This window comes from Dufourea novaeangliae, unplaced genomic scaffold, assembly GCF_001272555.1.
Source record: "Dufourea novaeangliae isolate 0120121106 unplaced genomic scaffold, ASM127255v1 scaffold7, whole genome shotgun sequence".
Taxonomy (NCBI): domain Eukaryota; kingdom Metazoa; phylum Arthropoda; class Insecta; order Hymenoptera; family Halictidae; genus Dufourea; species Dufourea novaeangliae.
Genome location: NW_015373896.1, coordinates 3,228,914 through 3,373,092, shown reverse-complemented (window position 1 = coordinate 3,373,092; position 144,179 = coordinate 3,228,914). Strand labels below are relative to the sequence as shown.

At 45.1% G+C, this 144,179-nt stretch overlaps 1 protein-coding gene across 1 annotated transcript; it reads left to right on the top strand.

Annotated features, from left to right (window-relative positions):
• The first annotated feature begins 37,280 nt into the window (after nucleotides 1-37,280).
• On the top strand, nucleotides 37,281-137,513 carry LOC107193309. Its single transcript, XM_015582712.1, has 8 exons — nucleotides 37,281-37,313; nucleotides 96,798-97,083; nucleotides 125,209-125,311; nucleotides 127,300-127,322; nucleotides 134,460-134,462; nucleotides 134,850-135,005; nucleotides 135,581-135,935; nucleotides 137,120-137,513. The coding sequence occupies exons 1-8, from the start codon at nucleotides 37,281-37,283 to the stop codon at nucleotides 137,511-137,513; spliced, it is 1,353 nt and encodes a 450-aa protein (XP_015438198.1).
• The last annotated feature ends 6,666 nt before the right edge of the window (nucleotides 137,514-144,179 follow it).

Sequence of the window (144,179 nt, the reverse complement as noted above, 5' to 3'; positions counted from 1 at the left end):
GTGCCCGCCGCGAATCGAGTAACCTACGCCCGGTTCCAACCGACAGCAGCCTTACCCCCCCTCAATACCCCCCTCGGGGACTTTTATTTGATAAGAAAAACGAGAAGCGGGTCTGTCTGTCGCGGGGTACACACCGTGCACACGGCCGGTAAAACGTCGAGTCTCTTCCCCGGTCGTTTTAGAATTTCTTCTCTCTTTCGTTCTTTCCTCTTCTGCTGCCTTTCTTCGTTCTTTATTTTTTTTTTGTTTTTTCTCCGTAGCTCGTCTACCCCGTCTCGGACGATCCAATGCGCGATCAACGAATCCGATACTGGCAGTTACGCCGGACGCCCATTGTTCCACTCTACCGGGAGCGTGGATTTCAGGAAAACGATCGCCCGGACAATAACGGTCGAACGATCCGTTCTGGAAATCAGAATCGTTCGACCGGGAAGAATAGATTCGTGTACGCCATGCAATTTTTATACCCTTTTTGCGGTCTTTTGATTTTTTTTTATGTCTCATTGGTACATTAGTGGTACAGCAATGGTGTAAGTCAATGTTCCATAAATTTTAGTCCATATCATAGGAAGATAGCTCAAACTTCTCATGGATATACTCATACGAGTATATAAATTCTAACACCCTAAACATCTCAGAAGCATATTTACTGACTTACACCATTACTGCAACCAACGGTTCATATTTACATTTATTTCTGGCCAACCTAACACCGTCATCGAATACGTAACTGTTCTCTTTATTTTCACCCCAGTTCCTTGAACCTTCTATTCAATCTGTCTCTGTCTATCTGACTACTTTTCTCTTCCTTTCAAAGATCTCCAGCTTCGTCCAAAAGGCAAGTTTGTACTTCAATTCACATGGAGAAATGGCCGGTGCGTGTCTTAACCGATGCTCCGTGCATTATAAAACCGAATCGCCGATCCGCTCGGACCATTCACACGTTTCGTCCTCCTGTTCCCTTCATTCGCACTATCTCTCTAATTTACTTACAGCGAGATGAACGCCGGACTTTTACCCGATTCCCTGTGCGCACACACGACGACGACGACTTTCGTGCCAGCCGGCTACTGTTTGCCTTCCGTTTGTGTGTTTTCTGCCGTTTTTCCCCTTAATGGTAACGGTACACAGTCTACCGGGAAACTATCCGAGTGGCTCTCAGACTTTTCGTGGACGATCTACCGAACTCGATCTCTGGAAACTGTTTGGGGGAGTCATGTGTGGTTGTCGTCTAAACAGTTCAGGTCGAAACTTTTGTTCCATAACCGATGCTTTATTCGCGGATAATTTAGTTTTCTCTTTAGAGGTGTGAAATGTATTAGAAGTAGGAAAACCGTTCAAAAGGCAATATTCTGTGCTTTGTGTTGAGGAACCCAGCTGTATTATTAGATTCCAAAATAATCCACTTGTTAAAATAATCTGCATAATATCTGATATCGAATCTGCTTAGAGCAAGATTATGGTAGCAATTTCTGTCACATTTTTTCACCACGAAACTGCGATCCAGCGATGCAACGCGGATCAGCGTTTACGAACCGTTCGAAGTTTCCTCGGTTCAATTTCCCGAAACCTTTCATGAATCATCCGTTTAGCCGCTTTCCACAGTCACTTCATCAGCCGGTTCCTTAAATCCGACGGGAATCCTTTCGGAGGCTGAAAAGGTTCAGCCAGCTAATACCTCCGGGTGGAAGTTGTACATTTCTATGCAAAGCACTTTAAGCAGTCCGTGTTTGTTCCGACGATTAAGATTCCCGGCTGTCCGCAGGGATTATGTCCCATAAGTGTGCACGGGCGTCGACTCTGTTTTACTGGAAACCATAAACGGACTTGGCCGTACAGGTGCAAAGCCGAGGAAGCGGTTTTTATTTAACCCCTTTCAATGTACCACCGAACCGCTTGGCGATTTCAGGCTTCTTCGTTCGAGCATGTTTGATGACTTGGTTCCTTGACACTGATCCCGGTATTGAATCGTATAGGAAAACGAAAATTGAGATATCCTGTAACGGAATGAATGAATATGTATGTGGATTATCTATTGAACCGCAGAGATTTTCTATAGATACACCACCTGATACCTTGTAGCGTAAGTTGCTGTAGTTTTTTTTGTGGGACACGAAATCGTGATTGAAATTGAAATGATATAGTTTAGTTAGCGAAGATATAGCTTATTTTTATTAAATTTCAGTATTTCGGTATTCAATATACTTACATTAACTATTATTGAGTATAGGCATACAGTGATCACTTTATTAGAGCCACCTGCATAAATTGACGACTTCACGATTTCAATTATAGGGTATTTTTTATAATTATATAAGCCAAATTTGATTTTTTTATATATTTTTAGTGGATAATTGTTCATTTAGTAAAAACCTTGATACTGTGTTTTCATTTCTGCAGAAGTACAAAGCAACATATTTTTCATACGAAATTAGGAATGATTTAATTAGAGTAGTATCATACGGAGTGTTCAGTATCTTAATTACTAACTTATCTTCCACTTGTAGCAACCTGTCTACCGTAGCTCAAGCAACAAAAAACATCAAAATATGTTCGTTACAACCTCTCGAACAACACTAAAACCCCTCAAATTATCAAGAACCGTTTCCTCGAATCGCTCACCTGGGACTCAGTTATCAGAACATCCATAAGCCGCCCGGGCCACCTGTCAATTTTACGTCGGGCAAAAACCATGGGAGTCATAAACGTTCCCACCTGTTCCTGAACTTCTACGTTATTCCCCGGCAATTAACGAGATTTCGCGGATGGTCCAACGAAGAAAGATCAAGAAAAGAAATCCTTCAAATTCTCAATTCTGTTCTTAGTGCACCGATTGATAAAGGGGCCTTTAAAATGATTATAGTACACTTTTTATGGTCCATCATTTTTCGAAGTTTTTAAAATAACCTTCACTTTTTTTATCATTTTCACTTTTGTTTACTATTGTACTATAATCATATCAAAGGTCCTTTTGAATGATATTGTATGACAAAAACAAATTTCGACCGGTCTACTAAGAACAGAATAATTCAAAGTGATCACGTTAGGCAATTCACCCTGTGCATAGTTCGATGGCAAAAGAAATGGGACCAAGAAAGGAAACACCACCTAAATCAGTAGGGTTCCAATCAACACCACTCCGTCATTAGCCCCTGCAACCAATAGCACAGCAGGACGTGGCAGGGCGTGTCTTCACGCGCCGCCCAATCGTCCACGTGAATCCTCGTGACACAATTCGAACCTCATATTTCAAGTATCCCTCATCCCATCAAATATCATGGAAAAATGATAATTCTCCTAGATCATGCCAACCCAGAATATCCTGTCCCATAAAAATTCAATCGAAAAATCAGGTTCGACCACGAAATTCAGCATATTCTCACAAAACATTGCACGGTCGGAAGAAGAAACAGTAAGAAAGATCAAGAAATTGAGAACGAGAGAGGAAGGAAGGAAGGAAGAACAGGAAGGGAAAGGGGTAGAATCGGGCGGCGTGACGCGACGTCGTGGGGCCCCGGTAAATTACCGGCGTACGCTGAAGAATCCGAGCGCGGCCGAGGGTAATTCTACGGACGGGGCTAGGTGGTATCGGTGGGTCGCATCTCCATGACAAATACTGGCAGGACCTCGCGCGGACGCAGATCCTATCTGCATTTTATCCCCGCAGATAAATGGGCCCGCGTATAATGCCGCCTCTATCTCTCTTTCTCTTTCTCTTAGTGGTTACGTATATATGTATATATATACATGTGTACACGTAGATAGAGGGCCACCGCGCCGCGGGCCCCGATATCGTTCCTCTCCGCGCGGCGCGGCGAAGACGCAAGAAACGTAACCCGCCGCGGCTGGACACTTTTACGAGAGTGCGCTCGCGCGTTTCCACGCTTCTTCGACCTTCTTCCGCGGAAACGACGCCGTTCCCTTGACCGTTTTCCCTCGAAACATTTGCAATAGGGGGACAGCTTCTTTCTGCATTGTGAACACGAGCAGATCGATTCCAGAGTTTCACTCGCTTGTCAGCTTATTGCTGACGAAGTTTTTTTTTAGTGATTGCTGGCTCGTTGGAGGGACGGTTTTGGTTGAAGAATGATTGGAAGTATATAGAAAAGGGCCACCATAGTGGCGTTTCGTCCAAAATAAAATTCACTACACCATCGCGCAGTACTCCATAAATATTCTATTCAGTCCATAAATACAAAGATTATACATTCTCCAGTATCTTCAGATGCATCCCAGCAAATTATCCCGACAATCTCTTCATGTATCGAAGCAGACACGACGACGCCGCGGTAATAACCCTTGTGGACTTTCCATACGCCTAGTAATTTCGTGCTACACGACATAGTCGCGTGGATAAAATGGTGGTAAACGCGTAATGACGACTTTCGGTGTTACGTAGCCGCAGAGAGAGGCGCCTGTGTGTACCAGTCCCCCTCACGCACCGATACCGATCGCACGCAACTGCCTGTGGTGTCCACGTGTAGAAATCCCCCACGGTAAGATTCTACAGTGCACGCGGCTCGTTTCCCCGTGAAATTGGCCTTTAAGGAATAGACGATGAAACCGTAATCCCCCGTTGAACGAGCAACTAAACGTTTTATCCGTCGCCGGGTCGTGTCGGTTCGCGAGTTCGCGTTTCCGCGAAACGGTCGTCGATTTTACATCTCCGTCGTAATAAAACTAGGTAATTACCCTGCCGTATACCATCGTGTCGTCTATTCCCCTCTCATGCCGTTCGAACGTGTACGGGATATATCGTTTCTTTACAGGCAGTAAATAGGCGAATCCCGGTGCGCGCGGTTCATTAGCGAGCTCCCAAGTAGGTAGTGGCGCGCGCGCTGCTCCCATCGATAATTACACCGAAAATCGTGGCCGCGTAATTAAGACATTCGTAACGGGCGGGTGCAACACACGCGTACACACACAGACCTCCCCGATCGAGTAATTTAAACTCGTTCCTACGGTGAACCGGCCCGCGGCAGTTAAGCCTCCTCGATACGATCGAAAACGGTACCGGGGTGCTCCCTCCGGTTCGAACGTCCGCCAATCCGTTGCGGCCGCGGGCTAATTAATTCCGCCTCCTCCCGAGGACCACGGTAGCCCACCCCGTTATCTCGCTGGATTAACGCGAAACGCGGCCCTTATCGGACAGGAATTAGACGTTTCCACGGAAATTATGTGTATAATAGTCTTTGGCTTGCGTTTATGCACTCGAGGTTTGCACCTCGCTTGACCGTCAGTATTATTGAGTGTGGAGAGGTATTTGTTTGATTTTATGTTTGTGGGATTCTGTGGTGATGTGCGATCGTTGAGTTAGGAATATTTTACTTGATTACCTAAGGAAAAGAATGAAAGTACTTGTTACATTAATTTATTACACTGCCAAATGACCATTATTATGCGTCACATCATCGGTCCCCAATCACACAGCGCAAAACAAACTCCGTTTTCACCTCCACGGCAAACCGCCAGCGTAATTTCTAGCGCCTCACGGTCTATACCCTCGCATTACAGGGTCCCAGGACCTCGGACATTCGCGCGTACACCCCTCCTGGATCGCGAAGGATGCGGTTCTACGGGGATGAAGAAGAAAAAATCGGAAAAGAATCACGCAGCACGGGAACGCATACGCAAGGAATTTCGCGTTATCGTCGAAGATGAGGTACGTGCTGATTACCGCGCCTGCTTACACCTTCCTGCCCGCTACACGTTCCAATCCTCCCCGCCGCCACCTCCCGCGAAATTACAAGACCGAGCGCGGCAGCGGCTAGACGAGGAGAAACGGGACAAGGGGGAATCGTGACGACGGCGGTCGGGGTAGAATCGAAGGTGAAATTACGCCGGCAAACTACGCGCGGCGAGGCGTGCTTAGAGTTTTACTGATTGCGAGACATAAAGCGTAATTGCGCGAGCCGGAACGAAGAAGATACGCCTGGCGCAAAGTGGCCTCGCCGAAGTTTACCCGACGGATCCATTCGAATGCTAAGCACCGACTGGATCCCGAATCCGGTTTACGGTATCCGTGGAAAGCACATTATGACATTCCCCGGCGTGGCTTCTGATTTTCTAGGCTCGTCCATAGAAACGCATGGACCCAGAGGAAAATGATTCCTGTTGGTGGGTGTACGGAAACATTCTGGCCGCTTTATGATCTGCGGGTAACACGTAATTTAGCTTCGTCGAGGTGTGAATTTTACGGCCTTGTTGGCGATATGCAACGTTCTTCGGTTTTGTTTATCGATACTTTTGTCAGGATAGAGTCCACACTCCTGTGAGACATGGTACTCTTACAAGGGAAGGCACGGAAGTGTCCTCATGCGATTTTTATGAAACTTCGTATGTCTGTTAAGCAGTCAAAAATAAGGGATACGTATTTTTTTATGTCGGCTGAGACACGACTTTAAGGGATGAAACCGCTCCTTGAAGTTTCGATCCGAAATTTTTTTGTTATAAACAAATTATATTTTGAACAATTTGTTAGCTTCATATTATTCTACATAAAAAACCGCGAACCTCATCCATTAGAAGTTTTTATGTATCTCCACTGGTTTTCGAGATAGTACTTTCTCTTAAGTCTTAATGAGTCTTGTAGAAGTATCACCTTAATGACATACATTTATAATTCTTAACGGCCTACGAAAACATTAGATTTCACAAAATATAACGAATCACTTACTGGCAGATCTACCACAAACATCGGATAAAAAATTATCGACACGCGTGTCGATCCCTGCTTCACGGCTGGCTTGATTAGCGCCTCCCGGATCCATTAAGATCGATTATCTCGATACATACAAATCCACACTCTATTTGGATGAGGTTGCAAAATCATAGGCGGTTCTCACCAATCCATCCAAGTAACTCCGTTACTGCGTGTAGTACCGTATGATCGACGGGCTAGCTTATCCGTAAGAGTCTGGACCGACCGTTGGCTCGGAACGCCGTGAGTCGTCGTGTCGGGAAGACAAATCGTGAGTCCGGTAATTTCCGTCGATCAAGGTCAGCCCTGGCCGATGTAATATACGATCAGAGCCCGACGATCGGCCCGGATTCTTACCGGGAACCGATTTGAATGAAACACAGGACGCCGCGCGTACTGATCGAGAGAGAAGAGGGCAGCTGGCCCGCGCTGCGGCCGAAGGGCCCCGGTCCCAATTAGGGTCTAGACGCGCCGAAGCAAAAGCCTCTTCTCTCTCTTTCTCCCCATCCGTTTCGACCTCGCGCGACGCGCACCTGAATCGTCGCGGAGAGGAAGCCAGGGGCCCCGGAGAGACAAGGGAGGCTTTTAGTCAAAGGGGCCCCATCGTGGGTCCTCCTTACGCGGGCTTCACACTTTATTTATCTACATCTCTGTTGCTCGCCGCCGCCGTCGCCTCTTACGCGACGCCCTTTCGTTGCATCCGCGCCAGAGGCCCCCCTCTAGCAACCTACTTACGTATATGGCGCACCGGGGTGCAAATTATGCATGTCGCAAGTAGCCTTTGCTCGACCCGCGGCCCGATTCCTTCTTATTGCCACGGAATATTTTAAGCCCCGCCGTGGTGTCGGGTCTCGACTCTCCTCGGCCCATGGAAATATATGGAGATGCTGGGAGATTATTGAGGTGGGAGGGTGGGAAGGAACGGTTTCGTAGATGTAGCGGGAAAAAAGGAACCGTGGTTGTTTCGCTGTTAATTGCTGTTGCGGTGGATTCTGGGCCGTGATCGATGGCCGATAAGACGGTAACGAAGGCAATTTTTAATGTTATTAAATTTAACGCTCAACATCCACGATTCATCGACGTACAAAAAATCTATCTAACCGTACCATTGACATTTAATGTCACCATAAACCAACAATCTACCCAAACACAGACCACCACGAATGTCCCTACTTGTCTGCCCTTCTAATTGTCCCGATAAAAACGAACGTGAATCCCCCGATACATTACGAGCCCCGTGCAGAAACTCGATCCATTCCCTCGAAGCTTTTTAACCCTCTTCGCGCGAGCAGCTGCGAGGGAAATGTATGCGGCCCCGACGGACATTAACGTGCGGCATCGGCATAAATTTGTACGGGACCGATACACACCGCGCCGCCGCCCGCGCCCTCCTCCATTTCCAATCCCGTTTCTCTTCTACTTCTGGCCCACGGGTACACGCGAGAGACTCTGCACGCAGACGCATAAGTCTTCCGTGTCTGGCCGATCGCGAGGACACCGTGTGCGTGTGTAAGGATCGCGGGCTAACATTTTCCACGACGACCGTCGCCGCCGATTGGCGACGCGACGACGACCGTTCACTCGTGATCCGAGGCACCCTTCCGCCCTCGGTGAGATGTACAGGTTTGTTTCTCGGGTTGTACGGCACACGTTCCGTTTCAACGTAAACGGCGTGTGTACCCGCGGACGCATAAATACCGCGTAGGCGACGCGTTAGCGACTTCGCTGTTAGGAACCGAACCTTGTAATCGTCTGAATAAATTTCGAGCGACTGGTAATTGGTCTCCTCCGATGCGATCTTGTTGTCTGTTATTCGGTGTATTTACTGATTCCTCTATTCATTTATCTGTGGATTTATGTTTCTGGGATTGGAGGTTTTAAGTTGTTAGGGGACCTACGTATTCTAATTTGACAACTGGAATAGTTATTTAATCCTCATCCGTCAATCATTTTCACAACTTAATTTGTTCCTTGGTGTCAAATTGACATATCGGTGGAAAATGTAAACAAGAGATAAATAGTTAAATTTTCCAATTTTGTAAAGTAAAAGCTGCGGAACCTCGGTTAAATTTAGACATAACAGAATAACATTATTTCTTAATGCTTCCGGCGTGACAGCGTTAACCGAATAGCGATTACACAGTACTGTTATTTAGACTGTAGAGTTTTGGCCTTTTTTCAAGGAATAGGACTTTCCTCCAACTTTGACTCCAAGCTCTCCATTTATCGCAAACTGTTCAACAGTCATCCCTGAACAACTCTTCCTCCATCTTAATTCCATTACCCAAGATTCTACCAAACTTCATCTCCCCGTCATCGATCCCTAAAGAATCGATTATCGAAGTATCCCCGGACCACGCGTCAATTGTCCATTGTAAAATCCAGCTGATCGCCACAGACCTGAACCGTCGAGCTGTTCAACGAAAGGGGAGACACATCCGGGCGGCGATGAGGCTTTATGAAAGGGGCCGAAATCCCCGCGAAGATGCTTATCAGCGTCGAGTCAGTATTGCAATAAGACAACTCCCAGGAACGTGTAACATCCCCGACAGTCCTATGTATCTTGGGTAGTGTATATACTCGGCTCCGGCAGCGCGGCTACGCCGCCGCCTGAACGTCAGAGACGGAGATTTAGAGGCCGCGACGGCGGACAATGCACGACACCTGCAGCACAACCTCGAAAAAGAAAGAACGTGGATCGCAAGGGAGGAAGACGGTCGAACGAGGGGGGCGACGAAGGTGGCGCGAGGAAGATCGAGAAAGAAGCCTGCGGTGGCTAGGGCGAACGATGGAAGAAGGAAGAGAAGAGTGGAGTGGGGGACCAGGTTCATCTCGACTCCGAGGCAATAGCTACGGCTCGCCTATGTGTACCGCGGTGAACGGAAACTGGTACCGGTAGCGCAGCGGGGTGAACTTAAGAGACGTCTTAAAAGGTCCTTAACATACGTATGTACCCGGGTAGAAACGCGAGTTGCCGTCGTTCCGGTGAAAGACCACGTGTGCATGAAAAACGTTTATTCAACAAAGGGACACAAATCAAAAGGCCGTGGCGTGGGCCGTGGATGGTCTCCACATTGTTGCAAAGTGCCGACAACGATCCCAGCTGGAAATATAGAACCGAGCTCGGAACCCGGCCGGAGCCTCGTCATGGTTATCCCTCCGGTTCGAATCGAAACCGGGGAACGAATCGTAAATGGACTCGCTCGGGATTATTGAAATGAATTGTGGATGCGGAGTTACAGCGGCAATTGGGTGGAAGCGTGCGTTTGTCTTTGCCTCATTCTCTGTTGTGATACAGAGGGATTATGGGGATAGGATATTTTCGTGAAAGAGGATCGAGGACATTATACTTTGGTTGACTGACTGATTTTCATTAATATTCAAGTCATGTATGTTACAGTAGCTAAACACTAAAGGGGATGTTGAGATCTTGTTCTCGCAAACATTCTCTTGTGAATTTTACATATAATATTATACTGTCTTAATATAGGTAATCTTCTTTAACAAGTCAGTTAGATGTGACAAATTTTGCGTGTTTCGTGGACATTCCTTCTTACAACTGATCCTCCACAGTACACTAGACCCTAACCATCATCACGCATCCCTCGACAGCGGATTTCACCAGGTTCCAAGTGGATTGAGTGCTCCAAGGATTGTCAGCAAATAATAAAGGACGTCGTCCATTACCTAAGGGACCGGAGTTACCCGCAATTTACTTCAATTGTCGTAACAAACGTACCGGTTCGCGTGGTCGGGTACGATCCCAGGAAACGGCGGTCATGCGATCCTTTAATTCGCCGCCTTCGACGAATCGACGTGGCAGTCGTGGGACGGTCGTTCGGTGGAAAATCAATTATCCAGTCGGTGGTCGACGATCCTCGGTCGCGATCTTCTTGTTTGCCGGGACCGCTGCTCCCGAAAGAGTTTTCGGTAGTTCGGGACCCCCGCTGACGGAGCACGCGGCGAACCGATGGACCAGCCCTCTGGACCAAGAAAAGGGGAGGAGGGAGCGAGAACAACCGATACGAAGACAGAAGACGTAAGGATGAGGGGAGATGGTAGGCAAGGATCTTGCAGACCGGCAGAGTTTTTTATCGAGATATTAATTGGACAGCCAATTATATCTTACGCGGCGAGGCATAAATTCATAACCTTTAAGCTCGCAGTTAAAACGAACCAATTACCCGGGAGCGGGAGTCGATCCCTGGCCCGGAAATCTGCCCACGGAATATCCCCTCGAAATTGCTCGCAAGAACTCAATGGCCTGCCGGGTACGATTTCTTCGTCGCCGACGAAAATGATCATGGGCCCTCGGGTTCCGTTTCAGCTCGCGAGAACCAGTATGCTTAATATCGTCCAGTCATTAAGGGCACCGGCAAATGAAGGACGAATAGCTAGTGCAATTAGCGTTACGACGCATGGGGGACCGGGTAACGACCAGCCGAAATAATTATTCAATTACGAACGGCACTAATGAAATGTTCGATTAATTTATGATCGTTGACAGTTGTATTTTGTTGGCAGCACGAAATGCCAGAGAGTGGTTAAGGATATCGTGGTAGGAATGGACTATGAAGACGATCTTTGGGGGATGATTACAAGCTATCGTTCGAGGAGATTTCGTCGTTGCTGTCGTCGCTGAATCTTGGCTCTTTTATCCGTTGAGTGATCGGTCCTTCGGGCTTCTCCGACGCCAGGGTATACGTGCCCCGCGGTGTCTTTTTGATCCTTCCTAGAGCGACGCCTGTCTTCAGGACTTCCATCACCGTATAAGCCGCACGCGATGATGTGATCCTCATGTTCTTCAGCACGTATTGCACGATACTGTCGAATGTTGCGCCCTCCTCTAACACGTTCATCGTTTCCGACATCCTGTTCCCAGAGACCTGTGGGAGTAGTTCAGTTTCTATTTTCACAGACTTCTTCCTACAATTGCCTAATCGTTGTTTATAATTAATGTTGATTTTTAAAGAAAGCAAGGTATGAGGTAAATTTGTACACATCAACGTCTTTGCACACATCCAGTTCAAAACCACGATCCTTATTCTATACATATTACCATTATCCAGTTTAGCATATTCCACCATCCACTCTGATCGAAAGAACCTACCAAAACTTCTGATCGGCTAGTTCTTACTTCAATTACTCGCAGTATTTCGAGTACCTCGAGTACTTTCGAGTTCCACTAGTTCGACTAGTTTGACACCTAGATTACTTCGACTACTTTGTACTTGGACTACCTTCCACTTCGACTACTTTCGAATTCGACAACTATTTATTCATCACATACAACGTGTCGACACATACGCCACGAATGGAAAGCATGGCCCGTCAGCAGGGACGAATCACGGCCAGCCCGGTCTAATTGGATTACACAGTCGTGCCCGTAGAAACGCTCGTGATGGAGAAAGAAGTGTAAGACCTTGCTCGCGGGAAGACGCCGCGGCGGCGTGGCGGACGAAGCGAACACAGCGGTATCGCTTTTATAGCTCGTATATTAATCCCGTAATTGAGATATGGTTCCTGTCACGCAGCTGCACACGCGATACCCATCAGCGGGGGGAACTCGACCATTATCTAAAGCGAGCCCTGCCTTTTTGCGCGGCGAACAAAAAAAAATGTTGCGAGCGAAGGGTCACCGAGTACAATCCCGAAAGTGAACGCGCTAGACGAGTATATGTATAACCCTTTTGGAAGAGATACACGCGGATCGATAGCAGCTGACAGTAAGGACGATCACCGAGATGCTTCTGAAATCCACTCGAAATTGTTGTACGAGGAATTGCCATCCGAACGAGAACAGAAACTGCACCGCCCTCGATACGCAGGCTTGCTGCAATACTAATTACTTTTTTTGCGGACTCCTTTTTCGTTTTTGCGTTGGACCCACGGCCAAGGAGACTTCTTGCTGCTTGTACGTCGTATTAGGGGAGGATGCCAGGCATAAAAAGGTTAATGGGGTTTCGTTTTATGGTAAGATGGCACGTTTCGATCGTATAATTTCGAATAATCGTTGGCTTACAATCTTCGGCGCTGGTAATCGATAGGGGATTAACATTATTGATAGTAGGGTGAATTAATGGTAACGATATGTTGAATCGAGGAAACTCGTTACGATTCTTACGAAGAGATTCTTGAGTCGTTGTTATCAGTACATGTAAGAAAGAGGAAGAGACCCCCATTTACAAGATAAAACACAGTCATTTACGGGTTTCTCCACATATATTGAGAATAATCCTCTTCAGTATTATTGTAGAAACCTTTACCTTTATCTGAATCGATGACGATAACAGAAAAACTGAGCAAGAGGGTATAATTATCTGATATTATATGAAAAATACGATATCGGGCTCGATCGAAGATATTTCACTTGCGAGTACTTTAACCCTCTCGATTCTATGACCAAGGTCATCTGCGACCAGTCGATAAACAAGGTTACAAAATATCATCCTACTTCACCAAGAAATCTTATTATGAGTCACGATTGACTGCCGACTTTAACTGTCAGCACTTCGAAAGTCAACCATCGAACTAACCATTGAATTAACCATTAATCGATGCCCAATCTTCTTCTCCCAATTCTTACAATATTATCGTAATCATTCGATACCACCATTCGATACCACCATCCGACTAAAACCCAATGAAGAAGAACCAGTTACAAATGGAAGTACTGACATAACCGTTTCCCCATTTCACGAAGAAAAGGGGACAGGACCGGTGAACCGACGCCAAGATCACAATGAACAAACGGTCACGATACCACAAACGACGAACATTCCCCAAGGGTTGCAAGGGCCGGTTCACGGCCGACGACGTAGAAGAGTTTTTCGTCGGCCGGCATGGAAGCAGGTGATTCCACGGCCTAATTGAAGGGCGCTGAGTGCGCTTCGGTAACGTGTAATTATCGGGTAGAACGAGCTCGAGAATGTGGCGGCTCGAGCGAGAATAGAGACATTATTCCGCTGGTGTCTTACCACCTTCTTCTTCCCCCTTCCGTTTCATCGGGGCGAATAGGAGGGCGGAGATACCGGATCGCTTGCTCCACTTTGCCCGTTCCCTTTCTAGTTTCTTTCTTCGACAGCAACTCACGGTTCACTATGCCCGGCTTTACGCCTGAACGATTCATCGGGAACGAGACAGTTGCTTCTAGTTTTCGAACGTTACCCTGTGGACTTGTGAAGTAAATGAGGAATTTCATTTTGGAAGTTCAACGTATTCGGTGAACTGGATTTTTCGAGTGACTCTCCATCCACGACGCGTGATCCATTGATGGTGCGCTGTACAATGTAGTGTAAACTTTATAGTATATACTGTACGATAGCCATGCAAGAATACTTAATTAATAATTAAATTGAATAATTAAAATTCGTCGATATTCGTGGTGTCTACTAGGGAAAGTAGAAATTGTCGATTTTACAAAATCAGTTCACGAAGGAATTACACTACTGGCCAAACATATGAACCTAGGTCTGTTGAAGAAAGCTGAGAATATTATTCTGCAAAGATTTAATGAAAATAATGTTCTACAACTGGTTGGAAATTTTCTATTCAGAATCCCACCGTAGTATTAAGAGCCTCGCCTCCAAAATCTACTGTAGTTCGAAAATCATCGTTTTGGTGGGATCGGAAGGGCCTGAAATCGAAACGAGTCGGTTCCTCGGTGATCCCAGTTAATACACGACCGAAGGTGTTTATCGGGGCAGCGACGATTAAAAGCGCCTAGTGATTCGCGAAGGCGCGGAATGGCTCGAGATACGGCCGGAGATAAGATCGGCGATCGTGGGCGAGAGCAACTTCTCGACAAAGAGACTATGGTAACCGTGAGGGAGGGGAAGGAACGTGTCTTTATTCCCAGCCGCGGTTTGTTTCGCCGAAACGGACGAATTCATTTTTGCGCCGACAGGAACATTCCTCGTTCCTGGAAGAAATGCTCTCGAGGGCGCAAAAAACCGCCTCGTGTTTCTCGACCGATCGTTTCACGCGTTATTACTCCTCCGATATAGTGTCCTTACCAACGGTTCGAAATTACGGGAAGACGAAAGGTTTTGTCGAATGAGCATCCAGCACGGTTGAACGGTGATCGTTAATTGTCTCGCATTGTTTCGACGATTGTTTAGCTTAAAACTCATGGAGGAATTCATTTTTTTTTTTTTTTTTTGGCTTTGTTTTGCGGACGGAGACATTCTCCTCTTTCGTGGAAGACCGTCGGGGCCACGAAACCTGCTTCGTTTCTCGGAGATGATCACACGACACAGAACGTCTCTACAAATGTGTATAGTATACAGTGGTTTCGGACGGTTAGACTTCTGCTGTGCCCTTTCTACATTCCACGTTGGAAGAATCCTCCTCCCCCACTCTCTAAGAGACATCAGGCAACGAAGACAAGGAGCGTGACCAATTAACTCATCACTGACACTAATTGCTCCAACACGATATTGCGTAGTCGTTCCGTGTAACCCGACTTCTATATTCAGACGTGTATACTGGCGCCACATGTTCGTTTAAAAGTGAAATGCCTGGCAGACACTAACCTCGTATCCTCGATAAGTATTAATCATATTTTATGATCTCAAACGAAATAATTGTACGTGCAATAACATACAAAGTAATACAATGAAGGTCGTTAATATCCCATTAGACAGTATTGTACGATTTTTATGGTAATTAGGATTGAGTGAAACACAACAATCGTCGATACACCTTCATATTTCTCTATAATTATTCCACTTTATAATATACATTGCGTGGCATAACTATAAAGCCACCCTAATATTTTTAATCCTTCCTAGGGAATATAATCTATCCTTTTCTGGAGAAACATTATTTCTCAACATAATTTCAGATATGGTACATTTGGTTCGTTTTAATTTTAACTACAATATATAAGCATAGAAAAATTTAAGGTGGTTTTATAATTATGCCACACGGTGTATTAATGGTTCACAAGCTTACATATTTTTCATACTATACAACCCTATGGAAGACAGTACGCCTGTTCGCAATAAATTACTCGATACGACCGCGAAAAGAAGCCATTGCTCATTTTGTTCTTTCAAAAACGATAATTATATCATAAATGACACGTCTACTATCCATACAAAATTCATTTACTACCCAAGATGACCGAATACTTCATCGACCATACGAACTTCTACCGTCACACAATTCTAACACGTCCCATTTATTAACTTTCCCGCAATAACAGTCCCTCCGAAGTACCATTTCGAACTACCACGGAAGAACGATCTACCCCCTCTTTCTATTCCCCAACGTCCAACAACTCACAGCGAACAATCGTACGCCATACGGCAGCCGAGAGATAGATCAAGCCACGCGTTCTCCGCAGCGCTAACAAATCGGTATTACATTCGTTATGTCAAACCCCCGTGGCACGTGGTCGGGCATCGAAAGCCGCAAGCATAAACGTGAAAGTAACCCGTTCGTTGCACGCTCAGGATCGGTGAACAGGCCCCCGTTCACTATACATATACATATGTATAAACGTATACGCGTTGAACACCCGTGGCGGATAGGCCGGCGGGGCCTGTTGATCCGTTACGAGCACGGAATAGTCGCGGTCAACCATATAGTCACGGGAACTATTACCGTAACGCCGCCTGTTCTTCGTGCCACGGTGAGGAACGCGCCTCCTCGAGATAGAGCCATTACGTCCCGATGGAAGAAAGTTTTCCACCTGCGCCTTCCACATAACCCGTCCAGGTAAAACACCTGTGCAGCTGAATGTCAGGGATCCGTCAGACAATAAGGGGGATGTTCATCGTTACAATTTGGGATCTTATTGGCGGGAGTGGAGTGAATTCGAGAGCGTCGAAACGTCTTGTGATGTTATGAAAGTGATGATACGTCGTGAGTAGATTACGGGTTTTTATGCGTTCATAGCATCCCTTAAATTGGAATATGCAAAAAGAATTTTAATAAATATTAGTACTATTGCTAAAGTAGTAAAGCCTCTAGTATAGAATCAAAATTCAAGTGGTCTGAATTCGCGAACGTTTCGATTCGTTCGAAGCGTGTGAAGTCACGAAACCTGAACTGACTAAATCTGATCTTCTGTGGCAATAAACGCACCATTTTCGAAGCACATTCGATTTTTCTTGCTACCATATTTCAGTGAAGAAAAAAAAACGTTTAGAAGTGCGAATGAACAGGAAGATTCGTTAATTATCGACGAATATTCGTGTTTCAGAAAGCGACACCGACCCGATGAAGGCATTCCGTAAATTATCAGCTTCGCGTTTATCGGTTCCCGAATCTTCGAACCTGGTACTTTGTTGCTACGTTGACGAGCCGTATCTCAGACACGGGAATTCGCAAAGTACACGCCGAAATCCCGTTCACCTGCTTGTGCGTTGACGTTTATTGGTTCAGGTCCGATGTGTCTCGAGTGTTTTGAAAGGGTGTTGGACCCACTTGCCGCGCTCAAATCCCCCTGACACTCGTACTTTATAGGTGTAATTACGAGCCTTAAAACTTAAGCCGCGCGTATCGTGACAGCGAAATTGCGCCGGTCGGATGATACGATAAGAGGTCCTCGGCCCCATAAATTACCGGTAAGATAAGGACCTTTCTCTTCGAAGCTTTTTCTTTGGTAGAAAAATTCTGATCACCGAAACCGTCGAACTCCATTCGTTTTCGAACATAGACCTGTACTCTCCACGTTAGGTACTCCTGACAGGGAAGTTGTGGGGTGACAGGGACATTTTTGTTTTGAACAAAATATAAAACAAACTGAAAGGTCAATCTACTTCTAATTGATAATATTGGTAAGGTCAGCTATCTGGCTATAAATGTACGTGGTATTGTTAAACCTTTCTCTATATTTTTGAATATTTATTTCTAGTATCCAACGTACTTGAATTTTACATCTACTTCTTCTAGATTGCCAATTTGTTAAGAACAAATCATTTCGAATATTGAAATAATTTTATTCGACCAGATACAAACGTGAAGAATAAGTAAGGAGAACGCCAGGATTAATAGACGAAAATAGTCCTGAAATTAAAGAACAAAAAAGCAAAGGTAACACACAGCTGATCACCTAAGATGACCATTGTCATCTCCAGGCCCAAAGTGATCGAATTTAGTAAGTCACCCTGCATCCTCGATCTATGTTTTACCATTTCCATAATTTTCGAGATCCCAATCGGTTCTAATCCAGCTCCCCGTGAAAACACACGCTTCGCCAGAAACAGTTACATTCGAGAGCTCCTCGAGCCGATTACACCGGCATTTACGATTAGCCACGTTTCCATCGCAGTTGCAACATCGCCGTTGCCAATACCCTATCGTGCCATTTCGGATTATCATTACCCATCTAATGACTGCTTTCCCCGTGGCCCGTTTCGATACCGTGGAATTACGTCCCCGCTCCTTTGGCCTCTATGATTCAGCGGGCCGGTCGGGTCGCCATCCTCGAGCGAGGTCGCCGTTAATGCTACGATTCACGGCCGCCGACGTGTCCTCCTGTTTGAGGTCATCGCGTCACGACAGCCGGAGTAATCGGAATAGAGTCATTAGGCGAACGATCCACGGGCAACGAATGTAGGTAACCGTGCGTGCGGTTGCGGTTAACATGCCCGCACGGTACAGAGAGAAAAATGTTCGATCGATGTATCGAATGGTGAACACGATATCACGGTAATTGCTCCATTAAGTCGTCCTCGAGTGTTACAGTTTTGTATTTTGTAAGACGTGGCGCGAGGAAAGCACTTTGTCTTGCGACTTCTCTGGACGACTGCAAGTGTTACCAAAATTACTTTGCTGTAAAGGTAAATATTAAATACTAGGAAAGTAGTATTGCAGTTTGTTTCGAAGAAAATATATAATATTCATGTTTGCTGAATCGATTTTTAAATCGTCAACACGGAACACGGTTTTTGTTGGAGTATAGTAAGTGTGAATTAATGGTAGGATCGTCGACTATTTTAAGAATAGATCACGAAAACACGTTATAGAGCCTTTTTTCTGAGTCGAACGATGGATGTCCTCGATGACAAGATCTTTACAAAAAAAGGGAACACGACTCGAAAATTATCGTGACACTGATTCCAGCGGGAATAAAAAAAAAGGACGTGTACATTTGCATTGGAGGCTCGTTACTATCATGGATTCGTGTAAAAATATTGTAATATGAATTTTTAACGTAAATCTTATTCAATAAGTTTCTTTCTAACCGAAATGTCAACACAATCGTAAACAATCTCAATGTCTTAAAAAGTCTCAACATCTGTAAGAAATAATTTCAGTAAAAACGTGTACTGAAATCAAGACATACGACCCTAAATAAAATTCCATATTTTTACTATTGTAACTCGTTTCCACACCCAACCAAGCGGAAAATGTTTCAAAATGTTTCTTCTTTTCGAAAAGATAACTAAATACTAGAAAAAGTCGATTCGATACATTTATTACACTGTTCGAACAACTGGAAGGTTATCAGAATAGTAAATGATCCCACCAGAAAATGTAGTCGAGTTATTCATTGCAGTCGCGATTTCGTGCAAGTAACGAATTGGAAGTGCAACGTTCAGCGACAGTACACGCGACATGTCTGCCTCTTTTCGCTTCGGCTCGGTGCATTCAAAAGCGGCAGCCAGTTTGCCCCTGTCATTCCATGTTTCGCTCTATTCGCCATTTAATTGCTGTGTCTGTGAAATTAAATGACAGTCATTACGAATTGAAAGCGAACGTATTACAGTCGGCGGAACAAGCACGACAAAAAAAAAAAAGAAAGGAAAACGCGACGATAATGGGGCACGCGCACGCACGGAAAACCGTCGAAACGTTTCTTGCATTTCCGAATCTCGTTTCTGTCCATGACAACAGGAAGAACGTAATGAACAAAATTGCGATAATAATCGAGGTGACTTCGAAACTCTGCGGGTATTCAAGAAAGGAATATGTATATAACGCGGAGAATGCGTGAATCATTTGAAAATGAAACCGCAACTATTCTCTGCGGTCTTTTTATAGGAGAGAACGCTTCCACGAGATATTGTTCTCAGGGTGGTATTTTACAGGATTCGATAGCATTGCCATACATTTTACTATATTGTCATTATCACATAATGACAGCTGTCGGGAGATATGGGTGTAAGCCATTTGGACGAATCGTTCCATCGTTTCGCAAGCGTTAACCCTGCTGTTCCCCTCAGGTCTATATAACCTGAAATTAAGATTATCCATACTTCAACGGGTATTACGTTTTCAAATATTTGTTTTTAGAGCTGCATGTATTTAAATTTCTTTGTATTTAAATTTTAAGTAATTTCAAAGTTTAAAGTCGTTTATTAATTCGAAAATATTCTTTATTCGAAATTATATGAAACGCGAAGAATAAGTGAGGAGAACAGCAGAGTTAAAACTATATTGATTAGGACTAAAACATGTCACTCGACTTCTATAGCTGCAGGGTGGGCCAAAATTCATGATATAAATGGGGTCAAGGAGATAGTACGGCTCAAAATAAGACGAAAATCCAAAAGTAACGAAATTACGTTCGAGGTTTTATTTTCGAGGTAATCAAATTTGAAAATCTTGATACGCGTGCAGTTGCATAGGACTTGGCTAGCGCGTCTGTTCGTTGCACTCCGTTTCTACTTACTACAACGACCGAACACGCGTTTCAGATAAATGTTGAAAGTCACTTTTCTCGAAATCGAAGTCTCAAATGAAAAAATCTTATTGTATATATTCGATTTATTTTTGTCGTAGGCACCTTGTACATGTTACGTGAACATCCAAATAATCTTTTCAATTAATAATTTCTGCTCTGTATCACCAAATACTGAATAATCCTCGTTTTACTGTACAGTTTTACTGTTACCATTATAAGAGAGAGGCCTTGAAATTTAAATCGTGACACAACTGCCTTAACCAGCTGAACGAACTTTCTCCTAATCACTTCTCTTCTTATCAGGTCTCCAAGGTCCCGATCCCACAATATCGAAAATACATAGTCCCGTTTCTGGCCTTAAGAACAAGGATTTCTTATCGCACGATTTCACCTTGCACGATGTAATTAATTTCTAAAAAAAAGAAAAAACCACCACGCAGATAACCAAGCGTTCCAACATTACTTGTGTCGCGCGGGCACGCTTCAACGAAAGTATAGGTAATACCACCCAGATACTTCGCGCACTCGTAGCCAATCCAATCAGCCAGGCTGCCCTCGAACGCGACCCGAAGCAAATCCGAATCTAACGCCGGTTACAGAGCATCTGTTCGCATGTCCATAAATTCCCGACGCTATCGGCAATCAAACGTACCGGACGAGCCATTCCCCGGGACACCAATAAAATCGCTAGGGATCGTTTACGATCTCGCCAGTTCGTTGCCGCGGCATCTAGGTACAATAACGAGCACCGTAATCGCAGATACGACTCGTAGAGAGGTAACGGACGCCGGATACTAGCGATCATGACCGTTCTCTTTCTCTCTCTCTCTTTCTCCATGTCCCCTCCACCTTCAGGTAAAAATCCATGAATTCCACGGACGCATAAACGCCGTAATTAATTTCATCGTTCGCCGTTCCTGTACCGCCCCACATGGTCGATCCGAAAATCGTCGGAGCGGCGTATCGTCGTGACAAAGGAAAGAACGATGTCGGAGTGTCACACAGGGGATCAAGGAGACTGGTTCTCGATCGGAGCACGTTTTAACGACGTTGACTGAATCGGAGCGACGATCAGTCTCATTACCAGCGGTCTCGGCCTTCCGTACGTCATTTTTCGTTTCTTTATGTTCGTACCGCCGCGAGGATGAAGAGGTAATCATAATTATACTAGGAATCGGGGATTTTTCGCGCTGCGAAACCGGTCGGACGTCAATGGCGCGGAAATATAGATAGGCTATATACGGAAGGAGAACGTCGTTGGTAGCGCTGCTATCACAGCTGACAAATAATCCTGACCGTCGCAACGCTCGTCTGTATGAGATACTCGTTGGAATGGTAGATAACGAGCCCTGCGATATCCGTTTAGACGCTTGTTTCACGGTTTTTTTTTTGCGAATTACGTGGGCTGAAGGTGGAAAACGCGATGAAATGAATAGTTTTGTACGGTTGGTAATGCTTTTGTTGAAATTTCAATCGAACCTAAACGGATAAAAACCACGCGAGAAAATTAACAAAGAAATAGTGGAAGCGATTAGCCAGACTCTATACCTGTGAAATCATAGGAGAATGATATTAAACAATTTACTATCATATGTATAGATCAGTGATGGGCAACCGCGGGCACTGGGTTACCCATCACTGGATAGATAGATAGATGGGTGGATGGATGGATAGATAGATGAATAAATACCGATTCTTAGTTTCGTACACCACGAATTCGAAGAACACAATTTTTAGGAACCAAACCTAAAAAAATTGTACAATTTTTAGGATCCTAACATTATGCAGTGATTACCTATATGTGCAATCATACTTATTACTCATAACAACTGCATCTACTTCTTACTACTTATGACATCCAGAGTCTATTCGTTAAACCTCCCTCCGTAGCATTTCCCATAAACGCATAGAATCCACGTAAGCTTCGTCCTCGCCGGTGAGATTGACGCGAGGGGTACACCGTAGAGGAGCAAAATGAGTATCGAAAAGTATCGAGGCAGAAGAAAGGATCCATGTAGTGTACGAACGCGTAACCAAGAGCACCGCGAGAGAGGAAGGTAGGGGAGGCCACCCTGGTCGGGTATATTACCATAAACACTCCATGGTCGTGCATGCACGTTAGCGCAACGCTAGCAAATACACATGTAAATCCCGTGTTTCAGCTCTTATTCTGCCTCCACCGCCGCGGTCGCGCGTTCCCTCCACCTTCTGGCTTCACCTTCCCTTCGATCCACCTCGACCGCCTCTACACACTGCCCTGCTGCCTCGTCCTCGATCGAAGAGCCCTCACCTCGTGGTGCTCGTGCCGGTGCACGAACGAATCGGCAAAAAGAAGCCCTTCTGTGCCTGTGTACGTTTGTGTGTGTATCGCGGTCGCGTGACTTTCGTGCTCGCCGAAGCGGGTCTTCCCTCTCTGTTGTTCCCAGCCGTAGCCTTATGTGGGCCAGTGCCGTATTACGACCTAGGGCCACTTTTCGATACGATGCAGGGCCATCGACGTAGCCAGGTTATCAGTCGGGGTGGGGAAAAAATATTAACACATTGACTGCCACAGTGAAAAAGGTCGTACGTAGCCAGACACACTTTATTTTGTTTTTAGAGTCATAAATCATTGAATTATATTGCAATATTAAATATTACCTACAAATTTTGTAACTCTGGGAAGGGAGGGGGGAAATCCAACTTTTTCTATCCAGAGGGGAGGTAAGTCTTCCCCCTGCCCACCCCTAGCGACGTCAATGTGCGGGGTAAGCATACCGGGGTTTGGGTCAGCTGGTGTATTTCCGGGAAAAACACTTTTTCTATAATAGATTGCCCGTTTCATACTTTAATGACCGGTAGCCTTATTAATAGGCTTTTAAATTTTAGTGCTTATCACTTTGACTGCCCACGTCACCCAAGTATGGATGACACGTACATTGCAAAATGGCTGGACTAATTTAAATACCGTTAGACAATTTTTCTGGAAAATTATTATCGCAGTATAATTCGAACAGGACCTCTATTAAATAAACGCGTATATTTCCGACGATTTATGGCTTGAAGAACGATGTAAGGTGTGTCTGACTGCATACGGCCATTCGCACTGTGCCGGTCAAGGTGTTATAGATAAGTAGCCTATAAATTTACCCTTGGACCAGGGTTAAAAAAGGAATTATTTGAAGTCGAAAATATCGATGTTAAATCGACCTATTATTTTGTATTTCTTATTTATTTTTGGAGGTAAATTCTTGAATGTCTCAACCGAAAACGTTGAGATCTACTTTACTATCAGTGATATTATGGATCCCTGTTGAGAATAGTTAAATATTAACCCGCGACCGAATTTGACGTAGGTACCTTTAAAATGAACGCTGGATCTACTAAACCTATTAAATAGCAACCGATAGGTAATACGTTAATAAATCGATAAGAAAATTCGTGATTAACAGAAACCGTCGTAGAATATATCTTACGAAAATAGAGAAAGAAACATGAAATAGATTCGCGATCCTATCCCCTTTCTCAGTTCCCTGCCTCGCGCAGGTGTCGCTAACTTCACCGCGGTCCTGAATCTGCGAACCATAGCACCTGGATACCATATTTTCAGCAACCAAATTCACCACTTCAAAATGAAATTCAAATGTCACAGAATATAAAATATTGTTCAAGTAAATATCGATGTATCTCGATGAGAGAAAGGGATTCGTAAGTGGGTTACGAACGCGCGGGAAACGTTACGAAATCGCGGACGGCTCCTGTTTGCTGGCATTCCGTGTTGTTATCCATTGGATTCAAAACAGACGCCTCAAACTGCCCATATATTTTCCCTCTCGGGAAAGCATTGTCAGCCGCGAAACGGGAATACAAAAGCGCACGATGAAAGATAGCCGGGCGTTTGCGGGACCCGCGAGAACAGGTAAAAGGCCGCACCATTACGCGCACCAAACGTTTTCGAATACACAAGTTCTCCTTTAAAAGGCGCATTTGTATCAGTGTTTATAGATATAAGAAACGACGAAAAAAAATTCGTTAATTACTTTCGAACGAGTATCAAATCATTCGACGAATTATCAGCGAAATTGGAAAATCATATCAAATTACAAGACACAATCATGAGGCTTGCCATACCTCCAATAGAAATGTTGGCTGTAACATTAAGGTAAATAATCTACACTTTTTTTTCGCCGCGTTGAAATCCGCTCGTGTGTATTTCCTCGTATGTTTCTGTGTACTACCGAAACTACGAGAAATGCCCACGCGACAAAACTCGCTCGTCTGCATCGGGCCTAAGTCGATTCACGTTAAAGAAGCGTAGTTACGTTACTGCGCGCGCCGCGGTAGGTTTCCTAGATCTGGAACAAACGATCGAGCAGAGAATCGAGGCGAGCCGTTCCTTCTCGAAGCCTATCTGTTCTCTTCTTGCAGCCGCGATATCTGTTTCACGGAATTCCTAAGACCAACGGAGTGCCGATCGTATCGTCGTGAACGCCAGAGACAAAAGCAACGCGGTAAGGCCGCTAGATCGGACGCAATTAGGGGCCCCCCCACGCGTACACACTCGTTCGCCGATTTGTCCGTCCGATGGTTAATGCCTGGTAATTAACAGTGGCCGCAACGAGAGCAATTTATCGCCTCGTTGATGGGGACCGGTTCCTATGTCCGTACCTCGTGACACGAATTGGTCTGCGTGCTGATCGATTGTTTGCCGATGCGTGACAACGTCGGACAGCTGTCGAATACTTTTCTGATGTCTGGACCACAGAGACAGAGTGTATTAAGTCACGTTTTTTAAACTTTAGAGGAGAGCAAATCTGAGGTGCGAAAACCTAACTTTGAAACTGTTCGGTAAGAATTGAACGAGAAACAATAACTACCTTTGAATTATTGAATGGATTTAAGACAAGTCCTTATATGGGAAAACGATAAACTTTGCTTTAATCCCCTATGCGATGAAGTGTACACTGTTTTAAAAATATGGACTTAATATTATTTTTATGTACCTATATAAAGAAATAATTTTTTAAAGAGTGTAATATTTGATGCAGGAAATATGTAAAATGTCATTTTTGTTTAAAAGTGGACTGGTCCAGATTCTTTAGCCTTTTTCCAGTGCTCGAAATCCCATAGCGTGTAAGTAGCTTCTTTAACCGGTTATTAAAACCACCTCTGTGTTCTGCGAACTTTTTTCCCAGCTGGGATACGTTATCGACGCTCGGAGCAAAACAAAGGCGCGAGGCGTGGAGCGCGCACAGATTTTCACCTCGGTGGCCCCGAGATCTTATCTCGGTGGCCGCCTCTTATCCACCGTTGGATCCTCTCTGTACGTTTCATAGATGGGCGCGATCGTGACGCGCCAATTAAAGGGAAACGGCCACCCCTGTACTGGTGAACGTCGAGCCACGCGTCCTCCGCGTACGGGAAAAAGCGTCCGAGCGATAAAGTATCGGGGAACATTACCCGAGCCGTCGATGACTTATTGCCGGGCGATGGGTAACGTGTAGTTACGCGAGGTTGTAATCATTCGTACGCATGTTATAATTACCGTTGCACGGCCGATTAATCACGTACGAACAGGCCACAGCTGGGCCCGTGTTACTTTGTTCCAAGCATCTCGATATCGTGAACTTCGCGACGCGATCGATGATTTTCGTCCAAAAAGACGACCACGTGTCTCGTCTAGAGCTACAGCGTGTGTAAGTACATTCGTCTCTCACTGTAATAACGGTAACGCTCCGCAACGATGGTTACTGCCTCGTAAATATTCCAGGCGTCTCGATCGTACATTTTTTCGATCCGTGAACCACGACGCGGTTTAATCGTGACCCTGTCGCGTGTTTATCTTAAGTGCTATTTAACGGGCGAATTGTGATCACAAATGGACACGGCTGAGCGTAACTGAAGCGAACGTTAACATACATTCGAAGGTGATATCGTTTAAATGTGCGTGCACTATAGGATGTTACACTGTAATGTAATTGGGGAACGAAATTGCGGCTGTTTTGCTGATCGTTAAATCTTGTGATATGTGTCGGTTATGAGATGAGTTAGATGTGTAAAGAAACACAACTCGGATCTGTTTAGGTTGGACATATACAGAGATCTATTCACACGTACACCAGATCAAAGTAGGACTCGCAGATTTGAATCCCTAGGTCTGGGGTGCCTCAGTCTTAGCTTAGATTTCAAGTCTTTAGACCCTAGTTGGACGTAATCTAAATCTGTAGATTCTGGTTTAACACGATTCGAGTCTATTTACCCCGATTGAGTATACAGGCATTGATTCAGTGTTAGTATTACGTGTTACATCGGTAGCTTCTACCATATACTAAAGATAATATACCCACCTATAACAGCCCATAATGACTCAAACTGCTATACGAAGGAGGACAGCATCAAGCAAACCCTACAATCCGGAACTATCTTCTCCATATACCTCTTCATTAGCCTCACTTTGACGATGTGATTGCCACCGTTTTACAAAATTAACACACGCACACACACACGCCTCGATCCTGCAAAATGATATCCTTTTGACGATCACGACGTTTCAAGTCGCACGAAAGCCTTTCAGGAACTCGTCGGGATACCAGAACGATTCCGTGCTCGTAACCATCCTCGTTGATTACCTTCCACAACCATCAGCATTTACCAACACCCTCGACATTCCGTTCGTCCGCGGAACATGCCCCTTTCGGATAAGGAAAACGCGGGGTCCGCCTTTTATAACGTGTCGCAATTCCCACCCGTTGGGCGTCGGAACGAAGTTTCGCCACCGGTTACGAAACCCGTTACAATTGTTATTAACGCTTCCCACGCGAAAACCTTGCGCGTGATATCTTGCCGCCGTGTCGGGTTTCGGGGAGGGGAGAGGGGCGCCATGGATTACCTTGGTTAAGTAATACAGTTATTGGACACCACGTCCCTCTGATTCACCTGCGTGGCAAGGTGAAGTTCACGAAGGTAGCGGCTCCGCGACCGATAGGACTTATCGAACGATCGTGTCCCGTTCTTGTGACTCTCTGGGATCCTGCGATCTTGCAACACCCACGTGATCGGTTGCTCGGTGACTCCTAGGCGGTTCGAAAACGGCCGAGAAGATTGAAAATCTTCTAATGGACCCGAGAGATAACACACGGTGCAATAAGTGGATGCTAAATTCATGGTTATTTATAGATTCTTACCGGTCGGCCGCGATCATGTATGAATCGAGATGGGATCGTTTCACCGGAAAGTTGGGTGTGGACGTTAATAGACGCTGTTTGAAACGTTTTAAGCTGATAGTATGGAAGAAGGTAATGTAATGCCTGAATTTTGGTATGTTGTATCAGACGTTTCTTGTATACAGGTTCTGTCAGAAGTTTAATGCAAAGTATGTTGAAGTATTGGTCTAATCTTGGAAGTATAGACAACTGGTCCCCAGGCTTGACTAACATTTATGACAACAAGAAGACATGTTTATCACGGTTGATAACTTCGTTCGATGTTGTCTGGATGAAATGTATTTTATTATACCGCTTACGTTAATGTGTGCCGACTGGTTTTCTAAAGTTCCTTATTTCCAAATCAATACTCCAGCGTGCCGTTTTTCCGTGGAAGTTGTTTAGGTGTTTTAAATTTGTCGTTCTCAGAGCGATACATGTTCGGGGCCCGATTTTTAATAGCAACACACCCACGTGAATTGCTCGACGGACAATCACGCCCGAAGCCAATCAAAATTCAAATCGAAAGTGTTTAAACCGCGACAACCTGGATGTAGTATATTTTTATCGCCGGCCCATGTCGTAAATCGTTTATACATATTAATTCAGGCTCGACGACAAAATTTACAACGGCCACGCGAATGTTATGTAACGAGAGCTGTCGGAGCGCCGACTTTCCCTTCGGTTAATGTGATATTATTTCTGGACGCTTGAACCAAAATCGGGTTGAAATCAGAGTTGGGCGCAATTTCATTCGAGTAGTTAATAGTGAAAAGCAGCAGTATCTAATAAATAATAAATAATTGTTTGCCAAGTGTCTACTCATTCAAGATGAAATACCGTCACGGATCCAGTTCCCAATTATTTAAGAGTAACTTGTCAGAGTTTTTTGGACGTATAAATAGAAAAATGAACCATTCGCCGAAGAATTTTGGGTCTGGTTAATTTGAAACCCAAAAAAGTTGTTATTCGAGTGAATCTATGTTTTATCTTTAATTTAACAAAAATAGTAATAATTAAACTCTAATGTAAAATTTAATACCTCCAGTTCTCAATGTCCAATCTCGATTTTCTTCATGGCAGTCCACATTGCCTCGCGTCCGCGAACCACGTATCGATTAACCGTAAAAACCGCGATCCACCATCGCGCTCGGAGCCACAATCGAGCCATGCATCCTACCGTGATCCAAGAATTACGCTCAAAGGACAAAACGAAAAGGTCCGTCGATTCCATTGAATTCCCTCTCCGTCTGCGTTCGCCTCCCTGGAATCCTGAATCGAAGCCTGCTCGGCGCAACTTCCATACATGTACGCGCCGATATTAAAATCGAGAGAGGCGCGCGCACGCGAAGCCCCTCCTCTGCTTGCGCGCACACCTGCGACTGAAATCCCGAGGTTTCCCCCGTCGAATATAAAGAATTTCGTCGGCGTGTGGATCCGCGGGCACAGCCGATCTCGACAGCGTCGACGAACACAATGGGGAAGGGAGACTAGAGGGATTTCTCAATCGTTCCTGGCACGTAATCGATTACCGTGGTGGTGTCCTTTTCACGAACTCCCGTAACATTATCGGTAGTATCGCGCAGGGCACAGCTCGGTAAGTAGGTGCGCCCAGGCATCTAGACCGGGCTAATTGAATGGCGAATCGATGGAAAGCACATCGCGTGTGTGGGATTCGCGTATAATTAACCGATGATCGCGGGCGAGATCTGATCGCGCTACCAACGCCAGGTTGGATTACTTAACGGGACATAAGGCATAGGAATCGGTTGGTTGTACTCGGGGTAAAACCGGCTGACTTTCCGTATCTGGAGAACGTTTCAGGCACCGTTCAGAGGATTAAAGTGTTTCATATGGGTTTCACGCCTCGTCGATTTCTCATTATCGTCTATGGCCGACAAGGAATCGGTAGAGAAGACAATGGGCCCCAATTGGTGATAATCACCCGCGCTTGGGAGTTGTGTACTTCGCAAACTGGCTCCGTTGATGAGAATTATTATAGATCGTGTTTCTAATTGCATGATGGATCGAGTACAAATTGCTCGTTTATGGGGAATAAATCGGTAGGATCGTTTCGAACTTACGACGCTGGCGTTCCTTCTCGGTGAGGGAGGATTGTTGGTTAGATTTTTTTTCAAAATCTAATGTTTGTAAATATTTACATAATATCATAATGAAATAATGAAGGCAGTATTTCTGACCGATTTCCCAAATTTCAGGAGGCGCCTATGGGGTTAATAACTCGGAAACGAATCCCCCAACAGTCGTTCTCAATTTTCTTCTTATATTGGCACTAAGAATCCACCAACAATCTCGAAATTCCCCACATTTTTATCAACACCCTGTTAAATATACCCTGCAGGCTTCACCGCTGAACTTCGCAATTGCTTCAGCCCCGATCATACCGATCGCTTCCCGTCACCCGAGCCGCGCACATTGCGATACGAAACGAACCACATGGCGCCGTTACGGGGGCCACCCTCTCCACCTCTCGTGCGCAGCGTGTTGCAACGACGTGAACACCACCCTCGCGCAGGGCTGCGGAACTCGGGACGTTACTTCGAGAGCCATGTGCAGCCCGTACCGCTGCGTAAGCAGACATACACATACAGGGTGGGGCAATAACTATGTCCACTTTGAATATTGCCGTTATTTGTAATAATATGGAAAAATGTTACATACAAAACTTACACGGTATAGAAGAGGGTATATTGTGACACAAACATTTTCTGCGTGGGTGAAGGCATATAAGAGATTTCGAGGTCATCTCTATTTTTTTTAACGGAATGCTATGTGTTTTTTATCGCGATGTGATAGCCGGTGTTGAGACGACTTCAGCGAGCTATCATTGAAGGTCAAATGTGGTAGTAAAATAAACTATCCTACATTACAGAAGATGCTCGAAGTTTGCGTCAATGCAAAGTTGCAAACTTCGTATCGTTGCATCACGTTTATGTCTTATCGTTTCTGAACTTATTTTAGCACATGCTGCGAGTATGACCCCCTTTATACCGTATAAGTTTCGCACATAACATTTTTTCATTTTATTACAAATAACAATATTCAAAGTGGACATAGTTATTGCCCCACCCTGTATACTAAGGACTCACCTGCGCCGCGTGCAGAACACATCGTGCACAACGGACCGTGTGCGTGGATCGCGCGCATTCCCGGCGGAGGTGCACACGCGTTGTGCAGTCGCGCACCAACCTCCTCCTCCTCTTCCGCGTCGACTCCAGGGCTCGTCTCTCCTCCATCGGGGCCGGTGTACGCGCGCGCCCGCGTACATAAGCAAACCTGTTGTTACCGCTCCTCCCCGCCATTATCTCTCTCCACGCATCGGCGCCGATTTTTATAGGCGAGGTGATTCACGAGGCAAGTTCATCAAGTCTTTCTCCTCCCTTACCTTCCGTGGGCACACAGCGCGCGCGCCCGCGCTTTCACGGCGGATTACGGTGGACGACCAGAGGTCTCCTATTTGTAGCCTCGTTTCCACAACGGATCGGGGATCGGATCACGGAGCGCGCCGGAAGTGAATGTTCGATTGGTCGAAGGAGAACGTGTGGTGACTGACGAAAGTCGAGCGTTCTTGAGTGGAATTTGTGGAACGGTTTTCATGATTTTTTGTGTTGGGGATGATTTTGGGATTTTTGGTTGATGTGAGGGTTTTATGATGATTGTACCCAGGTTAGACATAACGGTTTTAGTGTTGGGTGAAATAGGTAATATGTACTGGTTGATAAAACGTCTTATGATTTTTTTAAACGCATAAAGTGACTTTCCAGTTTCACACTTTGAATGTATTGCGGATTATTCGTTCAGAATCCATTCAGTTTATCGGAGGTCCAGAGGGGCTCTACTTTATTCACTGGTTATTTTAGATGAAATGCAGGTGAAAAGAATCTTTTCAGAGCGTGTTATCTAGCTTTACCCTAACAGAGTACAGAAATTGCGAAGTAGCTAGTAAATATCTAATATCATTCGAGCAGGATAAGCGTTTACGATTGTCGACACACATTCCTCCATTAAGTTCTTCTATCCGCGTAATTCTCGTTTTCGGTTCCTATTCACTTCCAACGATCGATTTGATTCCAGTCTCTCGAGCGATTTTCCTTCTGCACTTCTCTTATCCTCTATCATATACATCGACTGCGTACTTCCTCTATCAACTTTTCGTGCAGCTCCTTTTTCTCCGTATCTCCTGCGTCGATTTCACCTGTCTTCCACCTTTCATTATTGCTCGATTCTTTCCGTTCCTCTTTTCGTTTCTTTTGGTGGGGTATAACTGAATGGTTATTCGTCCACAGGGACTGGAAACTGTTAATAGCGGACGTTTCATTTATTACACGCGTGTTTTATGAACAACGCACGGCGTCGGTTAGTGAGTTCGTTTTAAACCGATTATGTAGGAATCCAAGGACATACGTGGACGGATCCACGCATAAATTCGCCCTGCGGTAATTTAATTGCCCGCGCGATAGAAAACAGGGTAGTTAAACAGGGCCTAACGAGATCCGTAATTTTATACGCGCGTTATTGCGCTATAAAGTCTTAGATAAGTATAATTACGCGTACGGTGATTAATAACAAGCTCGTGAATAATTAGTTAAACGCCGGTTACGCTGATTTATGCGACGGGGTGGTTTATATGTTGTTAAATTATTCATCTTGACGTGACCTTACCCGCGACGACAGCGTAATACCATTGGAAAAATTGCACGATATTTCTCATCGGTACCGTGATATCCAAGCGGCTCGTTTCCCGCGAGACTTTGCGACACTTTCGTTGCACAATCGTCGGGCAGCATTGACTCACGCGGAAAAAAAGGAATGCATTAATAATTAGCCAGTCGATTGAAATCGTTAGTCCATTTAATTGCATTCGATGAATTCTTCTTAGAGACTTTCTGTGTTAAACAGACCGAATACTTTTTTTTGCTATGGATTCCTTGCATTACTTGCATAAATTGCATATAAAAAAAGGTACCATTTATAAAATATACCATTTCATCATTTCTGATTTAATTTAGATATTTATCCTTTAGCTTTTTTTTTTTTACAGTCACTGACTCGACTCTTTTCATAAGGCATAGGTATCCATTTATTTTTTAATTGATTATCGCACAATCACCATCAGTCGACGGTCATCGAATGTCCTTATCGTCACTACCTCGAGACAGAGATGGTCCAGCCTCGCCAAGCAAGAATTAAATCGAACCATTCCCATCCAGACAACTGTAAGAAAAAAATCACACTCTGCCTATTCACTTCTCGGCAGTGTCATAGATCAAATCATCGATCTATAAAGTGGTTTCAGTGCCGCAAGGGTTGAATAGACCCGTCAATGGAATCAATATCACCGACTGAAAGGACACTGACACCGCTGGAATCGAAATCGAAACGAACCCAAGAGCAGAGTGGATCGAAGCCGAGGACACGGCGCCTGGAGCGACACAGAGAGAAAAGGGAGGGAGTCGTGTGGGAGGAGGGTCGAGATACGATATCGTTATCGTTACAGTTAAATCTAATACGGATGAAATTCCGAGGCAGCCCGCGGTACAAATGGGAGGCGAGCCGCGGGTACACGTCCGCAGCTTCCTGCTCCGGCGTTTCGATCAACGGCGACGATCAGCTGTTACGCGATGCCCACCCACACATACGGTCGCGTATACAGGGTGTCCCACCTAATGTGAACACCGTTCAATATCTCACTTGTTCTTTAAAATACAAACCAAATACGAGGGAAAAGTATTATTTGATTAAAACGAGCAAATTACTATGACAAGTAATATTTACTCAAGGTCATATTTTACGAAATTTTCATGTACAATATTTTTTTGTAATTATATATATTTATATATATGCTATTCGTGTCAGTGTCGCGTAATAGTTGAGATCAGGATCAATCGAGTGACCTATAACGGTGTAATCTTCATATGACTTGGAGTACGAAAAATCCACAAACGTATGATAGTAGATTTAAATAATAAAGTAGCTAGAATAGAGGGATTAGTGCAAAAATGTATTATAGTTGATGGACATCGGTTTGAGAATTCGTTAAAATAAATTGTCTGCAAATCAGAAGTGAGATACTAAAAGTATTTATATTGCTCACGTCAGATGGGACACCCTGTATATATCTGAACGGTCCCATATACACACCTGAACGCTTCGAAGCGCGTGCACGAGGAATCCGCTCCCGTACCAGACCTGGCCGGTTGCGCCGCGTGAGACGTAATCGTGGACACTTTCTTTGTGCCGCGATTATTACGACGACGCGACGTGTTCCATGGCTCCGTCCCGCTGATAACGATCACGTTTGTACTTTTCGACGACGTTTAAGGGCTGGAATCGCGTGTAATCGATTGTACCGCGTGGACGTCGTAACGGTAAGAACCACCGGGAACGATGCGAGTATGAAATGGACGGTTAGCCTTTGAGGCTCGGCGATCCTACTTATCGCGGCGTTGAAATCACTGGACGCGTACGGTAGTGTAGAGGAACTATTAGGTCGTTGGATTTCTTGTTTGCTTGATTATTCTGGTTGTGAGTTGAAAATTGTTTGATAAAGGTCACGGGTTTTAATTTGTTGATGTGCGGTCTGTAGAGGATGCAATCGTTTCGATAAGGAAAGTGGTGGAATGGTCGTCAAAGGGGATAGAAATTTGGTTGTCGATTTCCATTAGTATACGTTTATGTGTTTTGCATTCATCCAGGCGTGTAGAATTTGCTCGATGTTCGGTATCTGACAAAAAAATTAATTGTTTTAGATGCAAGGATGCAATATTGCATCGGGTCAGTTCGTTTATTCGAACATTAATTTTAATCGACCACGTAAAAGAAATCATGTTTTTCTCTCTCGTTAGTTACAATCGGAATGCTGATACATTTTTGCGTTGACAATATATTGAAACACAGAGAGCCTAATAAGAAGACTGATAAAAACACGAATCTACATAAACATTCACAGGTTAGTTATAACATTACCGTCGCTTTATAGGCAAATTTTGACTGTTACGACAAAATATCAGCAGTCCGAAGGTTTACACGACCTGTAAAAAAAAACGAAAACAAGATTTTGCGAAAAATTCCCGAGCAGAGATTGCACAGAACCACCATCTGGGAATGAATAACAGTCACTTAGGAACAGGGAAGTTACGGCAAACAGGAAAGTGGGTCTGAAAACTAAACAGAGACATCAAAATATAGACGTATTTATTTCACTGTTTGATCGCACGGCTTGGATAGGCGGCACCGTCGTAAAGAAGATTCCGCCTCTAATATGACAATATGTATGCCGGACGAACGCCATAATAGAGTTCACCTAAATCACTGACGGGCATGATATCGTCGGTACAGAAACGAGAACTGGGATTATGAAGACAATGACCTCGAGTGAGGGCAAGTCAGGTACGGCGACGGCACGATACTTCATAAAGACGTCTAATACATACGAGAAACTCGTTTTTATTCCCGCTACGGGGAAAAAACAACTCATCCGGGAAGCGATCTATGGACCAACGAGAAAGGGTGGGGACACGGGGATGGTAATCGTCTGCTAGACGAAGAATAAATTACCGCGTTACACAACTTCCGCCGCCATCGAATCGAAAACGTTCTCGCTTACCGACCACTGCTATCCAATTTAACAGATCTCGAAAAATCACCTCCTGGTGGAGGGTCACCCCTATGTCCCGCGGGGAATCAAGAAGAATCCGAATAAACGAAAACCCGCATCACCTCTCCCTTACAACCTCGCTCTATGGAAATCGAAATCGGTCGGAGGAAATTCATGGAACTAACTTCGAGACCCAACTGACTGCACTTTCAGTATAAAAGCTTTCATTTTTTATGAGAAAGAAATAAGTCTATATGACCCAAGGTGAAGATTATATTTTGATAGGTATTATGATTTGAAATATTTCATTTTAGTATCGAACGTATTTAAATTTCACGTCTACTTTCTACATATCTTCAGTTTCTTAAGAACAAATTATTTTGAAATTTAGAATAATTTTATCCTACGGGATACAAACGTGAAGAATAATTGAGTAACAACAGTAGGGTTAAAAATCATCTCAACATCAATAATACATCGAACTCGGACACGAAGGTTTAAGGATGGTCCTTACTCTACGATAACAACTCAAAACTCACCCACAAAAGCGAACAGAAAGGAAGGTCCAGGGCTCTCAGTCCGTTCGCATAATTCCGTGCGCGGTGCGAGATAGGCGAGCGGAAAAAGACTAAGGGCGCCGCGAGCGCTCCGGTAGCGTGCACGCTCCGTAACCCAAAAGAGAGGGTGGGTGACCAGCAAGTGAGGGAGGGGAGTTGGGGGTTCATGTACTGGGCGTACTCGAAGATGGCCGATCTCTTCGCGGCGCGGAATCAATATTGTTGGATTGGGCCGATAACGCCTCGTAAATATAATAAAGCCCTCGGTAACCCTCTTTCCTCTGTTGTCCAAGGGGGACCGTGGTCCGCGGTGCCTAACAGAGATAATGGTCGAAGCCCTGGGCACCCGGTAGGCCAGTTGGAGGGGTTCGATGGAAGGGCCTGAAACCTCCCCTCCCCTCCAACCATCCACTCCCTTCTTCCTTCTCCCAGCGACACGATTGTATCTCTCTTGCTCTATACCACCGGTTCTCTCCCTCTCCTACGGTCGCAGCACGTCGCGGCGAGGCCCGAGAGCCGCCGTCGCAACCGGAGTCAGTGAGATTCAGCCCGAGCCGGCGAACGGGTGGCTCTCCGGCGCGTCCTTTTTCCATCCGCCTCGCGTGTGTGTTCCACCGTGTACTCCGACGCCGTTCTACGAACTCTTCCGAGGACAACCTTCTGTGCGCGTGTGTGTGGTCCCGTGGCTCCGCCATCGACCGCGGATCGACCGCGATAAAAACGGAGCAGACCCCTGATTCGAGTGGGTATAACCGACCGGGACCATCGAGTGTGTGACATCGTGACGAATGGAGATCGTACCGTAGGTATTCCGCGCAGGGATCGATTGTGCTCGGCTTGTATGATACACAGTGGGTGAAATTGGAGATACAATTCCGTTGTGCGGGAAAAGCTTCTTCGTTCGGGGGAGAGGAAGGATACTGCGGCGCGGCCGAATCGACACGCCTGGAGATTTCAACGACCGGTAGGAGGATGTCGCGGACCCCGGACCACCCTGACTGTCGTTGTCACCGTGCACCGGTGACGACGATCCTCGCGACGATCTTGCGGTGAAGGTCTCGCGTGTGTGTTTACTTGTTTTCACCGGGGATTTTGTGGTGTGTACGTGAATGGGACGATTGTCGATTCTCGTGTCGCCCGGGGGACAAGTTGAATACAGGGAATGAGGATCGGAAACAGACGCGTTTTTGTCGGTTGATGGATTTCCCCTCGTTGATGGTGTGTGATTCGGTGAAGAAGAGAGGTTTGTGGCCCGTGTTGGATAAAGGGACAGTTTTTACGGTGGATATAGTGTTATGAGGGATGAGAAGTACTTTCGTAGCAAGGACGAAAGAGGAATTCGAAGAGCTCGAGGAAAGGTTTGCGACGTGAGCTCAGGTGGGATCTGGTAAACGATGATACCGCGGATGACAGCGAGTACGCCGATGTCAGGTGAACCGGGGAACGTGTGATTACCCGCGCGAACCACGGGGGAAAACAGGCCAGATTGTCGGGGGAGTGCGATCCGACCGAGATAGTAACGCCGCGTGTGCATGTTGCTACGCTTCGCACGACACCCGTGGGAAGCTGTACGTATCACGGATTTATGCACGCCGGAAATCACAGCATGGAGGACATTGTGAGTACATCATAACGCTTTTTTTTTTCTTCTGTCCGTGCGCTTCGGGCGGAAAAAATTACTGTTAACCCTTTGTGGAGAGAGTGGTATCAATAACTATTAGGTTCTTTTAGTGTCAGTTGTACGTAAAATACGTATCTTCTTTTGTTTCTGGTGTTTGTGTCTTCGATAGACAACGTGTGCAAAAAAGTAATTTAAGCCTCGTCGGGTAAAAAAATTGTGGTGATTTTGACCACTGTGTAAAAAAGAAGCCGTATCTAAATGAAGGACATAGTATCCGTATACTAATATAGGGACCCATTAGGCCAGAATGTATTACATTCATTTGGATACAGTGGCTAATTTGTTAAATATTTGCTGGTAACATGGTTACGTGGTGCAATCGTTAGAGGCACTATGATTGTCAGCCACGGGGATGTTTGATTATAGACGGTTCAACCTGTGGTGCAATCGTTAGAGGCACTATGATTGTCAGCCACGGGGATGTTTGATTATAGACGGTTCAGAGTAAATCGACTTTCTTCAGGTGCTCGAGCACTATAATCATCGAGAGTATTTAAACTGTCGGATATTTATGCAAATCTACCATTCGATATAGGAATTTAAAAACGGGAGAATCAGACAGAAATTTATTTCCCCTAATAATCCTCAGAAGTCACACCCCATTTCTTCAGAATTTCAATGGTGTTAATGATTACAAATGTGAGAAATAATTTTCTAACTGTGAAAATTTCTTGTACTGAAATGGTGAATTTCAAGTTGAAGGAAGTTGTGTCTCAGATTCGATAGTCTCATAATTTCGAAATAACAATTTAAGAGTCTGTGCGTTAAAGGGGTAAATTACGCGTAAAATAAAGCTCAATAAATAAAAAAGAAGCGCCACAGCCGATATAATCTGCTGAATCAGCTCCAATACTCTAGAAACACACAATTTCACCGCGCCAGAGAAAGGGTTAAGCGGAGCATTAGCGACGATCGCCTGGACACCGTCCAGAACGGACTCGACTGCCTCGTTTGCGCGAATACAAACGAAAACGAGCGAAGAAATATGGCCACCGTGCTAACTAACCCCCGAGTCAGAAAACGAGTCCGCGAGTCGAGCGAGAAATCTGCGTCATGGGAACCCAGTAAATTACCAGGGAAAAGAAGAAGACGAAGGAGAGGAGAGCATCATCCCTCTCTAGCGCCGCGGGTACCTGCCAGAAGCACTCTGGATGGATGAGCGTCGACGCGCGTGACAGCCGGCGTATTAAGGCAGCGACAGACAAATTTCCGAATCGCGCGCGCCGGGCAAAAAACGCCGCGCGTCGTCCAGCTCTCTCGCGGAGACGAAATTCTTCGGGCGAGGAACGGAATCGCCTCGAACGCGCCGCTCGGTGGCTCGTTACGCCCCGGTCGATTAGTCTCTTTCGTGGGGAAGGGAAGGGGAGGCTATACGCGCCGCGTACGTAGCCCGCGAGGACGAGCAAATTCATTAAAACCGGTTCATTTAATACGCTCGCGCATTACCGCACGGAGAAATTCAACGGATGGGGATGAGGGACCTGCTCGTTCCGCGATCTGTTACGGTTTTCTTGATGAACGGGGATGAGGCCCTCGAGAGAGGATATTCGGCTGATTTCGAGAACAATTAAGTGAGGATGCTTGTAGAAGTCTTTCTGGATATCAGGACCGATGGAACGTTCGTTTCGGTAATTGGGAAGTGTATTATGTGGGAAATACAGTGATTGCTCGATGAATGCAACATTTCCCTCTGAAATCAATCGAAACAGAGAAAACAGAAGGTAAGCAGAGGCTTGACTTCGGATGAACGATAAATTTATGAGGGGCTGAATACATTTCCGCCTTGCCATGAATGCTGTGCACTCATCGAGATATTACTGTAATGGGAAATAATTGGGGACGTCGTGAATCTGAGGTGAAGTTTATTTTTTTTTTCAACTCTGTGACGCGTAGACGAATAAACCTCTTCAAGATTCTTTTATTAAGTGTTGCACTCAATACCATAACCCGGAATCCAACAATTCCAACAACCGAGAGAGGGCAGCTGAAAACCGCGACACGCCACGAATACCAAAGAATCTGAATGGTCGTTCGTATCTTCATTCAGGTTCACCAGCAAACTCGAACCACCCCGGACAAAGGATCTCCGATCCCCAACACCTTGGTCAATTAGTCCAGGCGGAGCGTGCTGCGATAGGTCCTCTCGCGTCTTTCTGTGTGTGCTAACGTCGGGCGTGTTCGCGCTCCTCGCTCGGTCCTCTTATTAGTTCGCCATTGGTCGCCGCTCGCGCCTTGTACGCCGGGACAATGAGCCCGGGGATTGCATATTGTTGTTTATATTTACGCGGCGCGGCATAAATCTTCGTTTAACTTGCATTCACGAGGGACTCTGCTCTCGGTTCTTGGTCGCGTAGTCGCGAGCCAGCTCCTTCGTCTGGGATAAAGCGCGGGTCTTCATTAAACCTAAACCCTCTTTGCGTGCCGGTCGACCATTAAGGGCCCCGTGGACCCGGCCCTACCACTAATTTGTACTGTAAATGAGATCTCGTGGATCGTTACCTCCGTGAAACAAACGCCGGCTCGAGGCGGCTTCGGGGAAGAGGAACCATATTCCCTTGGGAATATTCCGTCTGCGTTCCTCCCCCGTTCCGCTCGTTATTCTTCCATTCGGGGAGATTTCGTACGCGTCGCTGCAATTAGGATCCGGTCGTCAGATGCTACGGGGAGTATGGGGTGCATTAGACTGATCGATTCTTGGACCTTAATGTGTTTGCACGGGAGGTTACGCGATCCTTTGGAAGTTTCGTGATATTCACGCTTGTATTTCACGTGGTATTATTGATTAATAGCAGCATTTGCAGGAATAATAGGTCGTTGTGTTGATAATAGGAGTATTAGATTGATGGGGAATTAATGGCGGCTGAGGCCCATATTTTGGTAGCCTCACGCGTGATCTTCTAACACGAGGGAGTCCATCATGATCAACCTATATTTTGCGAAGTCTAATCTTAATCGTAATATAAACTGCTAGAAAGAACAAAAGAACTTTGTATTTTCAACGAACTGAATAAAAAATCTATATCCATTAGTACACACTTAGAATTATAGGATTCTATGTGAAAAAAGGACCTGAAACTGTTACACTATTCGCTTGCATAAACAGGGGTGTGATGTTACGAGCGTCGAAATTACGTTCCCTGCAATTAAAGGTACAGAAAGGTCCAGTAGCTTCACATTATATTTTCTATCTGAATATCGAAGATTTATCTTATCCCAGTTACCAACATCTCCCAGTACACCATTTCCAGCAAAGATGTAATTTTACCAACAGCAACCGATCGCCACCTTTCGAAGCCTTTTCACCTGTCAGAGTGTAAAAATCCTCTTGACCCCCGCCACGAAACGCGCAATAATCACAGTAATCTTCGTACCGTCGAAATCCCTAGAGAAAGTCCGACATGCAGCCGATAAACTGCCCCGAAGAACGCTTTCATCGGGAGGCCCAGAGGCTGTGAAAGCGAGAGAGCACTCGCTAGGTTCCAGCGAAAACGAAAATTCCCAAGCCCGATCGGTTTTGGTCGCGCAGCGTGCGCGAACTGGGCGTCGCAGCTGAGAGTTAACGCCGGGGCGACCGATAAATTTCCCGACGACGCGCGAAATCATTCCCTCCCTCCCCGACGGCCGGGTGAAATACGAGCCGAGATATTCGTAATTTTCGCGACGGCAATTTACTGATAGCCGTGTTCCCCTGAAAGCTAGTCCGTGGACAGGCGAAATATTGCGCACGCCTCTGCGTCTGCCCGCCGCGATATAAATGCTCTCGGCGGAGGATAGGGTATCCGGTGATCGCTCGCGGACCGTGGCATAAGCAGATAGGTAGGTCGATGGAAATTGCTTTCGAAACGATCTCTGAAGTCTCTGAGTGTAATCATCACGCTGGTTCGCCGGTCTATCGTGGAAAACCAGCGAAAATCCGAAGAGAAAGAAAGAGTACACCACGAGTTTACGTTCCAGTGAGGGTAATGTCTCAATTCAGGGAAACAGTACACCGAGCATTAGGCGACAGGGGAACCAGGTCGTTTGGAAGATCGTTCTGCCTTGTATGTATCTGGTCCCGTCGTGTTATTATCCGCGGCATTTGCAAGTTTGTCGTTCGAACGTGTGCGGTTGGTTGATAGTCGGGATTTCTGGTCTGTCATTAGCTGATCGACGATGATAGAGGTGGGAGGATCTTCGAGGATGGAGGTGTCTAGCTTGTGAGATGGGGAGTTTGCGACTGGTTGTAATGGAGCTTCGATTGCCTCTATAAGGTTCTCAATATGGTGAACCGGTTGTATTTTGGTAGCTAAATAGGACGTTGACAAGGATTCGGTGTGTACATTTAAGATTTTAGTAGAAGTCGATGTTTGCCGACAGTTGACAAGCTCTGGACTTAGCCTCGTTTGGATTAGGCTTGAAGCCTTAGGAGCTCCTAATCCAATGCTGTCCGAGTTGGCTCTTGGGAGGGGTCCCTCGCGCGCTTGTTTCCCCTTCGAAACTCTCTTTCGCGCCGTGTGCCTTCGTAAACAAAGAAGCTTAGGATGTTGTCGCTGTTACTCCACACTAACAGTGGCCAGTGGTGGAGGATGGCTGTTAGCTCTAAAGTGCAAAGTTGGACAGCACTTCCTTAATCCCTAGCACAGAAGTGGCCAAAGACATTATCCTGGTAGCTATACGATCTTGAATCTCTACAAGGGAAATTAAGTTAAAATAAAATCGATAGAATTTCGATGAGCTGACAGTATAATAGAAATGTCAAATAGGGGAAGGTTGCTAAATTTGAACCACCTTATTCGATCTCTTCTATTCACGTAAAATAACTATAGTATTATTACATTACAAAATATTCTATTTCCTTAATAACATGCGCGAAATTTCCCAATAAAAATTTGAATTACAACCTTAGTATACGCGTAAGATTATCAAAGCGACTTTTCCTAAAATTTTCTATATTTATTGGTCCACCGAACTCAAACACCAAATTGGAAATACCCTCTGCAACAATGTCAATGACATATTCAAATCGAATATACTTATTTCCGTCGATCCACCATCGAGTACTCACGCGTCCCACGGTAGCTCCAGACGTATCAAAGCCACGCGCCGATAGTCGCGGATTCTCCTCGCGTATTCACCTCACGCTCGCTGCATAATCGTCGGTCCCTTTTGTTCGCGGAACCGTCGCCGTGTAACGGAGCCAGCGATTATCCACGGCTGCTCGTATTCACGGAAAGGGGGGTGGATCTAACCGCGAATTCGTAAATCTCGTGTGGCGGCGGCGACGACAGAAATCCGCTCCGAATTCTGATCCGAATCGGGGCCGATTCTCTCCTCTGCTTCGTCCTTTCTGCCAGCGATGTGCGCATTATTTTTTTTTATTTTTTTTTCACGACCCGGGTGTGTCTCCGAGTCGCATTCGGAATTCACACAGGGGAGGAGCGTCGACGGAGGACCGACACCGGATAAATCTTGCCCGCGATCCGCCTCCGGGAACGTCGTTATCTTGCGTGCACGCGCATACTCGTTGCATCGAAACGGTGGACTGTCGTGTATCTTGTTGCACCTGGTCGAGGGGGTGGGGGGTGAACGAGTTGGGAATGGGACACATGCGGATCGAATACTATTGATAGTGTTGACTATGTTTTGCGTGTTAGGCAATGCTACAAATGCACAAACATTCACAGTTTAGTAATAAGTTATCCATCAGTTTGTTTAGTAACGTGATTAGTAGTTCGATGTTGAAGTATCTTGTCGAGATTTTGTTTATAAAGATGGTGCCATGTGTTGGGGGAAACATTCGGAGTAAGATCGGTATTTCTTTCGGAATGATTACAGATTTCATTGAAATTATCTACTCGTACACCACGTGTACGGAGTAAGTAGCGAGTAAAACAAAGTTTCAACAGCGAACTATCCGAAGCTTTCGAGAGTGTATTTTGCGACCAATTCGAAGTTTCACGACGTGCTATATCAACGGTCCGCGGGGCAAGATTCGCTTTTATAGCAGCCAGAAACGTTCATAAATATGAAACGAGAGAGTCGGCCGCTGGTCGCGCTAGAAACCAGCGGGAGTTGACGCGCAACGGCCGCTACGGGGGTTACTCGGAACGCTTAGAACCAGAACAACGTTCATAAATAATTTATCCGCTTAGAAAGAATAAGTAGGATAACTGTATGCACCATATACTCCCTTCCACGTTCGCCAGTCTCCTCGTTCCATGCTCGTGTTGCCGCAAGAACTACATTTCTGAATGAAATTTCACCGAGAAAGTGAAACACATGTTCTTGGATGTCAACAAATATTAAATATTATTAACGCCTTTATTAAACAACATATATACATACATAATTGCGTGTGGAAGTGTTAAGCTAGAAAGTTTATTATGCTACGTTCTACCGAGTGACTTTGGTCAGATTATTGTCGAAAATTCATTGTTATTAACAATATTCATAATTTTTCCTAAATTCGAGCAGTTTGGAGGTAGCATTAACTTACTTTCGGTACATCTTTCCGCCCTTATGGCTGATAAAAAATCGCGTACAATAACGTGACAGCACTAACGAATATTACTAACAGACCGTCTCCAAAACACCACACCAAACTTCATTTTCCCACCCTTGAAGCCTACCGTTTACTATATCATCGAGCACCCCACGGGCAGTAAATCTACGTACAAACGATAATCGAATCGATGCACTCTGTTAATTACGGCTGTCGTAAAGAGTGTAATTACTCGAGTTCCGGCATGTCCGAAATTGCATTGACCCCTCGACGCCTGGTATTATTCGTAGCTCTCCTCTCCACCACCCCTCCGAACGGGGTCGATTACGCCAACTGGATTTAATTATCGGCAGGAACTCGGCCGGGCCCGTCGATTAACCGCGACACAAATTACATGAGGTTCACAAGCGATTGAAAATAAATAGGAAAGGGGCCCCCCGCGCTGGGCCCATATTAAGGAACGACCGGAAGAAAAATGCGGTGCGATCACGCGACGCCATCTGCCCCGGCAGCGTGGCGAACTTTATCATCGTGGATCACGGAACGGGGCGAGGCTTGGTCCTCGTTGGTTCACGTTACGGTATCACCCCCAATCGCCCACGAAATTTTCTACGCATCTGACGGCCGGTTCCGCGCGTGTCCTCTCTGGAGGACTCGTTCGCAGTGAACCTTTCCGTGTTTTTCCCAGCACACACCGCTGCAACACGCTGCTCTGAAAACAGCTGCGTGGATTCTCAGAGGGTGGGTCAACCGACGGGCAACAACGTTTTTATAATGGAACCCTCGAATTACGCCAGATGAATGGTATAAATAAACTGAACGATATTATTATGATCATCCGGGTTAGGACTGCTTTCGTTGCGCGTGAAATGTTATTTATCCCGAATTTTGTGTGTCTTCAGTGTGGCCTTTTTAGGATTCTCGAGGAATTGTATACTTGAACTCTGTTATTTTTGTGTGTTGGATTTATGACAGTGATGATTTTATAACGGGTGAGGTAGGAAAATCGTTTTCATATGTATCAGTTTGAGTATGTTAGGAAGAATCTCTTCTGTAGTTTATTTCTTTGCCATTGATGTAGAACGCAGTGAGAAATTAAATCGTTCAAAATACTTTAAAACGTTGCCTCTACTAGTAAATTTAGTAGTCTTTATAAAATACACATAAGACGGATGAAGTGGGTTTGATTTCCATCTGGTTTAATACTTCAATTTAAATAAAATAAAATTATATTTTTAGAAAAAATCTCACCGGAACCCTTTGTGCATATACCACTACACCCCTTCCTTTGTACAATAATCGCAATCCTCGTCATCCGACAAAACAGTGTACATATTCCAACTGTCATCAACATTTTCCACGCAAATTTCTTGCCAAGCAAAACAAAACACTTCTAAGTACACAAGGACACTAGTGTAAAATTCCCTGTAAAACCTAGTGTTATCCACGCCACGACCTCAAAAGCATCGTTCTTTGGATGATCTCCCCATGTAAATCCATGAATCCCAAGAGACACCCAATTCCACGACACACGACTTCGTCGCCGGACAGCATTATACATACGTAATATACAATGAAAAGTGAGTCACCGTTCGAGCGGAGGCGGCGAGTCTGTTGCGGCACACTCTCGGGTTTCCTCCGTCGGGGGCTCCCGCTAATTGGCAGTTATTTCCTATCCGACGTCTACCGGCGTCGCCGTGTACGCAGCGGCGCGCGATCCCCATGCATATGCATACGGAGGAGCTTCTCTGGAAATTCTTGGACCGTTGGCGGCAACGGATTCGCCGCGGATAGCGTGGCCCCCGCGACCCTTGGCAACGGCTTATGTATACATATACCCAGGTGTCGTGCGCCGATCCACCCTCAACGGGAAACCCGCGGATCTATTTACATATCGCGACGACGACCTCTTCGAACACCTGAAAATTCGATAACGTGGACACGAACTGTCTTTGCAGCTACCTTTGCCACTGTGATTCTGAGAGATTAAGCTCCGTGGACGTGGAAGTCGAGAAAATGGTCAGTTACTGAGTTCAGCGAATTAAATTGTTCGTATGGACACGAAGGATGAATTGTATCAACACTAAACCTACCACGACCGGTCAAAATGACCGGTTTTGGCGTACTAATTCCTACCGCTCTGGAGGGTTCGGTAGATTTAGTGTTAACGTCGCTTTAATATCGTGCATTATTCCATTTAAGTGCACTTTTATAGTGCATGAAATATTGCACTATAAATATTCAATTATCGTACCAGAATTTACACATAAATTGATCCCGCAGACGGTTTTATAGAAATTAATGGTAGTTGGGTCCGTTTATTGCACACAACTCATAGAATCAAGTGCTTTCTTATTACGATGTCTGGACACACAGTTCTTCTGTAAAGTTCAGGTGTGTACCCATTTTGGTACACACAATAGTTGATGTGTTAACAATATTTCAGTTAAAAAATAAAGTAATAAAAGTAACCTTCAATATATAATTCCTACGAAGCATCACTACGATTCTTCACACAGACCAAGTGTTCTAATACAGTGGACTCTCACTATATTGCCATGATCGGGACTGTCAGGGAGTAAAATGGCAATGAGTTCAGAGCCCCCTCCATGCTAAGTTTTATCTTCATAACCTTCAAAAGCTGTATCGTGCTGGTGCGCCGTCGTACGTAACGTGTGGCCAATTTGTGGCAATATGTTTAGTGGCAATACAGTTAGAGTCCACTGTGTGTACTTCTAAGCAGTATTGTACAGTCATATGTATTTACACCCATAAATTTCACTACCAATCATAGCTAATAATACCAACGTCTTCCAGAACGAAAGAAATATTCGAGCGTATCTGTAAATCAGAGAACGCGTACTACGTTTCCAAACCGTGAAATCCCGCGGCCAGGTTCCGCGCGTCGACAAGACTCCGTGGTCCAGCGAATTTACGATCGTGTCGCGATCATAACCGGTGATATATCGGTAACACGACTTGTTTCGTCGGAAGGTACCGGGCGAATCGTGCAATTTTTACTGTTCGCGTATTAACAAAAAACCAGAGGAAGGGTGAGGACATCGGTTACAAGAGCCACCAGCGGATCCATGCATATTTATGCGTGATGCTGCGTCGGTTCCCTTTCTTTCTCTCGATGGCTTATAACTAGACTGCAGATTTTATGCATTTATGGAATATATCCGACCATCGAAAACTCAGTATGGTAAAAAGTTTCAAACAATTTATTCACGTTTTCTTTTTATTTCGAACCTACTTGCACCCTTAACGAGATTAATAATTTTTTCTTTATCTGCAGTTTACAGAAATTAAGCCACATAATTTTATATTTGCATAAACATTCGCAGGCTACTACCTCCATATACAGGGTACTCGGTTGTAAACAAAACATGCAAAGTCGTGGGAAACTATCCACTGCGTGATAAAATTATTCAGACGACAAGTGAATGGTTTCAAGGGGGACATAATCTGGTGTAATATTTTTTTGTTATAAAAAAGTATCACCTATTTATGCAGAAAAATTATTAATTTAGCAGATATTTTCATCTCGATATGTGTCACAAAGTGATTGTCATTTCAGGACAGGTGCAGGCATGTGTACTTATCACTTTGCAATATTGATATTAAAGTATCTTATGATTCCAATTTTAAAAAAAACGAATGTCACCTTCATATGACCGCTACTCGGCCATCTACATAAAAAACATTAATTACACCAGATTATGCCACCCTTGAAACCATTCACTTCTTATCTGAATCATATTTTCATACAGTAAATAATTTTCCAGTATGTTTTGTTTATAACCAGACACTGCGTATACACGCAAGGAGATTCGCGGTGTGCAAGAAACGCTATTAGCCAGCCCATGGGAAATTTATGTTGCTCGCTGGGGTGATCGAGGACGAAGAGAATATCGCGAGTTCGCAGGTTTAATCGGGTCATTATCAGCGGTTTATCATTGTCGAGGCGTACGGCGACACCTGAGGCACAGGGAGGCTCGTAGGCGTTGTCGATCACGCCTGGTAGTTGCACGTTATATTACCGGATTCCCTCGTTAAATCATTTCAATGACTTCTCAATTAACACGGTTGACGCCTAGCGAGAAACTGGTCGAGTACAAGGGACGGGGGCGGTCGCGAGGGATCCAAGACGACGGATGGACGTTACACCGAGGGTTTAATGGAGACCTCAAGCGCTGCTGGTATTTTATTTGCGGGTTCGGAGTAATTGCATTTGCCTTCGAGAGTAATGGGTGTATTAGGTGTGTAGGAACGCGTAATAACTATTGTGTTAGGACGGCGGGAAACTAGTCGCTGTTCGAACGCCGTGAGGTTGCCACTGTACTAACTTTCTTCATAGCGCAGATGACAGGTAGATTTTGCAGAATTACTAGAATTACGATATTGTACAGATCTGTTAATCTAATTTGAAATTTTATATTTGAATTACGTATGCTATTTTTTAATGCTTAACTATGAAATTTATAGAGAAACTGTGTGTGTCTGTATATGTACACAGAAAAGCACTACAATTTGAGATGTACATACAATAAACGGAGGCAGCTACCAGTCATTTCTGTAGTGGGATGTGCGGGATCAGTTTGTGGGTAAATTCTGGTAGGGTATTTCAATATTTATAGTGCAATATTTGAGCAAATCCTTATCTAATAGTTCAAGTGTTAAATGAAAAAAGCCAAGGAAGTTATAATTAGACCATGAATATTTATACAACTTTCCATTTCCAAACACTATTTCAGAACAGTCAGAACGAAAGATAACTTTCTTCCGTCGATTAAATTATTTTATATAAATCAAAGATAAAGGAAGAAGTTTCCTAGACTTGATTAAATTCAAACTGCCATCCAAACCTCTAATGTCATCAATCCCGTTCTATCAATCACATGTCAGCACCATACATTTTGCACTACAAAACCAGTAGAGTACACAGAAGCGTTATCTTCACGCCAACACACAGACTCCCTCGAGATAAAGACAGGCTACACAAGGGTGCTCATTACAACACCGCGATTCGGGCAATAATTCGCGTCGGGTACGGAGGTTATTACCTGAAAGAGCGCGGGCCGAGCCAGCTAATTACGCGCCTCTTGCACCCTGGGCCGGTACACGAGCGGTTTCCGCTATTTTCGCGGCTAAACGAGGCGAAACCAGGTACAATGGGCTCCATTATCCGCGACATAACCGCGTGTACACGAAAAGAAGCACTTAGGTAGCCCCCCTCCCGGGGGTCTGATACCGACTGCGTTATGGGATGTAATCGTTGTTAGATAAATCCCAGCCGGCCCGTTTCTTAATTAGCGAATCGCGGGCATTCGTTCGCGCGAATGGAAAGAGGAGACGAAGGTAGATGGTGGCTCTTGGCCGCGAGATCCGCACGGGAACGAGGAAGAAACGCCGCAGCCGCGTGTACCGTCTTCATGAATTATGTATAGCGCGGGGTATACAGGCGGGGTGTAGCGGAGGACGCCTAGAAACATTTACCGGGTACTCGAACGACTGTACGTACACGGCTCTCTCTGGTGTGCGCCTGCATTTATAGAAGTACGCAAATTGGTTGCAACCGGTGCGCCGCGGTGGCGCGAACGCCTCTTCTACCAGGCCCCAGAGAAAAGGTAGGCATGCGAGAGTCATGGAACGCTTTCAGTGGTGATAGCCCTCCTTACCCCCTCTGACTGTATAATCTCGCGCGGGGATAATTATAATTGTTAATCGTCACGTGGAACGTGGAAACCGGTGATCCCCGAGGTGTTGCGATCCTCTCCGGCTATTTATGACGACCATTAGCCGGTGCGGTAGGGTTTAATCAGGTCGAGGACGGTGTGTGTCGTTCCTTTTGCCGCGGGGATACTTTGCGACGGTGCTTTCGAGGAAATTACTGTGGTTTCCCTTGCATTCATTCCCCCCTACCCCCCCTCATCTCCCCCCTATACGAGGTTGCGAGCATGAGCTGGATAGGGAGGGGTGAGTGGAGGAGAATGGAATGCGATATATTGTCCGGACAATTGAGGAAGTATTATCGTGTGTCGTACCTGGAGAATTTGGGATAAGATAGTTTGCATGTTCGGAATGTTGGATTTTGATGGTAGAGATTGCAGAAATTCGGGATTTAAGGGTACTAGTTAGAGGAATTCGGGATGAAGGAATTCAATACGAGGGAATTCGGGTCGTGGGATTTCTGGACGTAAGAATTCCGGTTGCTGGATTTCTAGAAGTAGAAATTCGGGTCGCAGCGTTTCCAGGGGTATTCGGTTAGTTCGATTTCTAGAGGTAGGACTTCGGGTCGTAGGATTTCCGGATGAAGAAATCCGAAAGTAAATGATTTCTAGAAGCGAATGAATTCAGGAAGTAAGAATACTAACAGAAGGGAATTTCTTCTCGGTAAAGGAATTCTGAACGTAGGTATTCAACGAACGTAGGAATTCTGTACTCACCAAGGAATTCCAATCGAAGGTACGAACCAAAAAATGTATTATTTATAAATTCGGTTCATCGAATCATGCTCGTATAATTGCTTTCAGATCAGGGCATTGACTGAACGTGATTCGAATAGATGTCCCTCTAAAAAGTCTCCAGAAACCGATTGCTTAACCAGATATAATCCTTTGTACGTGACTAAGGTAGTTCCAGTCCCGTGGGATAGCTAATTACCGATATCTCTTGCAACATTGTATCGTATCTGCGCGAGCATTTGCACAAACCCGTCATTAAGAGCCTCGCCTCTGACGCGCGTTGATCGTACGAACTTCCCGGGTAACGTTATTACCTCCTGTCCTCTTTTTTTTTTCTACTACGAAAAAGGTTCTTGACTTTTTCCATTTTGTGTATCTTCCTTCTAGACGATCAATTAAGGAGACTGGTTGATAAACGTTGTTTCCACGTATCATTGTGAAAAAGGCGCAGTCATGCGCGAAGCCGCTAGAATGACTTCATGAATTTATGTAAACGCGGTTCGTTATGCGCGCCGGTATATGCTTATCGGGCTGTGATAATAGAGTCATAAATGAGACCAGGAGACCATTTACGAGACCTGTTACGCGCGTTGCATAACGAGAAGAAAGTGTGTGAAAATTCTTACGCTCGCGATATCGATCTATTATGCACCGGTATGGGAATACTCAATTAGGCGTGCCATAAGTACCTGAAATCTCGATGAAACAAGCGGAAAGGTAGTCAACTCTAAGATGTACTCATACATAGATATAGCGTTCTATTGAATCGTTGACCTCTAATTTGCTCGTACTGGGAAAGTCATCTGTTCCGAATTCTTGTGTACTAAATTACTACGTTTGGGAATTCGTCGATTTTGAAAGTCTACATTCTAAATTTCTACGCTCCGAATTTCTATCTTCGGACCTTTTATATTCCAAATTTCAACCTTCTGAGCTTCTACATTCCAAAATTCAACCTTCTTGGCTTCTACATTCCAAATTTTTAGCTTCTGAGCTCCTACATTCCAAATATCTACACTTGGAATTATTACATCTCGACATTCTACGTATCATATTTCTACATTCGCCAAGTCCTACGTTCGGAATCTCGTCCGTTCACATCCGTGTTTCAATCTCCTGTCCAATCTCAAATCCATGCATCTCAATTTTTCCACCATCTCGAATTCCAACGTCGCGAATTCCCGCGACTCGAATTTCTACATTAGCTACTTCCTATTTCTCACCTATGCGAACCAGAGCGGCACAAGCACACACATATCCCCATTCAATTCAGTACACCAAGAATTGATTAGTCGACCCGGGGCGGAGCCGTTTCAATTCGCAAAGTGGAACAAACGAACAATAAAACTGCTTCGACCCGTTGCGACACAAGTTTCTCCCCGTGAAATGACGACGATCAGCGTAAATTTCCTTAATCAGATCCCCGTCGGGACAGAAACGCATTGTTACCACGGAGGGGGCCTTTCGAGGCCGGGATACCGGCTTCTCTCCGCTTGATATGCATCATCTACCAAGTCCACCACACGTGCAAGTTATTCCGATCGTAAAACGATGCGATCGCGGAAACTCCGTCTACCTACTGTACACGCAGAAATGCGTGAAATGGAAACGCCATTGTTGGGATCCGCGTAACGATTCCAGCCTTTTCGTTCTCGCTAAAAATCATAATTTCCCACATTATGGACGGGCGAACGGGGAGAGTGGGAGAGAGGGCGTCCGCGTGGATTCGTCGTGGATCTCTCTCCGGGGCTTTCTCAGGCGATCTTTCGACAAAGCGCGTGGGCGTGTGTCTTCTTCTCCGATCGCTCGTTTGCGTTCTGCACGCCTCGCCATAGGTGTTCCGGACCGAGTATAAAGGAACTGAATTTTCTTTTCAGCCCGATCCATGCCTGGTCTCTCCCAAGCTCTTATATAACACCGGGAGATTATGTCTCAGTATTTTTCGATTTGAAATAAAAGCATACGCGATGTAGATATCACTGAACATTTATTAGTTCTTAGAATATGTTACCAAAAATTTTTTTCGTTATGTGGTATTACCTTGGAACAGAGATGGGCACAATTTTATTCGAATAATCCTGACCTTGAAACAGATCATGAGAGTAAATAATTATTTACGAAATCTTTGCTCGTTCAAGAAGAAATATCATATTATTATAAAAAATGACGAAATATTTTGTTCATCTTTTATTCGTTATACGAATCCTCCCGATGAAAGTCTTTCGTTGCTCGATAGCCCATTTCACCGTGGAAGACGATTCTCATTAATCAAAGTGCACGATGAAATATGGGAGTCAACGGCGGAATAAGACGCGTCGCGTGCAAATCAACAGCTCTAATGCCGGAGCAACGTGCGTGAGCGTTGCGTATCAATCGCTGGCGCGTGTGTGATACGCGATCACGCGTCGAGGCGTAGAATTATTAGCTACGCCGCGTATGAAATTAAGACGTGTAGGCCGTGGGTTGTCGGTGCCTCGGCGTTACGTGCGCCGACTACGCTCGAAGGTGTAACTCGCGCGAACACGTACGAGCCCGTATTAGGGCCGGTACACGTGTATCACCGGCGTTTTTCGCGATCGGTACGCGCACGTCCGCGGAGTCACGTTAGGCGGTTGCCATATAAACCGAAACTGACTCGTTGCCTCGATCCTGCTCCATTCGTTGGCGCATAGAACGAGAGGAATTCCGTCGAACCACGGCCTTGATATGGTTTTTATTGGAATTTAATTAAACTGTCGTTGTAACGAGCTCTGATTATGACGAACGAGACGTTTAGGGTAATGTTGATTAGAGTAGTTTTAGAAGCGTGGAATCAGGATCTCCAGATCGTTCATGAAGTGTCAGGAAATTTGTATTACTGTGTTCAGGTCATGGTTTGCGATGACGTTGCTTACAGTAGCTTAGAGTCCATGAATGTAGGGAGATCGAGAGGACACATGTGGGTTTGTGGTTAGTGGCCAGTTTGCCTGCGAAGCTATAAGTCTCTGATGGAAGTATTCAGAATGTGCTAACAGGGACTGGAGGTAATCGATGTCAGTCACTCACTAGGTTCAAAATAGCCTACCTTTAGGTGTATTTATGTCACTTGGGCCGCGGAGATGTTAGCTACCCTGAGGTGACAACAGTTAGGTTTGGCCCATAGCCAACAGGTTAGGGTATAGCTTAAGGCCAATTGATTCTTCTCTGTCTTACGTCGCTTTCCAAGCATAAAACTAGAGTACTTCCTAGTACACTAACATACCTCGGATTCCAATGAAAAGAATAACAGAAACTCCTATAACCTCTTTTACCATCCGCTCTATGTTCAACTCGCTTATAAATCCTCGCGGAGCTACGATGAAGCCCGAGTCGAGATTCTAACATCAACAGGTTACCAAACACTCGTAACCCGAAGAATGCGCGAGAGGATAATGAGGTGAATATTAGCGGCGAGTATTATCCTGGAAGGCGAAATCATCCTCAGGCCGGTGGAGAACGACCGTCCGGACGATTTCCTTCGGAGCGATTAGCGGCTGGAGCAAGGAGCCACTTCCTTATGTCCCAGACCTAGCGTTTAGACGCTCGGCTTGCAACTTAAATCGAGTTAGGCGTTATAGTTAAGTCCCAACCAACGGCTATTGCCCGAGGCGGAACGTGTTTCGCTTTCCTCTTTCCCCCTGATCGATGCCGCGCAAGAGACTCGACTCAACACGGCACGGTGTATTTATACATCATCTTGCGCGCTAAAGCGTTTCAAGGAGAAGCGGCTCGAGGGTAGACCGTGTTCGAGTTTTTCAACGGTCTTCGGAAACGTTTTACTCTTGCCACGTTTCATGGAGTAAGCCGCGAAATTGGCGGGTTCAGGTCAGTTGCAAACTCGCGGTATATCATGAGCTTAAAATGAAAATCCATTAAGTACATTTCCCTTTCGTATTTACACCATATTTTACAAAATCCATTTTTACAAAAATGAATGTAATATTTTTATGTATATATATTGTCTAGTATGGGTCACGTATAACCCGGTCGTCGGCTTTCACGTTCGTCATGCGAGGGGTTATTTCTAGACAGAGGAACGAGGCAATAATCAGCGCTGTGCAAACGGACACACACGCCAGACTAGAGTCAAGGCTGTGTCAAGTTCAAGGATAAATAATGGCGTCTGTATCGAACAGATTGAGATCGATATGGATGCATCGTTGCGTTTTAAGAGACGACGCCGAGGGGTCCCACGTTTGTTGGGCCGCGTTTATGGTGACGTTAAACAGCGACGGCATCGTCGCGAGGGTAATAAACTCTATTAATGAGTTTCGTTAATGGCACTTGGCGCTTTGAGTCGTTGCGAAACGCGCCGTACTTTGTTAGCCGCACTTAGCGGGAATCGCGGAGAATGGGAAGACGTTCGTCGTTTTGCAATTCATTCTGAAACTCTCAGACCTGTTCACATTACTCGGAAACACAGCAAGTTTTATCTTGATACCGCGTCTGCATTATGAACTTTCGTTTACAATTCAGTCATCTAAAATTACACTATATTAAAAATTTTTAATAAAATCCAATCTTGCCCCTATTTCATTAAAAACCTGAAAGGGTCCTCAGTAGGATAAAGAAATTTCTATTTGATTCCACTTTCTGCGAATTATCATTTGTGTATAGTCACGCCAAATATATTTCAGTCACCTGAAATTACACTATATTAAAAATTTTTAATAAAATCCAATTTAAAACCTAAAAGGGTCCTCAGTAGAATAAAGAATTTTCTATTCGGTTCCACTTTCTGCAAATTATCATCTATGTATAGTCACACTAATTATAGTCGTGACATAAACATATACACAGAGGAAAAAGAAACTTTCGTGAAGCCTAATTAAATTAAAAGTTCCTCGATACCACCGTTCAGAAATGAATTCAACATCGAAAGGTGTGATGCCCATATACGGCAGACCGCGCGGCAGTTAATATGTTAAACAAGCCAGATTACGGCTACACGCATTCCTTAAGCAATCTCATTACATTTCACCTTCCTCCCTTTCTCTCTCTCTCCATTGACGATCTAATTATTCCCTCGTCCCAGTCGTAAATCGTTCGCCGCGCGCGCTTGTTTAATCGTGATTTATTCCACTTGCGTTTCGCGACGATAATTCGAGGCTCGATCCCATCGGAAATGGGTACGTGGATCTGCGCGTTCACCGTGGACAATTACTCTCACGCGCACGTCCAACGAACCACCATCGAACGGTGTTATTTGCTGGAAAACTGGGATCGAAGCGAACCCACGGAAACGATCGGCCACGAATTACGTACAACGTCGAGCAAACTCAACTTCCCAGTAGGGGAAACAGCAGCGTAGGTCTCCTACCACTTTGTAAATTTATTTCAAGTACTGAAATAAATGTTAAACCGAATGTTAATTTTGCAGAAATTTCAGTAGTAATTCTCGAGACCTAGTGCTAGGAGTTCCTTCCTTCCCCTGCGCTGTTTTTTTTCCCTTTTAGGAAGCAAAGTTTCCTGGAAAGTTTACACAGGCTCTACGGTGGATCTTGGCGATTTGAGACGAGATCTCTTGATCGCGCGTAACCGCTTTCCATTACGGCAGATTACAGTTTTTCACGCGCGTTTATCTGCCTCAACCCTCAGGGGAAAATGTGAAATCGGTGGCCAGGTGATACGCGTCAGCTGGTACACGTTACTGACGTGTATATACATTGTCGATTACGGTTATTCGCGATCCTCGGCGACGACTCATTTGCGTTTTATATAATGGGCAGAAGAAATCTCTGAAGATTGTGGTGCCTTTGGACAAGATGATCTCTTTGGAAGGTACACATTGAGTGTAATTGCTGAATGAATAGAATTTCTTTGGCTGATGAAAATGAAATTTAATGGTATAAGTTGGAACGTACGAAAAATATAGTTGCTTCAGGAAATTATTAAATTACTTACAAGATATCAGTTTAAATGTAAAGAATTTCGTATAAAACAGTACATTTTTCCATTAAAAGAAATTACAATTTTATGAAAGGAAATATTCTAACAGCAACAGGAAGTGTATTTCAGATAGTTTCGTTCAGAAATCTAGAATCATTCTTCTAATCAATTGAAATCTAAAGTTTCGAAAGATTACCCACTAACCATCGACTCTCTACATAGCATACTCTCCACCCAAAGTTCTTCAGGGCTTAAAATCCATCTGCCCATTACCTTCCTACAAAGTTTCATAAAAATCTGTACATAACCCATCGCCCAGCGTTCCCTCGTCAGCCCAGAACCGACAAAGTCGTGACTTCGGAACAGCCTAAAAATCATCAGTGAAGCAACCCCTGTGTATACGAAATCATAATTACACCCGAAAGATTCCGAGAGAGCAGGGCTTCCAGGCAAATTTTCAAGCGGAAAATAAAACGAGAAACGCAGAAAACATGGCGAAATATTGGGAGACCGGAGGCGATCACGAAGATCACGCGAGCACGCGGCGTGTTAGGGAACGACCAAGCCCTCGGACAAGTGGACAGCGCGCGATGGTATAATTCGCGGGCTGAATTATTGAGACATCGAGGAACCCATTGATTCTCGATGAAGACGTCCGCCAGTTAACGAGAGAAGACGAGCAGAGCCCCAGCCCTGTTCGAACCGCAGAGGGCCAGGCCCAAGGTCCGACAAAAGCGTTCTCGTCGAGGCGCACACGAAACGCAACACGGAGCCCAGAATCGGGCCCCCGAATGGTTCAAAAAATAAATTGCTCGGTGCGCCTGAGCGCTCGCACATCCTTCTCGATGGTTCCTCTCTCGTGCTACCCGGAGCGAAATCGTGCGGATCGGTAGGCAAATTAGGAGACCTCGGGCCCCCCGAAGGCGCGACCGCTTCTAATGGAGACGTTCGTGGGACTGAAAGAGGCAGTGTTATGGACCGACGTCAGAAAGAGAAAGAAAGGGAGAGATGTATAGTGGATGGGGAGTAAGGAGGTGGCCGCTTTGGGCGAAAGGACCATGGTCGTTTTCCCAAGCGAGGTGGAAGAAGAGGATGAAAGGAACCGCTCCTGGCTGGACCCTCTCAGCAACGAATAAAAAGGGGATACGGAGCCGATTCGTAGGTAATTCGTTTCTCCTTCTCGAACCTGTATTTAGCCTCTACGGCCGGAGAACCGAACTCCTCTCGGTCTTGTAGCCTCTTTCGATTCTCGGAGTCTCTTTCTTCGTCGTGTGTAGACGCGAATAGGAGGAGCTTTCTACGAGCTCGTGCGATAATCGATCGGGGAACAGCTTGGAAGAATAATTTTTAGGATTTATTGGAAGAAGCTGGAAATGTTTGTTTGGGGAAATTTTTTGCCCGGATGCTCGGAAAGGGGTTGATGAATCTGGGTGGAGAAGTTTCGATCGATATTCGTGATAAGTAGACTACGGAAGTTTGTGCAAATTTGCAGTTTCGGATACTTAGATCTGAAAATTGAAATGATACAGAATTTGGAATTTTGTATCAGAGTAGTGTTAAACTTTATTAACACCTTTATTTTATTGCATTTTCCAAGTTATGGGATGCTGTATTAACTAACGAGTTAATAAATTGCAAAACTCGATCAAATCAGTAAGCCTTAAATTATGTAATCGATTTAATTTTTATGGAACCAAAGTTCTGGAGCATAAATCCGTCCACAGTTGCATACATATATACTTTTTCGTTCCTGAGGCTTCTTTTCAGTAGTACTCGGCCCATAAATTCTCCCCGCGAAAGAGATTCTCGGCATCCAGCCGGCCGAATCCGATTATTTAACTTCCAATTCACAGCCACTTGCGGACAGACCAAGACCATAAATGTAACGACCCATCGTGTCACGCAGAAACACGGTAGACACATTTCATACGCGGCCGCCGTTCCGTTTCGGTGTTTACACAAACGCGATCCCTCGAACCCTTTTTTGGCTCTGGTCCCCCGTGGCCGAGGAACATGTGGACGGACGGCGAACAGTCGGTTGAAATATCGTGAGCAGCTGTCTTGTTATAAACAGTACACTTTAACACTGACGACTTTCACTGCGCACAGCTCGAGGACAGATACGAAGACGAAGGAGAGGAATTAACCCCCTACCATTCCCACATTAAAATTACACTCTTGTGTGTTATATAAATTACTATCTTGTTAACGAGATGTGACGAATCAACGTGTCAGTTTTACATTACTCATGTCTCAAACTCGATACTATTATGTTGTACTTTATCCTGTTCTCGTTCGTAACCTCCCCCGACCCAGTGCATATTTTCAATGTAAAATAATTTTAATATTTCTTTCGAAGCTGTTTCACATTTTTCCTCCATTGTATTTTTTCTGCAAATAAGATCTAGAGGACAAACAAAATAGCTTTATAACAAACGCTAGAATTAAAATATAATACATTGCAATCTGCATTGGGTCTGAGGAGGTCAACATTTAGTGTCGTCGGTACGTGATTTCATTTCACATGGAAATTCTCGATATAAAAAATAATCTCGTTCCCATTTGGTGTAATTAACATCATCGACTAAAAAGCAAAACAAATGAAAACGGAGACTTCACCTGCTGGTACACGTTCTTCCAGGCTCGTTTCCCCGAAAAAAGGGGCCACAGTCCACTTTACCGCGTTCATAAACAAGAAAATCGGCCGTATAGTGTCGCGTCGAACGATCAAGGCGCGTGAGTCTCGTCGGGGTGTAAAACGTCTCGAAATTCCGGCTGGACAATTTTCGCGCAGCGGAACACGCCCGATCTGCCTCGAGGACAAGCGTACCTCGCGCGAGGAACACCGCTTAAAAGCGGCTATAAAAGGGCCGAACGGTGCGCGGGACAAGCGACGTGCGACTCCACTTAAAGCCTCTTAAAAAAGGAAACAGATCCTGTCGAGAACGAATGAAAGAGAGAGAAAGATCGATCTTTCCGTGCCTAATTAGCGTTATCAACGCTCGCCAACAGCCAGACGACTATCTTTCTGTCTCTCTTCCTCTATCTTCGACCAGAAACCAAGAACACGACAAGCATCCGGTGCACTCGAAAGGACACTCGAGAGGGAGGGAGATAAAGAACGTTCCTGGTTCCTGTTGATCCGCTTAACGAGAACTCTATCTCGTCTGGCCCCTCGAGCAGGTTGGTTCGTAGAGTTTCGGGAATCCAGGGCAGATAATGGAGCCCGTAAAACCGTCGTAATGCTGCGAGCAAAGCCTGGAAATGGCCGCCTCTTTTTCCCGCGAGCACCGTAAATGTAAGATTGTTTCCACGGTGTGGTTCGCGCAGAAATCACCTGGCTGAAAGTGACTTCTAAGGCGTGGATGATCGGTTAGGTCGTTTTAGGTGTTTACGAAAATGGCGAACAGAAGACCACTGCATTGGTGCAATGAGAGTTGTCTTGATCCCTGCGTTCGTTCGAGTGAACTTGGTGTTGATGAGGGCACTGTAATAGGGCAGAAGAAAGAAAGGGGGATCGGATGAATTTTGCGGTTGTGATGGACGTGAGAAGAGAATTTTAGTGAATTTCAGTCGAGAAGAAAAAAAATAAAGGATGTAAGAAGAAAATTTTAGTGAATTTTGCGAAGGTAATGGACGTAAGGAAAGAATTTTAGTGAACTTTTTGGGAGAAACGTTTACGTAGACGGATGATTCATGGGTGATTCCATTTGATTGTCACATTGTTCTTGTCGAATGGAGCTTCTGATTTGGTAAATCGATTCTTTCAGATATTTGGTTGCTAAGTCTGGATTAATAAGCCAAGATGGCTGGAATGAAACGCATTGGAAATGCAACGTTTGAAATATAAATACAATATAGTTAATACTGCACAACAGAATAAACAAGAAAAATATGGGAGGTCCCAGTACCTCTTAATTGTACCCCAAACAACTTTCGCAAAATGGTAACAACCGCGAGGCTCGCGTGTTCTCTGTCCACTAGTCGGAGCAAGACGATCCTCGCAAGAGGTCCAGGCACGGAAACGGCGAGTGGGGGGGTAGGAAGGGCATAGGGAGGAGAAAAATCGGCGATAATCGAGGTGAGAAGAAGATCCCAAGGGGCCGAGGAGCCGAGATCGGTTCGCACGATCTCTCGCCGGCTCGCTCGGTCCGACGGTGGAGAGAAAGGGGGGAGGCGCAGGCACCCCGCAATAAATATCCCATTAGGAACGCTGTGTTATGGGTAATATTATGTTAATTGCCCGTACGCCCGCCACCATTACGCATGTTCGCCGAGGTTAGCTTTAAGCCGCGGCGTTGCTCTTTGCCAGACGCGCCCGCGCGCGCACAGAAACGCTCGATTCGAGATTCTAGAGGAGAATTCCGCGGCGAAATTATGGTAATTAACGTCTCTTAATCCCCCCGTTGCGTTCGGGGCCCGCCGCGCGATGAATTATTCAGGCGCGCGGATTATCGACGGGAATCGCGGAGATCCGTGGATAATTTCGATCGCCAATGATTTTCGATGCCGTAATATCGTCTGGTACACGATTTTCTCGTGATTTAGAGATCCAACGACCACGCTCGACCGAGAATTTTATCAACGTGTCGCGCGAACTCGTTCGATCCCGTTCCTTCCGTCTGCTCGATTTTAAATTCGCATTATTTTTCGCGAACTCTCCCTGCCCCCCCCCACCCCCCTGCTGTGTGACGTGTCAGGATTGCCGTAAACGGAAACTTACTCGGCGACTGTTCGCGCCCGAGAGACCATACGACGGCTTAATAAAGATATTCTTGGTGGCGGGAGGCTCCTGTAAGCGAGAGGACTTTCACGGTGGGTTATGAATCGTGGAATTTAAGGAGCGAGCTTTGGTGGCTGGTGCGAGATACAGGTAGAGTGGATTTATTAATCAAGGTCGTTTTATCTTTGTGCCCGCTGCGACAAGTGCAATTCTTAAAGCCTCGTTACGTGAGATGTACGTTGCGTGAAATCGCTTTTTGTGGATGAACATTTTGTGATGGTGACTTTTCTTAATTTTTTTTTGGAGATGCGACTCTGTTCTTGTAGGAGGTCGAATTATGTATCGAGGAAAAGGTGATTTGGTTGCCCTTTCATAGTAAAATTAAGCAAAAAAAAATTGAAAATGTTTACGTAACTATGAATTGTAATACATAATTTGTTCGCGATAAACGAGTTAATTCAAGAATTTGAAAGTTGTGGGGTGTGTTATCTGAACGATACACCTTATCTAATTTAAGAACACAGAAGTACGAAACTAGAATTTTCTATTAGTTGCCTTTCATATTTCAATACAAATGGCGTCGTTAGAACCCTCAGTTAAATATCTCTATCCCAAATAATTTCGACGGAATGTTCTCCCTCTCTCGTCGTAATTTTAAATTCGTTAAAAAGAACTACTCTAAAATACATTAAAAATACCAGTTGTACAAAGCACCATCACCATCCAGCTTGAACACTTCTGCCTCCTAAACCCAAAAAGTGCAATCGCATTCGTAAAACCTGCAGAGAAGAGAAGCGATCTTCGCGCCAAAGACTTTCCCACTGCAGATCGATTTTATCTCAGCATTCCCAATACCAAAACTACCAGACGATTCCAGTATACAAGAAGATTTAACCGACCTCCGTGTCTCGAGCATGAGGACCTCCAATGCGACTCGATCCGATCATCAAAATTCCCTCTCGAGGTGAAACTTCCGTGAATCTCGAAGGAACCGTGGAATTCTTGCATACGTATATACATTAAAACGCAAGCATCCTGTGTGACCAAAAGACACAAGAGAGGATGAATTTGAAGCGAAAAGAGGAGGAGAAGAATTGGCGAAGAGGCGAAGGAGAGAGGTTTCGGAAGAATCGGAGACACACACCGAACGTCGATGGGCCGTGGCGATAGATCGGCGGGCACGGGGGTTACTACCTGGCCGTGGTCCACGGGGGATTCCTAATTCCCATGCAAATCAGCCAATTTATTTGGCAGGCTGGCCTCGAACGATTAGGCTAATGCGAGCGGCGACCGGCCCCACCGCGAGACCGTCCAACGCTCGTAAAACCGTGTTCTCCGTCTCCGCCTGAGACTTTAATTCGCGGCTTCTTCTGGCACCGGATTGGCCCACGGTGGTCCCCGTTTGATTAACAACGGCTGTGCCCTCTCCTCCGAATCTCCTGAATCTTCGATTTCTCTCGATCGTTCCCCCTCGACCGATTGGGGTAATTATGCGAGACGCGGCGACAATGCTCATTGTTACGCTCGGTCACGATTGACTCGCGTTAATTGCCTGCGTATTTAAATAATTACGTCGTTAGTCTGCTGCTGGTAGCAGACGATCTTCACTATGGAGATAATAATCATTCATTTTGGAAAATTATTATTTTTACTAATTATTTACGTAGGGTACTTCGAAACATGTGGAACCTACTTTATGATTTCATAATTTATGTATTTCATATATTTATATATATCAAAAAGAAACTACTGGGTGTGCCAGTAAGTATGTAATTCGCTATGATACCAATATGGCGTCGACATCATTTAAAATCCAGAATATCTTTCCAATCTTTCGTTTAATTTTTAGTAAACTGAAACCGAAGATTCACCACTTCTAATTATAAAATTCAGTTGTAGATCAGGTGTTTCACAGATCCACGAGGCAAAGACGCGTCTTGGCTTGGTTCGTCGTGCCGATTTTTCGTGTCGAATCGTTGCGTGTGCCATTGGCAGCCGTTGCCTCGAGATTAGAAGTTACGGTACGCGATTGAAATTTATGGCCCGACGATTTTACCGAAGGAAATCTCGCAATCGGCAGCCCTCGCGCGCAAGCCGATCGACGCCCACGCAGGGGCCAGCCGCGCGATCTACCGGCATTCCCGAGGGCCCCACGAGTCAGGAAACGTTCGCTGGAACAATGGACGGGCACCGGTGATATTCTTAAATCAGAACCCGCCGATTAACGATACCCCTCGCGGGCCCGTTATAGAAAAACAACCGGACGGTTCCGCACGCGGATTCTTTGATCGCAACGCGTTCGTGATTCGTCGAGAAATATGTGCCTCGTCCTCCTCCCCCGAACTCGAGGCTCTTGAATCGATGCACTCTTGGATCACTCCTCTTGTCCGGTGTGATTAATGAAACGATTTCCGTTGGATCGTATACAGGGTGCCTCGTAACACGTGTACATAAGGTGGTTTCGGAGATCAATGGGGACGGGTGGAGTGAAAACGTTTGTGTTATCCGATCTTGTTTGGCAATTGTAGGTGCTTTCGTGTTGGAAGAATTGATATTTGATGTGGTGTTAGTGCAGTGTCTTTATAGAAACCATTCAGCAATTTTTAGAATAATTGACAATTGTAAATTCGAAAGGGTAAGAATCTTAATAATGTGATTTAAAAACACATTTCGAAGTGAGTGAAAGAAAAGATGTTTTTGACGTGTGTGAAAAAGAATAGTTTTCGTACTGTGGCTCTAATAATTTGATCACCCAGTGTGCAGTTGAGTCAATCACCTATTTAAAAAACAAATTGTAAGCACGCCAAACCAGCTAACTTATCGCCAGCAATGGTAAATCTACACACAGCAATGGTAAAAAACAAGGTCCCAATTCTCAAAAGTCCCGATGCTGAATAATGCATAAATTCTAAAAAACGACAAACCCGGAATAACATATTCGCCATATATCGTCATTTTAATGCCCATCGAAGGGGTCAGTCGTCACCTCTTATTCGACCGAAATCTCGCCCGTAGTTTTTACGACATCGATATAAATCATCGACGGAAGTTCTATCGTGCTCGCCGAGAGTTCGAAAGGCTCGTCGAATCGTATTCAGTTCGCCGTTTCTACGTGGTGGCTAGGTACGCCCGGCTGTTTCCACGTAGTCGGTGACGTTGGGTCCCGAGGTCGTCCCTGCGATGCCTCGCGACCCAAGATCGAATGTGCGATCGAGTGTGTAAGTGCGAGAGCAGGCCACCAGCAGAGCTGGGACCACCTCGACCGCCGGTGCAGCCGGCGCGCAGCCTCCCCCTCTCCCTTTCTCTCGGGCCCAATCCCTTTTCCCTCTTCCCTTTCGTTCTTCATCCTCCTCTGTTCCTCCCTCGTTTGGTCTCCTTTGTCTCTCTTCCTCGAACCCCACGGACGTTCCTCTTCTCTCTCCCGAGGCACGGAGAGACAGGCCGACTGAGGGACGCACGATCAAAAAGAGAAGCTGAGACCTGGGCCCCGACCGCCGCGGAAAGAATGCGTGGGCCGGACATAATGATTCGGACTTTGTCGGCCGGTGGCGAGCCACAGTCGCCCTGGTCGGGCTAGATTAAATGGTGAGGGTATAAATATTCATGGGGACCAACCCCCGATTTCCAGGGAGACGAATCTCTGTGACTGGTAGACACCGTTTCGACTGAATGATCCTGTCTTCCGCGATTCTAGGTCTGTGGTTTGAAGTGTCTTGAGATATCTTGGATCGGGTTATGCTGGTTCCCGAACTAGTATCGTAGATTGAGAATATTTGCAAAGGAATCGGAAGAATTTGTGAGATTTTTCAATACAGATTCTTATTTTGTTCCGGGATCTTGTCCTCTTGCAGCCTCAGTTTTCTTAAGGTTTTCTAGGTGAGATCCTCCCCTGGTAAAAGGTATGAACCGTTCTCGAAGAATATTATTCAAGATCATGAAAGAAGGATCGTGCTGGTTTCACTGTCGAGGATATTCTACCGTAGAATCATTACTCTTGCGCACGTCTACAAGGATTATTCGCGTTGTTAGAGGAAGCGGCGCAATCTCTCCCATCGCGGCTGCACAATTTCATCGGGAAGGAAGAGGAACCGTTAATGACGTGAAAACGGTTTCCCTAATGAACCGCGTAGAGCTCGCGATTTACGCACGCGTTTCCATCGCTAACGAGGAGCATAACTCTCCGATGTAGGACACACGGGGGCAGATCGTTTTTTTCAGATATTCCGAGGAATAAGAATTTTCGCGGGGTAGCTAGAAAGGTAGGCAGCCTGGGGAACCTGGCGGCGGGAGCACGGTGTCGCTCAAAGTGATCGCGGAACAAGGGGAACCCCCTCTTGAGTCTCCTAAGAGGAAGTCTTGTACGGGTCTAATCACGGAACGGCCGATGGTTTCCGCGTATCCGATCATCTCGAGGCGATACTCCGGACAGGGGGCTGATTAAAACGGTGAAATATCGTCACGATCTCGCAGGTGCGCATGCGCTCGTTACGTAACGCAGGCACCGGGAATGATGACCACGACAAGATTGTAATTACTCGGGCTAATGAGGCTGGAACGCGATCGGTGATCGCTCGTAATTCGGCGTGGATGCCCCTGACAACTGGGAGCTGTTGAACCGTTACCTTTTAGGTGATAGAAGAGCCTACGGTGCCTGAAGGCATGTAACTGTACGGAAAGAAGTTATGATCGGAATCATTCTGGGCGTGGAAAATTCAAAGAAATTTCATCGACTCGGATTCGCGTAACTGGAAGCAAATGTACCTAAGGATAGTAAATGACATTTAGGCCAATTAAGGACTGAGAGACTTAAATCGGATTTAAAGTCCTGATAGTGGATTTGGGTCGAGCTGAAACTAATTAGGGTTTAGGTGAACGTTACTGACAAACTTGGATCAGTGTTACTAGGGCCTTGCATAAAGAGGATAATGCTGAGTTAATATTTTAAATAAAGCACAGAGGAAACATTCACGCTGTATCACCCCCTCGTTAATAAAGACGGAGGATCTCAAGTATCGAGATCACGATAAAATTGATCAACTAATAACGAGTGTTTCGCAAGCTGCGAAGAGAACGACCCCTCCGACTTCGCCTGACGCCATTGACCTCACGGATCTGAGATGCGAATCAGCGATATTAGAACCGCTAATTAAAACGTAAGAATCGCATGAACGAACGATTATCTCTGCTCGTCAATGTCTGAAGTTTATTACACCTCCGTATCCTCTATGGTCATAATTGACTATTACCAATGTGGATGAAGAATCATTTCTAATGATCACGTATTCCATATATTTTTTTGAATTTCTAATATTATCTATCTGAAAGAAGACTTCTGCTCATCATTACCATATTGCTCGACGAGTATACCCTCGCCTTGTGATTTTCTTGACGTCTCCAGTCTCCAAAATTACTTTATTCCTAGTAATTCCCCAGAAACAATAGGAACTGTGTACCTTCACTCTAAAAGCTAAAATATTACTTCAATTCATTCATGAACTAACTATAAAAACCACGTAATTTATTAATAGTGATTACTAGTCGTCTTTTGACTACCACAATAGAACCAGACACAAGAATCACTCGTAATCTCCCCGAACCCATAAAAATAATCTCTCCCAAGCTAAAGAACATCAAGAACAAGCGTCGATGGTTTAACGTCGTCGCGTAAATCTTGTAAACCTCTAAAACGTCTCGATAGACATCTTAAGTCCTCCTTGGAACCCGAAGCGTCGTCCAAACACCAGGTACACGCGTGTTTCGGGGGCTTAAAAACGTCGTTTCGGAGCGAAATCGTCGGAAATCAACATTGACAGGTCTAAAAACGCGCGACGGTTCCGTTTCTATTTCGGAGGCCAAGAGCATCCAACGTATTTTTACGGCCTGAACGACGGAGGCAGCGTCGCAGTATTAGCGACAGATGCGTACCCCCGAAGAGCCAATTTAACGGTTGCCACAAAAGCGGATCGAGCGGAGTTGGGGAGGATGCGTGCAGCGACTCCGAGGTCGTCGCGCGAAGAGAGCAAAAGGAAGGCTGTGAGAAGAGAGGAGAAAGAGAGAGACTGCGTTAAATCTCACCCTCTTCTGGCACCCTTGCCCCTGTACGCCGCGTTTCTGACGTGCGTATCGCGCTCACAAAAGGAACCGACCTGATCCCGAGTGACCCAGAAGGTAGGGAGAGAATATGTCGTTCAGGGTGTCCCCTTCGAGAACGTTTTTTTTTTCATGGTTTCACCTTTGCACACGGTTCGGGGAAAACTGTAACGCTCCTTAGACAATTGTGGCGCGGTTAAAAAGCACGTTTTAGGGATACAGTTGACTTCTTTTTGAATGGCTAGGGGCAAATTGTTGGTGAGTGCGATAAAATGATTTTTTGAACGGAATTTGGGGTGCGTTCGCAATAGTGTGACGTGGGAATTTTTATTTCTTTGGGAGTTTACTGAATAATGTAGTTTCTGGGTGAAACGGTAGTGTATTAAATTCGGTGGTTGTAGAAGACTTTTTGGGTTGAATTCTCGGTTTTTTTAGTGTGTGATGATGAGGAATGAGGGTGTTATTGGACAGTATTTTTGTATTTTTATAACTATGGTTTAGACTTTGTGTGAGAAATTAGTTGTAGATTTCTAGAAGAAGATCCGGTTATTAAGAACAATAGGTATTACTTTTGAACATAATTTGAAAGTGAAAACATCTGGACTGAAATTAAATATGTTTAATTACGGTTAAGATGAAGCAACAAATCACTCGAGCAATATATTATATTCGAATCAATATCGAGGGTCAAGAGGGTTTAAAGAGTGTTAATCTTCATTTTAATTCTTTCGTTGTCTACATCGTCATATCGACTATTCTAAATTGCAATGTGTGATAATCACAGCGAACACCTCATCCATACAAATTGATCCCGACCGAAGATTTCATTAATCTTTAGTCAATTCCGTCACCGTGCAGACAGCAACACCGTCAGTCATAATTAAACACATTCACGTTAATCACCGTATTCCTTAAAATTACTGCTCAACATGGATAACCTGTCGAATTCAAGGACATGTATCATTTCGTTCTGCACACGAGCCCAGCCGAACGCTCATTAATCTTGAATGAATTCCTTGACGGTGAAACACGTCCAGGGGAACAAGTAACATCCACGAGTCACTAACGCGTCAATTACTGTTTGTCCGGGTAATGGCTTGACATCAGTCGACATTTATTGAATTAAAGAAAAAGTCGCCTCGTCCCTCGAAATTCTCTCCTTAACTAAAGACAAAATAGAGACTATCCAAATCTTGTACAAGATATCTAAAAATTAAACAGAAGCAATTCGATCACAGGGAACCCTAAATTAAAACCCAGAATACAGACTTTCTTTCAATTCACCAAAGAATAAATCTTTCTTTCCGATTCACCGTCGATATCCATTTATCCACCATCAAATTATGAACAACCCTCCTAACAAAACATCTAAATTTTAGACAGAAACTATAGGATCGAAAATCGTTCGATCACGAAGAAACCAGTTTTTCCCACGCAGGGAGCCCCACGGAGGCTCAGGTTCCCATCGGTTGTCCGTCAAGCATCCATCTCATCTCGAAAACGCTCTAAACACGACGGCGTTGCACGTGCACACGCACGTCCACGGGGTGAAGGACCAGAATTCGTTCTCGCGGGTTGACCTATCCCCCCGTCCCGACCGACTCTCAGCACCTTTGTAACGTCGACGCGTCGTCGGAGCGCAGGAACGTCGGTGGATATGTCCCCGCCGGGGATCGCCGACAGGGAGATCGCACAATGGCATTGCTCGCGTGCAGATACACTCTCCAGCGCGTCCATTCCCGGTCCTCTTCCCTCGAGAATAGATACGTTTCGCTTGGGCTTGACGTGCGCGTGTACACGCCTTCTAGGGATCGCGTCTGATGGAGAAAACGCTCGGTGGACCTGTCGGCAGACAGGAAGAGGCTTGGAGGATGTCCGTTGTCGAGCAGTAATCGCGTAGGGTAGGAGAAATTTGACGTGGAGGATGATATAACGACGTGTCTGGATGCCACAATGATGTCGTTGATTAACTGGGTTGGGACCAAATGCAGTAAATCGTTGATGAGTGTTCGCAGGCTCTCCTGGATTGGCAAGGAGAGGGCCCCAGGTGTAACGCTGAGTTTTCGATGAGATTCAGTAGAGTGGTAGGGTTTGGAATTCTAAGGGAATTATATTTCTTTCAACCGTATGTGACCATTGATTTATAAAATATTTAATGTTCAGTGCCGAGGAGCTGTTAAATACTTATCGAGGATTTACTGTGTTTCGTATATAAGGTTACGGATTTATTGAAATGAAACAGAGGTTTCTTCAGTTTTCAAAACATATTTAATTTTTGTATTATATTGAAGTGGTGATGATCGTACACTGTGAATGCGTAAAATCTGCAGTCTAATGATATCTTTTGGTATACATTAGTTTTGTGTAACACAAATTTTTAAGAGCCCAACCATCATGTTATACAGTGTTCACCCGCGCCTATATTTCACCAAACTGTCAATCACTTCGATCTTGAACACCTCCCCCAACCAATTCATCCTCGGACAGTACTCCACCCGATCTCCCGTTCACGCTAACCAGGATTGTCGTACCATAAACCGATGGTCGCCCCTGTTAATCAGAAAAACGGATTCCGTCTAGCGATCTAATGGTCCTAAGAAGACCACGAGTTCCCAAAACGTCAAGGGAAAGAGGGGAGAGCGTGTGTTCCACAGGGAGGCATGCGGATCACGCGATTCCTCGTGGTCGCCGCTGGCGGCCCGAGTCCCGTTGATCAAAGCCGGCATCCTTTGACGCCGTCCAATCCGCGGGTACGTACGAATTTAAAGGATTTCGTGAAACTCTCGTCCGTCCACAAGATAGACAGAGAACGAAAGGTAGAGAGAGAGAGAGAGCAAGAGAGCTGGAGCAGTATATGCTTCTTTCTCGGAGCACAGCTTGAGGCAGGATGAAGACGTCCGTAGCTTCGTGGCAGCTCAAGGTCTGCAACTTCTCCCTTCTCCTGGGAACGTTCTCTCCTTCCTTCTCGCAACGGCTACGATCGCCTCTTTCTCCCTCTGGATTTCAGCCTCCACTCTGGGCCCTCTCGTTGTCTCTGACCGTCGTCCCCCTCGTCCCACCCCTCCCCGTGTCCCTCTTCTGTCGGTCCGTGCCGCCCTCGGCGGTTCGGCGTTCGCGGGACTGAGAGACGCGAGGCAAGAACGTGGCCGTCGAGGGAAAGGGTGAAAAGGATGGGGGATCGTCTGAAGGGGGGGAGGGTAGAGAGAAAAAGAGAGAGAAAGTGTTCAACGGCGGTAAACAGGGTGGTGGGAGGGTAGGGAGGGCAGGAACCCAACCGACTGAAATAATAGGTTGCGCCTGCGCGCTCATTAACCTTTATACCCTGGCCAGCTACGAGCCACCACCGACCTTCTTCCTCTCTTCCTTTGCGATACGTACGTCGTGTATACGATACCCGTGTCGGTAGACGGTACGTGTGTTTGCTTTTGCCGTGATCGGGGCACACATGAGCCGCCGATTTTCTCCGTTCGACTCTACCTTCTCTCTCAGCACCTATCGTCGGAACAGCCGTGACTGCGCGTCTTGTGTCGGAATCAGGGAGCTACCCGGGACGAAGGAGAGGAGGACTCACCTTGAACACGGGATTATGACGCTGGACGCGCTGCGGGAGTCGAGAGGGTTTTCTGAGGAATCCTCGGAGGCGAATTCTAAATTGAGCTGTTGCCGAGCATGGGTCGATTGGGTCGCGCTCCGAGGGCTCGTGGCTGATTGGGTGTCTGTTAATGGTGAATTGGGTTATTAGTCGCGCTAACTCGGCCTCGAGGATTCGGTCTCGGGGTGGGGTGTGATGTTGCGTAATTGATGGCTCGGGGAGAGGGACCTTGAACTAGTAGTTTGACGAGCGGAAACTTGCAGTAGGTCATTGCAGAAGTGAATTCTCTCCGCGAAGTGGAGGCTTGAAGTAAGGTTCCAGGGTAGACCCTGAGATGGGAAACTTCGTTGTTTGGATAAACAAATTTGGAGTAATGAATAAAATATTGGAAAGAGTCAGTTCCAATTTTTTGAGTGAAATAATAAGTAGACTTGGGCAAAGTAGATTTAGGCAAACAATTGTTTGGCTTGAATAATCGAAGACGTAAGATTACAAAAAATTGGCAGCACCTGTTGCGACCTCGTTCGAGGCACCTGATCGATGATGGATGAACCTACTAGGTGAAAGTGTCCGTCCTTCGGATCAATTAGTTGCCGAAGGCCGATTCCAATTTCACTCTCTTTTTGAAACTAAACCGGATCACGATCGGTGTATGAGCAATTTTCTGCCAGATGAGACGTTTAGTCTTGAAATTAATACTTCCTCTTTTTGTGAAAAATAATCTTCTGTCTCAACTTTCTGGCAACCTGCACATTGAAAATAAGATCTTGCTGCATCCGTATTAACCATTTTCCTTAAAATATCGAATCAGCCCCGTGTCGACGATTTTACAATCGATTCGACAAATATTCAGGTTTCACTAAATAATCTGTACATCCATCCACGCCACAACATAAACTACATCCACTGATACCTAATTTCACAGCAAACTAATGTTCAAAAACATTCAACTCTGTCATCGTCAACCATTAGATTGAATTATAAATGACTTCCGCCATGGACACTAAAAAATTACGAAATAATAATTAAACTGTATATCAATTATCAACTTTAATCATAACGAAGACCGTATCACTTAATATCAATATTAATTGTGAAATGTATTGCGTCGACATAAGTCCAAAAAAAAAAAAAAAAGAAAAATAGAAGTCATTTATAACTGAACCTAATATAATAAGAAACACCAACTAAGTGGGTCCTAACACCTTGCCCCAATTCCTCTTTTCGCACAAACACCCGTTCGCAACGATCAGATGGCGAAGATAATCCCAGAATCGGCTCGAATTCACAGCCATAAATTTACACCAGTCAGTGCAGCTCATTGTCGGTGGGCTGCTTTGTTCCAAATTTAAAGCACGCCCTCGACGCCTCGATCCCCATTAATTCCATCCACGGTTGATCTGGATTTCTCGTATCGGACGGAATCCGTTTGATCGTGCTCTCTCCCTCTCCGTTTCGGGGACTCGTGAGGCCCCTAGCCGCGACTAATTCGATCGCGTAGGCACCGCGACGGAAGAGGGTTTCTCGAGCCAAGAAGACGCCAAAAGGTGTGGGGCGCGTGTTCGTGGCCACGGTGGTGGAGATTACATGGTATAGTCGCGCTGAAGAAGCGTTTTTCATCGTCGTCGACGAATGACGTGTTTACGGATTAAAACGTCCCTGTCCAGAGGGCCCGGTCGAGCCGTCGGGCCCTCTCTCTTTTCGGGGATTATGAGAGTTTTTGGATGTTATAGGGTCGGTCCACGTAAAGGGGCACCTTATGTCTGTCGTCGTACAGCTGACAAACGTCCGATCCGTTCGGATCAGCGCTCTCGAATACGACGTTTCGGCGGAACCTTTTCCCATAATCGACGGAGAACTGAACCGTTGCGCCGTATATCGAACCTAAAGCTGTCAACGGGCCCCGAGATCAGACGGAAAGCTCCGTCGTTTCGGTGACAGGATTTTCGCCACTAATGAGAGCCAGGCAGAAGAAATGTCGTGTGGAGTTTTAGCCTATGTATCGTCAAAAGGCTATGAAAACCGGCGACAGGGGAAGTCGATGCAAGTGGCAAATCTTGTTGGCCACGGTCGTTCGTGTGATTTTTTTAAGACCACGGATAGCGTCTTGTACGACACGGGAAATGGAATTACGGATTGGGAAAAGTGGACACGGTGGTGGTAAAGGTGCTTTGGAATTCTGCGAGCCTCTGGAGAGTAACCACGAAGGGGGAAACCGAACGGCGAACATTTATCTATAAGATCGGCGGCGGTAAATGTCTTTTCGAATATCTCGCGGACGCAGAAACGACGCTGTCGGAATGCTCGCTCGCGAAATTTATGCGACTTCACGGTCCGCCTTTCTCATTCCGCAGATTTTCCTCGCCGCGGTTCCGAAGATTCATGGCCGAGCCTCGCGTCCGAGAGGATGACTGTTACCAATTACCGCGGTGGATAAGTCGTGAGAGAAACAAACGTGGTTTCTCGGAACAATGTTCGTTTCGAAATGAAGAAGTACACGCCAATTAGCCCTTTGTTTCTTATCGAGATACTGAAAGGGAATTGAAAATTGATACATCAAAGAAACCTTTGTGAACCTTCATCCGTTCCGTTGTGCCAATTTGACACATTATTCTCCTGAGAAGTGATGTTATTCTATCGTGTGTAGGTAAATATAGCTGAGGCTCCCGTGACTTTTATTTTATAGAATTTGCAAATATAATAATTTTCCTGTTCGTTATACAGTGTGTAACAAAAATGTTGGAGGACCCAGAAGACTTGTGGGGTGATTTGAAACAAGTATTTCCTTAGCAAAAATGTTATCCGAAGCTTCGTTAACGAGATATTAACAACGTTACCATTTTCGAATATTCAACAGCCTCAGGAATAAAATATTCAAATATCACTACATACTATATTACTATAGATTACTAATATAAAAGTTTCGATAAAATATCAATTAACAGTTTTCCCACCGTTGATTTAGATAATGAATTACCGCAACCAAATCAACTAATTCCTGTTCAAACAATCTCTCCCTTCGCACTCTCACCAACACCTCTCACTTACCCCCAAATCTCCATCGTCGAAACCGCCAGCCCAATAGGCACAGCCCCAAAAAAGAACCCCGACAATCTCCCCCACGGATCGATTCCGATCGTCAAACCGCGATCCAACCAAAAGAATCAATCAAGATCTACCTACCGACGAATTCCACAGTTGCTCGATCGTTTTATCGCTATCGCGTATCGTTCGATGCTTATCATCCAATATATCCGATGAGGTATTGGACGACCAGGCGCAAGAGACACACAGACGCACACCAGAATTCGTGGTTGGGTCGCGTTCCACGGTGGCGAAATTCGTAAGTATTTGATCGATTCCGTCTATCCAGTGAACCGACGAGACAAAGAAGGCGCGTGTGCACGGCAGGAAGCTGATCTCGCCGCCGCCAGTCCGTTTGGTGCGGGCCCCCGGGCCCGTTGCTCGCCTCCACCTGACAGACCCGCGCACAGATTTATCACCGTGCCTACCCGAACCAGATATCATCTCGCCTCCGCGCCGTCCCCGTGTCCCGTCATACGTAATCCCGCCGCTCCGACAGCTCATCTATTTATGTGGCATTTCTTTTCCCCTGCCCGCCTCCCCGTGTTGCTTGCCTCGATCCACCTTCGCCCGTTGCGCTGGTCCCGTCTCGTCCCTCTTTCTACCGCCTCGGCCACCCCCCGCTAGGCACAGAAACCCTTTCTCGTCCCATGGATAGGACATGTCCACCCATGAGTCTTCATCGAGAAAGTGTCGGCGAAACAGCCCCGGAGAAAATTCGATTGTCCGCTTTTCTGTCTTTTTGATATCGCTCGATGGGGACAGAGGAATTCCTTGTTGCCTGTCTTCGAATCGTACCGTGCTTGGGAGTGGCTGTCGCGTGGTAGTTTGTCGAGGTGATTCAGGTATTTTAATGAAACTGGATGTCTAGCATCTGTATGGTCGTCAGATTTTGTTATTATGTGTAGGTATTTTAATGAAACTGGTTGGCTGATGTATGGCACCGTCACGTTTCGTTATTATTTATAGGGTAGTATCGAGGGATATTTCTCGGGAGATTTTGATAAGAATCGTTCGCTTCTCTTTGTACGATGGGGGTTTTCGGTGTGGGAACGGTTTAGGAAATTGACCGTTGGTAGTTGTGTGGCTGGTTTTGAGTAATAGATGGCCTGGGTGTCTTGAGAGTCGCCATCAGTTTCCCAACGACATCGTACGACAGTCTGTATCTATATAGATCCTATTTAGCCCTACCAGCGGGGACAATCTCTAGTGCCAGAATACATAATGTCGATTGTGTAGTAATAGAAAATCATCGTGTTCGAAATATGTGAGGATCTCGACCTAAGTGGTAGCTTTATGGGATTCACTTACCTCTTGCTCGATTTATGTCGAGGTAACATAGCTATGCTAGAACTTTTTAGAAAAACAAACTTTCTTGAATTGAATAGAATTGTAATAGTCCTTCTCTCGATACGATGACGAACATTACGGAATAATTTTCGAATACACTATTCCACGAAAAACAACGCGAAATCTTGAAGAATACAAAGTATCACCCCGATGAAAGTACGTATCGCGCCATAGTGGATCGACGCATTCCCTATTTGTTTCGCGCATGTTCTCTCGATCGAAATAATCGCGGTTCACTTTCACCGACTAACAGCGTAACGACGAAATATACCCACGTTTCCGTTAAACACCGTCATCTTTTAGGCGTCGCTGTACGGATAGGGACAGTTATTAAGTCGAAGCGTTTCTCCGAGTCGCTGCTTGTTGCCTGGTCTAATCTTGATCGAGGCACGAAAGTACCCGGGGAAACGGAAGAATTATTACACACGGGAGGCCACTCGAACCCGAGCAGCCACCGTATCTCCGAAAGATCAGTTCGAATATGAAATATCGTGGCGTCTACGCGCGCCAGCATCGTCGAAGATGGCGGCCCAGTCGATGTTCGTAACGTTCCAGAAACAGGTAGCGTCGACTTTGACGGCCGAACAACACGTTTGTCTCGTTTGGAATCGATTTTACAACGATGACTGACAATAAAAAAAAATACCGTGAAATTACACGCAAAGACACTCGTTGATACGTCGTAATATGCTCGCGACTCGATATTAACGGAATGCAAAACGTGTTTCCCTGGGCCAGTAAAGATTAAGGACGCCATTGTGCGATGGAATGACAGTGTTCTTGATGGTCGGTCTCTTTAACGGCGTCTTTTTGATGATTTTTCTTAATGTACCGTGTAACGACGACCGTGTGTCATGGTCGATGGCTTACAAACGATTCGACGTGCACCCATTCGCTGAGAATCTCGAATTACACGGATGATCTGACAAATCAGGTGAGATCGACTTCTAACTGACAAGGGGAGGACAATAACTCGCGGGTCGTCTAGTGTAATTAAATTTTCAGGACAAGTAGCCTACTTCCTCATTAGAAATCACGCTCTAATAGGGTTAGATACTCGGCTTTTGAGTTATTTGTTTTTTGCGTTGCTTGTTTCTAATTATGTTTTCCGATTATTCGTAGGAGTTGTAACGTCGGGGAACGTAATGATTTCTAACGCGATGGTTAGATTTCAAGTACGTCCTTTCCAAAGATTTTTCGATGTACATAAACCATAAACGTGGTCTCGACGCTACATTTACAAACGAACCGTCAGCATAATTTTCACTTACACAGAAATCTTCAAACGCAAATATGTACCTCAAAAACATTTGAGCATCTGACCCTATACGAGGGTGATTTTTGAAGAGGAAGGAATCTGTTACATGTCCTAAAAATTTCATTAAAATCCGTCTACTAGAAGTTGGAGTCCTCTCTTTATAAAGGAAATTAAATTACCTCCTAATTAGTCTCCGACGAGAAAGACAGTTGTATCGACGTCAAGCTTGAAAAAATCTCCGACGGGCGTGCAGAACTGGAAACAGGAGGCGGTACCGGAAACAGGGGAAACCAAGAGATCCCGTATCCTTTATTGGAGAGAAACGAAGTATGAAAAATATGCGTCTCGATCTGCATATCCGTTTCTAGCAGTCGCTATCTCGACCGTTTCCGTGATGTCGACCGATTTCCTGTACGAATGGAGGCTTGTCTCTCGCGTTGGCGAAACGAAGCAATACTTTTGAACAAATGGAAATAACTGGAGGGGAGAAGAATCATCGCGGACGAGTTTCTGCTTCATGAACGTCCCTTTCGTGATAAATCGCTTAATCTGCTGGGGGATCTTCGACGTTAGCGACCGCTACGCTGTCTCTCTCGTTTAGCATCAGAGGATGCCGACCGTCTGTCAGATTTCTGACGATGAATCGCGAGCCCGTTCGATGGCGCGCGATGATCGCAACAGGCCGAATACCGTCGATTCGCCGATAATAGTTGTAACGTTACGGCTAAATTCACTGCGTGTCACTTTGGGCTGCCATTAAAAAGGGGTTTCAGATTGAGATTGGTTTTACAGTTCGTACGAAGAATGTTAAGCACGTTATCTCGTGTGTTATTTTTGTAATAAATTAAGATTGATGTCTTTACGTTGGAATAGGAACTCGTACAAATACAAAATGAATAATGTACATACGTGAAGTAAGTAGAATAATAATCTAATCAGTGGATCAGTTACAAGAATCCATTCAACATATTTGAAACAGTCAATGAAATAAGTCTAATTATCTCTGCTATAGTCTATGAGACTTCGACTCAATCACGTTCGGGGGTCCGTCACTTTTATACAGTTTTTTTGATCGAATCTTTAATTTCGTGTGTTTAAAAATATTGTAAGGTTTATGAAATATTTGAGAAAATTATCACTAAGACGTCTGTTTCTCCTTCCTCGTCATTATTTCGAAGGTACAGCTAGCTCGAGGACAGTATCGGGGTTAATGTGACTGAACATCAAAATATTCTCGCGACGGTAGGCGTCGTTTAATTAAGATTTCCAAGGTCCAGTTCTTCCAGGTTTAATTACAAACTCGGCAAACGTTTTCTGTCGCGTATTGTAACACGAACAGAGGGTATAGAAATAACTACTCGGCGTACACGGAGCCGCTTACGGGTCGGAATCAAAGGGACCATTATCTCGTTCTTGCCTACTTTCGCGGCGTTGGCTGCGGCGATGCACGGTGTCGTTGCGCGCGGCTCCGAGCACTTGCATTTTCAATGGTCGCTTTAAACGCGAAGGACAGGTCGCATTAAGTGCCCGGTACCGTAATCAACGTCAGGGAACGCGAGTCGACAAACGATAATACTCGCTCGAGCGGATCGAATCGACCGAAACGCCCGGCTATTCGCGAACATCTTACTTTCCAGGCGATACACTCACAATAAGAGAAACGCGGCGACAGATTTAATTCACAGTACACGTTCTGCGTCTACCAGGAACACTTTGTATATACACTTTGCTTCGACTTCTAGATTCAGACCTAGACGCAGGTAATTAAACATTTAATCATTTCTGTTTGCTAAGTGTTTGTGACATTTAACTCTGTGCATATACCTAGATGTTTCTCTGATCAGTAGACTGCGGATTTTATGCATTATAGCCTATAGGGCTGTGTGAAATACAATAAAAAGGAAAACTTTCATCGGATCCAACGAGTTTTCTATTTTATTCTGAACCCAATGAGATACTTAAGAGGGAAAATAAATGTCTACAATTGCTCCTGTCTTTATAAATTACTTTAGAAACTTTTATCTTGCATAAAAATCCGCAGTCTACTGATCAAGAATATGACAATATGAAATTTATCAATCTCTACATTCTCACAGTATACCAGCGAACATAATGTGAATCTCCTTAGACCGAGCTCCAAACCTCGCAACCCACCACTCAATCGCAATCCCCCGCAACAAAGTTTAAATATTCCATTACATCGTATTAGTAACACCTCGAAAAACGTCACCTCGATGCCACCAGCCCACGCGAATCCAAAATCCACCCCCGTCATCCCCAACTACCATCGAACCGCAACATTGTGAACACCCATGAAACGACACCGACGCGCTGTTCGATGAACCGTTCACCGATAACAGAATGGACCCCGCTCGGTACGCCGCCTGCCGGAATCGCAAGCGTGCACTTTTATAAACTCGTTATTGCGTCCTGGTATCGCGTCGCGATCGACGCGTTAAAGCCCCGCTGAAAGAGACACGACACGGTGGCCAGGACGGCGGCTTGATACGCACGGGAGGTGCGCAAGCATTAAAGAATCCGGTTCTTCGATCCGTTCGACGATGATTCTACGCGTCCATGACGACGACGGCGTCGCTGCCCGGCTTAATAATGTCCCCAACACGGAATCGTAACTTCGTGGGGATCAAGGGAGCCCGTGTGTGTCGTCGTGTCCGACGATGAGTATCCCCGCGAAAGAACCAAACGTGCGAAATTGTTATTTCGACGAGAGGCTCGAAGCCGAGGCGAGATTACACGCTGTCACACACCGTTCCTCGTCCGAGGCCTTTCGGCTGCTCCAGCCCCGTCTCTCCATCCAGCTCGTTCTTTCGTTCTCTTTCCTCCGGCTTTCACCAGCGGCCGTTTAAGGGGCAGACGAAAACTCGGATCGGTGGCCCAGGGATACACCTGACGTCTTATTCGCGCGATTATCATCGCTCGTCGATTTGCGTTTCGTTGGCCCCCGATCACGCTGCTTACCGCTTAATGCTCCCGTCTCGCGCGTTCAACCGATCGCCCGCGGTGTGTATACCGGTCTCACCCTCGTACGTCTCTTGGGTGAATTATACAGGGCGTAAGAAAAATGGAAGAAACGCGTGGAGTTATTTGAAACAAGTTTTTCCTTAGTGAAAATGTTATCCGAGGCTTTGTTAACCAGATATGAACGAAAAACCCGAGACCAATCGGAGCGTGAGTCCGGCGGTAGCGTTGGATTCGCGCTGCAATTGGTAGCCGACGTTACCGGATTAGGAACTTTTTATGTTGGGGAGATTAATTTGAATAATGAGGCTTTTGAAGTGTCTTGAGTGAAAACAGTACAAAATTAAGTGTACACCCTAGAAAGGTGAGGTTCGTGTAATACTTTTGTAACCTCTTACTATTAGAAGATCAAGGTAGTAATACGTACGACGGGTTTAAGACAATAATCGAGAGGAGTCTGCATTAATCATTCGATCCAAGATCGTACTTCTAATGATCTAATTGTAATTTCGATCGAACAAATTGTTCAAGTTCATATTTTTCAAGAACATCCACCCACAAAATTCCCAAAGCAAAATATGTTCACTTCCGTTACGAACGCAAAACTGCATATCCCATTACTGACAACCTACCACATCGCTGGCGTATCGTTATTACGCGTTACATAATGTAGCATATCGCCGTACAGCAACAAATTACGATCGAGGCGACACGAACGATATCGAGACAAGAAACACGGTAGCGATCCCGCCGACGACAGCCGTTATCGTCGCGTCATCGATACGCTATTATCGTTGGACCGTCGCGTACCGATCTCACGACCGACGCCATAATGGTCCCAGTGTACACATACCGAGATATACCTGGGACAGATCATACATCAACGTCGCGAAAACTCCGCGTTATTGTTTCGGTAGCGATAATTTCATCCGGCCGAATTCTTGATTAAGACGGCGGCGGGAGGCGCAACGTGGGGGAACCAGTGGGTACCATATTTCACCGATCAGTTTCTCTCTGCACGAGGCGGGCACCCGCAAACAACGCCGACCACGTCGCGCAGAGAGACCCCAAGCCGTTGAAAAATGACCGTCTCGGTTCGCTAGTCAAACGCCGTCAAGGAGACTCGACAACTGCACGACTGGTCAACGGTTGCATGGTACTTGGTTTGATAGAGTGTAACAATTTTATAGCGAAACAATTGTACCGTTCGGTGTTAAATGGCGACAGTCCAGGAATGAATCTACGTTGACCCCTTCCTCGTACGGTTCTTATGGGAATTAGTTTCCTAACGTTTCGCAAGCATTGCAGCTAGCTTCATCGAGGGTCGAATAACACACTGATACAGAATTAATTAAAATTTTATTTGTTGGTGTTTAGATTCCATTGTGATGAACACAATTATTTCTATTTGTGTGCAAAGGGTTAGGAATTACCGGCATAGAAAAATGACTGTAACTCATTGGAGAAATTGTTATCCGGCCGGCAGACTCGCGCTCCGATTGGTCTCAGGTTTTTCGTTAATATCTCGTTAACAAAGCCTCGGATAACATTTTTTCCAAGGAAAAACTTGTTCCAAATCACCTAACGAGTGACCCATTTCAGTGAACTACAAAACTTTTATTACACCCTGTATATAATTTATATGAACTTTCGTTATTTTTTCAAAGTGAAATAATCCCAAGTGCTATGAGACACGCCGTACTCAATAAAAATATCGTCGAAGGGGTCATGGGTATTGTGCTCCAATAAAATCATTACAATCATTTCACGAAGGTACAAGACAGTAGCTTTCAGCTTGGTCAGTGACGTCGATCGGAAGTAGACACCGTTTTCTGGTGGTCACGGGTGTCCACGGTATCTCGGATCGCTTGTCTTTCTTGCGAGCGCACGGCGGTTTCTGCGATGACGACGATGATATCGGCCGGGCCCGCCGATCCACATGAATACCGAAGAATCAATCACCGTGGCCGATCGGTGGCCCAGATAGAGAGCCGCTGCACGATCTAGATTCCCATCGGTGGGCCACGCCATTCAAAAATAACAATAATACTTCGATCCATTATTACCCCGCCCCCAGGACCGAAACGGGAATACAGATGTCTTTTCGCCGAATGCTTTCGCGGTAATTGATCCATCTCTCCGGCCGTCTGTCGGACGATTTATCGGGGGGTCGACGGTCGGACCCGTGGATCCTCGCGAGTCGATTAATAATCGAATTGCGTAACGCAGTGACCGTTTCCGATAAATACCTCTGTGTAGATTTAAATGTTCGTTTGAACTGTGTGGTTCGGGGTGTCGTTTGAAATTGCGTTCCCCAACCGAAAACGTGTAGGAAAGTGAGATGATATTGACTTTAATTTTATGTTATTATTTTTGGTTCTATTTGTAGGAGATGTTAAGAATATTTACATCGATATTTCACGGATTAATGAATTTTATGAGTGCATATAAACCAGAAGGCAATGTAAGTGAAGGAATTGGTTAATTTATAAATTCGTATATTTTCAAAAAGTTTGTAATGTTTATCGATTCGATATAAATAGGTATACATTTATCGTTGGTGGTTGTATAGTGTTAAAAAAAATGCATAAATTCAATACGTGAACAGTCGAGAAGTCAACTTTGTTTCTTCTGTTTACCATCACTCCCGTCTAAATCGCCACGTCAGAGGAAGATTAATGTAACAATTTTATCGGTCTTACGGCTTTATTATCTCGCGGAATTTCAAGCAAGATTGGCGTTTCTTATCCCAAGTAGTCGAACCGAGAACGTGTTCCGATCCGTTCGATTAGACAACCTGTCGAAACCTTCAGATCCGTCCGACGTTCACCGATACCAGCAGCGTCGGGGTGTGTAGCAACGTCGACGGAAATTTATTCTGCTAATGAACCCCAAGTAGAACACCCGGTACAAAATGTACGAGGATATCCGAAAAGGTGGCGCGCGCACGTGGACCGGTTCGAAACCGCATTCCCCTCCCTCTTGACAGAAGTGCCGAATCATTTCGATGCTGTTCCACTGTCAACGTTGGAACACTGAATCCTTATCGACGGGGGAGAGCCGACCGTGCGGTGAAACCGCACCTGAACGATACCCTCGATATACCTTACGGTCAATTAAGCGGTCATTGTGAGTCCAGTGAATGTACTGATTCTTTGCGTTACGAACGGGTAATTGGGGAAAATTGTTGGAACCACGAGCTCCAGGGAAGGATGACGAACTCGTGATCAAAGGAATGTTATTTTTAGATGATTGTATGGGATAGGACAGGTGAGAAGAGTATTATGATTTCAGCGGAACGTGGTCTTTCGAAGTTTTAGTATTGTGTTCTGTAATAGTGCTTCCTGTGTTCGGAAGATGGAGTAGGATCTTGATCGTTTGGAGTTTCTTGAATACTTTGGTTGACATTTCTGGAGCTTCGAGTACTAAGTTTGGAATGTTATTGTTGAGGATACAAGGGTTTTTGTTCGAGGTTATTTAATTCTGCCTTGCAGTTTCGGGAATTACTGATTTGTCGATAGTTTTATAGAAAGGAAAGGAATTCTGCGCTTATCGGGACTGTACATTTACTCTAAAAGTTAAATATTACTAATAAAGTAGTATTTCACGGAGACTCGAAGAAAACGAATAATATTCATGTTTTGCTGAATCGATTTTAAAATCGTCAACACGAATCTGGCTCGATGTTATAAGGCAAAGGGGTTAATAGTAATTTTGGTATACGTTGTTTTATTAGTTAGAGAACCGGGTGTGCGCAATTATGTCTTCTAAATTTTAAGAAGTATGATCTTTAAGAAACTGGCACTTCGATTGTAATGTCTGATTCTGAAATTTCAGTAAATAACAAGACATTCAATTGGATTCCTATGAAAATATAGTAAACAGTCTAAAGATTCAAAACCAGAAACCTAGCTTATATTACGTCTGGATCTAGGTCTCAATAGACCAAATAAGAGTTGAAGAGTTCAATTCACTTTCATTGAGATAAATGCAATATCAGGAATCTTTAGTATCAGAGACGAAAGAACGCGGATACCAAGGGAGTTCGATTGAATTTTTCACCGAAACGAATTTAACAGCCCAGAGATCCAAAGCTTCGAGAAACTCCAAGGTACACGTTCCTTCCGCAATTAAGGGAGATTTACGGTAACCCTTTGAACCCATGGCGAAGCTTCCTGAAACGTGGAAAACGCAGTCGGCAACGGCTCCCTGACGTTTCGATTCAGGGCCATCTTTGGTGTCGCTGGCGCATTAGTTTTCCTGTCCCCGCGTGGATACCTATGGACGTTTCTCCCGGGACATCGGGACATTACTTTGATAGTTGGGTGGTGGTTCTTATTTCACGTTTATACGGCCGTCGCACGGTGGCGATCCGCGCGGGTCCCACCACGTGTGAATAAACCCAGCCCGCCGGTGCCGTATGGTAATCGGTACCCGGATTCCTCACCACGGGTCGCTGGATCATTGCGTTTCCTAGCAATAAATTGTCGAGCTGAAGCGCCGCGTGATACGTACAAGCTTCCACTCGACGGCGCGCTTTGTATCATCTAATCTATGGACACACCGTTAAAAATCCAAACGGTTGAACGTACATCGGATTCCGTCGAAAATTTCCCATGAACCATCTAATCGCTTCCGCGAGGTTCCCGAGTCTTCCGATTCGGATCAACGGACACCATTTCACGTGAGAAATAATCAGGACCAACTAGAATCTGTAACCAGTGAACTGACCTAATTCGACTCTATGAGCTTTGATTAATGACTCAGTTATAGGGAAACCTCGTTGCAAGCACATAGACCGGGTCTGCGGACGAGCTTGTAACGAAGCAAGGTCGAGAAAACAGTGTAACAGGTGTGTAATGTTATGTAATGTTATAACTGATGGTTGGGGCTGATAAAAAAATATGAAATTCAGACTGTACTATCTAGATCCTTGATTTTAATTCGTTTTGGTTGAACGATGATTCGAGTCGAAAGCGACGAAACACACGGAGTTAGTGAAAAGGGGAGGGGGCAATTGAACAGGAAACAGCGCGTTGGACCGGTGCTTAAACGCGAGCTTTAGCACTCGGAACCCGGCAATCTCAGATTTTCTCGTCGGCCCCGAGCAAATGATACGGTCCGCTCGTGCAATCAGCCACCGACCTTACGCGCCCGTCCGGTTCGTTCCAGTCGTTCATGAACGTCCGCGTCTCGTCGCCTGGTTCCCTCGTCATCCGCGGGGGCCCCCGGTCCATGAGGTGTAATCACAGGTGGGGTCGTCGGGCATTACAAACACCGCGGCGTCACGCGAACCGGACGAATTAGCGGTGATCACATCAGAATAAGCACGATGATACATTTGGTGAAAGCTGGCATGAGATGCGTGTGTGCGGGGCACTCTGGGTGTTGAAAGGCGGAAGAAGGGGTCAGATAATTCGAACATCTGGAAAACTATTCTCAAGACAGCAAAATGATAAAAGTGTCCAACACCAATTACAGAAAATTGGGTCGAGTAAGTGATCTGTACCGTAACCGTAAGTCTGCGGCGGAAGCACAGGATGAATCGGTAGGGGTTGAAGTGGTGATCGGTTGAACAGCGGAAACAAGGACGATTGAAGACTGCCATGGGGAAGGCGAAACACGTAGTCGTAGTGTCTAGAGCAGAAACAGTGACGAGAGAAACCGCAGTTTCGGGGTCTCCAGGTTTAGCAGCGGACGTATAATATACCGCACGCGGAAGAAAGAGAAAGGGGGATGGCGATCGTGGGCCAGGAGGGGAGAAAGAGGCTGCTGTCGGACAGAGGAGTGGAGAAGAGATCTCTTTCCCCGTGGTTGGGGAGGAGTGGGTGGGGGCAAGGTGGATCGCGGATTGAGTCATTATGCCTGCTCGGAGGAGACCACAGGCCTTGATGCCGGGGAACGGGGCCCTGCCATCGGCTCGTGAAAGGAAACCGACCGGATGATTCAACGTATATACAGATGGACAAAGTAGTCGCGGAGTCTCCACTATACGCTCTGCACTCATCTCCTTTCCTCGTGCCCCTATTCTTCTTCGTCTACTTCGGTCGTCAGGCTCTTCCTATTTCTCTTGGCCCCCGGCCTGTGTTCTTGTCCTGTTTCCCGTGTGGCCGGTCATAGTCAGTCGAGAGGGCGGAACTGGTTGCACTATGTTCATCAAGTGTAATTCCACCGGTCCCTTATACGTGAATATTCGAGATTACGTTTGATACGTTGCCTTGGGGGTAGCTATGGCGGTGTCTTTGCTCTGCTTCCTTGATTCCTCTGGGAATCCGTGTCCGGAACTTTTTCTGTTTTACTAGCTTCTATGCTGTACTATGGTAACCCTTTTGATAGGACCATATTTGCCATGAAACGTACCAAATAATCTCTCAATCAAAAAACATATTAACCCTCGGACACCACAATAGTGCGAATTTGCACCATTTTTTTATTATAAATTTTTATAGTCGAAACATTATTTCCCACTTTTGCAATTATTTCCATTGAATTTCTGCGAAAAATTTTATCCTAACAGATATGTTCAATTCGTTTTTATGCTCTTCAAGTTCTTAATCATACAAAAATTCAAAATCAATATTCGTACTAGTGTGATGTTTATGTATGCTGAGGTGGGTGTTGTTTCAGAGGGTTAAACTACTTCAACTGGTTGAGAACTGTTTAATGTACACGATAATATTACTTCCAGACGGGCGACTATAGTCAACCATAGTATCGAAAGGGTTACTATCACAAGAATGTTACAGGAATATCGACATTATAGAAACCGTCTTGTTGCCAGGCTGCCTTTACATTACACACTCGTGTCTCATGAAATGGAGTCCATTTTCAAGATCGTAACCCACATGTTCACTTCAGTGAAACATTATCTGTTCCAACATCGGTAAATTTATTGTTACTCATTAGACAAGCACAGGAAGATTTATCGCAGAATATAACGCTTCACTATTCTTATCGAGGCTAGAATTAACAGTACATTGTAATTACACCATCGCAAAATGCGGGTCCATCTTCTTGCGACCAACCCACCTCGTATAAACTCTCTCTCGAGATACCTATCTACCATGAACGAACAGATATATTATCCGTTAAACAAACACTAGGACACGAATCACATAATAAAATATTTCATTTTCACTTTAAGCGTAGGTTTAATAACAGCTTGACGACTTCGTCCCTCATTTCGCGTACTTACATTTGCATATTAATTACACCGCGCGTACTTGTCCTTCGTGCGTTTACCTAACGGACCGATTAATCATAATCGATTATTCCGAACAAAAATGTACACCTCATGGCTCCCGATTATGTTTAGTTCGACTACAACGTATAAAGATGAAGATCATAGGGGAGGAGCGCACACAGATGGTGGTGGATCATCACGTTAGACTGAACCAATGTGCACGAGTGTGCGCTTCTGCGAAATTGATCGTTTCCCGTTTTTTCGTGGACGTTGATAAAACGAGCGGACTTGTTACAGAGAAAATTTATTAACGGGTTTGGTGAGTTTTCGACGCGTCGGGCGCCGACCCAGGGACGGGATCCAGGGAGGGGCGGTTGGTTTTTCAACGCGAGGCGGGCAATCCGTATATTATTTTTTTCTTCTACCTTTTTTTTTCATTCGTGCAATTAACGTTCTTTCACGGAACACGCCGGTGTTTGTTAATGAAGAGTTGCGCGATCGTTATAAAAATCGATCGATACCCATTTTTTCCCCCGAACCACGATAAAATCTCCGACCCATTCTTCCTCCAGCTCCTTTTTTTCATTCCTCTCCTTCACGATGGAACAATAAAAGCAGACCGTGGGACTCATTACGCGGAATATTCATTAACAGCCGCTCTACTCCCGGTATTCTCATCTCTCGGTACGGTTACGTAATTAAAGCAGATGTTATTTATGCCCAACAGCGGGCTTTTGTTATCACGGCGAACGGATAATTGACTTCGGTGTAACAGTGGCTACGGCTTCGACGAGGCAGTTAAAACCCTACGGATTTGGGTTAATAAATTCTAGTAATCTTCCTTTGGGTAATGGGTTCCGGTGACAGGATCAAATTTACGATATTAATAATTTGATCGGCCTTTAAAGGTGCCCTTTGAGAGAATGTGTTGTGCCTTTAACGATGGCGATCGCCACTGATTCGTGTTCGTTGAAACGGTATTTGCACCGTATTACGTGGCCTAATTATCGAGAGAATGTCTTGGTCAGACAAAAGTCATTCCACCTGTTGACTCTTGTAGTGGAGAAATACCTTTGACTACTTGAAATTGTAGAAAATGTGCTAAATACAGTAAATCCTCGGTGAGTGTTTGAAGGCTCCGTGGCACTGAAAATTAAATAAACCAATGACCATTTGCAGCTGAAATAAATATATTGTTCTATAATATCCACGGTCAATTATCAATAAATTCCTCTGATACCCTATATCGGAGTCAAGAGGATCGTAAACGACTGAGCGTCAAAGGGATATGGCACCGTTCCGAAGTACCACGAGAATTTATGTAATAAGCGGTTCGTGCGCTTTTAAGAGGAACCCAAGCACAATGCGCACAATATTATGACATCGAGACCGGGACCATCGACAACTTCTGCACCGTCGTCGCCATTATGAGGCTAAGCCGCCACTGGATTTTATCTCCTCGGACCCTCGTGGTTTGGGTGTAAGCCAAACGAGCTGACAACTCGACCCGACCCGCCTGCACCCGCTAGAGGGGAAGGAGAATCGAACCGGTGTATGCCAGGCGACAAATACAAACGAACGGAGAAAGCAGCCAGCAACAGGTATATAAACGGAGTGGGGGGGGGGGGCCGAAAAATCCTTGCCCGAAGCCACGCGATCGATTACTTGGGCCCCACGGCGCGGACCGTTCCAGGATTCTTTTGACAAGTCACTTTGCTCGGGCCCCGTGGGCAACCTTCTTTCGCGGAATCGGCCCCACCATCGCTCCCGGCTGATACCGATCTTGCTAACATATTGTCGAGACCACGGGGACCTCGCCGCGGTGAAATGCATATTTTCTGCTGGATCGCGTGTCGCCCCGTTCGTCCCGGTCGTTTATTTTCCTTTCCCTCTTTTCTTTGTCTCTCCCTGGCCAATGGACACGCGGGGGTAGAGGGAGGGGTGAGCACGTGGAAATGTCCTGTGGCGTTACGGAATTTATTTAAGTGCCGTTCACCCTTGTCTTCAGTGATCTTTTCTTAGGCGAAGGGAACGTAACGTTAACGCGTACCGTAAAGTTGAGCTCGCGAAGACTTTCGTAACGGTTTTCGGCCTTCGGAATGTAATGTGACTTGTGAATGAATTGCGTTGGTCCAGTTACAGGGAACGTTTTGTGACAGATTATGTGACAGATTTTTTCGGATATTCAGTTTATATTGTAAGTATTGTTAGATAATATTTTGTATCGAAAAGCTAGGTTTAATGTATAATGAAAATTCTGGTTTGGGGTGAAGTAATCCGGTATATCACTGTTTTTCATCGGCAATTCGAGGGTTTAAGGGATGTTAGAACAGTAGTGCAGTGGAATAACGTTCCGCGTGCCATTTCTCAGATCCCTACAGTAAATATTAGGTGAAGTATCGCTTATCAAATTTAAAATTGTTCTCCAAGTAAATGAGAAACACATTGTCTCTTGACAATATCGATCACCGATTTCCTATACTCTGTGGGATTTTAACCCCCTCTGCACTCGTGATTTCCTAATTCCCCATACATTTTGTTCGTTCAGAGTTGACAATCGAATGCAAAGGGTTAAGTATATACTGTACTGTCATTGAGTATACACTCAACCCTCCTATAACATGGTTACTTCGTCCCATATTGCATCGAAACAGTATCAGGCGAAACTTCTTATGTATACAAAATGAATTTCCTGTTCATGCCAATCAAAACAGTGTGATGGAAGCAATTATACTATACCAAAAGCACAAACATAATAAACTATTCTACAACGAACCAAACATTGTAGTGTTATAAAACTCAGGGTACAAAAATAGTGCAACAGCTATTTCCGTGAAACCAAGATTCAAATGCTACGAACTAAAGGAATACTCTATAAATCGAAGCGAGCGCGATAACGCCCGGAGGACGTGTTTCCTGCGTAAAAAAACTCGCGCGACATAAATAACAACGTACAGTTACAAGAATCGCGAAGCAGACCGGCCGGGAATGCCCGTGAAAGCACCAAGACCTCTTCAAATTACACCGCAAATTACGATCCCCCGCTGTTCGCTATGCGAGACCCCACGCGTGCCTTGATGTATGTAGCGCCACGCAACTCCCTCGCATTAAGGAGAGCTGATGAAGTCCTTCGTATACGCGTTTCAGGCCGGCCGTTTTTTTTTATTCGCCTCCACCCTCCCCACCAACCAGCCCGCCATCGTTCGCCGCGTTTCTCACCGTTACGACCAGCAGAGCAATCTTCGCCCGCGGAGAAATTCTTTAACGCAGCCGATTCGTTTCCGACGTGTTCAAGCGTGAAGCTGCTTAATCGAAAACAAATGCTCGGCCGAGGCTCTTTACGACTTGAAATCGTGGGGGCCGCGTAAGAAACGCTCTTTTGACCCTTCACCGGCTCTCGTTCTAATCCTTCCGTCATTATCACACTATCCGACTGCACGGACTGGTTACAAAGCGTGGAATTTGTAATTGGAACGCGGAATATAGAGGGTATTAAAGAAAAATGGGTCCGAGACTTTTAGGGGCGTATAGTACTCGCTGAGATAAGTAAAGAATGTAAACGGTATAGGTTATATAGGCAATTTTGTTCGATGTAAAATCAAACCCTATATTTATGAACACCCGCTGACTTTCCATTCACGTCGACAATATATTATATGTACTATCAGAACAATTTTTTCTTTTAAAAAAATTCAATACAATCCATCCTATAGAACTCGTTCTCCAATATATAAAAATGGCACTTCACCTACTAAATAACAGTGAGGAAAAAAAGCAAAGATCTTCCCCAAAATAACACGTAAACCACAACGAAATTCTACGACGCCCGAAGAGACTTCGATGTCCGCACAAGACGGGTCTCGGGTCCGTTTTTCCAGCGGCCGGCAATTAAGCCGAATCGGTACTCGCGGGAACCGTAGAGACGGAAGGGAGAGATGGTAGCCATGTCAGAGTCGCGTTCGAGCCTTTCCAAGCATCGGAATTGAAGAATTTACGAGGCCGGTTGTCCGAAGCATTTGCCTTTTCACCGCGCCTCCCTTAACCGTGTCTTCCTCCGGCTTCCTCGTACAATCTCCTTCGGTCGGTCTCTACCTCGCGCGGTTTCCGCGCGCCGAATTTCGTCCGGGTCCACGTCGATCCTCTCCCTACTCGTCTCCGTCCATCCGTCCGTCTGTTCGTCCATTCGTCCCGTGGAGGGCCCCGGCGCGCTGGATTCAATGTCCATGCAAAGTAAACGGCGGCCTCTGGAACGGCTGTCAATTATCCGTTATATACGGCCCTGGCCCCTCGAACCCATTCTTAACGACCCCTTAAACCTGGCCCACGGTCCAACCCCCCTACCCCTACCCCTCTCCCCCCAATGAGGCCCAGTGCATCGGGCCGAAAACTCTTTCTGGACGTCGGTCCAAGGAGGACTTCGATCCAACCACGACACAAACGACGACCAAGACGAAATTGAAGCGAAGGGAGGGTTCCTGGGCTGCGAAACGGGGCCCAGAAACGGTTTCCGGGAATCGTTTGGTATTCCAAACGCTACCGCCAATCGCGGCACCTTCCCTCCTTCAAACCGTGGACAGATTCCTCCGGGTCGACGTCGAGAGAGCACACAGATATACACAGACGAAGGAGGGGAGAAACGGTCTCTCGCCTCTGTAGCTGCGGAACTGTGTCAGAATTGCAAATGGACAGGCGCGCGGCACCCGAACGAAAAGGACATGGGGAGTGAAGGCGCACCAGTGATCTCAGGGGCGCGAATTCCGTCCTGTAATTCTTCTAAGATGGATTCGAGGCGGCAGCGAGGAATTTAGGGTGTCTCGGGAACGATTTCGGGAAAGGTGGACTCTGGTGGGAACGATCAACGATTTCGAAAGGAGGGGAAAGACGGTCTTCCTTTGTCCTTTGGGCGAAGAGACGGTTTCCTGTCTCGTGGACGCGTTGTTCTCGGCTGGAGACAAAGAGGAGCGCGACACGGTTCGGAATTTCGATCGAGTCGCGTGATTGGTGGGAAGTGTTTGTCGTGGCGTGAGAATAAGGCTTTGGAAGTGTCATGTGTAGATATGGCTCGAACGAAGTGTGCAGTAAAGGTGACTGTGGATGCCAGAAGCTTCCTGCCAAACTGTGTAATTTCACCGTATCGTTGTTTTAAACAGGTGAACAGATCGTTTTTATGTAAGAAAATTTTTAGTATTACCAAATCTGAAGGAACAATATGTCCCTAATAGGGGTGTATCGAGAGCTTATTCGTGTCATATATTTTTAAAAAGATTTGTTGAAATTATAGTTTGCCTGGAATATGTTTACTTATTATTCGTTTTCTTTGGATTGACGTGAAATACTGTTTCGCTGGTATTAACATTTAAAGTTTAAAAGAAATGTAACATTTGCCATGAGAATAGAATTCCTTTTGTGTCTGGGAAAATATTAACGACAAAGTTAATTTTTAAGAGTGAAGTCGTAAAAAAATCGTATGGTAAGGGGTTAAATAGCAGCCAGTAGGTAATCTGTTAAAATTGATCGAATGATAGCTCCATGAAAAGTACACTTTTTTAACGTGAAACAATGCAACAAGAGTATCGGATAATCGTACGTAAACCTAACAAATCTTTTAACGACTTCAGTTCGCCGAAGCTAACCAGGAACGACTGCGTCGTCGGAGAGAATGTTGAGAGTTAACAGGTACGAGGCATCATCCCCTCGCTCGTAAACGCCAACGCCTCGTAATTATAACGATACGTTCGCTTTGGAACGTAACGAGCCAAGCGGGGAACCGTGGTATCGGCGGCGAGTCGTGGCGCGGCGGCCAGTTTAGCACTTCTCGCGGCGGCTCGTTACAACGATCGCGTAGAATCGCAAATCAATCAACATCCCGTAGACGTTTCAACGAGTTTGACGTGGGACGTGGATCGTACTCCGGTAATTTTACGAATTATCCACACAGATTTTGAATTATGCTCACTTACCTGTTGCGAGATTTACAAACGTCCGACTACTTAACGATGCCGGTTGGGCGTCTGTTGGAAATTGTGGTTAGGTGCCTTGGATGATATCGATCTTCCTTATTCTTGAGATTATAATAATTCTACGATCACTTCTGGGGAATATCAATCTGTCTGAGTGTTTGTATTAGAGGGAAAGATCGAGTTAACGATACGGTTATGGGAATACTGTAAATTTTCTGAATGATTGAAACCACCGTTGAACTGGGTTTCGCGTCGAAATGGCGTACGATGTTCGACTATTCGAGATTCCAGTGGAATTATACACGGTGTCGATTGAAGTCACGTGCGAATACTTCAAATATATTCCATAACCATTCCTAAGGAAATTATTCTACATACAAGCAGAACATAACAAAAATCGTTAAGTGATACCAATCTACCAACCACCAGTGCGTCAGACACATTTTGTTGCGCCGTGGTGCATCGAATCGTCGATGAAAATTTCCCTGGAATTTCTCGTGCAGTCCACTCGTCCTTTTTCAGCCGGTCGCGATTGAAAGGGGTCGAGGCGTGTGGAGTACGGCGGTGATCCCGTCGAAGGTGCGTCTCTGGCGCGGATAATGGCTTATTAACAAAGCGTTGCCGAGCCGCGGGAGGAAGTGACAGAGCTGGTCACGAGACGAGTGAACAAAAAAAAAAGAAAAAAACGTGGTGAACGACAAGAGGGATCGAGAGAGAGAGAGAGAGAGACAGAGAGAGATAAAGGGATTGAGTCCTGACGCCAGGAGTCCAGTCACGGGTTTCGTCGACGCCTCCGAGAGAAGGGTCCTCGCGCAACAACGGGGCTTTAATTACGCCGATATCACGGTAATTAAGCCGATCAATGCGTGCCATTGTACGGCGACCGCGGGGCCCCATCGGCTCTTAAGGCCCCGTCCGTAATCACGGCCGTGGACCCCCTTCGCTCTCGACACAAAAGCGCCCCGTCCCGTGGGACACCAGGATACGGCGTGGTTAATACCTGCCGGAGCCCCCTCGACGGATCCTTACGAGTTCTTTTTTGTCGGGAAACCACGACAATGGCCGGGCAAAAATCGACGCGTTCTCGGGGCCCCCGTGATTCGATTCGTTTAATTGAGACACGGTCGATCTGTTATTTTCGCGCGGCCGAGTGGGAATTCGTGAGAACGGCGGAGACAAGACGGTCGTAATCGAAATGTGTATGTACGTATGTGCGTAAATCGATCGCGTGAAATGGGAATTTGAGGGTTTATGTGACTGCGGATGTGGCAAGTTCATTGTACAGTGAGTGTTGAAATTAAATTGGAACGGAAAGGTGAACTTTCGAAATAACAGTCGTTGCATCTCATGGCAGTCTTCTTGTACCTAATTCACTATATAAGAAGGGCAGTATTGTTATTATTATTTATGATTAACGAAATTTAATCCTTTGGAATGTAAAACTATATTTATCAGGACCGGTCAAATGACCGGTTTTGCCGTTCTAATTCCTACCTTTTTGAAGGGTTCCGTAGGTTTAGTGTTAACATCGAGTCAGACTTAAGAAATTTAATGAACCTGAATACTGATTCATTGTCTGGTAATAATATGTGAATTTAAGAGCAAATGAATACTTGCAGTAAATATAGATATTCCTTTGTCACCGGGAAATTATTAAAGGTACAGTAATTCTAGAGACCGCAGTCGTTAAAAAAATCGTAAGACAAGGAGATTAATTTAGTAGTGAACGGTTAATTAAATATTTAACCTATATTCAGATCATAAATAATTTACAGAAGACGTAGCCAAGTTATCTTTATCCATAACAAAATCACACTTAAATTCAGAGTACGATCTTGTATCTAAAAAAGGGACAAGAAAACAGTAATTTCTTGATGAAGTTATAACTCGCGGGTCTCGAGTGACCCACCCATCGTCGTTGAACAGTTAACTGTTAACGTTTATATCGAAATGGAAGGTTACCGCGGACGAAAAATATTGTTACATGAAACGGAACGCTCTCTGATTGCCAGGTTCGTCGGACAATTACGATCGCCCATACGTTTCGAGAAGGACAAACTTCGACCATGACGGGCGGTAATCATCCTTGAAACGAGCCCATGCGTCGAATATTTCTCCAACTTACGGGAAATCGAGTGTGAAATTCGTAGCTCAAGGCGCGCCACAACCTCGTGTCGGATCGTCATTTCCTCGGAGTAATTGTAGCTCGAGCACGCAGCAATGCCAGAAAATCGTTGAAAACCGTTCCTTGCCCCTGAAGCATACTCGCTGGGAGGTTATGGCGTACGCAGACACGACAGTGTTGCATTAATCGAACCGAATCGCGCAGTAATCTTCCACACGATATCTTCTCATAATGGGGGCAAAGTTATCAATTACCGTATTAAGTCCTTGGGGCTCTATCGTCGTTTCTTGCAGTCAGGAAGTGCTCAAACATTTTGGATTGTATCCTGTATGTTCAGTATAATGGTTAATTTTTTAGAGAATTCTTCGGATTTTATGAACAGTCGCGTTAGAATTTCTAAAATAACTAGATGTTAATTCAATATTTACCTTGTTCGTCTGAGAGGTGGTTTGACTACAATCAAGAGTTTGAAATACCTAAACTTATCAATGACTTCCTCAAGTTCTGATTTTTATCTCGTATTATTTAAAATCCTAATGAACCGAAAGAATTATTCATTTCCCAGGCGAAATCGTACTTGCCAATACATCTCTCGCGTTCTGATTCTGAACTCGAAAAATATAAGGTACATTAGATATTTGTTTAATACAATATAAATAAAACTCCCGTAAGGTCATTAATTTGTTTCCATATATAAATAACAAAATACAAAGAATAGGTATTGTTTTCTGCAAACTTTTATATTTTTACTGTTAAGTGAAAAAGTAACTCAACGGGTTAGTTTACCCGAAGCAATATTCACAAAATCGACACTAGAGCCCGAAAACATCCCAGGAAATGCGTCGCTGCGCCTAGAAATCCCAATAGCCCCCTCGTGCCAACGAGAATATCTCGAAAGCTGCGTGGTCATTGTTCTCTCATACCCTGTCCCAATTACACGAAAATCTTTCAAGGCCGTGCTTCGTTGACCCGAGAACGTATTCAGTCGACGACGGGTGCCACGAGTGCTTTGTCACTGTTTATCGAGGTTTATCCAGCAAGTAAAACTTCCGAGGGGACGAGAGTAGGTACACGAAGGGAGAGGGACGGATGATTTGTTTGCGACCGCCCTCGCCGTTTTCACTGTTTGTAGTTGGGGTTAGGGAACCGAACGAAACCGACCCCGTCGCAAAGCGCCGCTTCGGAGAACGAAGTAAAGTCGGAAAAGGGTATACTTTCTGCTGGTCGCCGGTATTTGCACCAATATTTCACGAAACATGAACGGAAGAGGACCATCGGTCGCGATCTCTGTCGGTCGTCCGGGACAGATGCGTACTTCCAGTGGTGAGGAACCGTGTCGCCGTTCTGCTTCCATTAACTGTGTTTGTCCGGAACTCTGTTCGAGGTTCGAACTTTAAACAGTGTAGAAACTCAACCGTAGCATACTTTTGAAGAAACTTTCCGAAAATTCAAGAAGAAGTACGTTTTGCTTGTATACTTGTAGTTGTGTTTGGAGTTACTCTCTTTGGAAAGCAGATGCTTGTAGATTGACTTCAATATTAGCTTTGGCGAATTTGTTTAAAAAAATATGTATTGTTACCAACCATTTGCTATGACAATCGTTTACAATCGTAAAAACACCAATTTTTATAAAAATAGGATGTATCAGGTTTTAAAGAGGAGAGGAATAGGTATATTTTGTTTCCAGAAAATTTATTACTCAGCAGGGTGCATGTTTCATTCAAATAAAAATGATTTTTTCAAAAGTAAGAGTTTCCTTTATGATCTATACAAAACAGCACTTTCGTGTAATGCACCTTAACATAAGCAAAGAATAACTACAATAAAAAGACTGCAGTATAACTCCGCTATACGTAGAAGGTAGCCATTTTGGAACATTAACCCTCAAACTCTTTAACTTCATCGATGATTGAAACTTATCCTTGCATAAATGATTTTCTACCAGTAACTTCCCACCTATCTTCCTTCGTCTGCCATCGTCCTCCATTTGTACGTTAAGTGCAAATCCCAATTAAAAGTTCCATCCACTACTAAACAAAATGCGAATAAACAAGAATATTCCCGACAACCCGAACAATTAAATAAACCAAAGTGCATACTTCTAAACGACGTACGAAAGAATTCGAATTACAGTAACGGTTCCTTGATCCAACAACACTCGTTTCTCGTTTTCCCTCGCGACGAATGCCCACCGTCGACTAACAACGATTTTTCTGTTGCAGGTGACGGTGACTAGCCCGAGCACGCCAAGCACCAACACGGTTCATCCCAGCGTAAACGACATGGACTGGTTCGCCGGCGTCGCAGAGGAGGAATTGTTGTATTACACGGGGGTCGGTAACGACGTCGACTCCCTTTGGGCTGTGATAGGAAGCTTCGTACCCCCGCCACCAAGACCGCCATATTTACCGGAGGAAGGTGTCACCACCGACGGGCTCACCACCTGTGATTTGTGCTCGTGGGCGTGGAGGAACGACAGGCATTCCTTTTCCCTCGACGGCACTCTCGGTAAGTGTTTCGCTACCGTAATCACCTGGTCCCGACGTAATCATCGCCTCGATTTCAACGCCCTCCGGTCATTTAATATTCACAATATTCACCAGCAATCTCAAAAACACGCTGACGATTATTATACAGAGAAAACGGACAATCGATTCTTCCGAGGAAAGCAATCGAGATTATTTCTCAACGATATTTTCCTTTCCAAGACACGTTCCTCGAGGATGACGTTACCAGCGGTTGATTCGTTCCTCTTGTCAGCACACTTCAGTCTCTCACTCGAGTCACGGGGATGAGGAGAGACTGTTGCTCGCAGGGACATTAGGGACCCCGTGATTACTTCTGTATACATACTCGGCCGGTGTTTGTGCCCCGTTTGCTCTCGTCAAACAGCTTTCGTGGTCTAGTGGACGCTTCGAAGGTGGTATCCCTAGTGAGAAGTCGACGGAGGTCCATTGTTACGATATCTACCAAGGGGAGGAACCTGAATCTTGTAATTCCGATGACTCGTTAAATATTCTCTCACATGAGCATAGATTGTGTGTGTTTTCGAAATCTCCCCACCGAGATCACCGCCCTAATCCCCTCGCCTTCTGATGCGAATTTTTCACTGATGGTTTATTACACGATGTAACGATGTGTACAACAACTGGGCGAAAATTATGCCTATTAACGGGCCTGGCGGTGGATCCTCCTCTCTTTTTTACACACACGAAAAACAAAAAGGGTTAGCAATTTCATTACAAGAGCCTCACGGAGTCGGTGGTTAGGCAGCTGCGGATACGGTCGACGTTTGCGAACCGGATGGCCATTAGTTGGGGGCGGGAGGGGAGGGGGGGTGGCGAACCAGGCGAACCTCTCGAGAGTCCAGTCCATTAGGTCTCGATGACAGCCAATAGAATGCTAAGATATGTATCCCATGAACGAAACGACGAAAAGTCGACTATCCCGGTCGCGAACAGAACCGACGCAAAACGATCGATCAATCTACCTGGCCCCTGGAGATTTTGAAAAAAAAGGGGGTGGAGGGGAAGGGGCGGTCAACGTTCACCAGGCCAGAATGGATATCGTCGCGTGGAACATTAACGTCGTATCCGTCCGGTGCTGTTGACGACGTCATAATCGATAGGACAGGACCGGTCGAAACCCATGGAAAGAAACGAAACACGCAAGGTGTATACACGTCTTTCACCGTGGCTGGTCCTCGGGGTCGAAGGTCCTCGGCTGGCCTCGCCATGGGAGGCCCGCGAGGTTCGTGTCCGTCGTCGCTCTCTCTTTTCCACTTTGATCAACTCCGTCCCCCTTTATCCTTGTCGTTCATTCGATTCGCGCTAATTCTCGTGACGGACAAATTAAGACAGATAATGCAAGGGCTCGCCCTCACTTTTTGGGCCGAGACCTCCACACATCCGGCCCGGGGAAGGGACCACTCCTGTGGGCTTCTACTCGTTTCTTTTCACATTTAATAGAATGTTAAAGTGATGATCGTAGAGTTCGGAAGAATGTTCGGTAATGTACACAATGGACCTATTGATTCGTCGTAGATTGCAGATGATTATTCTGAATGAAATCCTTGTTAGACGAATTCGGAGGAATAAGTGGCTAATGAGGTGAAAGGTGGAGGATAGCTAACAGAATATGGAAAAGAAATTGCTAGGAACGTGACATGTGTGTTACGTTTCGTTTCTTCAACACTATTACGATCCTGCACACTTATCGACTTAATTTCGTCTCTTCAGAAATATTCTTTAGATTTACGTAAAGAGTATAACTAGAGTGAGGATCGTACCAAGGTATTGGCATAAGTTCGTTAGAATTAACAGTAGTTCTCAACTGCAGAAGGTAACTAAAATACTCAAAGTTACACTAGGGATAATCAGAAATTTATTTCATGTCACTTCCTTACATATTCAGGCACATTTTCTATTCTACTGACCTAGAATCTAATCCACATAAAAATTTTCGTGAACGTCCACGAGATTTTTATTTTCTACACGTCCACACTTTACGTGACCGTTATCTAATTCGATCTCCGATCCTCGATCTCGAAGGAACCGCAACACGAACGAAAATCGAACCGCAACGGATCGCCGCGCGCCTTGTGCTCCCATGCGTTGGAGGCCGAGCTCCACATCCGGTCGTCGGAATTCGCCCAATCAGAACGGGCGTTTCTCCCCCTGGCCGATCCAGGGTTCACACGTGCAAGTACACGAAGGGGGGCCGCGCGCACGTAAGTTTCCGCTACGCCGCAGCACGGTGCCCCACCTCCTTGGTTCCTGGGCCCGATTCTCGCCCGCCCTCCGTCCTGTTTCAGCCCCTGCGGGCCCGCATCGTCCACAGGCACGCATTATCGCCATTACCATGAATTCCAGCAGTTATTACGCCTCTGTTGAGCCGACCACGAAAATGGCGGCGGCGATCCAGACGCATTCTACCGTGGCAACGAGGGGGAGAGAGACTCGACGACCGTCCCCCTCTGCTTTTTCCTCCTGGCGCCCGCGCTCCCCACTTCGAGCCGCAATTAACGAAGAAGATAACAACTTGCACACTGTCTCTCCCCTTAACGCACTCCCCTCGATTACGATTTATTCCGCCTTCCACCAACGGTTACCACTTCGACTCTCCACAATTTATACGATAGCATGGGCGTAGCCAGGTTATCAATTGGGAGGGGGACCAAAATTTAACATAAGGTAAATTTTATAATATTGCTACGCCGGTATGTTCCGCCGCACGACATATCGTTTATTTACGAAACACAAAAGAATATTTATTAACTGTACAACATTAACGAACAACAAATATAAAACGTTCGTTCTCCCTGATTCTCTATCAGAGACTATCGGGACTCCTTCGGAGACATCTTCAGTTGCACCGCACAGCAACTTGACAGGATTGCAACAATATTATTTTTCTTCTTAAGATAAATCTCGTAATATTTTTCTCCTTAAGATAAATTTCATAATATTATTTTTCTCCTTGGAACAGGGAAAAGCATACTCTTTTCCCTCCAACAAGGAAAAAAGTACCCCCCCCCCCTCTGCTGACTACGCCTATGTACGGTAGTGTATTCGTCAATCCAGGAAGAGCCCAAGCGAGATGGGACTGCACGAAATTGAAATTTATTTCCAGCAATCGAACGATCCTCCCGCGTATGATCGATGACCGGTAATAAGATACGCGGCGGCCGTCTTCGATACTGTTATTAAAGCGATAAATCATCGTGTGTCGGAGGAAGGGGAAGGGGGGGGGACGCGTTTCGTGTGCCGATAAGATCGTTCCTTGATTCGCGGCGAAACGCCATTGTCTCTCGCCGAAACCCCCGACGCAATTACCGGCCGCGAAACGCGAGGATAAACGGTTGTGGGATACAAGAGGTCGATGGGACGACGAGAGGAGGAAAGAGGAAAGGGGGACTTGCAACGGGATGGTGTGGCTCCTTAAAGGAGGCTCCCGCGATGGTGGTAATCATCGCGTCACTTCGTATCTTCCGCGACGTAATAATTACGAGATCTCTCGCGCCTCCGAGTCTCGGCTCGAGCGTCCTTCGTCGACGATGGAGGAGGAGGCGGGAAAACGTGGAACAGAAACGGGAAGGGACAAAGAGAGAACTTAATTCGAGAGCTCTTCGAGATTTACCTTGTGGTTCTGGGCAACCAGCACTCGCCACGAATCGGCGTGATGTGTCCTGCTTCGAAAGTTACTAGAGAGGCAACCTCTTTTGTCCCGTCGCGCAGAGTGGCACCACGAACAGTAAAAACTACGCGTCGCACGTTCTCTCTCTCTCTGGGCCGACGACTTTTTACCCTGTAGTTCGCCTTTCGTTCGTACGGGGAACATTTCGAGGATCTTTTGTCGTCTTTATGGCGATATCGTGGCCGCTCGGTATTGCAACTTTTACAGAAGAAGTAGATTGGCCCTTTTGGTTCCTTTAATGGAGAAAAATGCGCGACCAGAACTCGGTTGCCGGGTCGATAATGACGAGAAGATTGTACAGTGTTCCGTTCGTGTGGTTGATGGCTGCTTACTTGTGAAAAACGTGTGTGAGAGTCAGTGGCGAATTCTGGAGCCTTCCTTGGGACGAGGGTGGGGGTTGAATTCGAGGGGCCCTTCTTGCTGTAGGAGTTACAAAAATATTTCTGAATTTTAATTAAAAAATTATTTTAATTCAGCAGTCCAGGGTTATACACTTCAGAAATTCGGAATTTCTTGCACGACTGAAATTAAGTACAATATATCGGGTGGCTCTACCTGTTTGTCTCCACGGTTGCAAGTACTTTACAAATAGAGAAAATACATGCAGGCTGGGTAGATTCAATTAGTCAACGAAAGAGACCAAGTTCCAATCGTGTAAAATGTACGAAACGTGCCCGCGTGTGTCATTTCTTCGTGGATCCCTGCTTCGTAATCAAGTTAATACGTCTCCGTTTGACGGAACAACGTAATCGTGTCGAGACCGACAGTTCCTGTAATCAAGCGCGAAGTCTTACCAGCGGGATAAGTAGTATACGGGATGCTAAGTGGACAGAATCGCCTGGCGGCGATGCATTTCCATCAGAAATCACCGTCATTTTTGCTGCCGGTGATCGACAGGGAACATCGTACCAGGCCCGAGCGACACGAAAACACTCGAAAATATACCGGGCGTTCCAGAATATTAAACGTGAACTGAAATTATCCCGCAAAGACCGTTAAAAAACGGAGGGAAACGTATTAACAGCCCCTTGCATGATTACTTTGAACGAGTCAGGTTGTTGTTACTGACTTCAATTTTCGAATGAATACAAAGAACGATGTTAAATCAATACGAAATAGAATACTAGCAATTGTAGGTCAACTATAGATCTGTATATCTACACCTGTAGGTCAATTCTTACCTGATAGTACGGCGATAAATCAGAGCGACACAAATAAGACTTTCATCGTTAAAATTAATTTTCCTAAGATTATATACTATTTAGACATTTATATACATTTCAACTGTCCGCAGAATTCTCCTAAATGTCTCAGAAGATACCATCTCGCGAACTCTTAAGCCTCCCATAGTGATCACGATTTATCGTACGATCTCTTCAACATTTCATGCAAAATTCTTCGATCCAATTAACATCGCACCCTACTTTCTCAAACATATTGTACGCATAAATACTGTCAGCCGTAAGAAATTCAAACCTGCTAAATGGAAGCCAGAACGTACCAGAAACCGATACGTAGTCGTCGCGCGTGACGCGCCATCTTAAACGCGTCGGAGCCACCACGCTAATCACGCGATGCCAGGGCTCGAGACGATCGCAGACCGCCAATTAGAACGCAGCACCGGGCCCCCGTTGATTGTAATACAACGTCGAGTTCGCTTGTCGTTCACGGCGATGATGGGACCGATGGCTTGGTCCCCCCCGCAAAATCGTCGGACGACTTCATCCCTTCTCAGCGTGCCCGGCGTTTATCGGTTCAGAAACGTTGGGGGGGGGGGAGGTGGGGCCCGGCCTCTTTGTCGTATAATCGGCCGCTCGTTAGGAATATCCTTGCGCCTCGAAAACCAGCCCCGTCCTCGCCCTGAGTCATCCTTTTAATTCGCGTTACGTGCCCGCGGCTACATATATTCGGATTGGGCCGATCTTATCTCCGCTGCGTATACGCCCGGGCCCCGACCACGTAACGAGGACCCCCGTTCCCTTCGCCCCGGCAGCTCTTCGCTCCCTCGGGCCCCTTTCACCGGGAGCCCGCGCGTTTGCTCGAGTTCCTCCCTGTTCTTCGTAAAGTCACCGTGTCGCCGCGGTCCTTGGGCCCCTGGATCGCGTTCGCGCCTCGGGAATTCCGAAGGGTTATGCTGCGTGGCCACTTGGTAACAAGTATCGAGGATGGATACGATGTCAGCTTGAAAGCAATTATCGTGGGAGGTTGTACGATGTGGACTCGAGAGCGGTTATCGGGGGTGGATACGATGTACACTTGGTAGTAGGCTGCTCAGAGATCCATTTTAGAAAGTAGCAGGTATCGTTGCTTTCAGATCCATGGTCGTTGTTTAGGGTAGAAATGTCAAGTGAAGTGGTAGCATTAAGTATTTCGAGAAGAGAAGATTTGATCTTACTAACCTACTCTTTGTTCTTGTTATTTTAATGAATAGAATCGACCCTCTGCACCTTAGAGTCTAGGTTGTTCCATGTTTCTAGAAGCTCTTTTGCTTAAAAACTCGTAAAAATAGAACGAAGGGTATCAAGAATATTGATTACCACAATACTAAAGTGAGGATATCGAAGGGCAACTATCCCTCAAATACCACGTACTCTGCATTTTCCCATAAACAAATACTACACTTATCAGAGCCAGTAGATCACTCATCGATGCACGCTTAATGACAGCCATAAATCATAGCAGAGTCCCCGAAAAGGTTCTCGCCGATAATTGAACCCCCGAATCTAATCGAACCGGCCGATCTTCCATCGTGGTCGTTTTTCTCCGCAGGTGGAGCGAACCGATGTCGCGTGTTTCCTTCGAAAAACGAGCAAGCAGGTTCGCGCCCCGCAAAGTGCGTGGCATCGAGGGGGGTGGAAGAGGGAGGGGGGATGCAAACGAGAGCGAGCGGGTTTCGTGCGACCGAAAAATTTTGTTCAGTCGGGGGGACCCCTCGCGGGGGCCCTCCGGTCTTTTATATGCTCCACCAAGCCGCGCGTACTTTTAATCTTAGAGCCGATCTCGCCCACGTAGATTTATTGGCGGCTGTTCTGGCGCGCTGCAGGGCTACCGTGCACTCGTGTTGCGCACCCTCTGATTGCGTGTGCCCCGATTCGTTACGTGTTCTCGTATTTATCGGCCCCCTGCTCTACGGCTAATCCACGCCGAGGGATTGTTTTTCGGGGCGCGGAATCCGAATAAATTCCGTTGGCACGGTGTTACGAAGCTGTGTTTTCTGGTGGGAATTCAATTAATAAGATCGGTGGCAAATGGAAAAGACATTCGAGAAGTCTCTGCAGGTTGAGAATTTGGGATCACTTATTAGGGACCAAGAAGCCAGAATTTGGTTAATTGAATAATTAGAATGGATAGTTCTGTTTGCTGGTAATTAGGGAAAAATTAAATTACTGGAATGATGGAATTTTAAGCTACATTCTAGTCTTCTTTCAGTTGAAATTTAGTATAGACTGTAATTAATTCCAAACTCTTAATTGGTATTACCCGGCAATTCACACGGTACACTGAGGTCGATAAGCCAAGGATCGGTAATATTAAAAGATTTTTAATCTTGTTCGAAGGTAGTTGACCTACTACCGGGATTATGTTAATTAAATTTAACAGCTACAGAGGTGATCGTTTCTTACGAGGGATCCTACCTATTACGTACTAAAACAGTTAAGATTTGAACATTCGCACCTCTTATTTCTTCCCGAGGCCCGTGTAGTCATTTCAATTTACATCTATAATTCCGAGAAGAAGCCTGTACAAGACTCGAACCACAAGCACCATATAAGACTGGATATTAATTAAATTCCAAATGTGGCCCACCGATGATTTACCTCCGAAAACTGTACGAAGAAGTGAGAGACAGTCTGTCTGCGTAGGAAGGAATTGCGACACTGTTTACACAGTGAAATAAAATGAAGATTCTAACAGGCACGGGAATCGTCGGACGATTAATTAGCCGACTAGGCGAGCTCGCGTTAATAATATGCGAATAAACGAGCCACGGATATACCGCGTGAATCATTAATCCACGCGTATGTATACCAGTATAATGACGCGTTTAACGTTGGATATGAAACACCAACTAGTTCGGTAAACGTCACCGTTGCTCGATCTATCAGGTCGCGAGCAAAACGATATCGCGAAAGGTATCGGTGGCTCGAGAGTCTAACGATGATTGGATTGGAATTAATTACTATCTCGCCGGCGGGTTATCGCGTTGACAGTGCCCGCGAAACGAATTACCCAGAGCATAAATTATGCGTGGTGTACTTTATAACAAACTGTGTAAATCATCGCCGAGGTGTTGCTATAAATTACACCGCGAGATAATTGGTGCCCGGTGATTAGAAAACTACGATCTCGTGGGACAAACAATTCTGCAGGCTCTATTCCATTTACTTACCAATCACGTTTATATTTTGCTCAAGCACTCTCTATATATTTTTTAAATATTTACTGTGAAAAAGTAAAATTTACAGAAATTTGTCGACATAAGCATAGAGTTCGATCGATCAAAGAAAAGTATTGCTAGATTATTTGTAAGCAACCGGGGAAGGCATCTGTTGCAACGAAATACTTTGTTCGGATAACAAAAATAATAGAACTTTCGAACATGAGAATATTCGGATGATGGATGTTCGGATACTGTTCGGCTCTGCTTTACTCAGTTCAACATTTCCTCTTGTCACCTCGATTTGAATTAATTCCACCGCTCGAAACTGCTGTTCTCTATCAGGGGATTCCGTTCCCAAAGCGCAGGTGTATAGTACCTACTCCCCATCGCCGAGCGAACCCATTCCCGATAATAGGGTACCTACGCGGCAAGACACTTAAAGTTCTCACGGGCCCTGCGCACTTAACAAGCCGTTCGTCCCGTTTCAAAGTTAGACGAGAGTCGTATTGATACACCGACCTACGCGATTCCCCAGCGGTATTTCAGGTAATTAAGATTACAAGCCGCGTCGATTATTCGGAGACAGGCTGTCGCGTGTTTCCCCCCAAGTGGTCCAAGAGATTGAGTAGTGTGGGGGGGGAGAGATGTGGGCCCAGCGAGCAACACGGCCATCCCCGTGGCGCGCCGGCTTATCTTCGCCACTTACCGAACTATGCCCAAACTTAGGCCGCTTATCTCAGTAACACGGGCCCGGTCCACCGTGTTCCGGAAACATCCGCGTTCCACACTCTCTCACATCGCTTTGCCCATCGTCCCCTCCTCCCATTTTTCGCCGGCCACACTGACACACCGCCGCCACATCGCGCCGGTCGTTTAGGAATTCTTGTCCCCTCAGGGGGAAGCGAGAGCTTGCACGAGGCCCGACTGGTCGAAATAGCCTCCCGTTATTTATCCACCGTTTTTTCCCTTATCTTGTTTCACGCGACGGGGCGTGCTCGCGCGGCGAAGAAAAAGAGTTGTTAACAGCGGCGCCCGTATATCGCTACATTAGAACCGATAGAAATACCATCGGTGTGTGTCCGTGGCAAATCGACCGTACAACACACGCCGCTGTTGGTTGCTGACTCAGCGGAGAGTTCAGGTTCGTCGAAGCGTACGCAGCCACCGAATCATCCTGCCCGTTTCTCGTGTAACGTCTAGTTAGCTAAAAGCCACCGGCCACGACACGCCATTTCTTCCATCCTACGGCCTTGGTTGACCACCCAGGCAACCTTTTCTCTCTGGCGACTCGTTTCCCTGAAATTCTCTGGCCGAGACTTTACGAGAAAGGGAAGGAGAATAATCGGATAACACACTCCGGGCACGACTGATTGAGCTATTCAGTCCGTTCGAGGATCCTTTTCTCCGCGGAACTGATACTGTAAATGGCCGATGTTACTGCCTCTACGGCTGGCGGACGGGAGCTGAATAAGTGAAGACATAAGCTCGCCCGAGAAAGGCTGCATCGCGTGGACCGGGGGGATATCGTAGGCTAGACGAGTTTTAAGTAGCGGTGCCCCATTAGTCGCTGATGGAGCCTCTCGTTTATTAGGAGTCCACGTCGAAGCAATATGGGGATTTGCAGAAGGAAAGGTTTTTAATGCCTCTATAAGTGGATCAGACGATTTAATCCTCTGTACCCGACGATCGTACATACACCACCTCTCATATACATGGACACTTGGTCTATATCACAAGAATCTGATGTTTCGTAAGAATTATATGTCTCAGGTCACATTTATTACTTTGCACGTAGCATAAGTCTCTTGTCCATTGAATTTTAATATCCCCGTAAACAATATTTATTCAAGACTTTCAGCAATTTTGTAAAGCCTCCAATCATTTACTGCAATTTTCGATAAGTGTCCTATTACTTATAAGCCGGAGTGTACATACCACGCGTTGAAATCACCCGAACGATCCCGCTTACCGGGCATTGAAATCACCTTAGCGACCGCGTGCTCATCAAACTCGTCGAACCATCAGCTTTATCCCCACAACTTATTCCTCTCCACCTACCTTAATTAACCCTTTGCACTATGAATTCCTAATTTTCCATACATTTTCTCCCTTCAGAGAGGAGTTAAAACATACATTCATCACGAATTCTTAATAACAAAGAATCAACACAAGAACGATTTTCTTCCCAGAATTGTTCATTCTATACCTCGTGAAGGATTTCAAAGTCGGACCCGTCAAAGTCACGTTCACGTTTCTGCCCGTCGCAAGACCTCGGGACGTCTCGAAAGAGCATAGACACCGAGGGGGCAATAGAGCCATCAAACCATAATTGCTCCTTGAACCGTTTGAATCGCTACAACCGGCCGAGCACCAACGGGCCGAACTACAATGCCCGCTTTGTTTTCGTTCTGGCCCCTTTTCGACTATTGCTGATTACACCGGGGCCCTTGAACCGTTCTCGAACCTGTACATCAAACGTGGAGAACCTTGGCTCTCTACCTCTCCGACAAGGATAAGGAGGCACCTATCCACTCGATTCTATTCTTACACTTTTCGCCTGCTCTACGGTGGTACGAGAACCTGACGTTGACGTGCACCAAGTGCCTTCCCGCGGAGTCTCTCGGTCGGTTGGCGTGCGGTTGACGTAGAGTATGAATGATTCCGTTAACAGGACATGCGGCTCGGACAGCTCACCGGGGTATTTCTCGGGAAACGATGAAGGGTGCTTCGAGCGATGGCTGGCTTTCCTTGAGAATTCGGGAACAGATTTCAGGTTCATCGAGGAGTACTTTAATCAGAGGTAAAAGTAACTGATAGAAGTAGGTATTCCAGGCAAGTTCGGAGACGTTGAAAACAGGCCACTTCGTCGCTACGTATACTCCCGCTTATAAGTGTTTAGGACATTTATCGAATATGTAGTGAATGTTTCGAAGCATTGCGTACTTGCTGAAACTCTGAAATAAATATTAGTCAGGGGATATTGAAACTTGATGCTTGTGCTATTGTAAAGTAATGAAAGTTACCCAGAATATACAGGGTGGACCACGAAACGTGATCGGCTTAGATTGTTCGATCGAAAATAATGTTTGGATTCTTAACCATCAGTGCAAACGTTATAAATAAGATAAAGCAATCGCTTTTTAACCATATTGGACATCGTTTTAATTAAGGCAAATGATTTTCGATCAAACAGCCAGCAGTAGAATAATCTAAGCTGATCAGATTTCGTGATCCACCCTATATAAATTTTATGGAACATCACATTTTCTTCGTACAGGCCAGGTGTCTCAATACTTATTAGCGGTAGTGTACATCAAGATCCACATCGTGTTGGTCGAGACTAGATTTCGTATTCGTTTATCGATCGATACGATCACGAAACATTCGATAACCGATCGAGTGAAAATGTGACAAGGTTACAGTCGGGGCCGGTAACATGGAATCGCGAAGATCCCGTCCCGATAAATACGCCACTTTTGCAGAGGAGATATGATTTTATTCTGTGGATCACGGATCGTTTTTAACGATCCTTCAGGGGTTCTTAACCTCTTCGTTACCCTCGGTGCTCGGTTGAAAAGCCTGTTCCTGATAGCGCTACACGATCGCGCCGCGGCCGTTAATGCACGCTTCCCAACAAATAGGGCTCTGACGCATCGCTCTAATGCGGGTAATTTATCGTGGTTATACAACTTATTGTACGGTATCGCGTTAGAAAGGCTTTCTTGGCGGACAAAGTACGCTCGGACTGTGGACGACGGCCACAGTTACACGTCCCCTTCAAAGAGGCCAGCAGCGTAATCTTGAAACGAGCGTAATCATTTTTAGGAGGGAATCAGCATGATTCCACTATTCTTCGAAACTGCTATTATTAAACGTTCTCCCGTGGCAAGTACTTTTCAGTCGGTTTTAATGGAATCGTCGGAGGAGAAGGAATGAAATCTTCGTTGCTACAATACAGAATATATTCAATTCTCAGGGGATTGTCCATTCTTCGACTTTAATCGTAAATTACTAAGCCATCTTGTGACTCACTAGACTGTGGATGTTTATGCAGATTCAAACTTTTGTAGATAAGTTTTTGGAAAATTAGTATAAGCAGAGAATGACTTTCTTCATTAGTGGTTCTATTACGTTGCAAATAAATTCATAGATTTACTTAAATATTATGAAAGTCTCTGTTTTATTCAGTTCTATACATTCACTTCTATAAATGCATAAAAGCCTCAGTGTAGTCATTACTAACTATTCGTAAAAGTACTGAAAGAAAACACGTAATGTTTTCAAAAAATATTATTTTTATTGGAATAGAAATCTACGTTATTAAGAATTATTTGAAAAATTTGAAAAATTAATACAGTAATTATTCAGTACAACCAACGCATATCTTAACAACATGGACGTCAACATACCGATTTCAGAGAATACTGAATTCGAGGTTGTAATTTTTATGATAATTCAGTAATCTAGACCAAAAAGACACTAATGCTTTCGTCTCTAACGTGTTCATAGAGGACACGCACAGAGGCAGCCGATCGTTTGGCTGTTAATTCGGCTGTCTTCCTGGCCACACCGTCGTAGACAGATTGACAGAGAACACATGAAAGCAGTGAAAGTTCCGATCGGATGACGGCTAAATCGATCGATCGATCGAACATTTCCCCCCTCCGATGATGGATTTGTTCTCGGCCCGAGTTCCTTTATTCGCCTCCCTTGCTTGCTTCGTGCCGGACGCATCGCGGCGTATACATCTTACACATATTTTCAATCACGATCTCTACGCGATCCGCCGTTGTGTACGGCTTTATCTCGATTATAGTTTCGAGATGGCAATTGAGGCGGGCCGTAAAAGCAATATAATTCCATTCGCCGTCCGTTCGGATGGTATAATGACCTAGCCACGATACAGTATAATGACACGATACCCGTGCGCCATTAACGCCGACATTGATTGTAGATTAATATGACGTAACGTAATGTCCAATTACTTAGTTCCTGTGCAGTGGAATGAGGGGGGCAGGAGGAACACGTTTGAATTTTTCCGTTTTTGCCGGTTCTTCATCATGGTTTTATACTTGTATCTACTTATTGGAATTGTATTTATCAGATTATTGTGATAAGAAAGAAATACCTCTGCTCGTCTGTTAACGGTACCTGGCCTATAAACGCTACACACAAAAGATACTTTTACATCTGTAGGATCGTAAGTTTGAACGATTATATTACTTGGAGAAGATTGAAAATATGGTGATCGAGGAATGTCTGAGGTACAATAGAAGGATGTAATTCAAGAAGTATTTTTTACTTTTCGAAGCCCACGATTATTTCCAATATTTTTGACGAGGACATCGGAAGACGTAGGATTTTATTAAATCTTGTGCTCATCTTGAAGAAAATCTTTTGACAAATCTAATTAACCCTCATCCGTTCCTTCTGTCAATTTGACACAGTTTTCTCCTAAGAAATTATGTTATTCCATCATGTTGTATTAATTTTTACCACTGGGTGAATTTGACATCGAGGGACAAATTAATTTAACAAAATAAGTGACGGATGAGGGTTAACGTTAATAATCGAATTCCAATGAATTTCGAATGAAAATTGTACATCTTCCCATCAAGCCACAAACAAAACAAAAACACTATAATTCTCCTACTGCCAATTGTCCATGTTCCTCCCTCACAAGACAGTCATCGATTACCACCGAACCGACCAAAGAAACACGAGACTCCCGCTCATCCCCGAATCGATTTCGTTCTTCGATTGACTCGTTACGATCGTTACCTAAATTAGTAAGGTGGTTTTGTTCGATGTTACGTCGTCTAATCGTTTTTTCTCGTTCGAGGGGGTTGCGCGATCGACACGGGGTAGTGATTTACGCGCCATTATCACGGCCTGCCGCGGCTGGATCCGTTCTCAGGGACAAGAGAACCGACGGGAGGGGCACGATTAGCGGTGAAAGTTCCCCCGAGTGTGAATTACGACGTGTCCGTGACGAGGGAAGCACGCGTGCGCCTCCGTTGCGTATAACCGGGTGTGGACTTGATCATATGGTGAAACGGTGACTTCTAATTTCTCGAAATGCCTACCGTGGACCGGCTTGCATTGTCGGAAATATTATCGAAGGGACAGGCGACCCCCTCCCCCTTCCACTGGTATAACGACGCCGTAAAGACGCGAGTTAATGGCCGCAGTACTGGCAGTCGAGGACGGAGAACGTATTTTGGTAATTAACTTCGTCGCGTTCACATCGCCGAAGTGGTCCGAGGTTCGTTTCTTTTTTTTTTTTTTTGTGAATTTCCTGTTTATTGCTCGTTTTCCCATTCGCTCCCGTCCGATCCTTCCGTGTGGCTCTTTTTCTCTGTCTCTCTCCATAACTTAAAGTCCGCTTTAGTGGCTCGATATACCGAGAGGAATCTGACTTTACGTTCATCGCATCTGAAGATCCATTCAGGAGTGTTTGGCTGAATTAATGAAGTTATTCGTGGACGAGGAAGAACACGGGGAATATAAATCACTTGGAACGGTGTCTTTGTGTGTGTGTGTGTGTGTGGTTTTTTTTTCGTGGAACGCTTGTTATCGAATTTTAATTTAATTCAGAAGCGACGAGAGTTATGGGACTTTATTCGTGGTCTTTTTGTGAATATTGTTTTGTACATGTGGACCGTGAGATTTTTTTTTTTTAATGATTCTTGTAGTTTTATACGGATTTATGCAAAATAATCACTTAGAATGATGGACTACAAATTGTGACGTCGATTAAGTGGCGAAATGAAAGATCGTGTCCCGTAACCGACTGGTGATAGTGTGAAAGTGTTTCTAGAAGATTTGGAGACGCTTTTATTCGAATCAGACGTAGTGCAAAGCAACTTTGAACAGTTAACGAGATTGGGTAATTATTTGTCAAGTGTCTACTCTTTCGAGAAATAATATTATTTTATTAGAAAAATTCGAATCGCCACGTTTACTCGATTAAAAATTACGAGGTACCTACTCTCTCCAATCTTTTATTCGTTATTCGAATTTCTTTATCCAGTCTGCAGGAAAGAGTTTCAAATTATTCACAATTAAAGGATGCAATTTCTTCTATAAATGAAAAAAAATGAGTATTAGCTAGCGGTGTACCATAATTTATGTAATTTCGTAACGTCAATTTCCCCATCACATAAATAACAGAATCAACTTGACTTACCCCATTGACAATAAAAATCACAAAAAAAAACTGTTCGAGCTGCCGTTAAAGACGCTAACATCAAAAAAGTAAACGTCAAGGGAACAGGTCCAAGCGGTCCGCCACACAAAGAAAACCGAAACGAAAAGGCTACAATTTCGTCGATCGTCAAAATAAGGCGCCGTAAATCCTGAAAGACATCCGTCAGTCGTCTTCGGGAACACGATCTGTTTACACGAGCATTTACGTTCTCGTAGCGCCGGGCTTAAATATCTTTCTGACATCCGAAATAGCCGGGTGCAGAGTTCTCCCGAAGGAATCTTTGGACGACCATGCTTACGAACCTCCCGAGCCTCGTAAATCCGAAGTAAAAGTGATTTGCTGTCGATCCCTGTCCGTCTCCGAAATCCTGGTCGTATATCTGCCTCGCTTAATCAGTCCTATCCATCTGTAAAAATTTGGATTGTAAACAACCTTAGAATTAACTTTTATAACGACTAGAGACGGTCAAAAGTCTTTGAATCGATTAACCTACCCTTACGTGGGAAAAGAATTTTCACGGTCTGGAGCATATGACTATAAAAATCTGAACAAAAAATTCCAATTTTTAAACTTAATTAAAAGCAAAAAGATTATCGTTTCTTCTTACAATATTATTGAAAAGAATCGACACGGCCATTTTCTCCCCATTTAACCCTTGTGTGGGCAACCAAAATATTCACAGTTACTAAGATTACATAAACATAAACAATTTTACTTTGCATACGTGTCCGAAACTCTTAGTTTTCCCTTCCTATAATATACCAAATGCTGCTTCAAACGAAAGCATAAAAAATTGTGAAAGGAAATTTAGAAATGGGTATCTAGGTACCCAGATACCCGGTTACCTACACAAGGGTTACGGGGTTAACTCTTAAGAAACCGGCTCAGAAATACTTTCTATACATAATTTGTTTATACAGTACCGTAAACTTGTCGCGCAAACAACATATCAGCGGAAGAAGTGGAATTAAACATTATACGCCACTTAAGCGGACACGAAAATGCGTCGAGATTAATTTACACGTCCTTTCCGAATTCGTATATATTATACCGTTCGAAAGAAAAAAAATAAAAATACGCATCATCGATTTACAATCCGGCAGAGATCGATGAATATCGTTTCATGAATCACCAGTCCCGGGAAATAACAGCGATCGCCGGTTATTAAGTCATCCCAGATCTTTCCGGGGGTGGGGGGGGGGGACCCGTTTAATTGCTCCGGCTATGGTTTGCGGTTTCCGTGATTTATCCCGTGCGACTATTTTCAGCTGGTAGCCTGACGACCGGGATAAAGCCGTGAATATATAATGAATCGGCCGATCCCGCGGGTATATTGAGCCATCAGGTAGAAATAAGAGAGACAGCCTTATCGGTGCCGACGAACGTTCCTAAAATGATCTTTCTCTCTCTGGATCGGATGCGCGCGCCCGCTGCTTTTTATTTACGACCAGTCTGGCCGACTAATTTCTTGAGTAATCGCGCGAAATTTAGTGTCACCATTTAAGGCGAGACGGCTGGGAACGACGTGAAACGTGCGAGCGTTCGTGGAAGGGAAGCAGCCTCGAAATGCCTTCCTTTTGCATATTTTCTGGGTGATCGTTGGCATTCGTCTAACTTCGATCGAAAATTCAGTTAATACCGTGTGTGCAATTTCTGGTCTATTGTTATATTGGTGTGAAATGGTAAATAATTTTTTTGTGGAAATTTCCACTGTACTGTTTTTTGTACACTCATATTTTCGATAAATACATCAAATCCGCGGTCTTACAATAACCTACATTCTTCCATATAGTCTACACACTCAAACTGAACACAATCTTTCAAGTGAATAAAAGTGAACTATGAAGTATCTATCAAACCTCTAGATAGATATAACATTTTCATCAGAATCCTTATATTTCTACTAATCTACTACAGGGACAATAACTTCGTGCCTAGTAATCATATCGAATTCTCAATATTAACACACCGAATATCATCCAACAATCGATAAGCCTCCCCCCCCCCCCAAAATCATTACTCAAGAAACCAGCCAGCCGCCATTACAGAAAGCTGCCCGAACAATTACTAATCGGCAATCGGAGCAGCCTAATACCCCCAACAAAAAACCACCACTCCGAAACAAAAGTACACGCCTCACGATCGCCCCGCAAGCCAGCCACGAGGAAGTTCGCCGATCCCGACCCAGCAACCGATGAAATATCCCTAAGAGCGCGTAATTGTCGGCTTTCCGTTCCTCCGGGGCGGCCGCTAGCTCGCCGCGGCGGACAGTTACAAAGCGTGCGATTAACAGTAAGACAGAGCAAACCCCATGGATCGAGCGAAGAGTAACAAATCGCGCGCGATCGTCGAACAGAGAGCCGTGTACCGCGGGGCAAATGTCGAGTGGAGCGAGCAAGACGAAGCCCCGGTAATGTTCCCGAGGCTAGGATGCGGCGTCGAATCGTCAGAGAGATAAGACGCGCCGCTGCGCGCTGCTCACAGCCAAGGCGAAACGAAGTCTGCTTGGGGATTTCGCCCGCGGAACCGAAAAACCAAGGGGTCCTCGATTAAAATTGCCGCGGTGCCGGGAGACGGCTCAATTATCACCCAACGCCGCGTACCGTGATCGAGCGTGTGAGCCTGGTCTCGTGGTCGCGTCCAAAAGAAGCCCGAAGCGACCAGCCGAGTCTTCTTCGGAGATAAATTATCGTTATTAATGACACATTTATCGATGGCACGCCAATGGTTACCTGGAAGCATATATCGGTATAATTTGCCGATTCCGAGGTAAGCTCGATCCTCGATCTTTTCTTCCCAGCTTCTTTTCCATTTCGCTCCTTTTTCGTCGTGACGCTCTCCTCCATAGGCGTAGCAAGATTCGAATCATTCGGAGGGTGGGGGGAAAAATAAGATACATTTCATATTATTTTTCTCCTACAGGGTGGGCGGCAAAAACAAATGTTTTCCCTTCTAAAGTAAGATAAAGGCCACTGTTTCCTTCTGGGTGGGGAGGGGGAGGACAAAATCTAATTTTTGCCACTTTAGGATACGGTGAGGGATATTTTTTCCTCTAAGGGGTGGGGGCAAAATCCATTTTTTTCCTTCTTGGATAAGGTAAAGGACACTTTTTACCCTTTAGGGGGAGTCACAAACTAATTTAAAGAGGAACAAATGCCCTCCCACCCTCCTAAATACGCCAATGCTCTCCCTCGCTCTTCTTCTGTTCTCCAATACGGACCAGCAATTTTTCTCAGATGGGACCACACGTTGTTCTGTTTCTCTCGGCCCCTCCACTTGATCCCCCCCTCGAGGGACTGATTAATCAAACGAGAGGCGCCCTCCGAACTGGCCCAGAAAATCGTGAATACACCGATCGAGAGGCGCGTCGAGGAGTAATTGCTGCGTTGTTTCAGTGGACGAATACTGCTATACATACCTACTACTCGCGACTCGAAACGGATCGAGGGCGCGTGGACGTGTAAAAAAGCGGCGAGAATGTCTTTTCTTTTTTTCTTTTTTTTCGCCCCAGGTCTCGTTTGTCGCGCTCCAAACACTCGGACCGGGTAATTAAAGGGCCCCGCACCGGGACGGTTTTAATTAATCGGGCCCCCCTCCCCATTGTTCGGAGGTGGTCGTGACGAGAACGAGTTTGTAGTTGCTTGAGAAATTTATACGCTTGTTTAGATAAGATTCTTATTTCTCGACGGATTTTGATGGAGCTTATATTGGTATAAGTCGCTGGTTTTACAACCCAAGGTGATACAGTCGGATCAAGATACGCCAATTACCGAAGAACAGCTATTCAGACTGTTCTTTCTTTTTTCGACTAATTTTTAAGGAATTCTCTCCTTAGACTGAATAATTTTCCCACTGCATACTAATTTCAGTGACTCGTGGTCAGTCATTAATTGAACCGTCGTCGGTCCCTAATTTTCCTAATTTAATTTCTCCCCTCGATGTCAAATTGATACAGCAGTAAAATGTTAAATTTGCAAATTCTTTATATATTTTCTTACAATTGCAAGATAAGAACACAGAAGTAACGATCAAATGGTGGAAGCTAAAATCATCGAGGAATAACTAAAGAGAATAAAATACACGAAAATCGAGGTAGAAAGATTAGAAAGTTTAATCGCCGCAACGCGTCGATTCTTACGGGTGACAATCGAAAATTAACCAATGTGCTCGAAAGTGAACGAAGCAAATTCGAAAGTTCAAGGGTTCGAGAACCCGCCCCGATAAAATTAAATACCACAGCGATAATCATTTATATCGTATTCTTAGGGTTCTCGGAATCCCCCGGCACTATTTAACCATCATCAGCGGGTCAGCGAACGGCGCTTTATAAATGTTAACGTCATCCACCTTGACGATCCATTCGCGATCCGTTTGTTGCGTCCACCCCGGACAATAAAGTGCGCGAGGGATCAACATGGCGAAAAAAGGATCCCTCCTTGAAATCCCGCGACGCATCCTGCATGCGTTCACCTTTCATGTCGCGAAATCCCCATCCTTCTCCCCATCCGCGAAACGTTATCAGGACACACGAATCGTTCCCTAATGATGATTAATGTACGTCCCGTGCGTACACGTACCGCGGTGTCGTTACATAACTCTCGCGGTAATTAGCGTGCGCCGTCATAATTCAACGATCCGCGGCTCTTAAAGCAACGTCGGCTTATGTACGGTCCTCGGGGGCTTAATTATTTTGTCACCGGCTGAATACTCGGCTACCAGGGGCTTCCACGTCGACGACAGTGACCGATAGAAGCGAAACGTTTCTTTGAAATACTTATCGGCCCGTTTCGAAGGTGAAATCAGCTCATTGGAGAACAAGTATCGGGACACTTATTAATTGTGAGGTAAGCCTGACGAAACGTTACGAAATTTTGATGTGCCATGGCGATGAACGACCAGCAATTAAACGTTCCGTGAAATGTGGCGAACAGAGGAGAACGGTTCGGAACATCGACGAGTATACGATCGAACGGTACTAAAGCGAAAGCGGAGTGAAGAACCGTGCAATCACCGGTAACCGCGAAGAAGTTCGAGTCCGCCACGGTGAGATTGCCGTGTGCGGTGTAAGATGGTAATTCGATTGGATAAAACCGTGCCGCGGAATAACAACGATCATCGTTGTAACAAAATGAGATCCGCTACCGAATAAAGTTGTAATCGAATCGCCGGGCAGATATTGCCAATCGTGCCTCCCCATCCCCCCGTGAGTCTCTTGCATTTTTTGCGTCGGTTGCTGGAATACGGGAACCTTAATCGGTACTCGTCAATTTATTCGCGGGAATAAATGTATGGAAAGATCGAATCTTTTCGAACACAATGTAAAGGGAATAAGCAATTGAGGGGATTAAATTTTAGTACAGGTTAGAGTAGTCTTTATAAATTGAAACTTTGCAATTTTAGAAGAATAAAATATTTAATTATTTATGGTTACAGGTATTAGGTAATTCTGTTAATAATACGGATATTTGTATTAACTTATTCAAATATACAGGGTGGGAGAAAATACCAGAAATTACCATAATGGTGAACCAACGAAAGGGTTTAGTACCACCTAAGGAAATATCACTGCTTTCGGAACTGATTGGAACTTTTATAGGTTTCACAACGAGCTCTTCTCCACCTGGAATGCTCAACACCTGTTCCTCTCGAGCGGTTCCTCTCACCTATCATTCGAACATTCCGTCTCTTTAAAACTTGCTGAAATTCAAGCAACAGAACAAACACGTCCGTGAACTTTCGAAACTATTTAACCCTCGTTTAGTCCATACCGGATGTCATTCGATCCATCATAAATTAGGACAGAGATTACGATGCAAGCTTGAAAGAAATCATTACAAATTCATCGATGATCTCGAACAAACATAAAGCCCAGTAGACCACGTTAATAACTCAACATAAGTACCACGAAATTATCTAAATTTCCTCAAACACAATATACAATGCCATTCGATATTACGAGATTAATATTCAAAAACCAGATTCAACGTTGCCTATTCCACGAACAATTTACTTTAAATCCGAATTGTTCCAATATTCGATCTCATTTTCCATCGATACGAAAGTTTAAATCCTTCGTTACTAATTTACTTCGTGAAAGCAAATACAATCGAATTATTTTTCAAGGAAGTGACCGGGAACGTAGAACGCCGGGAATAATCGTATACGCAATTATCGTGGTTACGGGGTGGTTCTTTTTAAATAATGGCACGCGAAGAATGCGGCCGAATAAAAGCCTGGATGGTACGAGCCGCAGTGGCGCGTTCCGTGAGCGTGTTTCAAGGGAGCCAGCAGCGTTTCTGGGCGGCGGAAGAATGGCCAGAACAGAGCTACGGTAAATCTCTAATTATCCCAGAGAGTTTTTTTCGCGCGAAATACGCGTCCAGGTACAACCACGAGGGAGCGAGATAATGACAAGTCGGTTGTAATTACGCATATTGAGCGGCGACGTAATTTCACAAGGAAAACTGGGACAAGACGCTGGTCCACGGATTCACCGTATTCAACGGGGAGAAAACGGAGGAATAATTGCCGCCTCGGAGAATATTTTAATTGGACACTGAAAAACATTCGAGAATTTATTTACAATAAAGATGAGCATCGCCACGGTCTTTTCTTCTTTCGACACTTGTGCTCGGCGGCTCTGTCGGCCGCCATGTTGGATTGCAACATAACCTAATTGGCGCTCTTCCTGTTCTTGCCTTCGACTTTCGAAGAAAATACAAGAAGTCTTCGCGTTGGAATAAACTTGCATTACTTGCAAAAGAGTTCTCTTGTTACTTAAATACTGTCGTCAAGAATATAGATATCAGGAGTAGAGGCGTTGAGGAAATGGGAATTAAAGATTATGCGTAATTTGGAGGTTGGACAATCCGAAATGGGGACTGAAATTGCAATTAAATACGGAATCTTCAGGATATTCAAGTATACTTTACGAATTCGACGATTAATACTTGTATGTCAAGTATAAATCAAGCTTCCTACTTGAAATCGCGAGATGACCTTCAAGTGACCTCGACGAAAGTGGAGAAAATTCGTATTAAGTTTCATCACCGAGCTGCCTCTGTATTCGCCATTAATAACGTTGATTTTCTATAATATAAATAAACTCGCTGGAACGTCCTTGAAGAGCACGTATTGGACAATCCGTAAAAAGCGTTTCGGCGCAGCCTGTCAGACTCGTCGATACGTATCAAGATATGACATCGATGATTAATGTTTCATCGGTACTCGGCCAGAATCCCGATAATCGAATCCTCGAGTGCGATCGACCGGGGTACCATTACGATTCTCCTTCTCACGAAATTAATAGGCATTGCGTAATAGATTTCGAAACGTCGTTTCTTTCGGCGGTTTCGATTCAGCACTTTCGATCAACGATCGAGCGGACGGTGTGTTCCCGTTCGGACGAAAAATACGCTGAAAGACGTTTTAATTCCGCGACGACGACGAGTGAATCACGACAACGTATTCATAACTTTCCGCCCGTTCACGGGCAACGTCGTAATTACTAATTTGCATAATGACTGCAGAAACTGCAGCAGCGCGCTCGTACGAGATGTTCGTTAGTCGGCTGGACGGCGATGGAACCGAAGATAATTATATTTTTCCGGAGGGCCCCCGATAAAAATCTTTAATTGAAATCTGAAGCGGATAAAACGTAAAACGATATTGGCGTGGCCTGATGGCCGAGGGCGGGACCGATATCGCGAGGAAAAATACAATTTTTACGGAAAATAAAATTGAATGTAATACACGGAAGAGAATTCAGAAGGTTTCTGGAATCCCGTGGGTAAATTTCTTTCAATCTTGAACAATTATTGGAGTTAACATAAAAATCGGCAGAATTGGATCGGTGGAACTTGATCAGCACAAATAATTAACTCGCTTTTTTTAGACAGTTCGCAATTGAATTCACTATTCGTATTAGTAATTTAATTTCATATTTTCTTGAAAATAAATTCAACGTTGTCGGAAATATATGGAAATGGTTAACGTTGTGACTGGGTGGAGTCGAGACCTGAGTACATAATTTTAAACAGCAAGTAACCTTTTAGTAATTTTTTAACTATAGTCAACATAGCAGAACAATATTACGATTATAAAATATTATAAAACCTTGCTAGTCAATATTTTTGGTCACCATTATATCGTATTATTAATCAAGAAAATGACTGCCCCACATTCCCATAATTATCCTCCTACTCAATTGTGTCGGAATTAATTACAGAACCACTAAACTCACAATGAATTCTATAAAATAGAATCTGCAAATATTTCAACGTGTCGGATACGAATCGTTTCCCGAAACTTTTCGCTTCTTTGAATCCTCTTCTTCCTCCTCCAGGGTGGTCAGGCGCCCTCCGTCTTTCCCCCGAGCTGTTTTGCACCTGTTCGCGGCCGTGTCCCGCGAAACGACCGATATTCGCATAAATCCTGCGAGGCATAAGCCCGCGTACTTCGTTGCGTGTCGCGCGTGAGCGTCGCCAGTGGCAAGGAACACGTGTAAAATCAGCCCGGAGAATGCGTGTATCGGCGGCGTTTCACGTCGTCGTACGTGTCGGCCCCCCATGGATCCTTACAAATCAAAAACTAGACACCGCCTGGCCACGAAACCAAAGGATGGACTGCCTGAAAATATGTAATAATTAAAATTTTGCAAAGGTTTTTAAACAATCCAGCCTCTTTGCAATGTACGTCTCACCCATATTTGGTTGACGTAACAGTAATAGAATGAACATCAGGATAACTTATTTGTCATTCGAATAAAATTTTGCTCGCTTCTGATCTCACCTAGGACCTACGGCTATATTCGATGATAGAGGAGTCTCGATATTTCCTGCAAAAACTAGGACTTAACCCAGGGCTATGCACAAATATGTATAACTAAACGTACGAAATACAGGTACTCTAACTAACAAACCTCCATAGTTGTTAAAATCCTAAAGATGATCAAACACATTCCCACAAGTCTGACTCTAACCATAATAGTCTAAAGATCAATAGGACATACCATTTCTCATTCAAGCATAGCCTTATCCATCAATGTCCCCAACCTGGCCAGACAATATTCCACAAGAAAAACCAGTAATTCTACCAAAAAGATCGCGATCGACGCGCGTCGATACATCGAACAACGCAGCAAAGTCGAATGACCATAGCCGCAAGACGGGTCGGATGGGTTCCTCCAGGTGGATGCGAAATCGACAGCCGTACAAAGTCCCCCCCCCCCCCCATTTTGTACGCATCGGTTCGTTTCGTTCTCAACCCGGAGGAATCCGAGATGAAGCAGAGAGGTGCGTTCCCTCCGAAAAGTCGAGCTGCTTTCTTTAACGTCCCCGTGTCGGGACAACGTTGTAACCTGACGCATAACGAAGGTGTTCGCGCGTCCATCCGCGCAGCGTCCGACACGAATTATCCTAGGTGGCCTGGGTCCCCCGGCCTGGTGAGATGATTGATAACTCCCTTGTAACCACGTTATCAGCCGTGGCCGTGCACGTTGTTATGTTCACGTCAGAAACGTGACGCTGATAGACGGCCCAAGCTGTCGTCTATCCTTTGTCTTCCGTCCTCGCGCCGCTCGTTCGTCCCCGTTTCCTCTTCCTTTCGTGCGGTGTAGCGTATACCTCCACGCGCGACCTGTTGCCGTTAATTCGAACTTACGTGCTGGCGTGTCAGAATTTCGTTCTGTCGTCGTTTTTTGTTTTCTCTCTTTTTTTCCTCTCCCATCCGATTCGACACTCCTCCGTCGTGTTCCGTTCGCTTCGTCCCTGTCTCTTCCCGGGATTCTCTCGGTGTCGTTTAATGGGACGGAAAAAGGTTTCTTCGGGTGTGAGTCACACCCGGGATCCATGGAAATTTGAATACGTATGACGGATCGGCGAGTGGAATTCGCCGGTGTACTTGTATGGACACTGATCGTTTATCTAGGTCGTACATTCTGGCTGAGCTGAACTCTTGTGATGTCGAGGATATCGTCCCTGCCAATCGGGATTAGCCATTGAAGCCTGAAATGTTAACGATAGAGACAAATATCTTTCGTGTACTTAATATATTCAACTAAAATAACGAAATAGGCTCGTAGCACAGGAGCTCGATCCGAGCGGATGTCTACCAGTTGAACTTGTAGGACGTCTCACTATTTCGTATTATAGATTAGATCTTGAATCCTGGTCAGTCGAAGCACAAAGTAAATGTCAAAGAAGTAATATATCCCAAATAAAACTAAACCACCGTAATCCTCTATCCCAAAGAAGTAGAAACTGTCTTCTTAATCCTGAATCATTATTCGATCTAAGCATGAAGTCACCAAAGGATCCGGGGCCCTCGAAAACTATCAAAGATGATAAGATCTATTAGAAGCAATAACCTGTACAGATATCGCCACAGGGATCTATCAATTCCTTTTTCGATTATTGATTGCCCAGCGAGGACCAAGTCGAGCTACCTACATAATTCGTCCAACTTGTTTCAATGTCGTCTTACAGAAACGAGGTCGAGAGGCGAACAAAGGTCCGGAGCTGTTAGCGAATACAGCATCCGAACCCGCCACGTGAATGGGGCACGACTCTAGCCGGTCGCGGTCACGAGCGGAGGCCCTTCTAGCGGTGAATTCTCAGGGACGAGGGACGGCACCGGATTACCCAGGGGCAGAACCCTTTTTTTTTCCTCTTCGGCGAACCCTTTCGTGCTCTCTCTGTCGCGAACAATCGGAGCATCGGAACACAGTTCGGGAAGCGCGTGCGTTTACGCGCGATGCGACAAATACAATGAAACCGACACGACCGTGCGTGACAATCGCTGCTATATAAAAAATTTTGGAGTTACAGGGGGGGGAGCTGCGAGTTAATATTACAAACTGAATAATGGGTAATGGAAATGGTTGCGATAATATGTTCGTAAGAAATCGTAGCTAGTGTTTGGTGAAGTGAGCGATGATGTGGTCATGAATATGTTAAGTGTTCCGATGATGGAAGTTCGAGAGGTGGTTGTCATGTTTGAAGTTCAGAGCTAGGGTAGGGGGATAGAATTACATCATTGATATCTACTTACTCTTTTCTAATTAGACTTGGAAGAAAATATGAAAATTTGTATCTGTAAAGATTTTTCATATGAATTCCTAGATTTATATTTCCTCGACGGTCTTACACAACGGACTCGATCCAGGTATTTTTAGTTTCTTTGTTTCGCATAAACAATCGTGAATTTCTGTATATCTAGAAGAAAAACATAAAATAATTCTGAAACCACATTTTATTAGTTCTCTGCTAACAACGTTCCATAACGCGAACGAGTGGGGTCGTTCGCCACAGTAAACCGAGTCGCGATAAGTGCTCGCCCCTCCCGCTCTCCTCTGTTGAATTACTCCTCTCCTGTGCACGACTCCCGGAGGCAGTAAAGCTGGCCGCTGGTGACTCGTTCCGAGGGAAACGCTCGCGATTAAGCGTCTAAATTAGGAATCAACCAGCACAGTTTCATTAAGGGATTAAGATATCTCGCGGAATCGGCAGAAGCGACCACGCTAATGAGCGCAGTCGCCGATCGTCGCGGAGCACGCCGTGCATCGACCGACCCGCGAACTGTGAGAATCGCGGGACAAACGAGCTGAGAAACTGGTTAAACGGCCGTGTACTCGGGGACAGAGTTGCTCGTCTATTCGCGGAAAATCATTGGATCGAGCCGTGAGACTCGCTGCCGTGAGACGCCTGTGAAACTTTGTGTTTTAAAGGTAGCTATGGCTTCAAAAGGACATTATTGGTTCAACCCTTTAACACCTAGTGTGACGTCTACGTCACATCTAGAAAATCATTTCCAGGGGCTTTATCGTGAACATACAAATGAGGTGCACGTATTGAGACCATTTTTAGATTAACTAATCACGAAAAAGAATTTTCAATATTAAATATCCGTAAATATAAAGTTTAATTTTACACTGAAAAGATTAATTTTAGGACCTACGTTCTTTACACATTTTTTACTCATCTCGATGAATACCAGGAGCCCTACAATCTTGAATACTTTTTTTCAATCACCCTGTATATTCGACACATCCTATTAACATACATGAAGCCTATAAAATATTACTCCCGTATGCAGGATACATTTTACGTATTTATTATCGCTGCATTGTATATTCAAAAACAGGTCACATCTGACCCAGGCGTCGGCTGGGTGAGAATTAAAATTCAAGTCCCTCCATTACTGTGTAGGTATCCTTTGCACACGGGACTTCCGTCGCGCCGCGAAAGGAAACGAGGTATCGGTAGGTGTGCCGCAGAAATAATACCGTACCTCGCGTAATAAAGCTGCGGGCGTCCCGCAGCGCGGACACCGTACGGGGTGGACGCGACCGCGGCCCAATTACCGCGCGTATTCGCGCGACCGCGAGCCCAACACGCGAAACTACCATCCGCCAATTTATTCAGAACCGTGCCCCCAAGGTGTTTGTCCCAGCGGGTGACCCATGGAAACCTCCTCGGAAGTTGTACGCTCGTGTTCGCGAGAAATCATCGGTTATAGCGATACTTTTCAGTTTTATTAATTAAATACGGACTTTTATGGCGAGGTTATTGAACAGGTCTTTGGGAAGATTAAGAATGTAGAGGGGAGTAGTTATGGAGTGATCGTGTGGTTGGAGTTTTTTGTGTGGTTACTGGTGGAAGAATGATAAATATTTAATCGTAATAAAGTCTTCAGGCTTGAGCTGTGGTTATGTACTGCTGATATATGTACTTGTACAGTAAAACTTGGATTAGTGCCCGAAAAGATCTACAGCAGAGCTAGGCAACTGCTGTAGAAATTAAGTTGACTCCAACGAATAGGTACTAATTTTATTGTTTTCTTTTTACAGAAGCTCCTGGAGAATTGGGCTGGGTACTCACCCTGGTGATAGTGTCTCTGGTATCAGCTGGTATCGGTGCCGTGGTGATGGTGACGCTTCTCCACTGTCGAAGGTCAGTACAATGTCATAACCTATTTCATTAACCCACAAATCGCTAATTATATTATACACGATGGTTCACCGTATCTCATGCGAAGATTAATGGTCACCGATAACTCGCCGATTTTTCTTAAGTTACACGAAGAATCATTGAATTTTTAAACATTTAACATTTTACAAATATAATCACTAATACAGTAATAATGAAATTAATTACTGTTCAACTCAACGCGTAAATACTTATATTGTTAACAACAAAAACCTAAACAAACGTATCTTATCCTACAATACCAAAAGTAGAAACCGTTGGCGTTCAATCTGGTACATAAATCGGTCTCATTCAGGAAGCTCGAACATTCAATAAACCGATCCCCCCGAATTCAATCATCGATCCCAGAACAGAAGTGTTCCCGATCGTGGAATCTCGTATCGAAATACGAGACCGTAAACACCTGCCAGTTGGTTCGGTTTCCGCGAGGGATTGCCTCTCGAAGCCTCCCGTACACACAAAGAGTAGAAACAACGATGCATCCCGTCGATACGGATCGGTGATCCAAGCCCGATTCGCGAAACGATCGCGGTTTAGCCGGTCCCCCCCGATCGATGCCCGGTAAGATCGATTACCCCTTGAATTACCAGGCCTACCCACAATGCATCAAAAGTCGTACCGGCCATAATACGAGAGGAGGGCGAACCGGTTGCTAACTAGACCCCGCTGCGCCACTCCGATTCGAAGTGATGCTCGTGTGACAGTGGAAAAAACTGCAGAGGAAACAATGAATAAAGAAAAAACTGGGGTAAAAGGAGAAGGTGAGAAAGAGTGAGAGAGCCTCGCGAAGACGTTATGCCACCGGTGAAATGGCGAAGGGTGGGGGGAAAGGGGCCGTAACTATGACCAACCATTCCGTTCCGGGCATGACGGAGGAATCGCGCTGTGAATCTTTATAGCGATCCACTTCCTCCGAACGATCGAGACAAAGACTCGTATTCAGAGCGCGGTTAACGCGCAATTTTTATTGGGGTGGAGGGGCCCCGTATCCTCGCGTTCGCGATTTTAATGGCCGGTTGGCCGCGGTTGCACTTGAACACGGCCGTTGCGGCTGCGGCGACTATACACTGGATGAACCACTTAAGATGATCATCTCTTTCCGAACGCTTATTGCGGAAGAAATGGTTATTGTTTTCGCATACATTAATGTAATCGTTCCTCGATGGGTTTTTTAGAGTCGTTGTTGGGGATTTTTCATTCATTCCGAACGAGAATCTTTCATCAAGTGGGGATAATTGGGAATAGTGAAGACTTGAATATTAGAAGCGTTATGTGAATAATATTACGGGTGGAAGTACCCTCGCGAGAAAACTCGGCTTCCGCTAGGGGAAAAAGTGAGGTAAGCGAAGGGCCTCTTACCATTTAGTTTTGGAAGTTACTGAAATTTATACCAAATTAATATTCGGTTTAACATTTATTTTAGTACTTGAAATTAATTTAGTAAGTGGTAGGAGATTTTTCTTCTACGCCATTTTTTCCCTAGTGGAAGCCGAGTTTGTTCGTGGATGTACATACCGAAGGAGTCAAAGTGACTAACTAGTAGCGGATCAGACCTGAAATTATGTGAAAGATTTATTGCCTTTATTAAAGGTTCTTTTGGGTCAAGAATAGTGTAAAAATTACTAATGTTTGCGAACATTCTTATCGGTCAAAGTATGTCGTAGTACTTGTGGAGAACGTTGACGAATAAAGTACTGTCTTCATGTAAAAATTTTCAACCTACTTTTACCGGATAACTCAGTTATGTGGCATCTGATCTGGCAACGTTGGTTGGTCTTAAACTTTCATAACCAAACAAGACCACAACCTGAATTTAAATAGATTAGTTCAGTTCTCCAGAAAAGTTTCGTCCCAAGAAGAAACGTTTAAGCCAAACAATTTGTATTTCTTTCGCACAAGTCACTCGACAATAAATACCGTTTCTAATAGATCCGTTTGTCTTTATGTTACAGAATGAAGAGCGCTGGTGGCAGAGGTAAGAAAATCTACCCAGATTATTATAAACCTCGTGTTCTTATAGTTCCCTCCCCCATCAGCGGTTGTTCTAAATTGCATTTATTAATACACATAATAGGATTACCTTTAAGCTGCTTATCGGGGTTGCGGTTAACGCTGGCCGTATGTACACCCGCGGCTATTATTACAGGCCTCTATCAGTACGATTACGTTTTTGCCCGTTTATTTTCGAAATACAATAAAATTGCCGCCTCGTCGAGCGAACACGCACGGATTAAAATCCGTTTCCCACGAAACATTAAAAATTATATCGCCGCAATTTTAGTATTTGAGTGTCTTCGCCGAGGAAGAAAACTCGTGTACAACGTACCCGAAGAATATTATTCGGAACAATCTGGGGGACGTTGATCGATAGAATGTAATTGAACATATTCGATAATACAAGAGTCGTGCAACCGACAACACCGTGGTTCCTATAATTACGGCGTAATCACACGAAATTGGTACAAATATACGTGCCAATCGAAGCGTGTCGAGATCATAGAGCCGTAGAACGCTGACAGATCATATTCGAAATCATAATTATACCGGGCCCCTACCCGGGATATCTGTTCCTTCTATTCTACGGCTCCCTTACAAGCCCCGTTAAAATATGATATCCGCTCCCTAATAATTCCTTTTGTACACCCCTTTGTTAATATTCCGTGAAACCTTATCTTTATTCGATGGAGCTCGCCACGTGTGCTGACACGGAAGCCTCGATGAAAGAGATTCGAATGTTCCGAGAATATTCTGTGGGTATAGGAAAATGAGTTTTTGTGTTAGTGTGAAATAATGGCACGTTGTACGATTTGTTCGTTATAAGTTTAGGAGCAGGAAGTTCATTCTGCCAATGTTGAGTTTGTTCTATATTAAAAGTGGTTAGTTGAGTTAGTAACTACATAGGTGGAAGATTAATAACGGTAGAGAAATGTTAAATGTAACAGTTTTCCGGTTACGTATAGAAATAATGTGGTGTAGGCAGAATTCTGGAGAAATCCAAGATGGCGGAATTCTGTACGAAAAATCTAGTTAGAAAAGGGGGTCCAAAGAAGAAGAAACACACAAACCATGCCTTCTTCCTTTCTTAACTGCAGTAGAATGTGTGTAATTAAAAAATCGTCCAAGAACTGTACAATCAGGACAAATAACATCCAAATCGATTTCATTCCCAAAGAGGAAACCAGACACAATCAATCTCTTCTTCCTTTCCACGTTACAATAAAACATACATAACCTAAAAATCGACCAACGAGTGGAAAATTCGAGTAAACAACATATCCTGACTCATACTTCCCACAGACACGTCTCGAAACTTCCCAGAATGTGACTAAACAAATCGATTCTCATTCCCAAAGAGGAAGACAGACAAGGCCCACGGTCTCTCCCATTTTCAAGGTCCCAGGACGTATTCGGACATCCTTCGCCCAAGACAGAGATGGGCAAACATAATCTAGATAAAAAGTTTCGAATAACGAATAAAAGATAAAACAAAGTATTTCGTCATTTTTAATTGTTTAAACGTGAAAATTTCAATGTTTATAATAAAATAATACTTCTTTATACATGAATCGGCATTTGTCGAACAATTATTTAATCTCATTAACTGTTTAAAGCTCGACATTCTTAGATACTGCTGCTTTTCAGTGTGAATTATTCGAATAAAATTCCGCCCAACTCTGGCCCAAAAACAGCCTGAGTCCCATCCCCAAGGGAAGACACACGGCCCTCACACAAGGCTCGCGGCGTACGGCGCCGATCGCTGCAAACGAGTAGCATAGTAGAGTGTCGTGGCGTCGAGTGTCAGCGTCGATTGGAGTTTAATTAGTTCGCATAATGAAAGCCGGTCACGCCGGTACATATACAGTGTGTGACGGTCGTGCTTACGGGCGCCTCTTGTGCCCGTAAAGAGGGAAGGGGACGCGACGTACGGGCGACATAAAGGACAGTGAAACGCGTCTAATTAACTTTCCGATTTAAAATCACCCGCGGCACGATACGATCAACGACGGCCGGGGAACGGGGGCGAGCGAAGAAGGGGGTGAACGTAAAAGAGGGCCAGGTTAGCACACGGATCGTAGAGACACAAGGGTCACCCGAATTAATTATCCGACACTCGTTTTACCGAACCACCCTGGACTCGTCGATCTCCACCGATTCACGATTCGACTCCTTAAGTGCCCTTCACACCGGGGACGTCGTGATCGATCTCAATGAGTCCTGATCACTGGCTTGGCGCCGAAGCTGTGTCTGCGACGGATCGGTGGATTTAATTGGCGAACCTTTGTCGCCTGAATTAGTGAATGTACTATTGAGGTTATTGTTAAGACAAGTCTTCTTGTCAAGAATCGTGTCTCTTGGATCTTCTTGGGCATTCTTTGGAGAACCGTAGGTCACTAGAATACGTTTGTCCATGATGGAGGAAGTTGAGTTGGTTTTAACTGATAGTTTCATTTTTTTTTTTTCTTAATAAATGGTAAATATTGTTATTTATTAGTTGGGAAACCGAGGCTGGGATTCAGTTAGTCAGATTTGGAAGTCAAATAATCGACTGGAACACTCTGTCAAAGTCTGTAGTGGTTAACAGAGAATAGTACAGGATGGAATGCCTATTAATTAGGGTAACATTTCTATACCTCACTTTCTTCCAGCGAAGATCAGAATATATTTTTAAAAATCGAGTACTTGCTATTTCTAAATTGAAGGTCTAATCCCGTTCATTTTTAATATGACAGTCATCTATAAACATGGACATTTCCTTCCAAAAGATACAAACGTCATTCCCGGAAGGCTATCCTCGAAAACCTCGAACTCATCTAATACCCGCTTTGAACACCCATACGGGCATGTTTACATCCCTCTCGATTTCTATCAATTACACGAAAATTGCTGTTCCTCCGTATTCAGCAACAGATGTTTCTTTATCCGACATCTCTGTACACTTGTCAGCGAACGAAATTATAGCTGTGTCCCTCGTAATACGTAAGTAGATGTAATTGGAATTCATCTCGAAACGTGTATTAATCTAAAAAAGGAGGATCTTACCGAGACACGAGAGATTTCATAGGCCGCGAGAGAAACGGACGAAAAAGGGGATGAAGGAAAGATGGGAATTAATGAAAGTTCATTCGAAGCTTTAGAACGGGGAATCACCGGCCGCGAACGCCGCCGGACAAGAGAGGCGATAATGGACGGCTGAAAGAGGCTGTTGCGCGCGGTGCAAAAAAAAAAAAAAGAAAGAAAAAGAGAAAAGAAGACGAGACACTGTACGATCGACGCGACACAATGGCGATTCGAGGGGGCCCGGGCAGAATAGGTGAATCGAATGCGTTAATCGGCTTATCGCGGGCTCCCTCCGACCGATACGCCGAATCAGCCTGCTGCGACCTGAAAGATGCGACGACGGGATCGCATGCGTTCGCTGAAAGCACCCGTATTCTTCCCAGGAGGCTTTTGTGCGTCTGGATCTCGGGGTGGTAACCGGCTTTTAGCGTTATTTTGTGAAGGAAGCGGTATTGACGAGACTGGACTCGCGATTTTTTAGTATTATTCCATAATACTTATCTGAGCACGACTCTCGAGGAACTCGGTATTAGCGATCGACAGTCGATCCAGAAGCCTGAATCGGCGCTTTAGCATTAGTGATCGGGAATGGATTAAGAGGTTTAGTATTCATATTCGACAGTCAGGACTTTTATCTGTTCCTTTAGTAGGTAATTGTAACTGAGGGTGGTACTATAAAATCAGAAGCCCTGAATGGAGTTATAATGTAGTTATTCTGTCTATGGTCCTCAACCTGTGAGCTAACGATCTACCATTTTTTGTAATTAGCAATCTGTTATGAGTTTTAACAATCTGCTACTGATAGGAATTTAATCTACAAATACGTTTTAATTTCTTCTAACGAGGTCTATAAACCAGTGAATTCTTTGTTCCGCTGCTCCCTCTATAATAGTTTCTTTAAAATTACCACCACATTCGTCCACATCCTCGGCACAATGCCAAGCTGCCTCCACACGAACACTCGAAAAAGATCGAAAGATCAATTTTCAAGAAAACTTAATCCCAACGTCCCGTCAGCCTCCCGTGAACGGTCCCAAACATCAGAATTACCAAACTACATCTCACGAGCTACGAGTCACACAACGAAAAGATAGACCTGCTAGTCGACCGAGCAACAAGTCTATCTTCCCCTCCGGAGGATTCCACAAAAAAGAGGGCCCGACGTGCCAACGTATAATTTTCTCGCTCGAGCGAAGATCGTTCCGACATAACGACATCGAAAAACGTATCGGGGTCGGAATGAGCTACGGTTGCGCACAGCCAGGAAACAGAATCCGTCCACGCCTTCGGGGACCTACGGCCCCCCTCCCCACACCCCGCCCGGCTGTCACGGCGCGCCAGGGTTTTCACGCGTCCCGTGTTGCGCCCGGGCCCCGACTGGACGAATCGGTCGCCCAATTAATATTCGAACCATCTAATACGGTAAATCACGCGGGTTAACGCGTCCATGGAAGGACGACGCGACGCGACAGCCTGGAAAAAAAACGGATCCGATTACCTCACCTGGGCCCTGGGCGTTAGGTGGGAACTATGGCGTAATCGCGGTGGTATACCGCGTGCCACACTGTGTTTCGTGCGTGGTTTCCTTCTGTCGACGAACAAGGGAAGTGGGTAGCAGTCCTGTGAGCACGGTTCTACACCGCGTGATCTCGATAACTTCGAGGTGAAATTGAAATAGTAATTTTTTTGTAGGTTATGTAGTTGTACTTTGTAGTAATTGTGTGGGTTGTTTGATCGTTGATAGTTTTTTTATCACTAAGTTTATCTGGTACGTAATTGGTTCATGAGTGAATGATGGTTTGAATATATGGATTGCGATACGCGTTGCGTTTCGATATAAAGCACTGGTAATTGGGGACAACGTTCGATTGATTTCTACCGAACCCTTTTGAATAGATATAAGATATATTGGTCATCCCCTCGACAGTAATGTATAGTGTTCCTCAGAGATATTAGATTATGCACAGACTAATCACGAATCCTATCGCCCTTTCCACCATCTTGAAATGAGTGTGTCAAGAGTGTAATTTATATTAATTTTTCAAACAGTATTACCCTCACCTTATAAATAAAACAAATGAAAGCAACCTAAAATAGCTAAAACGCTGGTCATCCATAGATCCGTATCTATTTTTGGGGAATCCCGTGATTTATAACATACCATACGCTATTAACACAAGACTGTTTCGCAAAATGGAGATGTTTCCAGTGTCTGTACGATTCCATAGCAAGACACATACTTTGAATAATTCATGCTCAAGATCATTAGTGTCTCCGAAAAAATCGCTGCATTAATTCACGCCCGAAGTCATTCAGGACCGAACCCTGACCATCGAGCTCGAAACGGACCCGGTGGGATCTCCGGTTGACAGTCAGACGCGCAATTATTAACGAGGCGACCGGGCCCCGACGACGTTACGAACGCGTCGTGCCGATAAATCGACACCGTCTTATTTACGATAGCAATAAACGAGCGTAACGCTCGCCGCGGAATGTTAAATCGACGCCGAAGCGTGCGTGCGCCGTGGACCGGGCAACCGACGATAAATAACGCGATTACACCACCGGCACCGGCTCGTGGACGTAACCGATTGCCTTCTGGGCCTACTAGGCGCATGCGCGCGCATGTAGTCGCGCGACGCGTCCGCCATGATGGATCACCAGTGGCCCAGTCTGAATAGAAGGTTGATTAGAAGAAGTTGTGTCCTCGACGATTGAAAATCATCGAGGAAGTATGTTTAGTCCTGATCGAAGTTCGAGTATCATCGAACAACAATCTTAACCTAACGAAGGACAAATCTCTCCAACATCCCACATACACAGGTGACTACGCCTTTCCTATAGACAGGATTACCAACAGTCTCGACGGGTCGATAACGGTTCGATTCGTCGTTAAAAACACACTGTAACGCGCGTCGAGAAAAAAGGATCCCAGACCTGGCGCTAGGCGAAGATAGTCCATCGCCAGGCGATCCCTGTCGGACGTCTTGCGTGGATCCTAATTATGTAAATTGCAGTGTAACATCTTGTTATAAATACACCGACGAAGGGCGGGGGGGGAGTGCGGACGGTTTCTAAGCGGCAGAATTAAATTTCTCCTCGGTCACGTCATCCCCCGGTTTTCATTCCGGGACGTCGGAGCGCATCAGCGATTATCCTCGCGAGAGCTTCTCGGAAGGAGAAGAAGAAAATAGCGTAGTCTAGACCAGGGACTATGTTTGTGTGTATAGACCGGTCGCGCTGAGAACCGACGCGTCGTGCGTGCGTGCCGTCAGAGCACACCGCGATAAAACGAGAACCAGTCTCTCTATCTCCCGGCAAGTGACAGGCCGCCAAGACGCGTCGTCGTTGCCATCGCCAGGACGACGAAAACCAGAGGGGGGGAGGGGGTGAGATCCCTGGTGGACAGCGAGGATGACGCGCGCTGGGGAGCGTATTTACCGGAGGGGCTTCGTACGTGCGTAGGTTATGAGTCGTGTAAGACGTGGAAAGAGAGAAGAGACACACGCAGGCCATGGGATTCCCATAATCTCGCTTTTTTTTTCCTACCGCGGCATTCTCATGCCTGCTTTACCCGGCAAGGCGGCATCTCTGATCTATGAATTCCGAATTCTTTTTATTTTTCCCCCTCCGCCGATTCCAGATACTTCATCCCCTTCCTGTTCTTCCAGTTTGGCTCCTCCGTCCGCCCCTGTCCTTTTCACCCCCCCTCCCCTCCCCCCGAAACCCAGTCGCGTTTCTATGAGGGCCGTGACGGCACGATGACGAGCCCACAATACGGGCCATACAGAAAACAGCCTCGTTTTCTTTTTCATTTCTCTGTCTCTATCGCTCTGACGGCCGATATGAGAAACTTATGTCATAATGCACGGTGATTCGGATAGGTACGCGTGGGGAATATACGGGGTGCTTCCGGAAAACAGGGCGAGATACACGTGGGCTTGTTATAGTAGATCGATCGAATAAAATATGGTTCTTCGATGGGGGTTAGGAATGGAACGTTTTAGACTGATTTAATAATGCTTATTAAAATTGGTCCTGAAGCGTAACCTAGCAAGTTTATGCAACATTAGAGTGCATCTGTACGTGTATTATTATTCGAAGCGTGTTTAATACTATTCCCTGCTCTGAATTATTTTGCAAATCTGTCGTACTGGCTAACTGATCATTAGGCTCAAAATCAAAAAACACCCTGTACATGGCAATGACCCCCTCTACGAACTACGAGTACCTACACGCGAGCCGGTAACAGGATTCCCCGATCCGAGCTCACCTGGCACTTCACGAGCTTCGTCTCGATTCGTGGCCTCGCTCTTATACACCCTACCCCGGCTGAAACTCGAGCACGACTTTTGCGCGGGATCCCGCCCAACGGATTTTCCGGGGCTGAGACTCACGTGGGAGTCTGAACTTTATTTTTTCTTTATTATTTCTGTTCCATCAGGCTGTTGCGGTGTCGGCGTCGAGGACACGAACGGTCAGGAAGCCGGTGGCCCAGGTGGAGGAGCCGGGGCTGGTGGCGGTGTGGCGGTTATACCCGATCGACCGCCCCTCGAATTGGACAAACTGCCTCCTTATCACGACGTCGCGCCTAGTCCCGGTACGTATGATCCTTGGAAAGGATGTAAAAAAAAATGTAAACAATTCCCGACTGCTTAAACGTAATCGTACTGATCGATAACGTGGTAGTCATAATTATGACTTACCCCAATTAATTCGGATAGTACGGAACCGCCATTTTGAATTACCGTCTGTTTCTCCAGGAAAGGATAGATCACATTCCCTAGAAAAAAAAGTGTTCCATTTTTATTTTAACCACAATACATAATAATTGAAAGTTTTCGGATGGTTTTATTGTTATATACAATTTCGTTAATCGTTCATTTGTACCATTATTTACCATTATTGTCCATTATGTTATCCAGTCTGTCGACAAGTTCTTTCCCTCTTCCAACCACATTTCCCACCCATTATATCTAGTTTACCATTCTCCGCGTGACTTTCCCCTCAAAGATATGGGAATGAGATCTTCGGATGGATCTTGAGGTCGCCTAACCTAATAAAGATGGCGGCGAACATACAAGGCCCCGCTGTATTGGCATATATATATATTTACATAGGTACTCAAGGAAGCAAGAACGATCTAGAACCGTGCGATTTCCGTTTTGATTCAAGGGCACAATGTGTGGTCGTGGCTTGGCTCACGACGCGGCGGCGGTACGCCAGGAGTCGTCACGACGCCTCTGTCGCTTCCGCAACACCGACGGGCGATGAATCTTCCCGTGGAGAACCACTACACCCACATGCAAACGGACGAGGCGCTCTACGCAGAACTGGACTCGCAGGCCGCGAGCTACGCGAGCGATCTACAGCTACAAATGAGAGGAAGCTCGACGTACGGTACAACTTCCGGCGGCCAGGAGGACGAATACCACGAGCTGGACGCCGCTAGGTTACATCGTCATTACGGCGGAGGCAACGAGGACGGCTCGTTGCAGAGGGACACTCTACGTACACGGCATAGTAAAAGGTAAATTAGTCCCCCATCCCCCCCTTAATTAAATTTTTCAAGGCGCAGCTTCTTCGAGCTGGTTGCACGTCTCTGCAGAGCCCCAGAACACGCCTTCTTCCACGAGTTCTCGAAGCATCACGATTTAATAATTTCAAATCGATCGATCGTGCTACCACCTGCAACGGATAACCGCTTTGTTTCGTTCTTTTGTCGGTTACAACGGCACTGTTGATTTTGTATCGGTAATATCGCGGTCGTTGATCGTGGGACCCGTGGATCTTCTGTCGGTGATCCGAGATCTGTATTTTAACTGAAATTTAATCGTATCCATTGGTGAACCCGAAAATACTTTTATATTAGTTTCTAAATACGAGATTCTGTAATGAATTCCTGGATGCTTGGAGAATACGTGATTATCAAAGCATAAGGCAAATAGTGTGTATAGCGATCGGTTAGTTTTGCACGACACACCGTATCCAACAGATAGCGCACATATTCGTAATTCTGCGTGCTAATGGGTCTCGGTTAGTATCGCGAAAGTCCATGTAAACGAAGCAATGAAATCGTTCCGATACGATAAACAGGAATATTCACAATCAGAAACCAGCTCCGGCAAAAAAATCTCTCTAACTCAGTTTCACACGCCGCGGATAACGAACATGCGCAGCCTCGCGTGAGATCGACGTTCCCGTGTAACGCGTAAAAGCATCGCAATAAAGTGGAGAACAGGACTTATTAAAATGTACCGTTCCAAGACCAGCCCAGTCTTGTCAATGGTACCCACATTCCTGTGTGTCTCTCCCGATCTAGGCATAATTAAAGGAAACGAACAATCCAGAACGTCGGTCCCGTATCTGTCCGATTTAATTATACATTTAATCAGAAACGTGAAACCTGTCGCCGCGGATAGATTCGAGAAACCAGATTCTAGATCATTCCTCGAGTGTACCATAAAACCGCTATTCCCTAAGCATCATCCAGGCTTCGTCCAGTATATCCTAAAATCACGATTCCGATAGTCTCGAACACGAACGTGTATCTTGCTCGACGCTAAATTACACTAGGGTCGTTTAAGCCTTTATTGAACAGGAAGTGGCTCCTAAATCCCTTATCGTTGGACGCATGAACTGGTCCAGAGAAAGAGAGAAAGAATCGAACGATCTCATCGACGCCAGGTAACCTCGGTAATCCGATCCTTTCAGGTTACAAGAACCGGATTACGAGATGTACGAGAACGGTCCGTCGACGCCGGTCCCGCCAGGTCAGATGCAGCATCATCATCACCACCATCATCACCACAACCATCACCATCATCATCAGGAGCTAAGGATCGGCAGTCGGAACGGCGAGCATCCGTCCTACCAGAACACCGCGTACACCGGAAGCGACGCGGAACCGGACGGTCCGACGTTGAGCAGCGCGCCGAGCAGCGCGTACTACAGCGATCTCAGCTCGAACTCGACGAACCAACAGATACCGACAGCAGCGTCCACGAACAGCAACACGAATCTCCATGTGAATCAACAAGGCCTTGAAGCACCGCAGTACCGTCTAGCGGCGATAAACGAGACCTCGGTGCCGTCTGACTACATCTAGGGATCCAAGTGGAACCGTACTTCCGGTTGTTCAGGAGCCGAACGAAGTATTTTTCAGGGAAATTTGTTTACCAGTGCTGTTAAAAATGTGCCTCTGATCCTTGTCACGGTATTTGTGACGAGTGGATACAGTGAAGAATCGTGGTTCGACGGTGTTTAAGGTAGTTTGAGGTTAATCCAAAGGAAGATGGCCGCGGTGTTACGAAGTTTCTCCCTAGGATGATCGAGACTCAGGAATAATTTTGTGAAAGACACTACGTGGTAGTGTATCGATATTATCCCGCGTAAGCGAGTTGTATTGGAGTGACAGACGAAAGGTGAGCAATTACGGACCAATTGGTTAATCGTCGCGTGAAAAATTCTTCGGGGATTACTCGACAACATCTGCGAAACCTGACAACGACAACGCGTAATCGTCTGCGTTTTCTTCAGTAGTGCCATACTCACGACTCCTGCGATTCATCGATCTTTTCGCGCGGGGAAACGAGCGTCCCCCTACGACAATTATGCTTCCTCTCAATAGAGGCTCGAATAATGGTACCGAATTGGACACTACCGTGACAAAATTATAGGTTACCGAGACTACCGCTATCGTCATTGCAATACCACGACCATTCTTATTCACCGCCGAGGTACATTCAGGTTTCCGATCTATTCGCGTGTCTCTTGATCGCGTCGATCCGGTGAATGGAATGGTTATTACGTGCATTTATTAGCGAGAATTGCGAAAAAGAAATTGTCGATTCAGTTTGCAAACGGGAAACCGCACAGGTGGAAGTCTATTAGTGATATTTCTCAGGGAGTGGACTTGTGCACAAGGTGGATTTATCGTCGTATCGAGATCGGTTCAGTCAAGGTCGTAGATTTCTCATATTTCTGCCTTTCAATTAGGGGAGACCGAGATTGAAAGTAACAATTTTTAGTTTTCATGAAATACAACAGTCGATATTTTATTTATTGTCCGGTCAACGAGACGAGTCAGGCAACTGTCTCTGTCCCTGCTTCTCCTAAATGATAATCAACTCTCTTTGTCCGTAATTATTAACTCGACTCGTTGAATGATATATAGAAATTAACATAAGATTATAGTTTTTTTAAGAAACATAACATTACAATTTTTCCTTTAACTGCTCAATAGAACGTTCTTTCTTAATTAATACGTAATCAATATGACATAAATCATCTCCTTTTAATTAAAACAACATAACATTATCTTCTTAACAAGATCAATTAATTATCATAATTTATTCATTATTTCTTGTCACAGCGTTGTCTCTTTTTATTCAAAAAGTTATAAGCCCTGTAACAACCCACCCCTGTTACTTTCAACCCTCTCCCCTACTCGAATAAAAGGGGCAAACTGCAAGCGCAGCAGTTCTGTCTCACGCGCTTCATCATCAGAGAAGCGGTTTTCACGAGCCAATTGATTCCGACCGGTCTATAATCACCCAGAACCCATTAAAAGCGTCCGACCTATCGCTCCCGTGTATCGCGTAACGAGCATTGTTCTTATTAATCTGACGTTATGGGTAGAGCCGGGAACGCCTAAACAATGGATCGCCGAGCATTATACGGCCGCTATCGTCTGTAATCGTGCGGCCTGGGTTCGTACGCGAAATGGGAGGGTACATATCGCGGGCCAGCCAGGCAACGAGCGACGGGATCACGCGAAACCGATTCGAATGAAGTCGTTTCGGAGGAACAGGTGTTTCGTAATTTCACGTTCTGCGACCAGCACCAGTCAGCGCCCACGGCGATATCCCTCTTTTGCATTTTGCATGGCACATGGTTCTGTTCCTCTTTTTCTCTCATGTACAGATGAGGTATCCCCTCCTTTTCGATGTTTCTGGTTGATATTTCGTAATTCTGGGGATGCCTCGTGTGAAACGAGTTCGAAGAAGTTTTTCGAGTGGGATCGAGAGACTTTGATCTTGGACGGGTTGGTTTAATGTTTTCTTAGTGGTTGTATTCACAGGTGATTGAAGTCTCTGCACCAACCATTCGCGCTAACCACGCGTTGAAGTCTCCCGCGAGACGTTGACGCTTCCCACGCGTTCAAGTATCTCGCGCAACGACTATATTAAGCCATTCGTCATCGCGCGCCACGTTTATGGACGAACGACTACTTTTGTTACGAACCGATTACTCCGAAATCAGTGGATTATTATACCTATTTCAATTCTGATTTACTTTTCGTATGAAAATTGTTTACTCTGATAATTCCTGTTTATCTGTCCACGCAACATTTTGTTTATTGGAACAAGTGACACTGTTAATATTTTAACAGTAGAACTACCACAGTAGTCACAATGAATTTTGACAGTTCGTGAACTCTTAGAAAAATTACTAGAATGTCATATTGTGAATGTCAGAGAAGAAGTTTGATAAACTCTCCCTATTACCAACGTGATATCAGTAGAAACACATTCATCTTCAGTAGTTCTAGTAGTTAATGCGATGATTATAGTGTCAGGATCGATGACGAAATATTACGTTTAGTCGTCAATAGACTACGGATTTTATTCATTTATAGCTAATAGGGTTTTGTGTAATACACTAGAGAAAAAACTTTCGTCGAATGCAACGTGATTTCTACTTTATCCTGAACCCAATAAGATATTTAAGAGAAGAAAGAAATTCCTACCTTTGTTGCTGTCTTAAAAAATTACTTTAGAAAATGTTATTTTGCATAAAAATCCGCAGTCTAGTCATCGGCATTTCACGTATTTAAAAAGGTTATACACGGTGTACGTTTTACGTATGTATATCTTCTCTCGAATTCAGATCGAAAGCCCTAACGAGTTAAGGACGATTGGCGAGTTTTATTCAAATGAACGAGCTAGGGCGTTTCGCAGGCATTTGCGACGGTATTCGTCACTGAATCGTTAAACAGGCAGCCCGGCCTCCGCGAGGCTCAATCGTTTATCTTCGAACCCTCGTTCGACGATAGAATTAATTCGTTTCACCCGATTCGGCTGGATTCGTTTAATCGTCGCCGTCGTGTTCTCTTAATTACCCTTCCCTCGGACAGTCCCCCCGATTGTTCCGTCGAGACAGAACACGAACCCGAGGAGAGACGTTCAACCAGGAGGATTCACTGCTCCGCTCGCGTTCACGTCTTTCATTTGTGTCTCACCTGCGTCGGGCCCTGTCGACGCTCGCTCGAACACCTTCGAGACCCAGTTACTCTGTCGACCGGATTCGTGTTAACCTCTCGCATAAATCTTTGGTGAACTTTTCCATTCTTTGCCTCATACAAATTCCTTTACCTAACGTAATTCAATGTTCAATGCTTTAGCAGGATATTGATTCGAATTTCCTTTTTCCATAGTGTTCCTTATTGTAAGATTCCTATGTATTTGTCTCGAAATGGGGTTATGAATTTAACACTAGAACTACCGACGATAAACGCATATTTCCTTTGATCGGTGGATAAACGTGAAAAACTTTTGAAAATTTAGATATTGACTAATTTCTTCACTTTCATATCGTAATAAAAGGTGCAAAAAATCTGAGAAAATGTATTGTCATAACATTTTAATCGTCGTTGTGAGAGTGTGTTGACAAGTCATTTTGACTTGCTTGGTAGTTCTAGTGTTAAGGTTACCCTGGGCAATACTACATTTGGTAAATGTCTTACAAATTTTTACTTTCGAGTTACATTGGTCAACCTGTAGGGAAAAACATTCTCATTTCCTTAACACATTGGCTGCCACAGTGAAAAAGGCCGTACGTAGCCAGACACACTTTATTTCGTTTTTTCAAATCATCAATCGTCGATAATATATGCATTTAAGTTTTGTTTTAAGTTATATTCCGATATTAATTTTACGCAAAAATTTTCCAACGGTATTTAAATAATCCAGTCTTTTTGCAACGTACGTGTCACCCATATTTGGATGACGTGTGGCCAGTCAAAGTGTTAAGAGTGGTAAAACTGTCGTGTGACTTTAAAGTTACACCGATCAGTAGAAGGTTAATTGTCCCGCGTATCCCAGTGAGCGGACGTAAATTACACGGGGCCACCTCGAGCTCATAAATAACCCGGGCAGACCCCGATCGCGGCGCACAAAAGGATCGCAGCCGTTTCGCATCGCCGAAAATTGTTTCCGCGGCGCAGAATCATTCACAGCTACGGGGGCCTTAACTAATATACATATACAGGGTGATTCTAAAGAAGGGTTCGTAACTTAGATAAATAACACTCGCCAAATCATGAAAAAAGTCTTGATAAACATAGGTCGAAAAAATTAATATTTTCAAAAATTATAAACAAATTTTTCGTTTCGATTAAAGCGACTGACATTCTCGCTTCAGGAATTAGCGAATCGTATGGAAACAATGGATTTACAATTTCCTTCATTGTCTCCATACGGTACGATAGGCTCTCGAAAGTCACTCGCTGAAACGGAAAAATTGTTTATAACTTGGAAAACTATTAATCTTTCGACCCTCGTTTATCAGAAAAATTTGTTCATCATTTGACATATATTACAGTAGACTCGGGTTAAAGTAGCGGTAAGAACGCCTCAGCTCACACGCATTACTCAAACATGTGTACACATCCCACTATCAGTCGCCATTTGTAACAAAAGTTCTAATCAAATTGGTCAATCGATCGAACTGCCACATGTTCCTGCGTGCCCATTGACTTCCCTTAAAGTAACATTACCAGGGAAAGCCCGCCTCGAGAACCCCGCACCGCTACTTTAACGCGAGTCTACTGTATCTACCCCAGAATTTATAAACCCTTTTTCTATAACACCCTGTATATACGCACGAGGAGAATCGTGGAGCGTGCAACAACAGATGCAACAATGCACACTCCCTCGCGGCCTTACGCGAATAATTAATTGCGTCCCTCGCGGTCACAATGGCGGACAGGGAGCGAGAGAACACTTGGTCCTGGGTCGCATTATTTCGCCGAAAAAAATCCCACGAACGCGGCACAGCGTCAGGACCGCTTGTGCCTCTTATCGTGGCCGTGTTACGCGAACGGGAACGTATTATGGAATTCGTTGGTGCCCGACGCTTAATTAAGGGTCCGCGGGCTCGCACATAGTCGTCTTCCGCATTTACGGGACGCACGGAGGCTGCTTCGGTGTATCTGGTCGGACTCTCTCGCAGCTGCACGCGGAGAAATTTATGTGATAGGGCTCGAGGGGATCCTAGGAGAAGCTTGAGAATACCCCCGAGATGTACGGAGACTGTGGTTAATTGTAACGTGTGTAATGAAGGTGTGCAGAAACACGACGTTTCCGCGGAGGACGTTTTAAAAGTTCAGACGGATGGCTTTGTTCCTAGATGAGAGACGTGATCGATTAGTTGACGGTATTACTGTTATTCCGAATTGGATGTGACGTCGCAGAGTCGGGGAATGATCGAGACTCAGAAACGATGGTCATTTATAGAATAATTGAAACACGGTAAATCATCGATCCGTAGGTGGCGCTGGCGCTCGCCACGCATTGAAGTCACCGAGTGACAGTAGATTCAGACCGTGACCTAAATCTCGTTCCTTCATATTTTACCTTAAGGTAATATATTCAAGCATATTATCCACTGGAAAAAGATTCATCAACGATTCATTTGCCCCTATCAATATTATCCACTAACCTCTAAATCCCCATCCTCGAGTCTCATCGTCAAACCCATTCCATACTACGCTGTTCCACAAACTATCACATTTAATCCCTTCGTTCCTATTAATTTTGTTTAAATAAAAACTAAAATTCTCTTCGGAACGACAATAACCTATCATAACCTAAAACTCGAAGAATGACCGTCCCAATATTTTCTCGGACAACCGAACCATTGATACCGACATTCCATGCCTCTCAAATCCCATTCATCAAGGGGAGTATTTAAGTCGCCATTAAAAGCAGTGGTGTCGTGGGAACGCGTCCTCCTGGATTCCCGCGAGTTTCACGATTCACGGGAGTTCGCCCCTTCGCGGTAAATGGCGGCAGGAGGTGGACGACGACGACGGGAGGACGCGTCCTCATGGACGAAGGATACGGTCGTAAGGACCCGCCCTGGCCACGTATACACCACTTTCTCATCCCTGCCACGGGATATATAAATTATACATGTAAATATACGGGCGGCCAAGCCGCGGCGGAGATCGAACCGTGAGATATCGAGATACGTGTTGGCGACCCGCACACACCTTGCCGACGACGATCCTTTCCCTCTTTACCGCACGTTCTCTCTCTCACTCTCTCTCTCTCTCTCTCTCTCTCTCTCTCTCTCTCTCTCTCTCCTCTCTGCACGCATAAAATTGCGCTCGTCTCTACGTGCCCGTGGCGAAATACCTTTGTCCCCGTCGTCGTCGCCACCGAAACGTCTTCTCCTCCCTGGGTCTCTTCTCTGCGTGGCGAAACGCGCAAGCGCATACCGCACGCCGCTAATTCCTATACATTTTTCGAATTACCCGGTGAAATCGCACCAAGCCGCTTCGTTTGCCCGCGTTTACACGAGGAACGTTCCCACAGAGCGGAAAAATGCCCGATGGAATGGGTTGGGGGGGGGGGCAGGACGAAGACCCCGTTCGATTGTCCCTCTTTTGCTTCTGGTGCACCGCCACGCTGTGATAATGAATCTCTCGGGAGGGGTCACGACTCCGATTGGATTTTTGGAAGAGTCGTAGGAGGGAAGCTCCTGGGTT

Coding starts and splice junctions, on each gene's coding strand:
- LOC107193309 (XM_015582712.1), top strand. CDS start 37,281: ATGCACGCCGGAAATCACAGCATGGAGGACATT. Junction 37,314..96,797: donor ATCACAGCATGGAGGACATT/GTGAGTACATCA, acceptor TTTCTGTTGCAG/GTGACGGTGACTAGCCCGAG. Junction 97,084..125,208: donor TTCCCTCGACGGCACTCTCG/GTAAGTGTTTCG, acceptor TTCTTTTTACAG/AAGCTCCTGGAGAATTGGGC.